The sequence below is a fragment of the Syngnathoides biaculeatus genome, chromosome 11 (assembly GCF_019802595.1).
Source record: "Syngnathoides biaculeatus isolate LvHL_M chromosome 11, ASM1980259v1, whole genome shotgun sequence".
NCBI classification, from domain to species: Eukaryota; Metazoa; Chordata; class Actinopteri; order Syngnathiformes; family Syngnathidae; genus Syngnathoides; species Syngnathoides biaculeatus.
Window position 1 is genome coordinate 17,992,903 of NC_084650.1, and position 144,179 is coordinate 18,137,081.

At 43.8% G+C, this 144,179-nt stretch overlaps 1 protein-coding gene and 1 pseudogene across 1 annotated transcript; one reads left to right on the top strand and one right to left on the bottom strand.

The window, feature by feature from the left end:
* Positions 1–27,825: 27,825 nt before the first annotated feature.
* On the bottom strand, positions 27,826–97,180 carry LOC133509035 (protocadherin-11 Y-linked-like). The gene is made up of 4 exons (XM_061835670.1): positions 97,158–97,180; positions 96,242–96,284; positions 95,640–95,856; positions 27,826–28,805 (listed from the first exon to the last, which is right to left on the bottom strand). Exons 1-4 carry the CDS (start codon positions 97,178–97,180, stop codon positions 28,378–28,380), a joined length of 711 nt encoding a protein of 236 aa, XP_061691654.1. The 3' UTR covers positions 27,826–28,377.
* LOC133509268 (5S ribosomal RNA) lies at positions 50,063–50,181 on the top strand (annotated as a pseudogene).
* Positions 97,181–144,179: the final 46,999 nt, after the last annotated feature.

Genomic DNA, 144,179 nt, shown 5'->3' on the forward strand with positions numbered 1-144,179 from the left:
TAAAACTAGCATATCAAATTTGAAATTAGAATCCATCCATCCATCCATCCATTTTCTACCGCTTCTCTGGGGTCGGGTCGGAGGGGAAGTAGCTTCAGCAGGGATACCCAGACTTCCCTTTCCCCGGCCACTTCTTCCAGCTCGTCCGGATCCCGAGGCATTCCCAGGCCAGCCGAGAGACGTAGTCTCTCCAGCGTGTCCTGGGTCGTCCTCAGGGTCTCTTTCCGGTGGGACATGCCCGGAACACCTCACCAGGGAGGCGTCCGGGAGGCATCCGAATCAGATGCCCCAGCCACCGCACCTGGCTCCTCTCAATCCGGAGGACCAGCGGCTTGACACTGAGCCCCTCCTGGATAATCGAGACGCTCACACTATCTCTAAGGGAGAGCCCGGACACCCTGCGGAGGAAACTCATTTCGCCCTCTTGTATCCGGGATCTTGCTCATTTTTTTTTAGCCAAGGTTAGCATTTCAAGATGGGATTAGAGTTTCAAACTTAGGTTTCAAGAAAAGGTTACAGCTTCAAAGTCAGGTTTCAAAACATGGTTTGGTTTTAAAACTAAGCACGGCTTCAGATTGTGGGTTTCACTTCAGGTTTATGGTCTTTGAAGGAGTCCAGTTTTTAAAGCTTCAGAAAAGGGCCCTTGAAACAGAAATGCCAGACCTGCGTATTTTCCGGAAGGACTTCTTGAGACTTTTTTTCCGATTTCCACGCCTGGCAAATTTCATCTTGGTACCCGCAACTGGCTTTTTGGGCCACATTTTTTCCAACCAGTCCTGCTCGACTGCTTGATCGTGTAGAACGGGGGATTTGTATTCTTTTCATGCCGGGGCAGTTTTTCTGTGCTCCACGGGAGTTTTATACCACCTCTGTGGTTACTTGAATCATAACGGATATTTATTGAAAATTGCAGTCACTGACAGATCGAGTTTGGAGAGGGGGAGAGACAGACAAAATAGAGGACAGAGGGAAAAACACAAGTTAGAAACCACACTCGCTGAGAAACCAACAAAGGAAAATGTATGATTATGGCAACGTTACCTTAGAGGCAGTTTTTATACTCAACGGTAGTTGCATGCTCTATGAGTGAGGGACAGGACTGCATAGAATTGGAAAGGATGCAGTCTGACCAAAACAAGAGACCAGGGTTTGTGAAACCAGTAATTCATTTTTTTTTTTTTTTCAAATCCAGGTGGATTCACTTCAGAGAACTGAGGTTGAAATGGTTTCTTGTGAATGTTTTGCGGATCTATTCTTGATAGAAATGACCCAATGTTAGTGTAACTGGCTTCAGGGGTTCAATTAAAAATTTCAAAATTCAGGTTGCGTTTAAGTCAGCCAATCAAGCCCGAAATATCTTCTTGGAGCCAAAACAACAACAGAGTTTCTGTGTCATTTCAAGCATGCTTTTTTTAGATGTTTTGTGGGGCTAATCATCCCTCCATCCATCCATCCATCAGTCCATCCATCCATTTTCTTAGGGTCGTGGGAGGCAGGGTACACCCTGAACCGGTTGCTAGCCAATCGCAGGGCACATGGAGACACACAGCAGTCGCACTCGCAATCACACCTAGGGGCAATTTAGAGTGTCCAATTAATGTTGCATGTTTTTGGGATGTGGGAGGAAACCTGAGTGCCCGGAGAAAACCCACGCGGGCACAGGGAGAACATGCAAACTCCACACAGGCGGGACCGGGATCGAACCCTGGACCTCAGAACTGTGAGGCCAACGCTTTACAGCTGGTCCACCGTGCCACTGGGGCTAATCATGATAGAAACAAAAATTAATGTTGCTATGTGAGAGTAGTTTTGGAGGGTGATTTTTAACAAATAAATAAGAGCTCGAATTGGGCCTGAACAACAAAATGGTTGACTTCCTGTTTTTTTCAGTCATGGTTTCTTCAGACTTCTGTTATGCTATATCAGCAAGTAAAACTATTTTTTGCGGTTGAGTTTTCAAAACATTCCCTCCATTTCGACCATGCCGTGGGTGCAGCGTGTCAGCGTGAAGTAGAATCGACAGCCGGAGTCTACAGCAGCAGCAGCGTGTTTGCATTACCCAGCTGTGGTCGGCCATTTATCTTGCAACCCACCCATCAATTTACTCGGCGTATTGTGGAGTAAAGGCCCCCTCACTGCTGACTTTCGACGGGAGCGTTTAAAAGCCTCGCCTGGAACGAGAAACATCGCAAGCTCGTTGAAAAGCGGCATCGAGGAAAACACACGGAAAAACTGTTGAGTCAGGCTGGCCCTGCAAACTGCATTGATTTTAAGAATGCGTGAATTACGATTATGAACGGCGTGTGAATTTCATGCGGCACTCTGCAGCGGGCAGATATGATGAGCTATGACGCTAAGGAGCTCAGAAATATGAAGTCAGGAAGTTGGCGACGAGCTCATCCCGACGCTGATAACGAGCGGCCAGATAACGCGGCGGCGGCCGAGATAGAGCGCCATGCTGCTTGTCATGTAAATATGCATTATGGCAACTTTAGCATTCTGCTTTTCATTAGCTACGCAGATTTTCCATACAGATTCATTTACATTTATTCATGATTTCTTTCGTCGTTTTGATTTCAATACGCACAAGTCAACAGTATTTATCAAAAACTGCATTTTGAGAGCAACACGGAAAATGTTTCTGCAACCTATTGAGACACCATGATATATATATATTTTTTCATAATTGAACTAACGCTGGCTTGAAATATTCCTCCCTAGCCCTAAAACTGTCTTGAAACCCCACCCTTAGATCCTAATCCATGTCCAAAATCATAACCTGTTCTGTGAACAATAACCCAGAATTAAAATCTTACTTTGAGACCTGAATTCTTCTTTCAAACCCTAATTTGAAATCTGTCTTGAAAGCATTCTTTGAAACCCGATTACCACCTTCAAATCTTAATCAAAAAACCTAAATTTGGTTTGACACCCACACCTTGGCTCGAAAACCAAATTCAAATATAACCCTGTCCTGAAACCCTTACCCTATCTTGAAGCCATAAAACGGGCACAAAACCCTCCCCTGAAACCCTATCCCTTGTTTAAAACCATAACCCTGGGTTGAAAACTTTAACTTGAAACCTTGACCCCGTCTTGAAGCCTTTCTTTAAAACCTAACCCTGTCATTTGAAACTACGACTTGAAAACGCTATCCAGTCCAGAAACCCAACTTTGAAAACATAACCCAGACTTGAACCCCCTAACCCATCTTGAAACCTGAAGACCATTTTACTATATTTAATGAAGACTATTTTACTATCCTTTACTTATTTGCTTAAATGTATTAACCAACAGACAAGGCGTTGCCCATTTGCTAATCACAGAAGACTGTCTTGTGCAACGTGGCGGTTGTCCTTGATCTTTGTACCCAGAAACCATCTGGTGACATCCTCCTCGCCCTGGCGTTGCCGTGCCGCGCCTGCGATTGAAGGAGACAAACGACACCATATAAGGAGCGGAAAGATACTATCCTGGCTCAAGACTAGACTTGGGCGGCAATCCCTTTGTGTTACCGGGTAGCTTAGACTCTCTTGTCAGAAGACACCCGTTTCGTGGGCAGCAGATGCCGAACTAAGACCCGGCCGTCTGTATTGCACATTCCTTTGTAATAAATCAATTTGCTGTTGACTCGTCTAATCATAGGTCATCTCTTCCTCGATTCGTGAACACGCGTATGTTACAACTCGCAAATCCCTACAAACCCTACTCTGAAACCCAAATTCCTTTCTGGAAACCCTCACCCTAGCTCGGAAGCCTACTTTGAAACCTTAACATTGTTATTGCCTTTCCGCCTGAATTTGAAGTGGTAAAATAGACTCAAAACCCCAATTAGAGTCCCTACCCCAGGGGTTCAAGCTTAACCCTGGTTTTTAAGCCAGAGTTAAGCAACGGAAGAACTAATCCTGGTTCAAATCCAGTGTGAGTGTGGAACGCGAGCGCTCTCTTTAAAACATACTTAACTGCATGTTTGTGTACACGTATGATAATGATGAAGTGATGTTGGAGGTCCATCCTGCGGTTCTCGTTTTTATTTATTTTTCCATGGAGTTCATCACTGAGTTAAAAAAAAAAAAAAAAAAAAGTTTAAATGACTTGCGCCCAATCTGATGCGGAGGCAACACACACAAGTGACATCACAGAATCTTCTAGAAAGTCAAACAGCAAGAAACTTTTTGCCAACAAATAATTACATTGTGGGTCTTTTATAAAGTTCCCTCCGCCAGTTCTTATGACAAACTCGGCGACAAACTTTCCCGTTCGTCAGCCATCTCGTTTGTCGCCGTGCCCCCATCGTCTGCGGGGCCACCGCCGGCCAATCAGAGGCCGCTTTGAAAGATGGCATTACGCCGCAGTCGTCTCTGTTTACCATTATAAACCGAGGCGTCGCCTTTGTGTTGACCGAGCGCCGCTTGCACCCGTGACACGGCTGCCGACTCGTAATTACCCCATTAACTGTTTATTTTCTCCCGCTAAGCATAACAACATTTGGAGTCCAATCATCTGGCCATTTTGCCGGTGTAATTGCTCGCCGTCCGCCATTGTTTGTGACACGTCGACGGGGGTACAGACGGGGATCCGCGTTCCCTGTGAGCAATTAGATCACGAGTGAGACTGCCGTCTAACGAGACAGGACTGGACGACAGGCAGGATGGTGACACTGAGGGCAACCCTCTAACGAGGCCATGACGGGACTCTGAAGTGAGCGTTTTTACGATTATTTTTACGACAATTACTAACCATTTCTTCACAGGTATGGAAATTAGAAGCGTCAGAATGTGATTGCTGAATCCTGTTTTACTGTTACACCACTTTCACGCGGACCTGGTCCCAGGGCTACTTTCGAGCGACGGACAAAATTCGAAGATTTAAGGCTAGCGGCAACTTTTTGCTGCTGCAGTGGGAAGGAACCGGTCAAGAATGAAACCATGTCAAGAACGAATCAAAAAAAGTCAAAGCAGATGACAAGAAACAAGCTCAATTTCAGTCGGACATCATCATAAGACATGTCAAGAATTCACCCCCAGAAGCCACGTCGTGATCCTGCGCACCATCCACGTTTAGAATCAGAATCAGCTTTGTTGGCCAAGTGTGTAAAAACGGTGCCGCCCTGGTACGACGTTCATTCAGAACAAAGAACAAGAAACAACATCGCTAACGGGACAAGCCGAAAGAAATAGCAACAAGAACAAGGAACAAGAGACATTTCTGTTTATAGGAACTATTCCTTATCAGAGTGGCGCAGGATCTATTTAGTGTTCAGTCCAAGCGGGACAGCAGGATTAAAAACTCCTTGTGTGTGCCGTACAACTTCTCCTCTAGCGGAGAGCTCGTCCTCCCCGTGTGAGAGTTTGTGATCACCTCGCACTTGTCTTGAGTTGCGTGGAGGGTGAAAGGGTGTGAGGGAGAGAGTCCCACAGGGTTGGATGACAGCGAGAAGGGGGGTGGGGGGGTGTTTGAGCGTGCCGGCGCAGCCATGCGCTTAATGATGTCGCTTTGAGGCTACGTGCTAGAGTGCCTCTTCCTCTTGCGACGTAGCACAGCTGCTTATGAATAAACCGAGGCAGAAATCAACTTAAAAACTGTCAAAAACTATTTAAAAACAACAATATCAAATGGCGGACCACCCAAGGACCTAGTCAAGAACCAGATCCGCAACCGTGTCGAATACCAAGTCAAACACTATGTTGAGGAAAAAAATGCAAACAGAAGTCAATTTTGACTTGAAGCGTGACGTTTTAAACCAGTTCTTTGTTTTGGACCCCAATGGGAACTCCGTTGGAGCCTTCGTTGGAAATGTTCACTTGAAACCTTAAAACCTATTTGAGGTTCTTACTAGAACTCCTTACCCTTAATTGTCCCCCTACCCTTGGCTTGAAACCTAATATAAAACATAAATTCTCTTTTGAGACCCCAATCCAAGGTTGAAACCCTAACTTGAAGTCCATGCTTTGGAACCATAACCATTGCTTGAAAGCATAATGTTAAACCCTAAAGCATGTTTGAAGCTTGGAACTCTAATTTGAAGTACTAAGTGTTTTGAAACCACTTTGAAACCCTCACACTGTCCTAAAACCCTACCCCATCTGTGCAAGCCGTGCAGGTTTTCGTTTTTTTTCCATTAAATTGTCCATTTTCACTTTGATGAGTCAATCTAAGGTTAGGATTTCAATCCATGAGTCAATCTAAGGTTAGGATTTCAATTCAGGGTAAGTGTGAAGGCTGGATAAGAACTTCAAAGTAACACGTCAAGGCAGGTTTTAGGTTTCATACTAACTTTAGGGTTTGAGATTAGGATGTCAAAAGGGTTTTATCAAATTAGGGTTTCAAGGATTTCAACTCTAGGTTATGTTTCCAAAGTAAGGATTTATGAGAGCGATTTCAAAGTATGGTTGTAAAACAGTGTTGTGGTTCGAGATAAAGATTAGGGTATCAAATTTGAGCTTCAAGACAGGGTTAAGGTTTTAAAGTGGACTTTTTAACAGTTTTTTAAAAAAATTAACCCATTTTAACCCAACAATAGAGTTTTAAAATAAGGTTTCATACGAGGGTCAGAGTTTCAAATGAAGTTTTCAAGCCCAGGTTAGGGTTTCAGTCAAGGACCCAGGATTACAATTTAGGGTCTGAAGATAGAGTTAGGGTTTCTTCATTGATGTTTTAAGACCATTTTATGATTTCAAAGTAGGTGAAAAGGGGTTTTGTTTGTGAAATTAGGGTTAACCCAAGAAATAGGGTTTAAAATATGTTTTCAAATTAAAATTTTAAATCATGGTTATGGTTTCAAACTGGGGATTTATACTAGGCTTAAGGTTTCAGACATGGGTTATAAAATAGGTTTCAAATCAGGGTTTACCACCCACGTTTGGTTTCAAATTAGGATTTCAACTGTAGAGTTGAGGTTCAGAAACGTTTGGGGGCTCAAATTAGGGTGTTAGGGTTTAAATTAGGGTTTCAAGACAGCTTTAACAAGTCCAATTACAATTTTAAGTTACAGTTTCAAGGCAGCGATAGCGTTTGAATTCAGTGCTTGATTTTTTTTTCAAGGTAGGGTTTAAATATAGCTAAGTAAGGTAGTCCCGCTTAGTCAGGCTTCATGGGGTTTTCAACACAAATCTTGTGCTTTAACTTGATCCTGGTCTTGCAATACTCACGTTGCCTACAGGTGACGCTGCAGGGTCGGTCAGCACGAAACGGCGGCGGTGAAATAATGAAGTGATGAATATTGAATCAGCAAATGATAAATATTAAAGATGAAGTGTTGAATATTCACGGTTGCAAGTTCATTAATATAATTTTGTTACGAGGTTCTGATTATGCCTGCGCACTGAAAGTGCACATAAACACAAAATAAAACTCACAATTGTGTGAAATGACATTAAAAATACATGAAAGCGGGGGAAAAAAAATTACACATGGAAGAAGCCCGTGTGAAAATGTGTGTTTGTGTGTGCGAGATGTGATGTGATGTCCCAGAATTCCTCTGGCTGATGGTGATATGGGGGTGGGGAGCATACTGGGGGGACTTCACATTTCCTCTAATAGAATGTAACTAGCATCATTACTTTTTCATCACAGCCCTCCCACTGCTGTCGTGCACATCGAGGAACATCACTTTCTCCCGCACGCCGCCCCCTCCTCGCCCCACACCGCTGCCGCCACACCCTTCATCGGGCCCACTCAATTAAAGATCCCCCACATCAGGAAAGGAAAAGAACAAAAAAAAAATGGGGGAGAGAACACAGGCCCAGATGGTGGGAGGCGGCGGCGGCGGCGGGGGCAGACGGGCGGCGTCTTCTTCTGAGCCTCCGAGACGCTTCGCTTCTCCGCGGGCTGACATCTCGGATAAAAGCGCCAAAGAAGTACAAGAAGAAAGGATGGGAAGAGAAAGAGGCTTGGTGGCTTGAAAACGCTCGGAGACGCATTAAGAGCTTGAGGACTTTCAAAGGCCGCGGAAGGCTGAGGGGGACGCCATCAGGCCGAGACGGCGGCAAGGGGAAACCATGCATGTTGCTATGGCAGCAAACACTCCAAAACACAAACAGACAAAAGTGGATTGAGGCAAACACAAAAGTCGCCAAATGCTGAAATAGAAACAGTGTCAGTTTTTGAAGGCAGACGCACGTTTGGCGCAGAACCAGTTCAAAACAAGAGTGGGTCCTCGTTGCAAATCAAGACGAGACATCGTAAGAGAACAAGGAAATCAGGACAAAACTAGAGCCGAATCAGGACAAATCCAAATTAAAACAGAGGTATACTGAGCAAAACCCGATAAAAAACCGCAGCAATAACCACTGTAGAACCAGTATTGACCCAAAAGGGAGCCAAACAAGAACCAGAACAAAAGAAGTGCAGAGTAAAACATTGCCATAATGTAAGCATGGAAAAGTCATACTGGAACACGAACAGAATCATTAATTCTTCATCCTGTGTTTATTGAAGCAGACACTCAAGAAACCACTTGAAAAAGACGAGATAGGACCAGACGAGAACCGAAGTAATACCAGAGCAGGACAAAAATGGAATCAGAGAGTAACCAAGTCAGAAGTACATCAGAACAACAGCAGTTTCAAAATAACAGAACCAAAAAGAAGCCAAAACAAAAGCAGGAAAAATCAGAATAATCGGAGCAGAGCCGGAGAAGAACCCCAACAGAACCAAATGGCGGATGAATCAAAGAAGGGTTGGCGTGAAACCAAAGAGGAACTGGGACAGAATCATAGGAGAACGTTTCTGGGTGCTGTTGTTTTGTTTAGTAATGATTTCAAATGCACTTATGAATGTATCGTTAAACTGTAATCACTGAAATCTCTCTTCTGAAGTGTTCCTGAGCCCATGTGTCACTACACTTGACACGTTGATGTCCAGTTTTTGACGCAGTGGGGCCTGAGGGATCAAAGGTCACGGGCATTCACTTTTGGTTTTTGGCCTTGCTGCTTATAACCATATTTTTTTGATGACTTTACGGACCGTAGGTGACGAAATGCCCAAATTCCATGCAATTGTACGTTGAGGAATTTGAACATCTTTGTAGTGTACTTCTTCTTCTTTTCCTTTCGGCTTGTCCCGTTAGGGGTCGCCACAGTGTGTCATCTTTTTCCATCCAAGCCTATCTCGTGCTTCTTCCTATCGAACACGCACTGTCCTCATGTCATCCCTCACAACATCCATCAACCTTTTCTTTGGTCTTCCTCTCTCTCTTTTGCCTGGCAGCTCCATCCTCAGCAACCTGCTACCGATATACTCACTCTCTCGCCTCTGAACATGTCCAAACCATCGAAGTCTGCTCTCTCGAAGCTTGTCTCCAAAACATCCAACTTTAGCTGTCCCTCTAATGAGTTCATTTCTAATCTTATCCAACCTGTTCACTCCGAGCGAGAACCTCAGCATCTTCATTTCTGCCACCTCCAGTTCTGCTTCCTGTTGTTTCTTCAGTGCCACCGTCTCTGATCCGTACATCGTGGCCGGCCTGACCACTGTTTTATAGACTTTTCCCTCATCCCAGCGGAGACTCTTCTGTCGCGTAGAACACCAGACACCTTCCGCCGACTGTTCCACCCCGCTTGGACCCGTTTCTTCACTTCCTTACCACACTCTCCATTGCTCTGTATTGTTGACCCAAAGTATTTGAAGTGGTCCACCCTCGTTATCTCTTCTCCCTGGAGCTTCACTCTTCCTCCTCCACCACTCACATTCATGCACATATATTCTGTTTTACTTCGGCTAATCTTCATTCCAATCCTTTCCAGTGGTTAGTTAGTGCCTCAAATATGATTTGCAAATCATTGTATTCTGTTTTTATTCCTGTTCAACGCAACATCCCAACTTCACTCGAATTGGGTTTGTATTTTTCAGGTGTTGGCATGCCAGAGGGTCTCACCCAGCTTGTCTGTGGTTAGTGTTACTTAGATTCAAGTTAAGTTTGGGTTGGAATAAATCAGGGCTCAGCAACCTTTTTGAAACTGAGGGCGACTTCGTGAACACCGATCGTATGAAGGGCTACGTGACCTATTTGCGGCAAATTTCAGACTCAGTTCATTACACGTATATAAAATATTTTGTTTTAATTTATTAGAGGTATTTTACAATTTTAATTTACGTAAGCAAGTCAGATTCAGAATTTCAAGCACAAATAATAGTAACAATTTGTCTATTTTTAGAACATACCTCGCGGGCGCCTTTTATGATCCTCGCGGGCTACCATTCGCCCCCAGGCACCGCGTTGGTGACCCCTGGTTTAAGTTAAGGTTGGCCTAGTGAAAAGTTTAAGCAGGGTTTGGGTGAGCGTTGGGTCACGCATAAAAGGCACGTTCGAGATTTGTGAAACGCTCACGTAAAATAAATGCAGCTGTTAGTTAGCGGGCTGAATTCTATTTTTGTCGGGAAAACGCGAGCGTGTTACTCGTGCGTGTTCTTCCTTCTGAAAGCGGTCGTATCAAATAAAAGCTCTTACGTAAGGCGTCTTATTTTATTCATGCACTTATTTATTCTGGCCCCGCATCAGGCCTCAGGTTATACAACTGGGAGGGGGAGAAAAAAAATGGATTTTTCAGCTTGGCGTTCATAAATTATTGGCCAACTTTTCCGTGCTGGTGTGTGTGTGTGTTTGTTTCGTTGCATAAACGAGGCGCTAATAACGCGACGCTCGGCTGGCCTGCGCTAACTGAAGCTGTTGTTTCGTCAATGTGCTCGTTGCGCTAACGAGACATGATTAGCGAGCCTAGCGGAAGCTTTCAGCGGGCGCGTGAGTGCGCGCGAGCAGGCGGGCTAATAAAGTTTGTGCGCCTCGTCGTCTTCATCTCCTCTTTAACCTACATAAGGAAATTAAAATCCTATAATTATCTTCAATTAACAGAAAGAGGGACATGCAGTGATTAAGGAAATCAAGTTCAGGGACTATTTTCATTATCTTCAGCACCCGCCCTTACCGCACCCCCTCCCTCAGCCTCCTTTAAGGTTCACCTTTAAGATCACAGCTTTGCTTTTAATTAACTTTTTTTTTTCACGACTTGTGACTTTTAGACTCTATGACCACTCGTTTCTTTTCCGTTCTCAGTCAAATCACGTTTTTTTAAATTTTTTTATTTGTGGGTGTAAGAGTTGGGGAAGTAGGGAAATGACATTTGATTTTATTTGTTTTTATTTTTGTCTGAATAGAAAGGATTATTTGTTTTGAAGATTATAGAATTATTGCACAGGGCCAGAAGGACCATCTTTTTTTTTTTTTTTTTTTTTTGTTACAAATAAATCTTTTGGGGCTTTTTTTGTAGTATTTGAGTACCCCTGTGCCAGGGTCAGGGTTGGGATCACGTTAGGGTTTGGATTGGGATTAAATTTAAGGGTAAATCAGGTTTATTGTGCACGGGCCCGCTTTGAACTCGTAAAACTCCGAATAAATAAACCCTCCCTTCAAAAAATAGAACATTCCCCCGGGAAGCCGATTTATTTATTTATTTATTTAATTTAGAATTTAGATGTATTCAATAGGCCTAATTATGCGTGCCTTCCTCCTTCCAATTTAGTTATGAATTAAATTCCAACCAACCACCGGATTTCAAAAATAGCCAATTATAAAAAAAAAGAGTGCATAAGCTTACATAGCGCGACGTTTCGACTCTCTTGGAGTCTTTCTCAAGCGGACTTACTCACCAAAAAAACGTCTTCTTTCTTCGATGTCCCATGTTGAAACGGCGGAAAAAATGTCCGTCCCGGAAATGTAGATTTAGGCGGGAAAAGGTGTTTGGGGGAAAAGGTAAGTGGACTTGTGGTTAGGATCAGGGTTTGGGGGAAGGTAATAGAAAAAAATAAGACATGGATCAGGGAATGGATTGGGCAAGAACTAAGAAAAGGGTAACAGGTCTTCAGGTAAGTGGATTGTAGGTTCGGGAAGGTATAGGGACAGAGACAGGGATGCGGAACAGGTAAGTGGAATTAGGGATAGGATAGGTTAGCGAGCAGGTAGAGGTAAGCGGACCGATGGTAGACACTCTTAAATTGACCCTAGGTGTGATTGTGAGTGCGGCTGTTTGTCTCCATGTGCCCTGCGATTGGCTGGCAACCACTTCAGAGTGTACCCCGCCTCCTGCCCGTTGACAGCTGGGAAAGGCTCCAGCTCTCCCGGGGACCGTCGTGAGGGTAAGCGGCGAAGAAAATGGATGGATGGACTAACTTTTTTTTTTGTTCCAAAAATGTCAAAAATTTGCTTGGATAGATGGATGGTTGGATAGATAGATAGATAGATAGATAGATAGATAGATAGATAGATAGATAGATAGATAGATAGATAGATAGATAGATAGATAGATAGATAGATAGATAGATAGATAGATAGATAGATAGATAGATAGATAGATAGATAGATAGATAGATAAGGGTTACAGGTCTTCAGGTAAGTGAAATTAGGGTTAGGATAGGTTTGCGAGCAGGTAGAGGTAAGCGGACTTATGGTTGGGGTAAGGGTTTGAGTATGGTTTAGGGCTCGTGTAAAGCTTTAAAAGGGGGGGGGGGTTGATGGCTTTTTGGTGGTCATCATTGTGATTTATTTTAGATGTGCAGCAGCTGTCAATCATGCGATGATTGACTGCATCCGAACAAAAAGACAACAGAGAGACACAAGCACACGCTTGCGACTGAACATCTTCACACGTTTCATCTGCCGTGACATTGTTACGTTCGCGAGGCTGTCTTCACACTTTCCGCACTTATAACAGCAATTATTTTTTTTTAAATCCAGTAAGAAATTCTCTGCATCCCTAAAAGATGAGTTCAATGTATTTTCATTGTTTTCACAATGTAAACAAATTGTCATTAAATATAACAGATAAAAAAATCAGTCTGCATTCTAATTACATTATATTTTGTCCACCATTTCCAAAAAGTTATTTTGATTAATTCCATCTTGAAACTGTCTATGGCATAATGTGTAAGGGTAAAACTTTCTCACGGTGGAATACACATCATAATATTAAAAATAAAAAAATATACCCGAACACAGCAAAGAAAACAAAGACTTATGGGAAATAACCTTGACAAGTTTTTTTCCCCCGTTGAATAATCAATCGCTTTGTTCCTCACTGACTGTGCGTGTGTGTGTGTGTGTGTGTGTGTGTGTGTGCGCGCGCGTGCGTATGCGTGCGTGTGTATGTGTGTAGTTGAGCAAGCTGGACTGCCTGCAGCAATGCCAGGAGGACTTTGGTCGACGAAACTCAGAAACTCTCACTCGTGATCTCGCGCGTGCACTCGCGCACGTGACAAGTGGGCAGTTTGCAAACCGGCGGCGACGTGGTGCTTATGTTAGGATGAAATAAAAGCATAAATCATAAAAATACATTGAACGATCGAAGACGATAAAGTGGACAACAACACAAAATGTTTTGATGAAAACTGTAAAACTAGAAAAGTCAAACTGAAGTCATGTTTTAGCTAATTCAGAAAAAAACGTTAAAAATGTTCACATACATGATACAAAACTCATACGTTAAAAATATCAAATATGTAAAAGCTGCATGAAGTTGAAAGAGGTGAAGAGTTAAAATGTGTTACATCGTATCGTTAAAAAAAAAAAAAAAAACAAGACAGTGATAAGAAATTAAAGCAAATTTTATGTTATATATTTTGACACTTGGATATATTACTTTATTTTTAATTTTCATTAAAAAAATTCTTCATTAAATTGCAAAGATTCAATTTTAAATTTCATTTAATAAACTAAATGCATGTAATGTAAATTGAAATATACTTTACTTCATTTTTATTTTATGTTAATTTCTTTCTCTATTTCCCCAAACATTTATGCCTTTAAACATATTAATTTAAAAAATGTATGGGCTAACATTCATTTTACATTTTCAAGTTCCTATAAATATTGTATTTCAATATGATTTTTTTTTCTCTTCAGAAAAATTTTTAACAAAAAGAACATGACAATTCAGTCACGATATAGACACACATTATCAGAATACTTTATTTTTTACCAATATTAATATCACAGATTTTTTTTACAATGATTGAAAAATGTTTTTACCTTTATTGCGCAAAGGTTGACCCCGGCCGCCGGGATTGTCGTGGCGACAAGCGTAACGTGGACATGAGGCTTCTACGCTAATGCTGCTATGCTATGGAGCCCTAGTTTGGCGAAAAGGCTTTCGTTGAAAACATAAATATTCATGAGATATAACTTATATCTGATTATCATATTAATGAGGCCCACAATGGCCTTGGAGTGCTTCCTAATGTGTTGACAAGCTGTTCTCAGCGGGATCTTCACTTCCTGTTTGCAGAGCAATGCAACCAATATGCTCAAGAAAAAAAATAAAGAAGGGGGAAATTCATTAGCATGAAGATGCTAACAAAATATTTAATCTCTTCAGTGAATAAAAGATCACAGCGACGATGACGTCAACACTTCGTGTTGGGACGCCGGCGCGGCGGCGGACAACTCTGAGCCAACAAATTTTTTGTTTTGCGTTTCAAAGTCATTGCACAAATTCTCCTCAGTCAACTTTGTGTGGACAATTCCGATGATTACATTTCATATTTCCTCCAGGTGAGGCACATGGATATTAAAGTTGACTTTATATATTATAAAATATATTGCCTGGCTTTTTATTGCAACGCCTCGCTTGTTCCTTTGAGAAAATTGTAGAACTCAAAACTGTGACCAGAACCCGCTATTTACATTTATGTATGCTAACTATGACATTTACAAAAAAAAAAAAAAAATTTCAAATGTAATAATTAGTGTAATTAATTTTACTATGGTATTTATCATTTGTAATGTAGCCATTAAATTCTTGATGTAGTTATTTTAATGGATTTTTGAAAAAATTCACTGTTTTAAACATTTGATTTCTTTGCATTCAGATAATTTTAATCATGTACAGCAACATATTGAGTTATCTAGAATGTATGAAATGTGGCGTATACATCTTTTCAAATCTGCAGTATATTCAATTAGATACACAACAAACATTTAATGTTCTACATTTTGCACTTTTTTTTGGCAAATCTGTTCTCAGTTTTAAATTTTATGTATGCAACATGTTCAATAGATGGAAAAAGGTGACATGCTGTGGTGACCCCTAACGGGACAAGCCGAAAGGAAAAGGAGAAGAAATGTGCAACACGTTCCAATAAAGATGGGAATGCTTTTAAGACTTCAGACATGCTCTAAAAACACCTTTTGGGGCATTCCACACGTGAGTAATCATCTATCCATCCATGTTCTAAGCCACTTATCCTCACGAGGGTCACAGGAGTGCTGGAGCCTATCATGGCTGTCAAATGGCAGGAGGCCCATTCTATCAATCTAGATCTATCTATCGATCTAGATGGACAGACAGACGGGTTTATAGATAGATCGAATAATGCTAGTGATGCCTTGTTTTTCTGTACAGTTTTATCTACATGCAATTGTAGTCTGTCTTTTTTTAGCTAGCTAGCTAAATAGATAGATAGATAGATAGATAGATAGATAGATAGATAGATAGATAGATAGATAGATAGATAGATAGATAGATAGATAGATAGATAGATAGATAGATAGATAGATAGATAGATAGATAGATAGATAGATAGAAAAATGCGAGTGATGCCTTGTTTTTCTGTACAGTTTTATCTACATGCAATTGTAGTCTGTCTTTTTATAGATAGATAGATAGATAGATAGATAGATAGATAGATAGATAGATAGATAGATAGATAGATAGATAGATAGATAGATAGATAGATAGATAGATAGATAGATAGATAGATAGATAGATAGATAGATAGATAGATGGAAAAAATAATGCTAGTGATAACTTGTTTTTTGTACAGGTTTATCTACATGCAATTGTAGTTTGTTTTTAGATAGATAGATAGATAGATAGATAGATAGATAGATAGATAGATAGATAGATAGATAGATAGATAGATAGATAGATAGATAGATAGATAGATAGATAGATAGATAGATAGATAGATAGATAGATAGATAGATAGATAGATAGATAGATAGATAGAAAAATGCTAGTGATGCCTTGTTTTTCTGTACAGTTTTATCTACATGCAATTGTAGTCTGTCTTTTTATAGCTAGCTAGCTAGATAGATAGATAGATAGATAGATAGATAGATAGATAGATAGATAGATAGATAGATAGATAGATAGATAGATAGATAGATAGATAGATAGATAGATAGATAGATAGATAGATAGCAAACATGCAATCATTCACACGAGATTCAAAAATTGTGAGCCACAGGCTGCTTCACCAGACAGTTTTCCCGATCCGCTCTGCTCGGTTGGCAGACTGATTGAACGTGAGCAGAGTTTTTGGCTGGGTTTGGTGTCACCGCGACTGGAAAGAGGACAACGGCGGTCACGCTGATCCACATATAACTATTTTTAACGCTAGGCGCTAATTAGCAACACGCTAATTAGCATTTGAGGACGCCGCCGCAGGAGCGCCAGCGACGGTGACGTGCGACCTGCCGCCTCGACGACCGCTTTATGTCGTCAAGTGTCATTGTTGTCAACAATCCAATAGTGTAGTGTGCGTCTATCGGTGACGTGAGCGGGTGTGTGTGTGTAAAGACGATCAATAATTGTATCGATTTAGGCTGAGACGATGTGATGATGTGCTTCAAGTACATTTTATTTTTCACTCTATCAAAGAAAGAACGGACCCCGTGTGTGCGTGTGTGAAATCCTCTTGGAAGTAGAAAAAGTCCACCAGAAGAAGATAAAAGTTGAGAAATAAAGAATTATTTTCGTCGGGTAAAGTGGCCGGAAAATTGATGAACAGATTAAAAGATGGAAAGATGCAAAAGATGGAAAGGTGAAAGTTTGACAAAGAGTCAATAAAAGGCAGGAAAGATGGATGCGTGAAAACAAGATGAAATGACGGACAGATGAAGAGGTGACAAAGATGGTCGGTTAGATGATAGAATTGCAAAAAAGAGAAAAATGAACTAAGATGGATGTGGAAAAATGTATGAATTTAAAGATGGAGGAGGCGAACAGATTAAAATACAGACGATGGGGGAAATGTAGCAGATGAAGATCTTGGTGAAAAGGTAGAATGTGACTAAAAAAGAATGGGTAAAAAACATCCATCCATCCATTTTCTGAGCTGCTTATCCTCATGAGGGTCGCGGTAGTGCTGGGACCAATTGGACAGGAGGCATGTTGAAAGGTAAAAAAGATGGATGCGTGAAAACAAGATGACATGACGGACAGATGAAGACGGGACAAAGACGGGCAGATAGATGAAAAAGGGGAAAGAATTGCAAAAAAATGAGACAAAAAAACTAAGATGGATCTGGAAAAATATATGAATTTAAAGATGGAGGCGAAAAGATTAGAATATAGATGATGGGAAAAGATGTAGCAGATGAAGATCCTGGTGAAAAGGTAGAATGCAACTAAGAAAAAGAATGGGTAAAAAACATCTATCCATCCGTTTTCTGAGCCGGTTATCCTCACGAGGGTCGTGGTAGTGCCGGAGCCAATCGGGCAGGAGGCATGTTTTTGGGGTGTGGGAGGAAACCGGAGTACCAGGAGAAAACCCACACAGGAACGGGGAGAACATACAATTTCCACACAGTTGAGTCCGGGATTTGAACTCTGGTCCTCAGAACTGTGAGGCCAACACTCAACAGCTTCACCACCATGCTGCCTAGATTAAAAAAAATAAATAAATAAAACAGATGTGAAAAATGGGAAAAAACAAAGATGCAAGAATGAAAAGATGCAAAATGTAATGAATGATAGATGAAAACATGGACGATTAAAAGATGACCAATAGAAAAATGAGCAGATGAATCGTGAAAAGACCGAAGAGAAGATGAAAAATTAAAGAGAAGATCCAAGAAGATAGATTGGGGAAAATTGTGGAAAGATGGACAAGAAAATATGGATGGGTAAAAAAAAAAAAAATGGGCATGATGGAAAGATGGACAGATGAAGACGTGGAGAATGACAAGATGAAACAATGGTCAGATTAAAAGATGGAAAGATGACAAAATAGACGTGGAGTGATGGAAGGTTGAGAAAATAGATGGATGAAAGATGAATGATGGACAGATGAAGGTTAAAAAGATGGATGCGTAGAAGGTGAAATGCTATCAAGCCGGAGTGACGGATGGATGGATGAAGACTGAGGACGAAGGTGAAGAAGGATGATGTCACCTGTCCTGCTGGGTGATTGATTGCAACCACTCCTCCGCAGGCCCCGAGGGACCTCTCGTTGTCGTTTCCCATCCTCTCTTCTATCATTCACTCATCTTTTCATCCCCACCATTCATCCTTTTCTCCTTGACGGCCTCCCGTCCCTCAGACCGCTCCGACCTCCTCGGCCGGCGGCTCCGCGACCAGACAACATCCGTAAGATTCGGGACGCCCAGGAAGTCCAAAAGTGAGGAAAAGAAAAAAGAAAAAGTCAAAAGTTGAGACAGAAATGTTGCAAGTAGTACACAAGAAGGGAAGAAAATACGGTTAAAAGTACTGCGGCATCCATGAAAAGGCAAAAAAAAAAAAAAAGGCATTGTGTCACGGGGGAAGTAAAAAGTGAAGGAAGGAAAAAAACATACTGGCATAAACAGGAAGTGGAAAAAAAAACATTGCAACATACCAGAAGTTAAAGTTCAAGTCAAGTCAAGTCAAGAGTTTAACGGTAGCGCCACGCGAGCGACTGTTACTACGGTGCGAGCGTTAAACTCTTTTGGTGTACCGAGGTTTATAACTAGGTGCACTAACGCTAGCGCCGCGCTAACGCTAGCGCCGCATCACCACATAAAACGCAGGGTTGAAAGCATGTGAAAAAAGTTGCGGCTTGTTGGCCGGAAATGAATGAATGAATAGCATAAAATATTGGGATACTCCGAATGTGAAAAATTGAGACAGAAATGTTGCAAGTAGTACACAAGAAGGGAAGAAAATACGGTTAAAAGTACTACGGCATCCATGAAAAGGCAAAAAAAAAAAAAAAAAAGGCATTGTGTCACGGGGGAAGTGAAAAGTAAAGGGAGGAAAAAAACCGTGGCATAAACAGGAAGTGGGAAAAAAATATTGCAACATACCAGAAGTTTAAGGTCAAGTCAAGTCCAGAGTTTAACGCTAGCGCCACCCGAGCTAGTGTTAGTACGGTGCGAGCGTTAAACTCTTTAGGTGTACCGAGGTCTATAATTAGGTGCGCTAACGCTAGCGCCGCATCACCACATAAACCGCAGGGTTGAAAGCGTGTGAAAAAAGTCGCGGCTTGTAGGCCGGAAATGAATGAATGAATAGCATAAAATATTGGGACACCCCGAAAGTGAAAAGTTGAGACGGAAATGTTGCAAGAAGTAACACATGAAGGGAAGAAAATGCGGTTTAAAGTACCGTGACATTCATGAAAAGGCCAAAATAAAAAAGGCACTGGGTCACGTGGAAAGTGAAAAGTGAAGGGAGGAAAAAAACGTACTGGGACAAACGGGAAGTGGAGAAAAAAATATTGCGACACACCAGAAATTTAAGGTCAAGTCAAATGCTGCTGAAGGAATTGAAATCAAAACATGAAATCAAGTACCGTAATTCCCGCGAGACAGAGCGCACCTGGTTATAAGCCTCAGTACACAGAAAGCGCTAGCGCGGCGCTAGCGTTAGTGCGACACTAGCATTAGCACGGCGCTAGTGGTAAACTTTCTGTGTACTGAGGCTAATCACTGATCTCGAAAACAAAGACTGGATAGCGCATAGACATGTCGTGGTATGTCGATTGGTTGAAGCCACTGGCCACCGTATTGGTACTCCCAAAACGTTTACAGGATGGATTATGGCAGGGTTTTTCTCTAAATTTGGCATGTAGAATTAAAACTGGTCATGTGATCTTGACATTTTTTTTCAGTTCTGGTAACATGAAGGATTTGGAATCTTGGTTAGCCAAAAAAGACTAATTAGGTCAAAGGACAAGACATACAACATTGTGACTAGCAAGAAACCTTACATGTTACCTAGGGCCCGATTTCCATGACCCAAAATACGCTGTGAAGCGCTATCATCATAACATGGGAAAAAAATAAGCATTTTTTTTGTCATAAAAACAATAAATTTCAAGTCAATCAGTTGGATATATTTTGGGAAATAAGGACTCGCGATGGGAAAATGCACGCTCAACGCACTGTTCATTTGTTGTCTCTGCGACGTCCTATTTCAGACAGAAAAACCGAAGCTTGTTTCCTCGCATTTGAAAACCAAATTCACTTTGCAGAATTCTGTATTATGAAATCCATCAATAATTTCACAGAAAATGTGTTTTCTTGCTTCGCCACCGATGAAGTTTGGGAAAATAGTTACATCGCTTTTTTGCAAATAAAAACGTCGGCCTATGAAGGTTAAGCAGAGAGTGAACAGTGAACAACAACAACCGTAAACAAAACTTTGTTCAAGTGAATAGTGATCATCAGAAAATAAAAATAAAAAACCTTTACAAACACACTTTAAAAATGTTTAAGTAAATCTTTCTAATTTACCTGTAGAATGTTTTCTCACAGCCATGAAACTGGCGATTAACGCTGTTAATTGCAATCGCTGCAGAGGTCGGCATGGTTGTTTTGGGAGTATCAAGATGCCGGACGACGACTTCCTGTTTTGGCAGCCAATGAGCCATCCAGTCTTTGTTTTTAGATAAGTGATTGGGACACATGAAATCAATTCCCAGCCTACAGAGAGCACCTGGTTATAAGCCTCGGTACACAGAAAGAGTTTAACGCTAGCACAGTTCAATAGTAGCTAGTGTGGCGCCAGTGTTAGCGCCACACTAGCGTTAGCGTAGCGCTACCGTTAAAACTCTTTCTCTCTACCGAGGCTTATAACAAGGTGCACTAACGCTAGCGCCCGAGGCTTATAACCCAGGTGCGCTAACGTTAGCTTGGCTTGTAGGCCAGAAATTACGGTATATAGACAAATATATTTGGTAATACAAGTGAAAAAAAAAGGTTAAGGAAATTACACGGGAAGTGAAAAGTAAAGAAGACGTGGGAAAAAGTATTAGGATACCCAGGAAGTGGTGAAAATGTGGACAAAACCATTGAGTTACGGCGATTCGGAGATTAGTTGATGAACGTAGCCAAATTGTGGTGAAGTGCGACACGTTCCCAAATAAGACACAAGGTGGCGCCGCAGTTGGACTGAATGGATTTTATTGTAAAGCTATGAAGAAGAAGAAGAAGTCATTACAAGTCATCGTTTCTTTGAGTTGCTCAGCAAAATAAACAAAAAGACCACTGACATTGATTTCAAAGTCAAACATGCGGATGGGGAAGAAATTAAAAAAAAAAAAAGCTTTCGAACAAACGGACAAACGAACACGTCACCCGACGACGTTCCTCCACTATTTAAAAAAAATGAAAAACGGGAAAAATAATCCCCCCGAAAAAGCGGCGTGACAAACCTACGCGAGCCTACGAACATCGGACGAGCCTACGCGCCACATTTCCTTCACACGCTTTGAGTATAGAGATAGATATAGATATATATTTGTATTTGTCATCTCATTGGAAGAAAAAAAAAAAGACAAACTACAATTGCATGTACATAAAACTGTACAAAAAACAAGGCATCACTAGCATTTTTTTTTTCTATAGAAATATAACTGACCCACAGCAAGTCTACAAACATGGACACGCTTCTTCTTGGTAATTTGTAAAAAATAAAATAAAATAAAAATATCCCACAGACGTTGGGAAGCTCAGAGTCACTGCACAAACATTTTTTTTTTTTTTTTTTTGTTTTTAGCTTGGTCGTGGGCGTCACCATTTACAAAAAAAAAAAAAGGTTTAGTTTACAAACTCCTCATGCTAATCCGTTCACATGGAACATCTGCCACTTACATAAGATTTTAAATTTTTTTTTATTATTCAAATCGGCTAGTTAATGGCATTTGAAAAATATTGCCTTTTTTATTATAAAATGAGAGATTTTTTTCTTTAAAATAGTAAATGAGGAATGCTTTTCTCATACATTTAATTGAATTTGTTTCCTTTTTTTCAGGACATGCCGAAAACATCCATTTCATTTGAATCTGGTCGACGTTTTTTGCTCGTGGTTTGAACAAATCGCTTTTGCGAGTTATGTCACAATTAATAATAATAATACAATTAATAATAATAATATTTTTTTACTCAGGTTAGCCAGTTTGTGATATTTGAAAAATGGCGTCATTTTTTTTAATTGACAAAATGATGAATTTTTTAAATAATGACATTAATTGTTTTCAAAATAATATAAATATTATGAGTAACTGGAGACATTGCAACAAATTGATTTTTTATTTATGCTTCTTGTAATATTTGACTTAATTTGTTCCTGTTCTTGTGATTTCACAACAATTATATTTAATTTTTGTGATTTTGACTTAAACATCGTAACAAACTGACGCATTTACAAGTTATGAAACAATTTTACCAAATTTTGTTATTTAACTTTTGGCCGGAGAGATGATAATAAATTTATTTTTAACACTTCTGGTTCTGTACTTTTGACTTAATTTGTTTATTTATGTTTAATCCATTACGGTAATGGTGATTTGATTAAAATTAACTATTTATATTTATAATTATTGATGTTAACTAAGGAATCGTAACAAATTTACAAATCACTTACAATGACCAAAAAAATAGTTTCTTTACCAAATCAGAATTTTTTTTTTTTTTTGCATTTGGAAAATATTCTACTATTTTTCATGAAAAGACTTTTTTTCAAATTAAACCTTGAAAGAGTGTAACAAAATAATAAATATTCTCATTTCTTGAACAATTGACCCAATTTGTTTATTTTTTTCGCTACTTTACAGAAAGATTTTTCTTTTAGCAGCTTAAATCATGTTGACTGTTTTTCATTTAATGTGTACAGAAAAAAAAAACTAATTCAAATTCCAATTTGCTGCTAAAAATCATCACAGAAATTGCCACAAATTTCCCCAAAAGATTGGGATAATCAATTTGGGCCAAATTTGGGGGAAAAAAAAAGTTTCTCATTTTGAATAATTTGGATGTCATTAACTTGCGAATTTTGTCATTGAACAAATTTGAAAAGATCTGACTTCTTGTTTATGGCTAGTTGTCATCATGTTGTGCGGATCAAGCTGCGGCGGAGTTAGGAGTATAAAAATATACAAAAATTGTCTTAAATATGAAAAAAGGAAAAAAAACAGTACATATTGACGCAGTTCAGCGGTGATTGACCGACCAACTGAGAAAAATGTTTTCATATTTATAAATGTAAGCTCGTTCCATGCTCAGCGTTATAATACATAATTGAAAAACAAAGACAAGTGCAATGGAGGAAAATATAAAATCCAACATTTTGTCGCTCAATCTCATCAAAATGTTGAAAATGTGGATGTCGAATCACATGATGCTCTTTTTACCCAATACAAAATACTTTAATGTACTTCAAAGATATTTTCTTTTTTTTCTAAATAATAATTTTAACAACCTGCTTTTTCTCATCAAACTCGACTTCCCATTTTCCGAGGAAAAAAAAGAAAGATTTGGACTGGCCACTCGTACGATACGTATATGCTACACAAGGCACCCTACGGCGTTAATGTAAGACGCGCTCAGTGTTAGCGTTAGCATGTAGCGTGTGTGCGGGACGGAGGAGCTCGGACGACGTCTTGACTTCCAATTGGACCACCTGGATGAGAGCTGAAGGAATTGACTTTTTGTACTTTGAACGTGACACGATAGTTTTGCTGTGACCAAATATAGCAAATCATTTTCCAGAGTAACGTTTAATATTTGTGTCAAACTGGATTCCAGCTCCCAGTGGCTTCCAATGTTGACGTTGACGACTCGTTAGCATAATACCATTGTCAAATTTGAACGTTTTTGGAAGACAAAAAAAACCCATTGCTAGCTATGCTATCAGGCTAACGGACCGCTTTATCCTGGAGGAGGGGGCAGAAACGTTACGACGTCGTTGAAAACAAAGGAAGATTTGAAACGCACACAACTGGCGGCTAATTAAACAAAAACAAAGGGTTTTTTATTCCTTTATAGTAGCAGCTTGTCTTTAAAAACAAAAATATGCCCAAAATGTTCACTTCAAACGAAAACGGCTATGGCTTTTTTTGATTTTTTTTTGTTTTCGTGTGTCTACTTGTGATCGACAAATTACAAAATACCCCCCACAAAAAAAAAAAAAAAAAATATATATATATATATATATATATATATATATTATATATATATATTTATATATATGGCGCAAAGGCTGAATTCTCCCCAGAATTCCAGGGAGCGAGGATCCCTTGAAATGAGCCTAAATTGGCCACTTTGAACTAAAATGGCAGAATTTCTTTGGGCTTTTCAGGCATGGCTTCTTCAGACCTTTCTGCTCGTGATTGACCTACCGACCAAATTTCCGGTTGCTAAATCCAACTCGCGGACGGTGGGGGGAATGAAAGTCATCCAAGGATGCAAGAATCCTTGGAATGAACATACCGTCATTTCCGGCCTATAAACCATGACTTTTTTTCACACGCGGTTTATGCAGTTGGTGTTTTTCTATCGGCTTGGGGTCGCCACAGCAAGACATATCAGGTGAACCCTCGTAATTATTTGGCACAGTTTTTACTCCGGATGCCCTTCCTGACGCAACCCCTCTCAGGGGGCAGAGGCCCCCAGTGGGATACGAACTCATGACCCAACCAATGCTCTAACCACTGAGATATGGGATGATGCGGCTCATTTGTGCATTTTTTCTAACGGCCGTAAGCGGGCACTCGAGCGGTAAAGTTAAGAGTGAGACCGGTGGAATATCGGTGCCGAGGAAGTGACTTTTACCTGTCCGGCCCCTGTTAGCATTGCGCTAGCGTGTTACTGCCGTGTCTCAGTGATTTTTACCGGTATAATCTTTTTTTTAACCGGCCCTCTTAGTGCAGCGCTAGCGTTAGCGCGGCGGAATGAGCATTAGCATTAGCATGGCGGTGTAAGCATTAAACTCTCTGTGTACCATCTTTCTTTGTAAATATCGTGTGTTTCAATGAGGGCACTTGCGGCTTTTACACAGCTGCGGCCTACGTACGTACCAAATGGTATTTCCTTTACAAGCTGAGTGAGGCTTATAACCAGGTGGGCTCTGTAGGCCGGGAATTCATGACTTTTTGTGGGTCTTCCCATGAAGGACATGCGTAGAAAATGTCATGTTTCCAAGACAAAATGGGAGCGGGGGCTAAAGTTCCAAATAAATTCCAGGGATCCTCCATAAATGAGTGACTTTGGACCAAAATGGCCGACTTCCTGCGTCTTTTCAGGCATGGCTTGGTGAGACTGTTTTGTGGGTTTTATGCTACGAAAATTGAATTTTTCCAGGGCACAGAATTATTCAAAAGATGGATGCCTTAAATGATAAATTCAAACCAAAATGGGAAACTTTTGTATGTTTTCAGACTTCTTGAGATTTTTTTGTGGGTCTGCTAATAAAATGCAACGGTGCTAAATCAAATAGCACAAATTTGGAATCGATAGTATTTAATTTGTTAGAGGCGGGCTCGCGATGTCATGGCTGGGGGGTGTTGCCGTGTGGCCGGCTAATAAATGAAAAGCGAGGAAAAGAAAATCCTTTTACTTCCCTTTCGGGGGTCAAAAAGTCTCAAATTAAGACTTAAAGAATTGTGACGCTCTCTTTAAAGTTGAAGAAACGAACTGCACTCCGTAAGCACGCGCGCCCGTCGACGCGCACTCAAAGCCAACAGAGGCGGCGAAAGGCCACCGAGTATCGGCTGAGGTTAATTGGTGGCGAGGAGTAAGCGTAACCTCCGGCCTCCCGTCTTTACCTCACGCAGCAAAACACGGCGGCCGCTCGGGAGGTGGGAAAAAGTGGGGGGGGGGGGATGACCTGATTCTTGATGGCCAAGGCCAAAGGAAGCAGGAAAGAGGACGGGAACCCAGGCAGAAGCGTGTGCCGGGCCTTCAAATGGGAAGCGATAAGAGTACAACAGGCTACCCCACGGGGCGCCACCTAGTGGCTGAAGAGTGTTTGATTGCCGCATTTTTTTTTTGGTTCCATTTTTCCACCGTTTGGTAAATTTTTTTGGAGTTGATGTTCAAGCCCTCATGAAGAAAATATCCTTCTTTGGATTTACCTGAAATAATAATTATAATAATAATTCCCCAAAATTGATTAATTTGCCAGGATTCTAGAAATAACAAAAATTTAAGACTAACAGATGAAGATTAAAGTACAATGCCGGAATAAAAATGATAATAATTCAACTCCCCCGACCCGAAAATGAGAGTAGAGTAGTAATAAAACAAATAATGATTAAATTTCCCACCTACTAAAAATGACAGTTTTTTTAAATTATGACTCATTTTTCATCACCAGCACCCTGAGAAATTTCGGAAGTAAAATAGCAATAATTAAAGGCCTCAAAAGTCTACTTAAAGTGACAATAATAATAATCATGCTAATTATCATACTAATAATGATAATACTTAAAGTGATGATGATAATAATAATAATAATAAAATAATAATGGATTGAAAAAAATGATGACTTGGGAGAAGAAAAAAATTAGATAATATAACCCCCCCAAAAGTTGGCGGTACTGTGTAGTGACGGGAAAAAATTAATTCAATCTTTAACGTGGCCCAAAAGGGAACTGAGATGCTGTAATAATAAAAAGAAATAATAATTAAAGTCCATAAAAGATGGTTTATTGGCCATAATTGTAATAAAGATGTCAAAAGGGGCAAATTTTTCAAGATTTAAAATAAATACATTCCACCCCCAAAAGATGGATAGAAAATTAATAGTAATGGAAATAATAATGAAATGGTAATTAAATAGGAATCATTAACTGAGCAATCATTACAAGGGCAAACATTTTCTACCATAAAAAAAAATACCACTTTCATACTTCCAGTTAACATTCTGGCTGCTCCCAGGATGAAAGATCTATTTTACAATTATTTAAAGTATTATTTATTTCATTTACATAACTCGAACACATGCACTACTTCATTTTTTTCACGTTCTGCTGTTGACGAATTTGCTGACCGTCCACATTTAACGGCAATCACGAAAAAGTTTCAATTTCACTTCAATATTCCAAATTACAACCTTCAGCTCTCATTAAGATGAGGATGACGAGGAGAATTTCAGTTTTATAACATCCGCGGCGGGCTTGTGGATGAACTCCCGTAACGAACGTGTTGTGATGTTGTAGAAGAAAAAAAAAATTCCCGGCAGTGTCTGTACACGCAAAACTCGTCAGTCCGGAGGCGCGACGTCACATGAGCTTCGCCATATTTACACATATACACCAGAAAAAAAAATTATTCCCGCCGTATGTAAACGAGACAAACGTCCTGGTTCAAAAAAAAAAAAAATCCCCCCCCCAAAAAAATGGGCCAGGTTGTTTGACTTTTTTGACGGTCACAGCAAAAGCTTTCCACAGGAGTCCAGAGAAAAAAAGTCCAAAGTCTGGCTAGAGAGTTTCACATGGAATACTGCGTAAGGATTTACAACAAAGTCTACGTGGGGGGGGGGGGGGTGCAAAAAATATGAAACAAAAGCAAAGTGTGTTCTTTACATTCCTTCCATTTCCTCATTTACAGCTGATTGGTTGGCACGGAGCCAGGTGGGCAGGGTCTAAAGCAGAGGGCGGGGCATAAGGGGAAAACGGTGGAGGGGGGGGGGTCTGTGGTGAAACACAGCCAGGCACAGGTGAGGTTGTCAGGGGGGTGGAGTGGGGGTTCTTAAGGGGGTTGTTGGGGATGGTGAGATGTTTGTTGAGTTGGGGGAGGGGTTATGGTGGGGGGGGCATGGGGGTGAAGTGTTAAGGGGTGCTTGGGGGGACCGATGAGGTGTCGAGTGCGGTGTTAGAGGGGCACTGAGGTGTTTGGGTGGGGCAGTAAGTTGCTTAATAGGGCAGTGAAGAGTTTCTGGAACCGGCTCGGGGGGTGGGGAGGTGTTCGGGTTTGAGAGCAAGTGTTAAATTGGGAAAAGGCGAGTCGGTGAGGTGCTTGCGGGTGGGGGGGGCAATAAGGGAAGATCTGTTCGAGTGGGCAGTGAGATGGTTTGAAGCAGTAATGAGGTTTTTTGGAGGAGTAACGTAGCTCAGGGAGGCGGTTGGGGTTGTAGTTAGGTGAGCAAGGGAGGTGTTCGGGGGTCCGAGTGCAGAGTTTAGAGGGAGTAGGGTGGTTGGGGATGTGGTGAGCTGTTTGGGGGCTGTTGGGGTCCGAGGGGGCCCAGTGAAGTGTTTAGGAGCACTAAGGATGCGCCTGGAGGGGCAGTGAGGCGTTTAGGGGATGGTAGTGAGGGTTTGCGAGGCGTTTAAGAGCAGGCGAGCAGCGTCAAGAGGGGGTGACGGTTGGGGGTTGAAGCGGGGGGAGCGTCAGGGGTGGCGCCCTCACAGGTAGATCTCCCTCTTGGACGCGTGTCCCGTGGGGGTGGTGGCCGAGTGGAACTCCACCGTCTGGCTGAGGGGGATCTCCTCCAGGCCGCAGTCTTTGGCAGCGGCGCCCAAGGGGTAGGCACTGCTGTAGGGGGTCATGAAGCGCATGTTTGCCACCCTGCCGCCCCCGCCGGGGCCGCGCTCCTCCACGGGGACGGGCTTGGGGCTGCCGTTGGCCACAGGCAGCGGGGCCGGCGGGTCCCGGGCGGCGTCCGTCTCCTGGTAAGGCACGAAGGTGGACAGCTTGGGGGGGGCGGCGCCCTTGGCTCCCTTGCGGTTGGGCGACGGCTGGCCGGGCATCCAGCACGAGTCCGAGTGGCCGAACTCGGTGCACTCGCGCGTGCAGTTGCCGGTCATCGCCACGTCCGGTAGGGGCCTCAGGTCTAGTGGGGGACGGGGTGGGGGGAAGCGGGCACACAACACAACACACAATCAGTTACTGGTTGCCATGGGAACTGAAAAAAAACAACAACAAACTGATTTTTTCTTCTCTATTAACTTAATAAATAAAATGACAGCCGTCCCAAGAGGGGGGCCCGCAGGGGGGCGAGAGATTAAACCTGGAATGTCTCGAGTCATTTCGAGAAAAAAAGCGGGCGCGTGCACCCCCGGTGGGTGCAGCCCGGGGGTTGTCAAAGATTAAACGTGTCATGGCGCTGTGCTGTAAACATTGATGTGTTTTCACTCAAATTTCATTCAGAAAATAGAGAGGTTGAATATGATTTTTTTTTTTTTTCGTTTTGCAGTGGTGCGGTCACGGGTGCGGTGCCTAAAAGCTTTCACAAGGCTCTTGTACGACATCAAATCAAAGTACTGCAGCTGTATATATATATTTTTTTTTAAATTCATATTTCGGTCAGGTCATGCTGGAAACGGGGGCGCGTCAATTCTGTCTCGGTGATGGAAATGCGCAAATGATTTTGTTCAAGCTGCGCACTGACGAAAAATAAAAATAAAAAAACAGATGCTTGAGAAAGTCAATTAGTAGCCCAAAACGATGAAGAAAAAAAATGAATGATGTCTGCGACTAAAAGGGGGGGGGGGAAGCAAGAGAAGAAAGAGTTTGGAAAAGGTCAGTGAGGGCAAAGCGAAACATGAAAAGCATATGCAGGAAGTAACCTTTCTCTCCCCACGCGTGACATTAGATCATTCTCTAATAGCGGAGGCTCCAGGGGAAAAGGGGGTGCGGGGGTGTGTGAGTTGGAGGGGGAGGGGGGGGGACCTGGCGGAAAAAGGCAGCAGCACCCGCCTTCCCCCCGACCATCCCACCTTCGTGGAAATTAAAATTTGTGGCCTCCGGTTTAAAGGGAGGAGCTTTAAGGACAAGCAAAATGGTGAGTTATGAACTTTGCATTTGTATTTTGTACTCGTGCCACATTGTTTTAAAAAAAATTACTCATTATTCCTATTATCGCTGAGGCTGATTATGGCCTATTTAAATTGCTAGCCTTTGTATCAAAGTAGGATTGTATACAAGGGAAACAAACTCTCATTTTTCTCCGCCTTTCACACTGAGATTCTGTTGAAAGCTGCGAAAGTAAACCATAAATTTATCATTTTTCACACAGAACCCAGCACAGTGGAGGTGGGGGAAGTGAGTGTTGAATTATGGGATTCGCTTCTACACAGAGATTCTGCAAAATTGCTGCATCTGTGTAGAAAACGTCAATCTGGCTTTGATCAGCATGTGCCTTTCACACGAAACCCAGCCAAGGGTGAGTTTACTTCAATTTTCACACAGTAAGATGCTGTCCCGCAGTCTGCCATGATGGTATTTCCCTTTCGCACAGCCCCGTCCCACCTCGATTACTGCTGGACCAGTGAAGGTGGCAAATTCCCCATAGCCAACAGCGACGCAAGTAAAAAATATTTTGGCGACAGCGTGAAAGGGGATTTTTCACGCTGAATCTGGAAACCCGAGCCCACAAAAGTGAAGTAAAGCGTTGTTGCGTTTAAGTGTTCGTGTTTATTTATTTATTTACCGCTGTCACTTTAAATCCGAGTCTAACCAATGAGGCCAACGGGAGCTGTCCTTGGTGCTGAAAACCATCTCACCATAGACTTGTGTTGTGTGGAAAAACAAACTTCAACATTTTTTTGTTGTTGCGGAAAATAGGAAACACATTCGTCCATTTTCTTTGCCGCTTATCCTCACAAGGGGAGTATTAGAGCCTTTCCCAGCTGTCAACGGGCAGGAAGCGGGGTGCACCCTGAACTGGTCGCCAGCCAATCGCAGGGCACACACAGACAAACAGCCGTACTCACAATCACACCTAAGGGCAACTTAGAGTGTCCAATTCATGTCGGATGTTGCACTCCCCGCCACCCTCGTGAGGATAAGCGGCAAAGAAAATGGATGGATGGATAAATGCCATGAAAAGAAAAACATGGTTAAAAGGGTATTTGTCCAAATGAATATCAGAAAATATGCTAATAGTTGTAACTCGACTGTATTTTTTTTAAACTTGGTTCAAATTTTACCATGTGTATGACACCCCCCCCCCCCCCCCCTCCACACACACACCCCCACCCTCAGACAGTCTTTTATGCGACAAATATTAAATGCATTTCTTTAGTGATGATGAGTGGCTTCTTTCTTTTACACATCATTCCATCTTGTCTTCACTTCCTGGTTGTTGGTATTTGTACGCCCCCCCCCCCCCCATACATCCCCCCAACCCCACTTTCTAACATTTCGCGGACATAGTCTCGGCTAATTAAACCGGGGGTCAGATTGGAACTTTGTCTTGTCACTCTTTATTCTCTCTTAAACAACTTATTACTTTTTGCGAGAATTAAATTAGCCGGCAATTAATTAAAGGACGCGGGGACGACGAGGACGAAGAGGCGAGGAAGTTGGAGGGGAATAAGACGAAAGGCGGCGAGGGGGGAGGGCGGCTTTCATGTGTCAGGTTTGGCAGTAAATGAAGAAGATGTAAATGTATTGCTTGAAAGAAAAACTAAATTAAAAAATATGAAATATTGGAATTAAATAGAGGAACGTTTGACACCCCCTTTAAAATCGGTCCCATTTCTTCAATTAATTTCTCCAATTTCTGAAGGACGAATACACTCCAATTTTTTTTTTCTTTTTACGAGTTCTTATGAAGCCTGTTTCACACCGATCCTGCAGAAATTGTCCAAGCGGCGGTGCCATTCACGCAGTTGGGGTTGATTGACAGTATGAAATTGGATTTTGTTAACCTTTTCACCCCTTAAATCTCCTTTCGCGCAGCTGCAATTTGGCTGCCGGTGCGCGCACTTAAGGTGGAAAATGACCAGGTTATCTCCGTCCCTTGCCTTAAAGTCGGTGCCTTTCACACTGAACAGTGAACAGATGAGAAGAAAATTCAGAAAATGTGATTTTATAGGCTGTGTGAAAGTCAAAATATTTTGTACGCACTGTAAAAAGCTGTCGGTGGCATTTATGGGTTAAAAAAAAAAAAAAATGGAGGTAAAATGGTGCGTGTCTGTCTAAAGCTTTCTGGTCTACGGTAATCCCCTTTCACACAGCCACTGACCCGCCTCCGTTACGCCCCCGACACGACCTGAAAAGGCGAGAAATGGCCTCGGTACCTTTGCCTTTTACCTTTCACATAAAACGGCGACACGGGGGTAAATCTGTGTGGAAAGCTGTGACGGGCAGTGTGAAATTCCGATTGTCCCGGATGAGAATATGTGTGATGCGTTTGTGTATCTTCAGTGTGTCTGTGTGTGTTTGCCGCTTTGGTTTTGTTGCGTTTTGTACTTTAACATTTGTTAAAGAAGCGGACAGAAGGTGCCTGAAGCGGCTTCAAGTGCAATAACGCTGCAGCAGCTTCTCGAGCACATAAATATTTGACCACTGCCAAGTGTGCGTGTGTGTGTGTCCGTGTGTGTGTGTGTGTGTGTGTGTGTGTGTGTGTGTGTGAGAGAGAGAGAGAGAGAGAGAGGGCGAGAGAGAGATGTTTTTAAAGCTGCACAGCAACAGAGCTTGTATTTGTTTTAAATTCACGAACTGACCTGAATACAAAAATTGCATCTATATTCATAACCTAGACAAGTAATTGCTTATAGATTTCCTTCCTCGCTTGTCCTCGTTTGGGTGGCGGGTGAACCGGAGTTAAACTCATCTGATTCCGGGAGAGCGGCACGGTACGCCCCGGACTGGTCGCCGGACAACCAGCGCGACCACCTACATTTTAGGGTTTGGACATGCCCCATAAATCTCAATTTTCTATTTGTATGAAAAGAATCGAATGTGTAACAAATGGAAGCATGGTCGAGCACAAATGCATCACAATTCTGAGGTTGTGGGTTCAAATCCCGGCCTCCTCTGTGTGGAGTTTGGATGTCCCACCTTCCACCCGTGCCATCGGTTTCCTTCCATATCCTCAAAACACGCGTGGTAGGGTGATTGAAAGCTCTAAATTGCCCGTAGGTGCAAATGATTGTTCTTTATGTGTGCCCTGCGATTGGCTGGCCACCAGTTCAGGGTGTTCCCTGACTTTCCTGACATGAGAGTGGAAGCGTTTTTCACTTTTCTCTTGCCAAAAAAGCTTCAAATGACACGCTGGCCTCTTACGTGGGTGGTGGAGATTGATGGCGAGTGATGGACGTGGGGGTCTTGTGTTTTCCGTCGTGTCGCACGATTATTCGATGTTCATTTTTTTTCATTTCGATAACAGTTTTCTCGGGACGAAACACTTCCAAGGACAAAATGGTCGTCCCTCAGACGTCATAATACAAGAGCGATTGATGACGTGTAATGGATGTGTGCACATGATTCGTGTTTTATCACAGAAGCGTGAAGGAGTTTTAGTTTTTCAGTTTTGCATCAGTTTTTTTTTTCCCGTCGAAAGAAACACTTGGCGGCGATGGCGACTGATGGTGAGTAATGATTGACGGCAGTGATGGATGCGTGTACACGTTCGCTGTTGTGCCACACGACGGCGGGAGTGGGAGTTTTTCACTTTTACATCCGTTTTCCCCGGTTGCAAAACTCCAGAGGAAAAAAAAAATCAGCTGTCGGGGTGTCCTTCAAATATCAAGACGTAACGTCAATTGATGGGGACGGAGATGTGTATATTTTTGTTGCTGTGTCATTCAGCTGTTGGAGTTTTAAGTTTTTTACTTTTAAAATGATTTCATTGCAGATGAAACTCAGCAATGGACAAAATGCCATCATGATCGTCTCTCAGATCTCAGAATGCGGCGGCGACTGATGGCTCAGAATGATGAGGGAAGGAATTTTAGTTTTTCACATTATGGAAAATGTCTGAGGGTCGCAGAACAGCGGTGAGGTGTGCCGTAGGTGTGACAGAAGAATTTAAGGTGGAGGTGGGACTGCATCAGGGATCCACACTGAGCCCCTTCCTGTTTGCGGTAGTAATGGATGGGCTGACAGATGAGGTTAGACTGGATTCCCCTTGGATCATGATGTTCGCAAATGACATTGTGATCTGCAGGGAAAGCAGGTGGAGGAATAATTAGAAAGATGGAGGCATGCAGCGGAAAGGAGAGGAATGAAGATTAGCCGAATTAAAAGAGAGTATATGTGTGTGAATGAGAGGGGCGGAGGAGGAAGAGTGAAGCTCCAGGGAGAAGAGATGGCAAGGGTGGACGGCTTCAAATACTTGGGGTCGACAATCCAAAGCAATGGTGAGCGTGGTAAGGAAGTGAAGAAACTGGTTCAAGCGGGGTGGAACAGTTGGCGGAAGGTGTCTGGTGTTCTATGTTCTATGTTCAGAAGAGTGTCCGCTAGGATGACGGGGAAAGTATATAAAACAGGGGTGAGGCCGGCCATGATGTACGGATTAGAGACGGTGGCCCTGGAGAAACAACAGGAAGCAGAACTGAAGATTTTGAGGTTCTCTCTAGGACTGAGCAGGTTGGTTAGGATTAGAAACGAGCTAATCAGAGGCACAGCCAAAGTTGGATCTTTTGGAGACAAAGTTAGAGAGAGCAGACTTCGATGGTTTGGACATGTTCAGAGGGGAGAGAGTGAGTATCGTGGTAGAAGGTGTGCTGAGGATGGAGCTGCCAGGCAAAAGAGCGAGAGGAAGACCAAAGAAAAGGTGGATGGATGTTGCGAGGGAGGACATGAGGACAGTGGGCGTTAGAGATGGGCTTAGATGGAAAAATATGACACGCTGTGGCGACCCCTAACGGGACAAGCCGAAAGAAGAAGAAGACTTTATGGAAAAACTTTAAATGGTGATGGTGAGAAAGTACAAAATGGCGCAGTGTTCAGACGTTGTAATGCAATGGCTAGTGGGAATTTTCCAATGGACCCATTTGCATAATTTCTATTGTGTTCAATAAGAGAGTTAAGTGATTTTTACCTTTGAATCAGTTTTTCTCACCGAGACACTACAAAAGTGGAGTGACCAATTGATGTTGCATAAGTGACACGTGGGAACATCATTTTCTTTTGTGTCAAATGAGATTTTTTTTTTTTCACGTTGGTACCAGTTTTCTGTCATCAAAATACTACAAAGGACACGACGCGAGCATGACTGATTGACGTGCCCACATTATTTTCGCTGGTATCAAACAAAAATTGGGTAGTTTTAGTTTTCCTCCTGTAAATAAATTTCCACTCATCCAAAAACGGTGCGGCTGAATGATGGACACGTTGTTGTTTCCCATCGTGTCATACGAGAGCACCGCAGCTGTCATCGCGTTGTAGAATGAAAGAGTCGTTTGCGTCTGCGGCGTCGCCTTGTTGGCGTTAGCATGCACATCAAAACAGGAAGTGCCCGTCTCGCTGCAATAGCGACCCCTCCCCAACGTCGGTCCCCGTTAGGATGCGCGGCACCCACTCCCGCTTGAACGCAAATAACATCAACCGCAAAGTAAATCAACGTACTTCTGATGCGGTTACAGAATTAGCGGCGGGGCGACGGTGACAGCAACTACGATTATTAATAGAAGAAGAAGAAGCGGAAGAAGAAGAAGAGTGAGAGAGGTTGTCATCCCTCTGGTGTGGCCCGACGATGACAGGAAAATTCAATTAGCTAACAAAAGTGAATAAATTTGCAGAGCTGGCGCCTGCGGCAGAAAGATCTCCCAGGATGCAACTGGTGAGAAGGCGGGGGTGGGAGGGTCCGCGGGGATCAGGGGACTCATTAATGGGAAGCTGCCATCTTGGAAACTTTGTCGGGGGGGGGCACAAAGTGCGAGAGTGAAAACTTCTTGACAGACGTGGTGTAAAATTATTTATCTCGAAGTGGAAACATAAACAGTGACGAGAATTGGAATAATTGACCAGAAAATGACAAATTTCCTCATGGACATGAAATTTTCCACAAGTATGGAAAAAAAAAAACACATCCTCATTGGCTCGAAATGAAATATGAAATGATCAGAAAGCTACTGAAAACTGGTTGTAAAATCAAGAAGCCCAAAACATTTCACGTGAAGTGGAAGTTATGTTTCTCCATAGAACAGAAAGTGTAATGATTTACCAGAATGTAAAAAATAACATAATTCATGCTTTAGTTTTTTTTTTTATTTTATTCAGTTAGTTACACATTTTTTGAGACAGAAAAAGAAAAAGTTTGAAGGGAGGGGAAATTCCACCACATTCTTTTGGTGATATTTTCCCACTTATTCAAGCTTTTCTTTTGGGCTTATTCTTTTTTCTTTTTTTTTTTTTTACTGCCCCCCTCCCCACTTTTGTGGGGGGGGGGGTCAAGGGGATTCAACCACAGCTTTTCACAAAGACAGCTTATCCCGCTTATTTATTTATTCACGCTTTTTTTAGGCAAAAGAAAAATGTTTTGCTGTGAGAGACAACTTATCGGCAGTACTGTATTGTATGTTTTTTTTTTAAATTATTATTATTATTTTATATAACGGCTGTCAATTATTCACAGATTTTTTGCTATTTCCTCTCGGGGTTGAACTGGAACCCCGGCAAATAGTGGAGGTCGACTACAATCTGCATGGGAGTGAAAAAAAAAAAAAAACTCCCACAGGCTCGGTAAACAGAGACATTTTCCGATACGCCACTCACGCAAAGTAGAACACACCAAAAAAAAAAAAAAAAAAAAGGTTTTGTCTTCTGGAGTAAAGTGAGGCAAGTGTTGAATTATGAGTGAATTTCTTTCTCATAACTTCCGCAACCAGCGCTGAGCAACCGCACCCTGATTAACGCACGTGCCCCGCGCGCGCAAAAACAACGCTGCAATGCGTTTATCAAAAACATAAAGAACATGAAGAAGAAAAGTTAAAAAAAAAATTCTTGGAAGCAGTCCAGTAAAATGTTGTTTCCCCCCTGGAGGAGGAAGTACACTTGGAGAGAGAGTTCACTTCCTGGAGAACGCCAAATGACGCCGGAACTTTCTTGAACTTGGGAGCAGTTCGCTTAGTTCGTCATCAGCCACACTGCTATTGTTTTTACCATCCATCCATTTTATTGCTGCTTATCCTCACAAGGATCGCGGGGGGTGCTGGAGCCTATCCCAGCTGTCAACAGGCAGGAGGCGCGGTACACCGTGAACTGGTTGCCGGCCAATCGCGGGCCACATAGAGACAAAATAGTCGCACTCACAGTCACACCTTGGGGCAATTTGGTGTCCAATTAATGTTGCATGTTTTTGGGCATGTGGGAGGAAACTGGAGTGCCCACCCGGAGAAAACCCACGCAGGCACGAGGAGAACATGCAAACTCCACCGAGGCGGGTCCAGGATCGAACCCGAGGCCAACGCTGAACCACCGTGCTATCCCTGGTTCCTCTCACATTCGAAAAAAAAAAAATAAATGCACGGTAGGTTTATTGAAGACCCTAAATTGCCTAAAGGTGCGGATAGTTGTTTTTACGTAGCCTGTGATTGGCTGGCGACCAGTTCGGGGTGTTGTCTTGCCAAGGGAGAACACGCAAACTCCACACAGGTGGGGCCGGTATTGAACCCGGATCCTCGGAACTGTGAGGCCAACGCTGCTACCAGCTGATCCACCATTCTGCCGTTATTGGGTTGTTTTTTTTTCAAAACCAAATATTTTTATTTTACGTGTTTGATGACCTGATTTGTGTGTGTGTGTGTGTGTGTGTGTATGTGTGTGTGTATTTCAATTGCTGTTGTGTTTGTTGTGTTAGCTTGTTTAGTCGTGTTTCAGTTGTGCGCGTGCAATTGTTTATGCTGAATTGCAAGCATCAGCGTGTGTTTCAATTGTTTCGGCAAGTGTCTGTGTGTGTGTGTATTTCAGTTGTGTATTCTGTGTTGTATGTCATTTTTTGGCCGTGCGTCAATCACGTCTTATTGTGTTAAAATGCAAATATGCTCATTTCTGACCAAGGTGACACGAAAATTAAAATCCGAACGAAAAACGGTTTTATGAGGACATGCTGCTCTCTCTCTCTCCCTCTCTTTCTCTCTCTCTCTCTCTCTCTCTCTCTCTCTCCCTCTCTCTCACACATACACACAAATGCAATCAGTACATAGTGAGTTTATTGTATTGGAGCTTTGTGTAGTTATCTAAGAGGAGATAAAGAGGAAGTTGTTATCTTGGCCGCGGCGGCGTTCTCTCTCATGTTCTCCACGTGAAACGAACAAATAAGCCATGCACCAGCTAAATGCGACGGCGCCCCGGGGCCCGCTTTGCCCGTAATGCAATGTGGCGCGTGATAGCTGCCGCGGCGCCGACGCCACGCTCGCGAGCTCAAATGGAGCGAAAAGTTTGGAACCGTGCACCGTGAGGGATTCAGTGTGTGTCGGGGAGCGGAAATGCGAGCTCGTGCGAGTGTGTACGCCAGAGCTTCGGCGTGTGCGCTTGTAAGAGAGAAAGCCTGTTAGCGGGGTGTGAAATCTAATTTGTCGACGTGAACCCCCTTGCCATACCCGCACCTTTCGCAAAGTAGCAAGCGTCAGGTACCTTTCACGCCGTCCGACGTCACGGGGAAAAGCTCGCGACTCGTGCGAATCGTCATCTTCATCATCTTCCCTTTTAGCGCCGTCCCCCCCCCCCCCCCCCACCTCGCTCCCCCGCTTTCATAGTATCTCCTTTGTAAAGGATCCCGAGGCCCGCGCGCAACGAGGCGCTCGGCCGGGGAGGCGGAGGGAGAACTGCCTCATTTGCATACGTAACGAGGCGGCCGGGTAGGAAAAAGCGGGATGAAGGGAAAAAAAAAAGAAAATGGATTTGTTAGCGTCTGGTTTGGGGGATTTTTTTTTTTCTTCCCTTTCCCACGGCGGATTTGACGGCCAGCCAGGAAGTTGGCGGGAGATTTCTTTGACGCTTATTTCCACGTCCGCTTGAACCGCGACGGCGGCGGCGGCGGGGGAGGAGGGAGGCGAAGGTTACCGTCGTCACGTCTTCTCGCTCATCCTGCCGGCTAAATCTTAGCTTTGCTATGTTAAACATTGAAGATAAAAACAAAAATGTACAAAAACGCAGGACAATGCGCTCCTGCCTGTTATTCCGTTTTTTTTTTTCCCCCCACCGAAGAAGAAGAACCAGAATTTGCCGGGATTGTTTTTTTTTTTTTCCGTCTTTCTCTCACGTCTAATCTGTGATGCAAACGAATTACGGCGTGAAGCCGAGGCGTTATCTCGCTCACGCAGCACGAGAGCGAGCGGGAGGCGGCTGAATAATGAATCAAACACGCTTCCCCGCGCCTCGCACATTTCCTGCAGCTCACTTGAAATATTGAGAAGCCAACTTTCACCCAAACGCGGGGGAGGGCAGCGTGTCAACAGCCCCCGACGATAACCGCACGACCCTCGGTCCGCGGGACTTACCCCCAGGGTCCGCTGGATCCTGCGTTTTCGGCGACCTTTCCGGTCAAAGTAGAAGCGTGGTTGCACCCGTTTACAACTGCCCTTTTGTGGGTTTCGTGGTTGATGAATTCCAGATCTTCAGGGTGCGAGAAGCTCATCCGGTGTTAAACTTCATACCCCAGTCTGGGTTTTCCGATGTCAGATTTCACACATCTGTCCGGTACCATTCAGGACGACGGTGTTAAACTTCCGCAGTCGTTTGAGTTTTCCGCTTATCCCTTTTCATAGAAAGGGCTAACGAAAGTGGGGAACAGCGAAAAACTGGGACCAGGGAGTGGTCTTCATACAGACTCCATTTTACACAGCTGCCATAATGCCTGTGATACTACGTTGGAAGCTGGGGAATTGATGCATCGAGTTCCACTTCCTCCCTATTCTGTGCCTTTCATACAGGATGATGACTCAGAGGAAGAGGCCAGCTTGGAGGGTCAGTATGAAAGTAGCCCCTTTTCACACACAGACAGTCCTACTTCTGACTGTATCCAGAACTGAGAAATTTGGGGTGGATTTCTACCCACCCAAAGCGAGGACAATGGCAAAGCAGAAAAGCCAACTTCCCAGATCGCTGAGAAAGTAGCCCCTTAGCACACGCAGACTGTTTTTTGATATGAATTAAGAAGCTGAGAAATTCGTGAGCCAACCTCAATTCCCCTTTCTGTGTCTTTGAGGGGAAAAGCCGGCTTTGAGGGCCAGTAAGAAAGTAGCCCCCTTTTATGAAAAGATTGTCCTTCCTCTCAAAAGTCACAAAACTTGTGAGTAGGTTTAAACTACCCATTCTAAGTCTACCTTTCATGCAAAACAAGGTTCGGCGAGAAGGGGCCAGTGGTGAACTAGCCCATTTCACACACAGACATTCATGTCTCCGATATTACCTCAGTAGTCAGAAAATACACAAGTCAATTCAACCATCATCCTATGTCTACCTTTCACAGATAGCAACATCTCAAGGAAAGCGAGGTACAAATATTACTTTAAGGGGCAGCGAGAAGGGTGCCCCTCACAGGCTGACAATGCCAGATCTTCTTTTTCTGCGTGGAAGGGTCTTCGAAGTGACTTTGACGAGAGGTAGCTAACCTGAGTTCTTTCCACAATCTAAATTAGGAACTAATCAATTAACTTAATGGTACTTACTCTAAACTTCTATTACAACTTTACTCTTTACTTGTGCACTTATTCCCTCTCAAAAGGTCTTTGAAATAATATTAATAATATATAAATTTAAATAATAATGCTACCAAATAAACTCCCCACTTTTTTTTTAACTGTCTTGTATATGGTCAAATAATAGACCTGGTGTGAACATTTATTTACAAAATGAAGGATGAAAAATCAAATATAAGTACAAAACAAACACTCATTCAAATAAGCAAAGTACATGTACAAAGTACACGCGATGTACATCTGAGCTAAGCTAATTCAAGATAACTTAAGGGGCCATACAAAAATGAACATAGCCGGCAAAACAAAAGAAATTCCAACCCCAATGTCCCTGCAGTGTTTCAAACTCCGAGGGTTGTGTCCAACGGTCCTGCCTCATCCAAGTCCTGACGGTCTGATATGTTGCTAAGTTTTTTCCTCGTGGTCCGACACAGGCCTTGCTAGCTGGTGTTAGCTTGTCGCTGGCGTCCTAGCAACGTTCCGTGCATCCGCTTAGCCTCTGCATTAGCGGCTAACTCCACCACGTTACGGCATGATTTGAGTTGTCCACTCAAACGACACGCTATCACATCTCTCTCTCATCGCAACACGTCACTTCCTGTCCTTCTCAAACACCAGTTACAACAATAAAATGACAAACAAAAGTATTTATTTTCACAAATAAATAAAACACATTTAAATACAAATCCCTCCAAAGGAAAATAAATTCAGCACACACTAACAAATATTCCACAGCCTTGTCTAAAGAAAACTTATAACCTAATTCCTACTCTAGTTGTTTTAATTTAAATTAATTTGAATATAGCAATTTTTTTAACTGGGTTAGACTTGCGTATGGTTGCATTTGTGAGTTCGTTTTTATGTGTCTGATTTGCTTGTCTTTGTTAAAATAAAAGCTATGGCAATGTTCATCGGCGACTGGTTCGTTAACATCTGTTCATGCGTAAGTGTGTAGCGCCCCCTGTAGTTGAATCGCAGTAAAAACACTTGATCGTGTTCAGCAAACTCATCCAATCATCTTTAAGCGTCAGTATACACACATGAACACAGACACACACACGCACACTCAGACCCCCGGGAAGTCTCAAGTCAGCCAACAGGGTTCAAAGGGCACCAAGAAATGGACAGGGAGTGGACCGTGGAGGACAGTGCTGGTGTCTGAGTGTGCGACACAATTGGAGCAGAACAACATGGACCCTCTGGACACACACACACAAATACACACGCACCCACACACATCATCGGGTCCCCGAAGCCAGCGGATTTGAGTGATGTGATGCGACATCCGACGCGTCCTTTTTGCAGTCCACTAGCCCGGGAGGCTTTGGCCCCGCCCCCCCAGCGGCGGCCCGGCCAATCGGACGCCGGCGGCCACGAGAGAGTTTAGTGACTCGAAAGTCAGACGACAAATCAGAAGGTCGGAGAGATCTCGCACCCCGAGGAACTTTGTGCCAGTCTGCGTTAATGGACTCAAATGTTGTTCCTGTGTTTGAGTGCTCGTGTGTCATTTTTGTGTGCGTGTTTGGTTTTAGGCGCGTGTTGTTTTTGTGCGTCTGTATTTGTGTCAGTGGTGTGTCTTTGTGTGTTTTAAATCTGATTTCGATATCTGCTCCAAGATTATAAAGCCCGGATGACTGACCTGAGCTCCCTCTAGAAAAAAAAAAGTCTAGTTCAGAAAAGCCAGACATTGAAAACCTGAGAGACATAAGTGTTTATTTACTATAACGTGTTATTACTAGCTTATTACTATCTGATCCGCTGGTTTTGTCTGGTGTACACGTATCGTGATTGTCACTGATGAAGTGTCTTTCGATCTGTGTTTGTAAATGTTTTCATGTCACCCAACTTGTCTGAAAACCGATCTGCCCTTCGAGGATAAAGCTAAATAAAGCTATTTGAAGCTTTTTTTTTATATACAAGTGTCTATTACATTGTAACAATGATCCTGTGTGTATATTCATGTTTTTGACCTTGTTAAAGTTGTGTGGGGTAGGCAGGGGGGCTGTGCGTGTGTGCTGTTGTGTGTAGCAATTTTTGGTATTTGTGAGAGTGGAAGTATTTCCTTTGTATGTTTCAACTGTGTTCAAATTGTGTGTGCGTATTTGTTTTTTTTGTGTGTGTATTGCAGTCGTAGTGTAACACAGTTACTGTCGTACTATGATGCGCTGCATGTGTGTTTCCATTTTGCATGCGTGTCAGTCAGTGTGTTTTGTTTTTAACCATTGTGTGTATGCGTGCACGTGTGTGTGTGTGTGTGCTCCGTGTTAAACTGGGACTGTGTTCAGCATAACAAACATTGTAAGCGATGCTTTGCCCTTCCACCGTGTGTGTGTGCGCGTGTGTGTGTGTGTGCGTGTGTGCGTGTGTGTGTCAGTATATAGTCAGCAGCACCACTGACCCACGTTGGCCTTTTTTTTTTTTTTTTTAATCTGTGCTTGTGTGACCCGAATTGTAAATACAGCGTCCTGCACTAGCGTCCTGCACTAGGCTGTGAGTGTGCGCGCACGCGTGTGTTTATGAGTGCGTGAGATATGAATTATGAGCTCCAGCCTCCCCGTGACCCTGACGCGTGTCCGTGCCGTATGACTTTGCACGGTGCATATCAAAGTGCACGTTATCTCCTGAGCGCGCGCGTGTATTTTTTTTGGGTGAGGTTAATTGAGGGGAGGCGTGGAAAGCGTTGCCCGGGGAGACGCGCGCCCGCCGCTGCCGCCGTCCCGTCATTGGGTATTCGGCACCACGCTCGGGAGCAAACAATCCGCCGGCGCCCGAGCTCCGAGAGATAGAGGGCAGTGGGGGGTTGAGCGCGGCACACGTGGCCACCGACGTGGCCTCGTGGCTGGGTCGCCGGGGCAAGCGTGACCCAGTCCGCTGGAGCTCAAGCGAGAGGCTAATCCTTACACGCGGAGAAAGCATTAATATCGGAGGATTAAGCGGGAGAAGGAGGCACCGACTCCTCCCCGCGCTCGCCCCTCTGCCAAAACACTTTCACACTACTTGACTCCCCCGGCCCCCCGTGTCGTACACCAAGTGAAAGCCACCGTCATGGGATGAGGGGCTGTTGGGGGAGTGCGGAGGAACGGTAATATCCCTGCTTTTGATGCAGTACTGGCTTCAAACACAGTTTCGTGACATATTGTGTTAACTTTCCTACAGCAACACAATATGCCGCAAATCAAACAGTTGACCGTGTGAAATGGGTGAGAGGCGGGAGCCTTCCCCCCCCCCCCACACACACAGAGAACAAATCACAGCCGTGACAGAAGGTACGGTATTGGTCCGCCATGACCTTTTTTGCACAAAACCCGGTTTAGTCATGACAACGTCACATCAGAGAATCCTGACCTTCTTCTCCAGAGCTCTCTTCTTCCTCTCATTACTTCTCTTTCGCCCTCTACTTTTTTTTTTTTTTTTACCCCAAGGTCTACTTTCAAACAGCCAGCCTCTCACGAGCTACCGACAGGGGGGCGGAGGGGGCGGGCGATTGATGCTCCCAAAGCGTTGTAAGGTTAACGTTATTTTGCATCCTATATTTAAAATACAGAATTAGCTTTTTGTGCACTGTATTGTCTATGCTTTCATCCTGGATCAGGCTGCGCCAAGGTGGAATTTTCAAATGACACACCATCTCATCCTGCGCTTTCTACTTTGGTTTCAAACCAGATCTTTCCCACTCGGAAAAGAGAAAATCTCGTCCAGTTTAACCACTTTATTCACATACTCCGACAGTCATTGCATCTTAAAACAACGGCATTTCTTTTTTAACTTTCTCCATTAATATCGAAAGTAAACATAAGCAGCATGTCTAGCTCGTCTTTGCTCTACGTTGTCCAGATTGTGTTGCTAACTAAAGCAGCATTGGCGGACGCTGTCATTATAAAACACATTGATGGGCTGCATAAGTACTGTAACATTTGTAATTATGAGTGTACGTCCTTAAGAGCGGGGGGGGGGGGGTCAGGTAAACTAGGAAAAAGAGAGTGTGGCGGAGCTTTCCTCTCTTCTCTAGATCACGTCTACTTCCTTCTCGGTCTCCCTTCACTTCGTACTTGAGATCTCATCGCTCACCTTCTCTTGATTGTCCATCTCTCCACTGGACCTTCTTTTTCTACATCTCCTGTCTTCTCCTCTCTGCTCCTTAAATCTTTACCCAGCTAGAATGTATCTCTCTCTCCCTTCTTCTCTACACCTAATCTCTCCTGTCTTCTATTCTAGATTACTTCTGTCTCCTCTAAATCCCCTCCCTACACAAGATCATTGCTTCCCTCGTTTTCTATTTCTCCTTCTACAGATCTTTATTCGTGTGTCTGATTTTTTGACCCTCCTCTAGATTCCTCCCTTCCTCTACATAACTCATTGCTTTTCTTCTAGATCTGTCTCACCGCTAGTTAGCCTCTCTCTCGCTTTCTCTATCTCTCTGGATCACCGTTTCCACCTTTCACCAGTAATTCTCGTCGCTAAACCTCCTCATTTCTCCAAATCTCCACTCTTCTCTTCTAGAGCTAGCCTCTTACTCTAGAACCTTTTTTTCTGTCCCATCTATATCTGCTCTCTTCACCGCTACATATCACCTCTCACTTCTACTTCTCCTCTCTACATCTCTGAAACTCCGTTTTCTATTTCTCCTTCTACAGATCTTTATTCGTGTGTCTGATTGTTTGACCCTCCTCTACATTCCTCCCTTCATCTCCATATCTCCTTGCTTCTCTTCTTGATCTGTCTCACCGCTAGTTAGCCTCTCTCTCGCTTTCTCTATCTCTCTGGATCACCGTTTCCACCTTTCACCAGTAATTCTCGTCGCTAAACCTCCTCATTTCTCCAAATCTCCACTCTTCTCTTCTAGAGCTACCCTCTTACTCTAGAACTTTTTTTCCCCATCTATATCTGCTCTTTTCACTTCTCCTCTCTACGTTTCTGGAACTCCGTTTTCTCATTCTCCTTTCCTCTCCTGCCCCCGCCAGTACATCTCACCTTGACTCCTCTCGATCCTCTCTCTTCTTTCAAGCCGAAATCGAAACCTTCCCCTTTCATCCACTAGAGCTTCTTCATACTCCTCTAGATCCGTTCTCTTCCCCCTTGATCTATTCTCTCTCCTCTAGATCGGAGGGGATCTGCACGAAACATGTCAAATGTAATATTTACTCGTGTCTCCTTCCTCCTCCTCCGTCACACTCTCATCTTTCTCCTCTCTCATCTTCGCCACAGGTGACCGCTGAGGCACCGCGAGTGTGTGCGTATACGTGTGTGTGTGTGTATGTGTGTGTCGACCGTGTATGTGTAGTGCGTGCGAGTGTGTGTTCAGGGAAGTGGATTATCATGGCGGTCTGCAGGAGTTGCCGGCAGCCGAGCAGAAAGCTTTAATGAGAAGTCACTGTTTACTGCGGACAGCCTGGGACACGCGTGCACGCACGCACACACACACACACACATGCACGTGCGCACACTTGAAGCACACACTGTAACTATTGCACTAATGGAGGTTGGAAGGTTCCTTCTACAAACTAGTCCACTGTGTTTCCTCATTACCGAGGACAGTCAGAACACACTCACAAAGACTCTCAAACGCACACGCACCTGCAATTACTTTTTTTTTTTTTTTTTACAGGGTATCTGCAAGTTTACAAATACTTTTAAAGACATTTTTAAGGCCCACTTCGACACCTCATCCTCGTAAACCGTGACAAGTGGCACCGTTTTAAAAAGTGGGACAACAAAAGTTTTAGTCTATTGCTGTGGTTAACGTTTGTAAGCCTCGAGTGGATTTGATGTTCCATTGTCGATGTCGGGCGTTGCCTTCAGGGACAGTTTCAATTCATGGGTTTCCTTTCAGACGACAACTGAGCAATTGTTCCACGTACCTCAAACTATTTATCCACCTTTACTTGGTCTATCTGTCGAGCGTCGCCTTCAGGGACAGTCAAAAATCGCAGTGTTCCTCTAGCAAAATAAGAGAAGTGGATACATATATCTATCAAATCCCGTCAGGTGTCTTCAGGGACAGTCAGAAATCTTAGCTTTCGTCTCGATTTGAAGGCAGCGACAATTGCTTTCAACATAACACGTCCATACAATTGCGTATTTGATAATAAACCTCACCCCCCTGTCCCTGCGATACCCTTTAAACACAACCGCTGTTCTGCCTCCGTTTTAACTTTAATACCACGACGGAAGCCGGGAAATTAACGGCTCTCCTTTCGTCTTCCGTGTCCCGCATTAGCTCATTTTTGCACGAGCCGGCTTTGATGGGAAGTGTGAAAAGGGGCTAATGAAATTTTCAGTGGGAGGTTTGAAATGATTTATCATCATATTTCTTCCCGTACAGGTACGCCAGCGTGCGAGTGTGACCCTTTCGCGCTTGCGGATGCAGACAGTGTTCCGCTCGTAAAAAAAAAAAAAAAAAAAAAAAGAAAATTAAATTACCGCTGAGCTTTTAAACGTCCATTTCGCGCTGCCACTTTGAGCGGGGCGAGCGCTTAATAAACTCTCATTATTCTCTGATTCACGGCGCCAAAACACGCCGGCTCCACTCCCGACGCAGTTAATTTGTGACGCATGGCTGCTAAACACTTGGTTAGCTTTATCTCCCGTCGTAACGCCCGCTCGCCGTGGCGCTTTATTAGCGCTCATGCCGGCCTTCATTTGGCTTGCGGTTAAATCCCAAATTTCCTTTCTTTTCAAAGGGTTTCGGGACTCCCGGGGGAAAACATGTGCTCTTTAGCTGCTACGTGATGTTTTACAACAAAAACAAAAAGGCTTAGCAAGTAGAAACTAGAAAAAAAAAAAAAAAAAAACAATTAGCTCACCCTCCCCCCTAAAAAAACAAAACTTTGAAACAATAACAAAAAATTCTGACAGGGAGGTAACCACCACATTTTGGTGATGTATGAAAAGTTGTCAATCCTTTCCACAACGGTCCGCCCACACACGAGTGAAAAAACGCAAGGTAGCTTCATTTAGCTAGCTAATGCAGGGGTTTCAAATTTGGTAGAAATCATCCATCCATCCATCCATTTTCTTCACCGCTTATGCTCACAAGGGTGGCGGGAGTGCCGGAGCCTATCCCAACTGTCAACGGGCAGGAGGCAGGGTACATGTTGAACTGGTCGCCACCCAATCGCAGGGCACATGGAGACAAACAGCTGCACTCATAATCCCACCTATGGCCAATTTAGAGTGTCCAATTAATGTTGCATGTTCTGGGGATGAGGGAGGAAACCGGAGTGCCCGGAGGAAACCCATGCGGGCACAGGGGAGAACATGCAACTCCACACAGGCGGGTCTGGAATTGAACCCAGGACCTCAGAACTGTGAGGCCAACGTTTTCCAGCTGATCCACTGTACCACCCTTCTTTCCCCCAACATCCCAAAAACACGCACCAATAATTGGACAATCTAAATTGCCCCAAGGTGAGATTGCGAGTACAGCTGTTTGTCTTGACGTGTCCTGCGATTGGCTGGCAACCAGTTCAGGGTGTACCCTGCCTCCTACCCATTGACAGCTGGGATAGGCTCCAGCTCTCCCCACAACCCTGGTGAGGATAAGCGGCAAAGAAAATGGATGTCTGGATGGGACAAAACTGTCCAGAAATGTCCAAATGAAAATAAAATGAGCAACTTCCTGTGTCTTTTTGAGAAGATGTTCTTTTAAGTATTGTCTGCATGTAGACATAGTGTCACGAACCAGCGGTGGGGGGACCCAAATGCAGGACTCCAAGACGAGGAGATGATGTAAGATGTTGTTTTATGTCGGACACAGGTCGATTCCAAAAATCAGTGAAGAAAAAGGCAGAGGTACAGATATGCTAAAGCAAGGTCCAATGACTATGGGGCAAACTAATTAGCATAACAGGACGGGATTAACCAAAGGGCACAGAATCGCTGTGACGAGGATAACTCAACACTACACTTCTACACTACAGTGGTGGGGAATCCAACTGGCAGTGAATGCAACACACTGACACAAGGCAACGAACCGACAAAACTCCAAATTTAAATACATGCTCTAATTCGAGTCCGCATGGAAAACAGCTGTGGCCGGTGACAGGTGTCAGAGGTGACACCGCCCAGAGCGGTGGCCAGGCCACGTCCCTCTTGGCCGTGGTCCAGCCTTGCTCATGACACATAGACATGTAAAAAAACGTTTTATTTTGCTAACTTTAACTGGATTTACTGGCGCTACGATGTCAGCCTTGACGCAAAATTGGAGAGTTCCTGTGTATTTCTAAGTATGACGTTTTGAGACTTTTTTATGGATCTACTTATGATTCATATCCCTACCAAGTTTCATGGTGCAAAGTGGAAAGCGCTTCAGGGGCGGGATTTTCAAATGACTTGAGTGTTTTTTGCCTCGTCATCAAACTTTCACCAGGAGATTCCACACAAACACAAGGATAAAAACTCAAATCATTTGAAATGTAGTTTTGTCCATATGTGGTTAATAATGTTGTCATAACTGCCCAAAACCTAGAGGAGAAATTTGTCTTGAAAACAGGCTTGAATGCCTCCAAAATGACTGCTTCAAACCAAAATGGCCAACTTCCTGCACTCTTCAACCGAGGCTTCTCGAGAATTTTTTTGTGGGTCAGCTCGTGACAGACATTTCTACCAAATTTCATGTTGATTAGCCAAACTTCCTGCAAGGGGGGGGAATTATGTATTTACTCTATTTGCAAGACTTAAAAGGAAATGTCCAGTGGTGTTGTACGCTTGACTTGTGACACATACATAATGTGTGTGCGTGTGTGTGAGATGATGTAGCACATGTGAGTTTATGTCTCTTAATGAAAACTGAGGCCACAGTCCCAAAATCCCAACACTAATCACCATCTCGCTCTCTGGACACCCTCCCCCCCCTCCTACACACACACACACACACACACCACACACACACACACACACACACACACACACACACACACACACACACACTGATACTGTGCATTGTGTGCGTGCGCGTGAACACGTGTACACACAATCATCCATCTTGCACACCCTCCTCCCAAGAAGTGAATGCGTGCGTGCGTATCTGGCCGCGCTTTGAAGACGTGCGAATGAGAAAGATGTTGTTTATCATGGCAGTAATTAAACCCGCTGTTCAGCTTTAATTAAAATATAACGGCAGTACTAAGTATGAAACACGCGCACGGGAAAAGCTCGCGCGTACACACTCGCGCGCGTGCAAAAAATACATCTTTGGCTGGGTATTCGCCACAAAAGATAACGCAACACGGATGGCGATAGGAAGCGGCGCGATCCGATGTTCGCGATCCCCCCCCCCCAAAAAAAGGCCCGAAACCAAATAAGATTAAATGCGAGCTCTGGAATGTTAATTATTCCCGAAACCTCAATTAAAATTGAAACGGCTTCCCGTGTATGTATAAATTTACAGCCGTGAGCAAAAAAAAAAATTCGGGGATGGCGCGGGTTGAACAGGACACGCTTAGCAGGATTATACCAATGTTGCTGTTTAATGAATTAACTCAATAGTGTAAATTGAAATGAGAAATAAATACAAAAATTGATTTAGCAGTTGGGCTAATGACTATAAAACGTCTACACACCCCTGTTTTCATGCAGCGTTACAGTATGTAGAAATAGGGACCATGATTATTTTATTTTATTTTTTTGAATCCATATTTAAACTTGTGTAAAACGGGAGTCCTGATTACATTTGAAGTGCCTCCAAATCAAGTTCAGCTTGCACAGTCTAGTACAGTACGCTTACGGCCACGCTACCCTGAGAACGCCCGATCTCGTCAGATCTCAGAAGCGAAGCGGGTTTGGCCCAGCTTAGTACTTGGACGGGAGACCGCCTGGGAATACCAGGTGCTGTAAGCTTCTCTCCCCGCCTAAATGCAGAAGGGTTGCGTCAGGAAGGGCATCCTGTGCCAAACAAATATGCGTTCATCTAAGATGACACGCTGTGCCGACCCCTAACGGGACAAGCCGAAAGGAAAAGAAGTCTAGTACAGTCTCGCACAATGGTAGGTAGTACCCCGTGCCCATCAGAATCAGCTTTATTGGCCAAGTATGTGACAACACACAGGGAATCTGTCTCCAATGGTTGGAGTCGCCTTAGGATGACATACACCAGGGGTGTCAAACTCATCTTTGTCACGGGCCACATTTTACTTAGGGTTTCCCTCAGAAGGGCCATTATGACTGTGAAACCATAAAAATCTTGAACTGCCTCATCATATTTACACATGAAATTTATGAACTCGTTTTGGAATCAGAAATCAAGGGTGATGGGTTTTCCAACTATTGTTGTTTGGGAACACAAAAATGCTCGCAATAGCTCAACGCTTTCATTTATGACATGACAATTTGAAATTTTGGGACAGATTTGAACAAAAATCATGGAATTTGATACACATGATTTGCCTCTGCGGGCCACATAAAATCATGCGGTGGGCCGGATCACGCCTCTGGGCCTTGAGTTTGACACCTGTGACATGCAACGAGTACGAAAAACAACAGACAGTCACTTGAGAGGGAACATTTTTGTTTTCTCACACTTGTGCACAGGATGCTGACTCTTCTAGCATTTAGAATGCCCATGAGCAGTCTGCTATCGAAGAAAACCACAAATATGACACTCCACATACAGTGAAGAAAATAAGTATTTGAACACCCTCCTGTATTGCAAGTTCTCCCACTTAGAAATCATGGAGGGGTCTGAAATTTTCATCGAAGGTGCATGTCCACAGTGAGAGAGACAATCTGCAAAGAAAAATCCAGAAATCACAATGTATGATTTTTTTTGAACGATTTTTTTGTGTGATACAGCGGCAAATAAGTATTTGAACACCTGTCTATCAGCTAGAATTCTGACCCTCAAAGACCTGTTAGCCCGCCTTTAAAAGTCCACCTCCACTCCATGTAGTATCCTGAATCAAATGCACATGTGCGAGGTCATTAGCTGCACAAAAATCGTTAATAAAAGAAAGAGTTGTGATTTTTGGATTTTTCTTTTTTAAATTTCTCTCTCACAGTGGACATGCACCTATGATGAAAATTTCAGATCCCTCCATGATTTCTAAGTGGGAGAACTTGCAATATAGTGGGGCGTTCAAATACTTATCTTCCCCACCGTATATATCTTTTGAATTTTTAAACAAATATTTGGGCCAAGCAAAAAGTTTGCAGTACACTTTGTAACAATCTGTTTCTACATGTTCATTGCAGTGTTGTGTGTGGCACCGTCTCACAAGAATGGCAGTCTTTTTAGACATGGTTTCTGGAAACTTTTTTCGTGTGTGTGGCTCTATTCATGTTATACATGTTTACCAAATTTCACGTTTCATTACGACATTAATTGGACGCTCCAAATTGCCCCTAAGTGTGGTCGTGAATGCGGCGGTTTGTGTCTCTGTGCCCTGCGATTGGCTTGCAACCAGTTCAGGGCGTACCCCGCCTCCTGCCCATTTACAGCTGGGATAGGCTCCGGCACTTCCCCAACCCTTGTGAGGATAAGCGGCTAAGAAAATCCATGGATGGATAGACGTCAAACTGGCTTTGAGGGCTACATTTTAAATTTGTCTGAATGCCCAAACTGAGTCTGAAACGGTCGGTTTGAACCCAAATGATACGACTTACTCTACTTCCTGTGTCTTTTCAGACTTGGGTGGGGTCTTGTTATGTTTTTGTGGGTCTACTCATGATAGACATGCCTGCCAAATTTGATGTCGCAAAGTCTAAGTGGCTCTGGGGGCTGAGTTTCGACTCGGTGTTACTCGCCAAAATGAACTTCAAAATAAGAGGCTTTCAGGATGGAGTTCTTTGAGACTATTTTTGAGGGTCTGCTCGAGACATTTCTACCAAATTTCACGGCGACAGAATCAATACAGTCAATGAGATTGGCACAACTTTATTGTCATAAAAATGTGTGAATACAAATAATAATGATTATAATAAATACATTCATAGGAACAACTTCCTGCTACACCCCCCCAACCCCCCAGTAACGACTACATCCCATAATATTCACACATACATACTCACTAACAAACCACTGTTACACACGCGCAATAAATAGTCCATTCAACTATTAGGCATTGTTGAGAAGAAGGCTTGATTGACAGCTTGCATGGAGGGCGGGGCTTAAGAGGAATGGATTAGGTGTATTCAGATGTTACATAGTAACTCCTCCCACTTGGTTAACAAAAGGTTAATGTGGTAATAAGCATTACTTTACAAGTTAACTAACATGCCGTTTTTGTTTTTTTGTCTCGAAAATCATACAAAACCGTGAATCAACGTTGATGGTTTCATTAGCTCGGTCGGCGTCAAATCGATACATACATGCTTAAATTAGTAGACCATTTTCAGTGATGTCCACACATAAACCGCTAGCTAGCATTTATCAGCACTTTTAACCCGAGACAACATTCCAGATAGATTGACACCTTGACTTACGAGCTAAATTTTTTCCGTGATCATGTTCGTAACTTCATTTACATGTATATCAAATCAATTATACCTACGAATTAAAGTGCAATTAAACTGTTCCATATTCCACAAAACACCATAAATGTGTTTTTAATTAAGAAACCTAGCATGAAATTCTAACAAAAACATAGTAAACATTATGCAAGAGATTCTAAAAATAGTTATAATTATAACATAATTATGTAATTACTTCCTGCACGGTCATATTCATATGTTGGGTGTGTCCCTTTAAGGGGCGTGGCCTAATGAATGACGTCAGGAGTCACTCCTTGCAAATGTTCTCGTTTAATATTTTGGTCCTTGTTCAATAGATGGCTGTAAGTGCATTAGCGGTTTTAGCTAGTACCGTATTTTATGATGAAAATAAATAAGCAATAAAGTAATTTTTTTTCACTCCGAGGGGTAACTGCAGCTTGTAGTCGCAAATTTTGCCTCGTAATAAAGAGCAACAAAAAAAAAGAAACAGTTTGTAACTCAAAAAACTCTTTAAGTCGGGGTACTCGTAAGTCAAGGCGACACTCAAAGTGTTTTTTTTTTTTAGCACGTAGCTAAGCACGAATACCACACAGGTCGATGTACAACACAACATTGTCTTGATCGTTTCCATGACGTTTGACTTCTTGTCGTTCACGTTAGCTACCTAGCCTAGCCTAGCTTTCTACCCTAGCCACACAGCCTAGCCACTTTGCTTTGCCACCTAGCCTAGCGACTAACAGCGAGATGGCTGAGATCAGACACTTTGGTAAGCAAATAAAAAATAAAACTGCTTTTAGGTAAAAGGTTTTCTTTTTTGGGGGGGGTTGGTTGATTTGTATTTTTACATTAGATAAAGTATATGCTAATGCAAAAAAAAAAAAAAAAGCTTGAAAGATCACGCAGTTGTTGCCGTTATTTGAACACGTCACATTACACAACTTGTGGTATAATATTCAATTGTTTGAACAGGGTGTCTGCACAATGAAGACCTCTCATTTATGAAATATGACTACTTCGTTGAGACCATACTGCATCTGTACATCACAATTCTCCATGTGATAATATGTTTGACCGCGACCATTGTGAGGATAAGTGGTTCAGAAAATGAGATAATAGTTTGATAAACTAAAAAATTTTGGAGGAGTGGGGAAGGGGCACTTTTTTGAGTAATTATTAATATCTATTAAAATAGAGCCCTAAGTGGCATACGTTCCACTTAGCGATTGAGGTTAGTGGTTACTGGGTTACTGGGCTAGAATTAGCAGGGTTTGAAATAGCGGTCAGTGGTTTTGGGTTCGGTTTAGGGCCTTTGAAATGAGGGTTTTGTGGTTAGTTCGAGATAGGATTCAGGTTAGTTCAAGTTACAATTCGATATGAATTTGTGGATTTGGTAATTTTGCATGAATCAGTACAGAAGAAGTAGCTGTCGTTTTCACAATAGTTGGTGACCCCTGGAATCGGGGTTTAGCGTTAGTTAGGATTACAGTTAAGAGTTTTAGGATGAGTGTTGGGTTCAGTTAGGGTCACTGGGTTGGAGGCTTAGTGGCTATCACAGGAGTTCATGAAGGACAGGGTTCGAGTAGGGTTAGTGGTGGGTGTTTAATCGACGAATCAGCAACTAATCAATTATGGAATGAAACAACAATTATGATAACGGGTTAATTATTTAGAGACCTTGTGTAACTTCAAATTGCCCAACTGCTCAGAATTTCAGCCTTTCAACAGGAGTCTACGATTTCTGTAGCCCTTATGAAAGCTGTTTTTGTGTTCGCTTAAAATAAGATGTTTGCAAATGTTTTCATTTTGAAAAATGATTATCCAGATTTATGCCCATTTCCAAACATCTTAGAGGCCAAATCAGTAACTGAATCTATCTATTTCTCAAAAAAATGTCACAGCATTTTCTGTAAAGTCAATTCTAAATGTCCTGCTTGAATAAAGGGACGGAAATTGTTTTTTTCCCCTGATTCATCGAGTGGTTGAAAACCAAAAAAAAAAGATGAATCGATTGTTAAAAATCATCATTAGTCGCAGCTCTATGTAGTTGGTTTACAGTTTAGATGGGATTAGGACCTTCGGGGTAGTTACACATAGGGTAGTGTGTTTTACAGGGTTGGATTAGGTTTTGGGCTGGGGGTTCAGGTTAGGTTAGTTAAGGTAACGGTTAGTAGTTTTCGTGTTGCTAGATTTAGGCTCTTGCTATGGTTAGAGTTAGTGGGTTAGCAGTTTTGGGATAGAGCTTAGGGCTAGTTAAGGTAATAATTATGTGTGTAGGGTTAGTAGTGTATTTGCCATGAGCGAGGCTGGACCACGGCCAAGAGGGGCGTGGCCTGGCCACCGCTCCAGGCGATGTGATCTCTGACACCTGTCGCCGGTCACAGCTGTTTCACATGAGGCACTGTGAGTAGACCAAGTATCTAAGTTGGAGTTTCGTCACTGGCATTTGCCAGTTCGTTGCTTTGTGTTAGTGAGTATGCTTCACCGCATCCCGGGTTACTCCGCAACTTAGCTTCCATAATCATCGAACCCTGTTTCTCGTTTTTTGGATCCTGCTTTCTTGGGCTGTGCAATTGTGGGTCTCTAGTTAAGAATAAAACCCACTGAACATTATGCCTTTGCCCGGGAGTCCTGCATCTGGGTCGGCCTCCGCACCGCTGGGATGTGATAGTATTATGGTTTGGGGATTTGTTTAGGGATAGCTGAAGCTAACGTTATGGTTTAGTTTTTAGGAAAAGGTTTTCACTTGGAAATACCAGATGTAAGACTTTTTTTGAAATATTGATTTTCAGACACCCTGCTTAAACTGTTTCCAGACTTCCTGTTATATCATGTTAGAAACATGCTCAAGAAAAGAAGCTCTTGTGTTTTTAGGCCAGTGGTTTTACAGTCTTTTAAAAACATTTGAGTATACCAAAAATTCAGTTCTTGAGGGACCAATTAAAAATGAAAAAAATTAAATAAAATTCATTTTCCTGGCAGGAATTCTGTCCCCAGAGAGTTGACAGAATTTTTACCCTGACCTCCGAAATAAACACAAAAAAATGGGGGGGAAAACAAAAAAAAAGGGGGGGGGCTAAAGCAGATGTTTGCTGACCATTCAAGGATAAAAACAAAAAAAAAAGGTAATCCAGCCGGGCCATGGGAGTCCAAAAACAATTCCGTCTTGTAGCGGATATTTTCTTCTCGTTCCAAAAAAAAAAAAAAGGAGCATTAAAAGAAATCCTTACAGGTACAGCAAAGACGTGAAAAAAAGCGCAATAGTGTTTAAAATGGACCAGGAAGAAGAAAAAGAAAAGTTCTTTGGGACTTTTTTTGTCTTAAGGAAGTCTTTTTAGTCCGGCCGCCCTCTCCGGCTGGCTGCTGGACGACGCTGCACCTACGAGAGGATAGACACGCAACGTCTTACACCTCAATTCACCTCAGGTCACGCCAGGCACAAAAGCACAATCCATGCAAAAAAAAAAATAGAAAAAAAAATGGAAAAAAAGTCTAAAAACAGCAGAAGATGGGGGGGGTTCAAAATAGAAGCGGCTTGAAAAAAATGGATCAGCGCTAGAAAGCGAAATTAATTCTTGGAGGATATTAAACAAACAAAAAAAAAAGGTGGACAGTACATTCGCATTATTTATGACATGAAACACAAAAACAAGAATGTAACATCTTTGAAAAATGGTAAATGTGGAAATTTGATGCATTTTAATTTGCATTGCATTTGTTACATTAGAAAAAGAAAAGACCGAAAACCACATCACCTTAAATACACAAGGATCTTTATGTTTTTATATCTAATAAATCAAAGATACATAGATTCTAAACCATGGTTAGCACCATCATGGCAGATGAATGCTAACTTGCTAATATATTTAGCAAGTTACCAACAATTTTTAATGTCAGTACCCTTTTTTTTCATAACTCACATTAAGAAGTATATTTTATGGGCTTTGATTTGACTTTTTTGCTAAGTTGTTTTGCTTTTTAGCTGAGTGACATCTCTGGATTTCTTCTCATCTTAGTTAGGGGGCTTGCAAACTAGCCTCGTGACCTAGCTAAGCTAAGAGCTCGAAATACCTCAGTGACAAGTAAAAAGACTCGGACGTAAAGGCAGTGATCATTGGGGTAAGAATGAATAGTTGCTTAGGAATCATAAAACGTTCATAAATACATTGTTATTCACAGATTAGCATCACCAGTTAACTTCGTGGACGAGCAGCTAACTAGGTTTAGCAAGTTAGCGCTTGATTTTCTTTGTCGACCATACTTTTGGTGAATTCACATTTAGCAGTTTAGCATTCAAAGTTGTGATGACGATGTATTGATTATTTATGAAGTTGACGAGCTAGCCGAGCAGCGTTAAGGCCTAACGCTTGAGCTAAGCCAAAGAGTGAGGAGTTTTTTTTTTTTGTTGTTGCTAGGACCTATCCCAGGTAACTTTGGGTGAAAGGGGTTTGGGGGGGGCTAACACCCATTTTTTGGTCACCCAACATAGGCCACATATAAACGAACAAGAGTCTTCAATTAACCTGCCATGTTTATTTTTTGGGATGTAGAAGCAAACTGAAGTTACCGGAGAAAGGACAACGCGTGTAAGGGGAGAACATGGAAACTTCACACAGGCCGGGCTGGATTAGAACCCAGGTCCCCAGAACTATGAGGCGCTGATGTGCTAAACATCCACCGTGCCGCCGAGTACGACGATCACGTTTCAAAATTTTACATAGCAAAATCTCACACTTAACATTACTGTGTGGAAAAAAATTGCAGCTTTGATTTTTATGGCTCGTTTCAAGGGAGCCAAAAATCTGAAGTTAACGCAAAATGCGGACTTACAACATAAGTATGTTCTAACGTCACTACTTGTTGTCTATGTTTTTTCTCTTCCCTCATTTGTGCGACACTGTAGGTGATCATCCTCACCCTCCATTTCCTCTTCCTCCCGCTGCTAGCGATGTGGCTTCCGAATCTAAGAAGTGGGTCACTCAAAGTGTCTTCCGAGTGTCATTTAAGGTGGTGACATTTAAAGGTGAGAGGAAGGAAAGGGAAAAGCACGACCGTGAAGATCGTCACAAGCAGGAAGGCGTCAAATCCTTAAAATTTGCCCCAAATTACTGCAAATTACAAAATGGTGGACTTGTTCTTCAATTCTAGACTTGGATGATTTTTAGGGAGGTTTTGTGCATCCTGTTATGATAGGCTAGTCCGTCTAAGTTCATCGGTGTCAGGGACTATTTATTTTTAAAATGGATTGACCGGTCAAATTGAGCAATTAAGAAAAAAAAAAGGCTAATTCAAACCACAATGTTTGACTTATTGTTCAAGTTGAAGCATGAGTCCTTGAGACTTTCTGTGTTCTGTTATCATAGACATCTCGAAAAAAAATTTCACACTGATCTGTGAAACTGTTGACAAGGTATTTTTTTTTTTTTTTTACTTTTTAGGAATCCTTGACATCTGAAAAACTATTAGCTCTGTAGCACCTCCATCGCTATTCAGAAAATTCTTTCGAAATTGAGTTCCAATGGCCAGCTGTATTTTATAACATAAAATTTGCTAAACATAACCACAGTATAATGAATCGGCCCACAAAAAAAGCTCTTTAGACGTTATGGCTGAAAAGAAACAGGAAGTCTGCGATTTTGGTTTGAAGCAAAGTCCGCATTTAAGATCAATGGGTTCTGTTTTGACCCAAATTATTAATAAATTACACCACCGAAACCAGTTTGACTTAGCGACATGACATTTGGTAGGTCTGTCAATCATGAGGAGACCCATACAGTGAAGAAAATAAGTTTTTCAGCACCCTGCTATATTGCAAGTTCTCGCACTGAGAAATCATGGAGGGGTCTGAAATTTTCATCGTTGGTGCATGTCCACTGTGAGACAGATAATCTAAAAAGAAAAATCTAGAAATCAGTAAGTATGATTTTTTTTCATGATTTATTTGTGTGATACAGCTGCAAATAAGTATTTGAACACCACGGAAAGTTCCCCTGCTTAAACCAGCACGCCAAGGCCCGTCTTAAGTTTACCATTGACCATTTGGTTGATACAGAGGAGTTATGGGAGAAGGTTTTGGGGTCAGATGAGACCAAAATAGAACTTTTTAGTCCTAATACCACTAACCGTGTTTAGAGGAAGACGAATGATGAGTTCCATCCCAAGGACACCGTCCATACTGTGAAGCATGGGGGTGGTAGCATCATGCTTTGGGGGTGTTTTTGTTTTTTTTTCTCACTGTATTAAGGAGAGGATGACCGCGACAGTGTATTGTGAGTTTTTGGGGTTAGAAAATTTTTGGAGGAAGCTGAAACTCCGTGGTTCTCACCCACATGCCAGAAACCCTTCTGATCTAGAGAGGATCTGTGTGGAGGAGTGGGCCAAAATCCCTCCTGTAGTGTGTACAAACCTGGTGCACAACTACAGAAAACGTTTGACCTCTGTAATTGCAAACAAAGGCTACTGTACCAAATATTAACATTGTTTTTCTCAGGTGTTCAAATACTTATTTGCAGCTCTATCACACAAATAAATTGCACCTACGATGAAAATTTCACACCACTCCATGATTTCTAAGTGGGAGAACTAGCAATATAGCAGGGTGTTCAAATACTTATTTTCGTCACTGTAAAAAAAAAAAAGTCTCAAGCCAGTATGCCTGAAAAGACAACGGAAGTCTGCCGCTTTTGCTCAAAAGTGGCATTTTAGGCTGAGTTGTGGTCAACTAGACTTGGATCCAAAACTTTCACCCCCAAACTAAGTCTACTGTAGCAACTTGAAATTTGGTCGTCATGAATATGCTCACAAAAAAAGTCTTTCAAAACTGTAGTTAAAAAGACATTTCTTATAAAGTGGCCATTTTAGGCTGAATTTCAACTAACTACATTTTAATAAAAAAGTAAATGAATAAAAATTCAGTTTCAATGTGAAATTTAGTAAACATGTCAAGACCAACAAAAAAAAAAAGGTTTCAGGAAGTCATGCTTGAAACCAGATAAGAAGTCTGCCTTTTTGCTTTAAAGGGGCCATTTTAGTGACACCAAACTATCCATCCATTATCTACCGCTTTTCCGGGTCACGGTTCGGGGGAAAGTCGCTTCAGCAGGGATACCCAGACTTCCCTTTCCCCAGCCACTTCTTCCAGCTCTTCTGGTGGGATCCCGAGGCATTCCCAAGACAGCTGAGAGACACAGTCTCTCCAGCGTGTCCCGGGTCGTCCTCAGGGTCTCTTCCCAGTGGGACGTGCCCAGAACACCTCACCAGGGAGGTGTCCAGGAGGCATCTAGATCAGATACCCCAGCCACCTCATCTGGCTCCTCGCAATGCGAAGGAGCAGCGGCTCGACACTGAGCCCCTCCCTGATGACCGAGCTACTCACCCGATCTCTAAGGGAGAGCTCGGACGCCCTGCGGAGGATACTCATTTCGGCCGCTTGTATCCGGGATCTTGTTCTTTCGGTCACGACCCACGACCATCGGTGAGGGGAGGAAAGTAGATCGACTGGTAAATTGAGAGCTCCGCCTTTCAACTTCGCTCTCTCTTTACCACAACGGACCGATACAAAATCCGCATCACTGCAGACGCTGCATCGATCCATCTGTGGATCTCCCGCTCCATTCTTCCCTCACTTGTGAACAAGACCCCAAGATACTTGAACTCCTCCACTTGGGGCAGGATCTCATCCCCGACCTGGAGAAGGCAAGCCACCCTTTTCCGACTGAGGACCATAGTCTCGGATTTGGAGGTGCTGACTCTCCAGTGAGAGCTGGAGATCACGGCTTGATGAAGCCAACAGAACCACATCGTCTACAAACACACCAAACTAGTTATTAAAAAAAAAATGAGTAACAGCTAGCGACAGGAACTCTTGTAGGCATGTTCATCATGACTAGACCTACCAAAAAGTCTCGAGAAGCTATGTCGGAAAAGACAAGAAGGATACCATTACCCCCCCCCCCCCCAAGAGATTCATAGATGAAATAAAATATGGTGCTGTTTCACGGATTCCTCGTTACAGTCTCATCTGATCGCAGTCACTTACACTCCGCTGAGGAAATGTAGCAAATATTTGCTCAATGCTAATGAGCGTCGCGTCTCGCAAGCAGATTGCCTCAAAGCAAACAAACAAGTCGCCGAGGAGTCCTGCGGGCTGCCGGACATTTTCACAAGATGTTTGCGGCTCCTTTAATACGCTGAGACGCGTTAATGGCCGACACTCACGTTTAATGTGCATAGAAATCAATCTTTAGTGGGGTTAGAGTCTTCATCCGGCACCTATTTGTCATTAATACAGGCGGCGGTAACGCACACTCAACGTTCATTTTTTTTGCTAATTGCTAATTACGCCATGGTGAAATGCATCTGATTTACAGACAAGAAAATAAGTATTTGAACACCCTGCTATATTGCAAGTTCTCCCACTTGGAAATCAGGGAGGGGGTTGAAATTTTCATCGTAGGTGCATGTCCACTGTGAGAGAGATAATCTCAAAAGAAAAATCCAGAAATCACAATGTATGATTTTTTAAACGATTTATTTGTGTGATACAGCTGCAAATAAGTGTTTGAACACCTGAGAAAAACAATGTTAATATTTGGTACGGTAGCCTTTGTTTGCAATTACAGAGGTCAAACGTTTCCTGTTGTTGTTCACCAGGTTTGTACACACTGCAGAAGGGATTTTGGCCCACTCCACCACACAGATCTTCTCTAGATCAGACAGGTTTCTGGGCTTTCGCTGAGAAACACAGAGCTTCAGCTCCCTCCAAAGATTTTCTATTGAGTTTCGGTCTGGATATTGACCAGCCCACATCAGAACCTTGATATGCTTCTTACGGAGTAACTCCTTGGTTTTTCTGCATGTGTGCTTCGTGTCATTGTCATGTTTAAAGACCCAGCCATGACCCATCTTCAATGCTCTGACTGAGGGAAAGAGGTTGTTCCCCAAAATCTCACAATACATGGCCGCGGTCATCCTCTCCTTAATACAGTGCAGTCGTCCAGTCCCATGTGCAGAAAAACACCCCCAAAGCATGATGCTACCACCCCCATGCTTCACAGTAGGGATGGTGTTCTTGGGATGGAACTCATCATTTGTCTCCCTCCAAACACGGTTAGTGGAATTCTGACCAAAAAGTTCCATTTTGGTCTCATCTGACCACAAAACCTTCTCCCATGACTCCTTTGTCTTATCCAAATGGTCATCGGCAAACTTAAGACGGGCCTTGACACGTGCCGGTTTAAGCAGGGGAACCTTCCGTGCCATGCGTGATTTCAAACCATGACGTCTTAGTCACGTTGGAAACGGTGGTCCCAGCTCTTTTCAGGTCATTGACCAAGTCCTGTCGTGTAGTCCTGGGCTGATTCCTCACTTGTCTAAGGATTATTGAGACCCCACGAGGTGATATCTTGCCTGACGCTCCACTCCGATCAAGATTTACCGTTATAGTTAGCTTCTTCCATTTTCTAATGATTGCTCCAACGGTGGACTTTTGTTCACCAAGCTGCTTTGCAATTTCTCCGTCGCCCTTTCTGTCATGGTCCTGCCGTTCCCAGCCCTGACGGTGCAGGTCCCCTGCACAACTGCGCCTCATCAGACATAATTAACCCTAGTATATGTAGGACCCAGCGGACGGTCTGGTTTTGCCAGATCGTTGCCATCCATGCCTCGTTCCCGCACTTCCTCGTTCCTGATCCTGATCCCCTGTGTACCGACCTCCGCCCGTCTTCAACCAACCCCGTAAACTTGACGCTCTTGATACTGCTGCTCTCTCTGACTGACTCTCCGGCTTACGACCTTGGAACGAGTAAAGACCTTCCTTTAACTGCCTCCCTGTCTACTGAGTCGTGCATTTGGATACACACTAGATTTCTGGTTATGACACTTTCCAGCCATGTGGAGTTGTACAATTTTGTCTCCGGTGTCTTTGGACAGCTCTTTCGTCTTGGCCATGTTACAAGTTTGAGTCTTACTGATTGTATGGGGCGGACAGGTGTCGTCATGCAGCTAACGACCTCACACAGGTGCATCTGATTCAGGATAATCCATGGAGTGGAGGTGGACTTTTAAAGGCGCACTAACAGGTCTTTGAGGGTCAGAATTCTAGCTGTTATACAGGAGTTCAAATACTTATTAGCAGGTGTATCACACAAATAAATCGTTAAAAGAATCATACATTGTGTTTTCTGGATTTTTCTTATTAAATTATCTCTCTTACAGTGGACATGAACTTGCAATATAGCAGGGTGTTCAAATACTTCTTTTCTTCACTGTAGATAGAGACACAAGGATAACACCAAGGCAATCGCTGGTACCGCAACATTAAAAAGTTGATTATGACGTACTTCGCTCGTACTTGAAGCAGTCAAGGTGATTTTTCTTCTATCGCGACAAAGGCGAGCAGGGTGGGCGGCGGGGGAGGGGTGTGCGTGGGGTTGGGGGGGGGGTCGGTTTGAGGAAAAGGCTTTAAAAGTGAATAAAAAAAAGCGGCGAAGAGAAAAGAAGAAAGAGACGAGACGAGACAAGAGGAGGCATTGAGAGGACAAGCGGGTTTGGGAGAGAAAAACATTCCAGGGGAAGAACGACATGCATGTCACACCTTCGAGAAAGAAAGAAAGACAAGAAAGGGAAAGAGAGAGAGAGCGAGAGAGAGAGAGAGAGAGAGAGAGAGAGAGAGTGTGTGTGTGCACCGTTTAACTCCTTTAAAAAGACAAAATGGAGCCTGGCTGTCAGTCGCAGATGATTCTTATCCTTCCTTGCCCCCCCCCTCCACCTCCTCCTACGCTTCCTCCTCCAGAGTCTCAATTTTCTCCTCTTCCGCCATCTCCTCCTCCAACTCCTGATTTTTCCTCCCTCTCATCTCCCTTTTCGTCCTCCCCATGCGACTCGTTTTTCTGCGAAACCTTCAACCTTCCTATTTCTTGTCCTCCTCCTCCTCCTCTTTCTATTCCTCCTCTTCCTCCACATTCTCCCCCTCCTCCTCCTCCTTAATTATATCCTCTTCTTCCTCTCCATCATCATCATTCAACTTTCCCTGCTCTTCCTCATTTTCTTCTCTTCCTTAGCTTCCTCCTTTCTCCTGCTCTTCCTGCTTCTGCATATTTTTCTCTCTTTTTTTGCTCTTTTGTTTTTTCCTCTTCTTCTTCACATCCTGCTCCTCATTTTCTCTTCTTCCTCCCTGTCTCCCTCTCATTCTACTTTTTCTTAGTTTTCTCCCTGTTGTTCCTCCTCATCTTTCGTATCAAGTTCCTTTTCTTCCACTTCTTCCTCCTCCTCCTCCTCCTCCAGCTCATTTATATCCTCTTCTTCCTCTCGCTCATCCTCATTTAACTTTCTGTGCTCTTCCTCTTTTTTCTCCTCTTCCTCCACTTCTTTCTCATCTTTCTCCTTATCCTGCTTCTATATATGTTTCTCTTTTTTTGCTTTCTTTTGTTTTTTTCCCTCTTCTTTTCATTCTTCTTCACACCCCGCTCCTCATTTTCTCTTCTTCCTCTCTGTCTCCCTCTCCCTCCCTCCTCCTCCTTATCGACCTCCTTCTCTTCCACTTTCTCCTTCATCCTCCTCTTGCTCTTCATTTTTGGCTCATATTTGTCTCCCTTTCTCATTCTGCTTTTCGTTGTTGTCATTTTTCTCCTTTTCCACTCTCCTCTTCATCCTCTCGTAATTTTTCCTCACGCCACTGCTCCTCATTCACGTCCTCCTCCGTTTTATCTCTTTGTCCTCCATTTCTTCCTTCTCCCCTTAATCCACTTCATCGTCTTTCTCTTCCTCATGTTTCTCCTCCTCCTTCTCTTCTTTCTTCACATCCTGCTCCTCATTTTCTCTTCTTCCTCTCTGTCTCCCTCGCATTCTACTTTTTCTTGTTCCTCCTCTTCCTCATCCTCCTTATCAACCTCCTTCTCTTCTACTTCTTCCTTTGTCCTCCTCTTGCTCATCATTTTTGGCTCATATTTGTCTCTCTTTCTCATTCTGCTTTTCGTTGTTGTCATTTTTCTCCTTTTCCACTCTCCTCTTCATCCTCGTCCTCCTCTCTACTTTTTCCTCACGCCACTGCTCCTCATTCACATCCTCCTTTTTTATCTCTTGATCCTCCATTTCTTCCTCCTCCCCTTCATCCTGTCCTCTTTAACATCTCCCTTCTCCCCTTAATCCACCTCATCTTTCTCTTTACTGCCACCTCTCCTGTTCCTCATTTTTCTCCTCTTCCTTCTCGTCTTCCCCCTAATCCTGCTTCTACATAATTTTCTCTTTTTTTGCTTTTGTTTTTCCTCTTCTTCTCATCCTTATTCACATCCCGCTCCTCATTTTCTCTTCTTCCTCTCTGTCTCCCTCTCATTCTACTTTTTCTCAGTTCTCTCGCTCTTGTTCCTCCATATCAACCTTCTTTTCTTCCACTTCCTCCTTTGTTCTCCTCCTGCTCATCATTTTTGGCTCCTATTTGTCCCCCTTCCTCATTCTACTTTCCATTGTTGTCATTTTTCCCTTTTCCACTCTCCTCCTCATCCTCTCTACTTTTTCTTCACGCCACAGCTCCTCATTCACGTCCTCCTCCTTTTAATCTCTCTTTATCCTCCATTTCTTCCGCCTCCCCCTTCATCCTGTCCTCTTTAACATCTTCCTTCGCCCCTTAATCCACCTCATCGTCTTTCTCTTCACCGCCGCCTCTCCTCTTTCTCATTTTTCTGAATATTCATACAGTGTCACAACTGTGACAAATACAAACGCCATTGGAAGCAAATGAAATAAAAAAAGGAAAATACTGTGACCAAAAATGCGCCCTGGGGCCCGACTCGTTGATTTGACATACGAGTAATGTTGAGTTCCGAGCTCATAAGGAGGCGCGCTGACCGGATACAACGATGGAACAAAACGATTCATGTTCCACCTGCGAAGCGTTTATTCCATCTTCCATTCTCCTGTCAGTTATTAGCATGTTAGCACAAGCAAGGTTCACCGGAGTCCTTGGCCGCGGACGTCCGTGTAGCTTCAGCAGATAATCCGCTGTGCCTTTTGAATTTCTGCCTTTTCACGCCGCATTCACAGACCTGGCTGCCTTTTGATTTGCTCTTTTGTGTGGCGCACAATGAAGGTGCAGGCTGGAGCGCCGCCGCTCCGCCGCTCATCCCTCCCGCCTTAAAAGAAGGTTTTGTTTTTTTTTTTTTTTTATGTCCGCGCCATCTCCAGCTTGACTTCTTTAAAAAAAAAAAAAAAAAGCCTCAGGCGCTCGCATCTCACTGCCTTCAACAAGCGTTCATTTTGTTCCTGACCCTTGAAGTACACGCACGCTGACAAGCGCGCACAGCGCAAAAAAGTGAATTCATCAGCAAAAAAAGTTACTTTTTATGAAACATTAACATCGGGAAGACACTTAATATGCAATAAATATGCCCAAGTAGAGATAAAGACGGGAAATATGATGTAAATATGGTACGTTAGAGGTCTGCGGAACTTTAAATGCTGTAAATATTTTCATTTTAGAGACAACTATGACGCATTATAAAGGCATAAACTATAAATAGGATGCAAACGTGCAACAGTCGTTTGTCTATCATTAAATATGATGTAAATATGATGCGTTGAAACTCCATGGAACATTGAATGACAAAGTAAATAACAAATGTGATACATTACAGTAGGCATATATACTGTGCCTATATATATATATATATATATATATATATATAGGCGGCACGGTGGGCTCAGCAGGTAAAGCGTTGGCCTCACAGTTCTGATGACGCGGGTTCGATCCTGGCCTGGAGTTTGCACGTTCTCCCCGTGCCTGCGTGAGTTTTCTCCGGGCACTCCGGTTTCCTCCCACATCCCCAAAAAACATGCAACATTAATTGGACACTCTAAATTGTAGGTGCGACTGTTGTTTGTCTCCGTGTGCCCTGCGATTGGCTGGCAACCAGTTCAGGGTGTACCCGGCCTACTGCACGTTGACAGCTGGGGTAGGCTCCAGCACTCCTGCCTTGTGAGCATAAGTGGCTAAGAAAATGGATGGATGGACAACCGAATTATATGAATTGATCATACCTTCTATTCAGCCCGGTAATAAATGCCCCACGGACGAGAATCTGTCCACGGACCGCAGGTTGGAAACCACTGTATTTTATGTATAGAAATATGAAAATATGTTATATTTGAGTATCACAGATCAAATACGGTATGGCTACCATAGAAGTGTGCAGAACGTTAAATATTTGCATCGTTGCATGATGTAAATAATGACACGACCGTGCCTGCCGGAGGAGAAGATCTGATTGGTCGTCGGCAAGACAAATCAACTTTGACCGGACAAATCGCCACCCCAACAAACTGCAAATAGGAAATTGACTTCCTGTCACAAGCGTGAGATACGCAGCAGGAAACCACACACACACAGGCAGGTGCGGACATGAATCTGAACACTTACTTGCAGCAGCACACTGATGGCTATATATTTTTACGCGTACACACACACACACGCTTGTATTTTCTCAGATGTGACTCATGACTTCCTCTCGGTGTGCGAACACACACTTGTGAAAATACACACATGAAGGTGGCACACTTTGAATTGGAGGTGTTGTTTCTGCGCAAACGTCTTTTTTTCCCCGTCCTCGTGTCACATTAACAATATCAGAAGGAAAAGAAGGGAAGTCTTGTTTCTTTTCTCAAGGAGAAAAACTTTTGAAAAGCTTTTCAAGACGAATGTGGACTTTTTTTTTTTTTTTTTTCATCAGGACATCATTGTAATCTTCCCAATAAAATTTTCTTTTCTACAGAAGTTATCTTAACGGTGAAGTTGTATTTTTTTTTAAAGAAAAAAAGCTGTAATATTAAAAAGAAAAAATCTGAGTAATGTCTTTTTCAATTGTAAAAGATCTTAAAAGATCTTCATTAAAAAGTAAAATCATTTCAATATAATACTTTCAATACTTTTTCAATACTCAATGATTTTTTTAAAGAAATGTTTTTAAAAGACAAAAATATGAATATCAGAATCAGTCTTATTCATTTGTAAAAAAAATGAAAATGTTGTCATCATATTTAAAAAAATAAATAAAAATAGATTTTTTTCTATGTATCGTTAGGTGGATAAAAATCTTTTTCTGAAAATAGAAATATTTATTCAGAAAAAAATATGGGTAATGTTGCAAGACTATAGTATGTTTTGGGTTGTTTTTGTACCCTTTTCAAGAAAAAAATGTCAGTACGAGGAGGATGTTATAATACATTGAGGAAAAAAAATTGAATATTATGAAAATAAGTATTTTATTCAAGATAATATTCTATTGGGAAGTTTGGACAAAATTTATTTTTGTCTGAGAAATTTGGAAAACGAGAGTAAAGTCAATTTTTTTGTAGAATGAAGTCTTTTTCAAGATAAAAAATATATATATAAATAAATATGCAAAACAAGTTTTGGGGGAGAAATAAAATCATATGCCTATAAAAAAAGTTTATTCAACTCGAGACAAAAACATATTTTGGAGAGGGACAAAATCCATCATAAACTCATTAATACATTTTTTTTCTTTTTCTTGAATGGAAAAATAACAAATATGGGTCATATTGCAAGACTATAGTATGTTTTTGGGTTGTTTTTGTACCCTTTTCATGAAAAAAATGTCAGTACGAGGAGAATAATGTTGAACGTTGAAGAAAAAAATTTGAATATTACAAAAATAAGTATTTTACTCAAGATAATATTCAATTGTGGATTTTGGACTAAATGTATTATTTTGGGGAGACATTTGGAAAACAAGAGTAAAGTCAATCTTTGGTAGAATTAAGTCATTTTCAAGTTAAAAAAAAACCCTAAATATCAAAAAAAAAACTTTGGGGGAATAAGTAACGTCATCATATGCCCATAATAAAGTTTTATTCAACTCGAGACAAAAACATATTTTGGGAAGGGACAAAATCTATTATAAGTCACTAATAAAATATATTTTTTCTTTTTATTGAATGGAAAAATAACAAATATGGGTAATATTGCAAGACTATAGAATGTTTTTGGGTTGTTTTTGTACCCTTTTTAAGAAAAAAATGTCAGTAAGAGGAGAATAATGTTATAATACGTTGAGGGAAAAAAATTAATATTACGAAAATAAGTATTTCACTCGAGATAATATTCTATTGGGAAATTTTTTGACAAAATGTATTCTTTAGGGGTGAAATTTTGAAAATGAGAGTAAAGTCAATTTTTGTAGTCATTTTCAAGATAGATAAAAATTATAAATATATGAAAAAAGGTTTTGGGGAGAAATAAAGTCATCATATGCCCATAATAAAGTTTTATTCAACTCGAGACAAAAACATATTTTGGGGAGGGATGAAGTCCATCATTAAGTCATTAATATTTTTTTTTCTTGAATGGAAAAAAGTAGGTTAGATTTGGAGGCTGTATTATTAATATCATTATTGTTTTGTTTTGTTTTTTAAATACAAGCATATTTTTTCAAAAGTGTTTAGGAAAACAAAGCTTAATAATAAGAGATTTTTTTTTTTTTTTTTTTTTCCTTTGGGGAAGTTGCCGTCATGGTAATGTTTGTCGAGTTGCCCTTAAGTGATGCTGTGATCATCGAGGTGGGATCAGACACCTGGCGCCCGGTCGGGAAGTTGTCGGACGTTCCCATAGCGAACGAGCGAACATCTGCCGGGACATCTGGACTCTCGCTCCCGCGTCGGGTGCGATGAAGATGAAAACGACGACGATAACGACGCTCGCCGTACACTCGGGGCCTTCCCGGGCTAGCGAACTTAGCGGCCCAATTAATGGAACAAGAGGACGAGGAAGAAGGTTGTTACGTTCTGACTTTGTCGTCCCGCGGGAGAAGAAAAACGGCGCTGCTGCGCCGGGGGGGAGGTGACCTCGTCATCCGGGACGCCCTGCGTGCGTGTCAGCGTACATTTGTGTGTGTTCGTGGCCCCCGGGCTCCGTCCTTGTCCCCCCCAGTGCGAACTTTAATCTGTGCCCCTCGGTGATGCCGCGTGACTGATGTTGCTGCCGCTCACCAACATTGACACAGTGTGTGTGTGTGTGTGTGTGTGTGTGTGACTTCCTGTAAACGTACAATTTGGAGTAAAAACTTTCCAGGCTTCCTCCACGTGTCACATCATATTTTCAAAAGCACATCTGGCTGATTTATGATAACCCTTCATTCATCTTCGAAACTGTGTATCCTCACAAGGGTTGCAAGTGAGCTGGACCCTATCCCAGCTGACTCTTGGCAAGAGAACACCCTGAACTGGTCGCCAGCCAATCGCAGGGTACATAAAATTCACCAATCCGCACCTTTAGGCAATTTAGGGTCTTCAATAAACTGGACCATGGATTTTTTTGGGACGGTAAAGCGTTGGGAGTCACAGTTCGGAGGACCCAGGTTCGATCCTGGCCCCGCCTGTGTGGAGTTTGCATGTTCTCCCCGTGCCTGCGTGGGTTTTCTCCGGGCCAAAAACATGCAACATTACTTGGAGACTCTAAATTGCCCCTAGGTGTGATTGTGAGTGCAGCTGCTTGTCTCGATGTGCCCTGCGATTGGCTGGGAACCAGTTCAGGGTGTACCCCGGCTCATGCCCGTTGACAACTGGGATTGGCTCCAGCACTCCCTGCGACACCCGTGAGGATAAGCGTCGAAGAAAATGGATAGATGGATGAATGGATGTCAAACTGGCTTTGAGGACTACATTTTTTTTTTTCCCGGACCCACCTGTGTGGAGTTTGCATGTTCTCCCCCGTGCCTGTGTGGGTTTTCTCCAGGCACTACGGGCACCTCCCACACCCCAAAAACATGCAACATTAATTGGACACTCTAAATTGCCCGTAGGTCTGATTGTGACTGCGGCTGTTTTTGGCTCCATGTGCCCTGTGACTGGCCGGCAACCAGTTCAGGGCATCCTCCGCCTCCTGCCCGTTGACATATGGGATAGGCTCCAGCACTCCCCGTGACTCTCGTGAGGATAAGCGGTGAAGAAAATGGATGGATGGATGGAGAGGAATCAACACACAACCAACACATACAGTAAGTGAGGCCAGATTTGAACCAAGGTCCACAGAACTGTGATGCAAACGTGCTCACCAGCCGGCAACCACGCAACATCATGACAGACATGCCCACCAAATTCCATTTTCAACCTCTACTACAGCCTTGCGCATCGTCAAACCTAGGAAATTACCAAAATGGCGGCTTCAAAGTAAAATGGCAGACTTCCTGTGACGATTTGGACACGGACTTGTCGACTCATTATAGACAAGACAATAAAAAATACATGATGCTAAATACAGCTGCATTCAGGGGCTTAATTTTTTATGTAAATCAAGTCAGCCGCAACGATGCTTAACTGAACCCAAAATGGCTGCTTCGAAGAAAAACTTTGTGTCTTTTCAAGCGTGCTTTGATGGGCCTACTCTTCAAAGGCCAAATTTACCAAATATGAATATCTGGCATCGAGGGTTCATTTTTCAAAATCAACCTGCAAAGTTTTGCATTTCGGTGCACGTCACTGAACTTTTCAGCCTGGTTCCGCCCACATCTACCGTAATTTCCGGCCTACAAGCCGCGACTTTTTTCACACGTTTTCAACCCTGCGGTTTATGCGGCGATGCGGCGCTAGCGTTACCGCGGTGCTAGCGTTAGCACGGCGCTACCTTTAGCGCACCTGGTTATAAGCCTCAGTACACAGAAAGAATTTTAACACTGGTGCTACGCTAATGCTAGCGCCGCGCTAGCATGAAACGCTTTCTGTGTACCGAGGCTTATAACCAATTACGGTAATGCGGAAAATGTAACTACATATTGTCGTTTTATTCTAAACCTATCTATGGAGTATACGTGGTTCAAATTTGATCGCAGTCATAAGAAATCGTGAGGACAAGCCCTAAGGATTGGAAAAAAATGACACTTTCATGATTGACACGCCGACCGATTTCACTTTCTCAAGTCAATCTGGCCTTGTGAGCTGGATGTTCCGAACATTCTCGTAAGGGTGTGATGAGCCACTTTTAGGGGTCACCCTTGCTTCGTGTCAACGCCCCCCCCCCCCTCCCCATCATCCCCACCACCACACCCTCCACGCCTTCCCCCCCAAAAAAGTAGGCCAGTTTGATTTTGTAGACGTGACAGATTGTGTCCACGGCCGTGGTCACCTCTCAACCCAGAGCATGCTGGGAGATTGCACCCCCGAGGTGCTCATTCATGTGGCTCAGATGCGACATTTAATGCTGCCCACTTACCGGAACCGAGTCATCGATGCGTTTTGGATGCCGCGTTTGACATTTGTCACCTTGGAATTATTTAACATGTTAAAACTATTTCATCAGCGTTGCTGAAGATATGGAAAACAATTGCTGTTTATCATCACTGTCGGCCAGAAACCTCGTACGGCTAATTGTGGTCAATTTACCGTAATTTTTTCCACACACTTTCAACCCTGCGGTTTATGCAGTGATGCGGCTAATTTGTGCATTTTTTCTAATGGCCGCAAGGGGGGCACTCGAGCGGAAAAGGTAAGAGTGAGATCGGTGGAATGTATGTGCCGAGGAAGTGACTTTTAACGGTCGGGCCTTTTTAGCGCTGCGCTAGCATGTTACTACTGTCTTTCAGTGATTTTTACCGGTATGTTTTTTTTAAACCGGCCCTGTTAGCCTGGCGCTGGCGTTAGCATGGCAGCGCTAGCATTAGCGCTACCATTAAACTCTGTGTACCATCTTTCTTTGTAAATATCTCGTGTTTCAAAGTTGGGTACAATGTGGGCACATGCGGCTTTTACACGGCTGCGGCGTATGTATGTACCAAATGGTATTTCCTTTACAAATGTACTCGGTGAGGCTTATAACCAGATGAGCTCCGTAGGCCGGGAATTACGGTAATATTATTCCCGATAATATTGATAAGGGTTAGTCTAGTTTTATGCATTTAGTTAATTTTTGGAATAATAATGAATAAGTGATTGAACATTATTTTGCGGTACTGTTGTGTTGATGAACAACAAAATATGAGAGCAATAAGAGGTATAATATCAACTTGAATGATGCAGGGTTTAGTAAGCAATATGGTGGTTTTTTTATTTATTTTGAAAAGTAGTTATTTTGAAGATGTGGGGATAGCGCCAGACGAGGGAAAAATTTTAATATATAGTGGTTTTTTCAAATGAAAATCAGATGATGAAGCAAAATTTAGATTTTTCAGGATTTGGGTGGTGCATAAAATAGATTTGCACTTGCTGTGACCAAGGAAAGAATCTTATTTCCACATTTAAGTGCCGCGGCATGCTTAGTCATATTTTAGGGAATTATGATTGGTGGAAAAACAAGCAAAGGATAAAAACAGGTTTCTTGTTTAATGTCAGTAGCAATACAAAGTCAAAGCACACGGTCCATTTTCATTTTGCGCAATAAACACTCGAATCCATCATGAAATAGACAAAGGGGTTTATCCTCCCTCATACCTGGCAGCCTAACCCCCCACCCCCGCCGGCCCCCACCCTCTCGCGGCCCGCCGCCCCGCCTTAATGTAAGCCATGTGGTGCGGGCGTAATGCTATTTAATGCTATTGTCTGTCAAATCTGCTTAGGGATCAGCAAGGCTGGGATGTGGGCTGGCGAGCCGAGGCCGGACGGGTAGATCATGTGCCGCGGATGACGGGATAATCCAATCGCGGCGGGCAGATCACAGGCGGGAACGCTCGGCATATTGCGACCGGGAGCCACCTGGATTTTGTCGGCATCGTTTGTGGGACGGGCGCTCAAATTAGACAGCCTAGGTGATGGTTTCAATATGATTGAAGTCTTGGGGTCAAACTCATTCAGTCCAATTTGATCTCAAGTGGCCAGGACAAGTAAATCTGCGGCTTAAAAAATTGTTGCCGTTGATTTGCTTCAAATAATTACAAGCACATTTGAAAAATATTCCGATTTTTTAAAAATTATTATCTTGTTTTTTTTAAAACACGTGCAATTCGAACAATATCGCGAATCAGTGTTTCCAATTGCACGTGCAGAGTCCGTTTACGGGACCGGTTCGAAACAGCACTCGGTGCTTCAATGTAAAATTCCGAAGGTGCGCGTGTTTGTGTGTTTCTGATCCCGACGTTTTTGAGACACATCGGCGCGGGGAGGAACAAAGTCGTCTTGAGAGGCGCAGAGCAAATAAAACGGGATACCGGGAAAAGGAGCTTCGGGGTTTTGCGAAGATCCGCCACAAAGCCGACGCAGAACGCACCTGGCAAACCGACAGACGATGGCGTTGACTTTTCTCGCTGCTTTTTGTTCACATTCATAGCTGCAATTTTAGCGTAAAGAGTATTGTACAGGCGGCACGTTGGAGCAACTGGTTAGAGCGTTGGTCTCACAGTTCTGAGAACCAGGGTTCAAATCCCGGCCCCCTCCCTGTGTGGAGTTTGCATGTTCTCCCCCATCCCTGTGTGGGTTTTCTCCAGGCATTCCAGTTTCCTCCCACATCCCAAAAACATCCAACATTAATTGGACACTCTAAATTGCCCCTAGGTGTGATTGTGACTGCGACTTTTGTCTGTCTCCATGTGCCCCGTGATTGGCTGACAACCAGTTCAGGGTGTACCCCGCCTCCTGCCCGTTGACAGCTGGGATCGGCTCCAAGCACTCCTGCGACCCTCGTGAGGATAAGCAGCTAAGAAAATGGATGGATGTTTATTATAATACAAGTAATTTTTAACATGTAAAAGAATTTACAAATATGATTTAAAGTGTGTATAATTTTTTGGAGGAAACCCTATAATTGCTCACACCCCAAAAACATGCAACATTAATTGGACACTCTAAATTGCCCCTAGGTGTGATTGTGACTGCGGCTGTTTTTGGCTCCATGTGTCCTGCGATTGGCTGGCAACCAGTTCAGGGTGTATCCCGCCTCCTGCCCGTTGACAGCTGGGATAGGCTCCAGCTCTCCCGTGACCTTTGTGAGGATAAGCGGCTCAGATAATGGATGTATGGATGGATGAATAGCATTGTGCGGCATTCAATTCCGGCATACGTCTTTTTTTGTTTTTACCTGCTTATGTGTAGACTTGATACACCAACATTTCGTAATCACTTCTGGAAATATATGTATAGCAATACAGTTTATCCACCCATCCATTTTCTTCGCCGCTTATCCTCACAAGGGTGGCGGGGACCGCTGGAGCCTATCCCACCTGTCAACGGGCAGGAGGCGGGGTACATCCTGAACAGGTTGCCAGCCAATCGCAGGGCACATGGAGACAGACAACAGCTACACTCACAATTAAACCTAGGGGCAATTTAGAGTCTCCAATTAATGTTGCATGTTTTTGGCCCAGAGAAAACCCACGCAGGCACAGGGAGAACATGCAAGCTCCACACAGGCGGGCCCGGGATCGAACCCGGGACCTCAGAACTGTGAGGCCAACGTGTTCCAGCTGAACCACCGTGCCGCCAATACAGTTTATATAAACCAAAAAAATATATATTTCTATTGTATAGACTTCTGCTGACTATTCTTGATCCTTATTAATTTATTCCATAGAGAAATGGTAAAACATCTAGAAAAGAAATTCAGTTCACAATTGATGCACATTGGTGAAGTATTGTTGGTGTCAAATTCATATTTCTGTTTCTGTTTCCAAAGTCCAAACATTTGCACCAAATACCCTGAATGGCTGTTCCTATGTGTTTATGACTTTAAAATGATATACTGTATGCTCATAATTTACTGTATTACTAAAATGTCTCAAACTACCTGAGAAAATATCCATTTTTTCTCTTATCAAACTTGCCCAATAACAATAATTCTGATTTTAATATCCCACCTCTGTTGGGTTCCGTGCGGACGTTGTAGGCGAAAATAATGAATGTCACTTCTTTTGTAAACCGTGTTGAATAACGCATCTTTTCTAAAGATGGAGGCACAGCGCAAGCATTCATGAATGTTAGTGTTGATTTATGCCGCACAATGACCTTCATTTAAAAAAAAAAAATGCATTCCAGTACTGCATACCTCATGTTCTCAATAAAAAATAATCAAGTAGAATATTAAAGACAGACTTTTGTCATTAGACACCGAAGACAAGGAGTTACTACGCTATTAACGAGAATATCTTCAGGCGTTTCTTCCCGTGAATGGGAATCGTTTTCTTGAAAGAATCAAATCAAACCGCACCAGTATGTGATACTTTATAAAAAATAAAAAAATAAAACATTCGAAGGCCAAGCCAGCGACTGAAGTGCGAGAATCGATGGCGCACAAACATTTCGCAATCCAATATCCAGACGCATGAAAGTGAGGAGGAGGGGGGTGGGGGGGGGAGAGAAAGAAGAAGAAAAGAATATGGCCGGGGAAAGACTCTGAGGAAGAGGAGGAGGCGTCATGAGATGGAGGGTGATGGTTCGATCTTTACGCTCGCTTTTGTTTATATTCGGGCGCGTGTGTGTGGATGTTGTTGTTATTGCCGGTCTGGAACGCAAGTGAGAACATTTCTGACGGCGGCAAAAATGTCCAAGCGTGACACAAGAAATGAAGGATTTTTAAATAAAATTACGGAAGAGAGGCATGTTCACAATCATGATTTGATTTTATTCAAATTAAGAAAAAAAAATTGAATTTAAACTGGATTTGAAAATGTGAGTCTGATTTTATTTAATTAAATAAGATTCCCCCACGTGGGGGTTGCTAAATTAATGAAATTATTTTTAATTGGGCTTGAGTGATTTTTTTGTTTGTTTGTGTGTTTTGGTCTGTTTGATTGACATCAAACAACCTCGCCTGTAGAAACAAAGTATAGTGATGCCCCGGTTCTCGACCGCAATCCGTTCCAGAAAACAGTTCGAGAAGTGGTTTGTTCAAAAACCGAATAGATGTTTCCCATTACAATGAATGGAAAAAGAAATAATCCGTTCCAAGCCTAAAAAAAAAGTTTGGCTTTTTAAAGTATTTTTTTAGGTTTTCTTGATAGTAAATGTGTAGTAGAAATACATGTATAGTTTAAATACTTTGTCTAATAAAATAATTTAAGAAATATATTTATTTTTTTGCTTAAAATGTATGGTTTAGTAGTAGAGCACGCTGGGCTGGGAGTGCATTGCCGTATCTGGAGCAACTCGGCCCCCAGCTTTGTAAACCTGTAAACGTTCGAATTGACAATAACAAAGTGCATCATGGGTGGGTCAGCTGCTTGCGCTGCGCACATTATGTTATTTCCGGATTTTTCCGGCGATGTGGGAATTCACAACAAATCGCGTCTTGGGTCAGGTGGTCTGGCCGCGCGCAATATGTTATTTCCGGGTTCTGTCGGGGGCGTTCGAGTACCGATTTTCGTTCGAAAACGGAACGTTCAAGATCTGAGGCTTTACTGTATTAAGCATGTCATCCTATTTACATATTTTTGGTGTGTATTATGATGGGGAAAAGGTAAGCATTTTTACTGGGTATTATCAATTCAAATAAAATGTAATTTACAGTCAATATTATCAAATAGAAATGGAAGTTTTTGATTATTTTACTTTTTTTTTCATCATGATGAAGCTAAAATTCCATTTAAAAAAAAATAAGAATAATAAGAAGATTGGTTAATCTGACTAATTTCAAACACGATTACAGGGCAATGCCTGTTCCACATGAATAGCGTAATTAATAGCAATCTCATATTTAAATAATATTTCTTCAAGATTTGTTTTTAAGGAATTTCAATTATTTTTTTATTGGGCTTGATTGATAATGATTTAGTCAAATGATTTAAATCAAGCAAGCCTTCCAGCAGGAAGATTCCAGCAGAAATTTCTGGAAAGTAGTAGTGGCCGTGTACTACATTAGACAACAACGTTTACCCTGCAATACTCTTGGAAGCTTTTCCTCACAAAGAAAAACATGAAGCGTGCCATAATTTTGAAAAAAAAAAAAAAAAAAAAACATATCAGTACATGGCAAAGGGCATGTGCATGAGAGGTGTTTCTGATGCTAAGCTAACATCTAGCCTGTTTTTTTCGAGTATTGGAAGTGTTAAAAAGAAAAGGTCAGGCTTTTTTTTTTCCTGAGTTATGAGCACTTGTCCATTCATAGAAAGATGTAACCATCCATGTACAAACATTGTCTTGTCTCCCATCCAAGTAAGAGGCTTGTCGTACAAATCGTCTTGTAATTAGCCACGTGCGGACTAACAGCCTCCTGGACCGGGATTACCTGCCCGTCTGCGTCTAATCCCTGGGATCATGTGCCTTCTCTTCCTCGTTCCTCTTCCTCGACAATCTGCCGCCCTCGCAGTCACACGACCTCAAGCGTTGAAATGTTTGTACCGCCAACGCCTCCATGTTGGCAAAATATTTGCAGCGGGTTTTGAAGTGTGCGAGTCATTCAGATGTTCATTCTTATAGAAATGTAATAATTTTTATTAATGCTGTATAAGACCTGACTTCATGGTTCAATTTTTTTGTTAAAGTGATGTGAGGAACTTTTGAACGGTGGTCCCCAAAACCAAAACCGTAACGAGCAAACCCGAAAGACTAAGTCAATAATTAACGGACCTTAACCCACTAACCATAACATCCTTTCATCCATTTTCTTCTCTGCTTATCCTCACGAGGGTCACGGGGAGTGCTGGAGCCTATCCCAGCTGTCGACGGGCAGCAGGTGGGGTACACCCTGAACTGGTCACCAGCCAACCTCAGAATCACACTTCGGGCCAATTTACAGTGTCCAATTAATGTTGCATGTTTTCGGATGTGGGTGGAAACCGGAGTGTCCACCTCTAACTCCTATTAAACCACAAAAGCAAAATTAAAGCTCAACAACTATCAGCATCGACTCGATGACAACATCGTCGATAATTGCCCATTGCTCAAAAACCGACCACGCTGGCAAAGGAACACCCGTGGAGCGCCCCAGCTGATGTGGCTCACTTTCTGGACCTTGATACGGAATAACAAGCGTCGTACTTGGCTACAACAACTAAACCCCAAAATTTGAAACCCCAATTACTCCTTGGGCCCTAACCAATAGCTCAGGAACCTTAACCTCAAATAACAGTCACAACGACAGTACTCCAAACCCACGAACCATAAGCAACAAACGAATCCCAACACACCCAATGACGTCTATCTCTAGCTAACCAACCCGTACTTGCCACAACTGTAATAAATGCAAATGTATTCTAAAAAACGTTATTTATTGTGTCTGAATCAAAAGATTTCAAAACACATTTAAAGATGAGTTGTCAATAAAGACAATTAAATACATTTCTCAGGATCCGCGGAGAACCTGGAAATGTTTCCGGAATCTCCGTGTTGTGAACACAAGACGAGTGCGAGTTTGAGACCATAATAAATTCCTTCCAACGTGAGAGCAGACAATATTGTTTGGACGGCCACTTCCTCCTGCTGTGTCGGAAACCCTTTGGGCGGAAAACCTTATTAACTTGGGAGGGATCGTTGCGCTAATACGTGGCAAATAAGTGGATTAGCAGAGGGTCACCGCGGATTAGCCGCCGTCTTTTTTTGTTTCATCCCGATGTCTCCCCTCCCCAAAATCCACCCGTAATCTGTTCCAAATCCCGTAAAGCAAAAGGCTGCCGGCCAAAGGCGGAGGGGGGGGGGGGGGGTATCCCCATCAGCATGGCCTGGCTTCACTATTGTTCCATAGTCCTGTTTTGAACTATGAGTATATTGTGGCACTATGGCTCAGGTGTGAGAGTGGATGTCTACCACCCCGAAGGTTGTGGGTTTGACCCTCAGCCCTTGAAAGAGATACTGAATGCCTATATCATAACAGTGCCATTATTTTTACTTGAAAACATTTAAATAAGATTCCCCTAAACTTGGGGGGTGGTTAAGTGAATGAAATTATTGTTAATTGGGCTTGAGTGATTTTTTTTCGTTTGTGTGATTGACATCAAACAACCCTGCCTGTAGAGACAAAATACAGTGATGCCTCGGTTCTCGACTGCAATCTGTTCCAGAAAAGTGATTTGTTCGAAAACCGAATCGATGTTTCCCATTACAATGAATGGAAAAAGAAATAATCCATTCTAAGCCTAAAAAAATTTGGCTTTTTAAAGCATTTTTTAATCTTTTCCTGATAATAAACTGCATAGTAGAAGTATATGTACAGTTTAAACACTTTATATAATAAAATAATTTAAGAAATATACAGCCAGGGATGCTCACAATCATGATTTTATTTTATTCAAATTAAGATTTTTTTTTTTTAAATTTTAACTCGATTTAAAAAAAAATGCCAGATTTTTTTTAATTCAGCATTTATTTCAATTTAAAAGTTTTTTAAAAATGAAATCTGTTTTTTTTATCAAAATGACATCTTTGTTTGAGTCCATTCAATTTTAATTAAAATACTTAAAAAGTAGATTGCATATCCGGTTGTTCATATACAGTATAATATAAAGTGATGCCTCAGTTCGCAACCACAATCCGTTCCAGAAAACGGTTCGAGAAGTGATTTGTTCCAAAACCGAATCGATGTTTCCCATTACAATGAATGGAAAAACAAATAATGCGTTCCAAACCTAAAAAACTTTGGCTTTTTAAAGCATTTTTTTTAGGTGTTCCTGATTAGAAACTGCATAGTAGAAATACATGTATAGTTTAAATACTTTCTTTGGAGCCATGATTGCGGGTTAATACGAGATGATGAGAATGAGATGAGAAGAAAAACAACAGTCACTACCGGGACACGTCTGTGTACAGAGGCTGCGTGATAAAGAATAACAAAAGTGCGCTGATTGCGGCGCGCACGTTATGACATTTCTGGTTTGTTTTTTTTTTTCGGGAAATGTTCGAATTGACAATAATAAAACGTGTCGTGAGTGGGTCAAGTGCTTGCGCTGCACGCAATGTCATTTCCGGGTTTTTTCAGGGGTCAGCTGGTCTGGCCGCGTGCAATGTTATTTCCGGGTTTTGTTGGGGGCGTTCGAGTACCGATTTTCGTTCGAAAACAGAAGCAAAAAGATTTGATCGAAAATGAGGACGTTCGAAAACCGAGGCTTTACTGTACTGTAACAGAAGGAATTCATGGCGAGTGGTGGTTGCGTCCTACATGACAACAATCTTCCATATTATGCAAAAATTGGTATTTTTGAGTAAAATGGGGTAGCATTTCCTGTGACGATTATCAAAATTAAAATAGTTTTGACTCATGTAAGATTCCTCCCTCATCATCACATGGCTGAAACTGGTATACACAATATAATTTTACCATCTTAAATATATGCCCCCCGATAGGCTGGCGACTAGCTCGGGGTTTACCTCGCCCCTTGCCCGGAGTCATCCGAGACGGGCTCCAGCACGCCCACAACCCTCGTGAGGATAAAGCGGCACGGAAAATGAGTAAACGGATGAATAAAAGATTATCTGTGACCGAGCCCACACATGAAGATAAAAAAATGTGGCAGTTTTAACAGTTTTGGTTGGAGTGCGTGTGTGATGCGCCCTCATATCAACACAGAATATGATAAAGATTTGGTTCAAACAAATGAACAGGAAATATTGCATAGTAGTATTTATATAGTATAGTATAATAGTATGGTACAAGTACTAATATCACTTTTTCCTGATCTTTCTATAGTTCAAATAAATGCCATGAATCAATTTTTCAATTAATAAAGAATAACGCCATTGTATTGAGTAAAATCATATTCAAAGATTCCAATGCATCGAACTCAGTTCCTGTATTTTTATGTCGAATTGTACAGTATGATTTATGAAAAAGAAAATGAAGTGGCGCATGCATACTTGACTGTTAAGATGTTTGAGTCAACGCTGCCTCAATTTAAGACAGCAACAGTTTGGTGCGCGATTATTTCCCAGCTTTGGACCGCCGCCGTCCTCCGCGCGCTGCCCACATAAAAACGCCGTGCGTCAAAAGCGTGTGTTGCCGTGACAACCGCCCCAAGTGAACCCCCCCCTCCCGCACCGCTCCTCCTCATCCAGGCAACCTTCCATTCACGCCACCTCTCCTAATTGGTCGGCCGGGCCAGCGGGTTAGAGGGGTCGCCCGGCGGATGAATGCCAAGGCGTCCGCTCAAACGCGGCCCCGCTTTCATCGCCGCTTGCCTCGGCTGAAGGCACGCCGGCGGGGCGGATAATTGGCCGGCTGGACGCTCGGGAGGACGCGGTGGAGCCGCTGCAGCGTGCCCGCGAGAAGGCAGGGCGACAACCTATCATCTGCTCTACTTCACATACGGAGGAAAAAAAGAAAAGGGTGAATAAACGCCTGCTGGTTTGAAAATGTGCCAAAGGTGGCAGCTGTTAGTAAGCAACATGTACATTGTGGCTGATTGCGCACTCTTGTTTTTGTTTGGTGCCGCATGAAAAACACATTTAGTTGTGAGCGCTGACTTTTAAAAGTGTGTATAAAGCCCAACTGGCATCTTCTAAAATAGATATCGTCGTGAAAAATACATAGAATTATTATTCACTTCAATGTCTATACGGAAAAATAAAAATGAGCGGAGAGCACAAAGTTGCGGAAGTCGCATTTGACATCAAAGTGGTCGCCAAATTGCCTGCATCTCCTGCCCGTGACGTCACACCGGACATTTGCCATTGATGGCCTCTACTATGGGAGACGAATACGCCCCTTGTGAAACGGAAGAAGAGAACATCTCACAACCGAGGGAAATATTACCCTATCATTTTGAGCCATATTTAGATGATATGCTGATCACGACCAAACATCCTCCCAGCCGGCCGGCGGTGATAAAAACAAAGGTGACCCCCGCCAGGCGACGAAGATGCCGCAGCCAAACCGCCTCCCCGTCTGATCCACTTCAGAAGCCGTGTCGACAAGGCCGGTGGCCGGCTCGGCCTAGTCGACAAGTGACCGGGGCAATATTATCCTATCGTTTCGAGCCATATTTAGATGATATGCGGATCATGGCCAAACCACTTCCCAGCCCGATGCGAGTGATGACAACGCGGCTGCCAAACCGCCTCCCCGTCCGATCCACTTCCGTGGCGGAGATGAGTCACCGCGGCCCGGCGCTGTGACGAGCCACCCCGGCAGAAGCCGTGTTGACAAGGCCGGCAGCCGGCTCGGCCTAGTCAAAAAGTGACCGGAACAACATTTCTCTCTTGTTTCGAGCTATATTTAGATGATATGCAAATCACGGGCAAACCACCTCCCAGCCCGATCCACCTCCGGCCAGTGCTGATAAAACAACGTCACCTGCCCACCAGCGACGACGCCGCGGCCAAACCGCCGACCTCTCCGATCCACTTCCGCGGCGGAGACGAGCCACCGCGGCAGAACACGTGTCGACAAGGCCGGTGGCGATCCCAAAGGCCTGCGGAGGCCGTTCTTCAGCGGCTGCTGCACGGAAGCCTTCCGATGTGTATATCGACACATTTGGCACCCCGACTTACGGATTAGGCCACCCCCCCAACTATTGTTTTTTTTCCAATCGCTGTATACGCACCTACCTGTCATATGGAACCCACGAAGCGCTCGTCCTTTGCAGCCGTACAATCCATTTTTCACGACGAAGCGGGTCTCTGGGAAACTTATGAAGGGTAAATCCATCCTCCCGAGTGTTCGAGCAATATCCAGCAATGCAACAAGCCGCCATTTTGGCTAACACGAAGGAACAACGAGCTACCTTCCCGCAGGTAAAATTAATAGAAACAAACGAGTCTTTGGAGGGCGCTCCTGCCACGTACATCACTTCCTGCTTCTTCTCCGAAACAAATCCCTCGAGAGGATTTTCATGGCGGGAGTTACAAAAAGCCATATACGTCAGAATCACGTTTTCTGGTGAAAACACGGCTAGGTTCATACCGGCTGCCGTGTTTTTCATTAATAACAGACTAAATATCATACATTTCATGACAGTGGACCTTTAAAGGCCACACTGATCACTCGGGAGAGGTGGTTCAAGCAGGTCTGTCGTGACGATGATGCACACCGGATGTCGTGTACGTACTAGTTTGACCAGAGAAGCTGTTCTCAATTGCCTTACCTGGATAAGCAAAGAAGAACTAAAATAAAACATGTATGACTTCCCGTGTATTTCACTGCATGGGTTATAATTGATTACCATGCATCCTGTCACGACAAACACGCACACCAGATTTCGTGTCAATCAGAGCCTCCAGAAGGCACTCGTGGGCTACGTCACTCCGGTGTTAAAGTCAAATATTTCTTTCCTGAAGTTCATGAGCAGCTAAGCCCCATTACCACTAATGTTTCTTAATCCCGAGTAAGCGAGCGGTCGCTGTCATCGGCATCACGTTGAGTGACAGAAAATGCTCGAGTAGTCATTTCTCCCCCCCCCCCCCCCCAATATCGGTTTAAAAGCACCCGTCTTCCGTGAGCCGCTCCTCAATTAGCAAACGCTGCGTTTAATTGGCGCCGTGTGACCGGCGCGCACCTTCGAGCCGCCCGCTAATCCGTCAACCGGCCTCCATTTTAATTGCCACTGACAACTTCTGAATGGGAGTGAAGGAGAGGCAGCTGGGGAAAGCTTTTATTTTGACACAGGAAGTCCAATTTTAAAGCAGTGGGGCTGCATCTCGGGAAAACTGAAATGAAATTAAGTACACGTGATTTTTTTTTTTTCAGTGTCTCACTACATTTATATTCTGAGACATTCCGAAACAATAAAATGAACCGAACAGGGATCATTTTGTTTATTTGTGATTTCTCAAACTCCAAATGATAACTTACACAACAATTTAGTGGTGAATTTTTGAGATACCGTCTAGCATTAAGACGTGTTTCACCATGTCAGTTGTCTGGATTTTTTGAGTGTCAAATTTTGTAAGGCATATTTTTTGGTGCCTGTTTTCGCACTTTAAGTCTAATACTAACCCTACTCCAAACGCTAAACCGAAATGCTAAATCCTAAAGCTCAACACGGTTCAACTTTATATACAGAGCACTTGAAAAATAAAACCCTAACCCTGCATATAAAGTGCTGAACATAATGTAAAAAAAAGAAACTTGAAAGAATGTTATATAAAAGACAAATTACTAGCAATGTTCAAAACAAAAACAAAGCACAAACGGTGAAGTCAGTCGAATGCTAACACTTAAAGCTAACACTAACCCCTAATTCTAACCGTAACTATATCTATAATTTCGAAGGCCAAACACTGATGCTAAGACGAAAAACTAATGCTAATGGTAAATGATAATCCTAGCCACTAATATGAACCTTAATGCTAGCACCAAGCTGCGAATGAAAACTACTTCTAACCTCTATGGCTTGACCCTAAACCCAAATACTAACTTTAACCTCGAGTACTAATTGGGAAACTATGGGAAAATGCCAAACCCCAACACAAACCAACGCTTTTCACTTTTTAGCAATCTCTCGTCTAGTCACGAACAGACTCAATTTTCTACTTATTTCCTTGATGAGGCGTAAGTGCGCGTTGATGTGTGTGCGTGTGTGTCAGGTGACTTTCCACACGATTAACCCCATTAAAAGCCACAACAACAACACCGGCGAGTATCTTGTTTCCATGGCATCTCCTCTGAGGACAGCAGCAGGTCAGCACGAAAACAAAGTTTGAAACACGGGGGAGACAATCACCGCCACCACCTCCGCCCCAACCCTAAACCCCATCCAACATACACTCATGGACACACCTGTTTATACATCCCCCCGCTGACATCGCACACACGCCATCCCGCATTCATTTGCTCCCATGATGCCATGCTAACCTAGCGACCGGACCTGTGGCTAATCCCCTGCTGCGTCCCCTCTCTCATTGGATACCTTCCCAGGTGTCCCCCTCCCTCCCCCGACCTCTCGACCCCCCCGCTGGTCTTCCATCTGCGACGTAGACGTCGGCAGAATTCGCCAGGAACAGCTGCTAGACCGGGACCCGAGCCAGTACCTGGCAGGTGGCGGCTTTGGGGCACACACTTTTAGCTCACGACACCATGCCGCGCTAACCTCCATCTTTGCCATTAGCAGTGGAAAGATACCGTCGTTGTAACTGTTTTTGCGTTGCTTCTAAGACACCTCTTTCCCCTTTTTACACGTTGTCAATGAGTGGGTTCACACCACATCACACATTCAGGCTTGAAACGCCAATTTGAAGTCTTTCAATGAAAAACAAACCACTGCTAGAAAACCATTTTTGAAAAAATGTCTTGAAACCCGAGTTTTCAACCGTAACCCTTGCTTGAACTCCTGGCTTGAAACTGACATTTCAAACCATAACTCTGCTCTGAAACCCCAATTTCAATCTCTGATCTAAAACCCCAACTGGAAGTAATTACAAGTGCTTGAAACGCTAACCCTAGTTTCAAACCTAAAGTGAAAACCTTAACCCGAGCCCCAATTTAAAGATTGAATTGATACCCTAACGCCAACCCCTAATGCTAATTGTAACTATATCGACAATTTCTAATCCTAAAAACTGATGCTAAACCAACATGCTAATGCTAATGTTTAATACTAACCCTAACCAGTAATATGAACCCTACAATAAACAAAAATGCCTTGAAAAATCATACTTTGAAACAAACATACTTTTACAACAATTTGAAACAGAACTTTTTAACTTTTGAAATGACTTATGTGAAATAACAAATGTGAAAGAAATAACAAATGTGAAAGACTAACCTTGTTGTAAATCCTAACTTTACTTGAAATTACAAGATAGCCCTGAAAGTCAAACATGAAATGCTAACCTTGCCTTGAATCCTTCATTTGGGCCCTTAATTTGGGTTAGAAACCCTAATTTAAAATCCTAACTTTAAATCCTAATCCATCCATTCAATTTCTGTACCGCTTATCCTCACTAGGGCCATGGGAGTTCTGGAGACTATCCCAGCTATCTTTGGGCAAAAGGCAGGGTAATCCATCCATTGAATTTCTGTACCGGTTATCCTCACTAGGGTCATGGGAATCGTGGAGACTATCCCAGCTATCTTTGGGCAAAAGGCAGGGTAATCCATCCATTGAATTTCTGTACCGGTTATCCTCACTAGGGTCATGGGAATCGTGGAGACTATCCCAGCTATCTTTGGGCAAAAGGCAGGGAAGACTCTGAAGTGGTCACCGCCAACCTTTGGCACTCACATTTGCTACTTCGGGCAAATTTGAGCACTCAATTAACCTACCGTGCATGTTTTTGGGATGTGGGGCGGGGGGAAACAGGACCACCAAGAGAATACCCACGTGGGTCCTCAGAACTGTGAGGCCGACGTGCGAACCAGCCATTCACAGTGCCGTCCCGAAATTACATTTTCAGCGGAAAAAACTCAGAATTTCGCGAATCCGCGGAAAATCCTCACCCCTGTGCCTATAACTCCCATCTGTATAATTATGACATTAAGGGTCCAAAAAAAAAGGGTCCTAACCCTAAGCTCCATCTATTAGTTTCATGAATTCCATATTTATTAATTAAGTGGTCCTTTAACCCTAACCCTAAACCCTAACTCTGTGGTCTGCCCTAAGCCTAAACCCATCGGCCTACTTACCCTAATAACCTCCCTACCACGAAAGCGGTGATGTCGCAGCGATGTGCGTAGACAACACAATGGCACCGATATGCGACTTTACTGTGTTCCGTGTAAAAGGCCACGGCAGATAATCGGCACAACCCAACTTCTGTGATACGGCAATTTTTTGCTTGAAAAGACGCAAAAGAACAGAACGCTTAAGCTGCTCCCTGCTCCGTGTGCGGGTTGAGCGTCCGGGGGCAGATAAACTGGAATAAACAACGGACTTGGGGTTAAAAAAAAAAAAAAAAAAAGTAATAATAATAATAAATCCACCTCGCTCTCTTTCTCACTGCCTCCAGGGTGGACAAGCGAGTGCATCAGGAAGAGCTCCGAGCAAAGCTTCTCCGCATCACAGCGAGCGATCACTCTGCCACACAAATAGCAAACACGGGGAGAAACAGCTCGCTTCCACGGGGAGGAATCACCTCTCCTATCAGTGCGCACGCCGCTTTTATCTGCTGGCTAATGAGCATCTCTCACACACACACGCTCATCATCCGGCGGTTTCGTCAGACCATCTCTCAGCGAGTGTCCCACTTCCAAATGCGTGGACGTCCGCTTTCATGGTTACGCAACGCCCGCTGCCAGCGTGAGCGTTGTTCAGCCTGGAAAGCCTTTGAACGCGCAGCGTGCAGCGCTAGCATAACACTGCGAGCTCTAATGACTGTGTGTGTGTGTGTGTGTGGTGTGTGTGTGTGTGTGTCCCATTATTAGTCAGTAAGTGATTTTTTTGCAAAGTAAGCATCTGCCAGAGGAGGAAATGTATGTTGGCCTGATGCATGAGCCAGTCACGATTAAGCGCGCTAAGCTCCTCTACTGCTATGGTACTTCATAAAAATGTCCCCACAATACTTTAACTGATTATACTCGGGGGGAAAAAATGGCAACTGTATGTATATATTTTGTAGGATTGCAAACGCATGTTCGTCCAATTCCAGCTTCGCTCAATAACTGGACTCCAGAGTCGTGAAATGTGACAAACACGCCGAAGTTCAATGAACACACACAGTGCGATACAGGAAAAGGCTGTAGTCAGACACCGAGTAAAAGTGTGTGAAAGCAGAAGAAAGATTATATCGGCAATGTTGGGAAAGCTGCCGTTGGCGGACAAGTCTCAAAAACAGGTTCTGACTGATGTGACTGGAGACCCATGGCCGTTGAGTCTGCCGAGAAAAAAACCTCTGTCGTGGCTGGACACTCAAGGCAGGCGCCTGCTTAAAAAAAACAACTCCATTTTGGCTAGTCACACAAGGCCGGAGCCTGCTGAAAAACAACTCAATTTAAGGCAGTTCCTGGAACGGGGTATTAGCGCAGGTTGCTGTCCTACCATACATAACCTTTCAGTAGTCAACAGATGACACCACACCAACTTGTGACATCATAAATATGCTGCATCGTCGTTATGAAGCGAAAACGTCATTATCAGCGACGTGCGGTTTCATCACATCATTACATCTTTCTGTGACAGCTCCGAAGTATTATGTCACCGTTATGCGACATTAGCAACCGCCATGAATCATCGACCCTCACCCACTCATCTCAAAACAAAAGACTGGATGGCTCATTGGCCGGCAAAACTGAAGTCGCCATCCGCCAAATGGATACTCCCAAAACAACCGTGCCGACCTGTGCGTTAATCGGCGGTTTTGTGGCTGTGAGAAAACATTCAGCAGGTAAGTTAGGAAGATTTACTTTGGCACTGTTAACGTTTGTTTGTAAAGATTATTTTCTGATGATCTTAATTCACTCAAACAAAGTTTTATTTACGGTTGTTGTTGTTGTTCACCGTTCACTCTCCGCTTCACCTTTATAGGCCGACGGCTTTTCGCGAAAAAGCGATGTCAATATTTTCCCAAACTTCCTCAGTGGATAATCAAGAAAACATATTTTCTGTGAAATTTTCAATGAATTTCTTAATACAGAACGCTGCAAATTGAATTTTTGATTTTCAATTTGGAATTGCGCGAGTCAGAAATAGGACGTCGCAGAGACAACAAATGAGCAATGCGTTTAAAGTGTATTTTCCCATTGCGAGTCCTTATTTCCAACAATATATCTAACTGAACTTGGTTTAAAATGTAATGTTTTTATGACAAAAAATGCTTAGTTTTTTTTTGCTACGTTAAGATGATAGTGCTTCACGGCGTATTTTAGGAAAAGTTAACATGTCACGGAAATCGGGCCCTAGATAATATGCGAGGTTTCTTGGTAGTTACCGTGTCATACGCCTTTCCTTTGCACTTCGCCTTTTTGGGCTTTCCAAATCGAATTAAAAGTATTTCGTGTTAGCAGAACTAAAAAAAATGTCAAGCTCACATGACCAGTTTTAATTGTACATGCCAAACTTTTGAGGAAAAACGCCACCAGAATCCAACCTGTAAACCAGGGCTGTCAAACTCATTTTTGTCACGGGCCACTTTGTAGTTCGGGTTTCCTCCAGAGGGCCGTGATGACTGTGAAACCATGAAAATCTTTCACCTCATTATATTTACACGTGAAATTTATGAGGTAGTTTCGGAATCAGAAATCAAGGTTAATGTGTTTTTAAAGAATTGCTGATGCTTGGGTACATAATAATCCTTGCAATATCTCAACATATATCATGGATTCTCATACTCATAATTTAGATAAAATCATGCGGTGGGTGAGATCTGGCCCCCGGGCCTTGAGTTTGACACCTGTGCTGTAAACCATGTCCGCCACACGTTTTGGGAGTACCAAGATGGCGGCCAACTGGTTTCAAACAATCGACCAACAGCTCGATGTCTTTTTTTTTTTTTTTTTAAGATCAGTGCCCTCACCAACTTGAAGCAACAACCCGCAACCTCACCACCCTGTGACATCATCAACCTGCGACATCATCATGGCGTTAACTACACGAGAAGGGATGACATATTTCACAGAAATGACTTTTTCTGGTTTCGCCGCCGTCTCGAATGTAAGCCGCGTTCCGAGAAGGCGCAGCGTAGTCGTGACTTGAGCCCGCGGCGGCAGCGCCGCCGCCTCAGACGCGCTCCGACGTGAAGATCTGCTCGCTTGCATCTCGCCGTACTCTAAAAGCTCTCGTAATGGACGATAATGCCAGTGGCTACGCGCCGCTAATGTGTCCACTTCCTGTCGGTGACGACTGCGTGTGCCGGGAGAGAGCGGGATAATGACCGTGATGATGATGAAGATGGCATGGTGGGGTAGTGGGGGGCCTCCTATGCGGTTCGCTGAGAGCTAGAAAGCAAAGTTGAGCTCGCGACAGGAGGCACAAAATGGAGGCCTGACAGTGTGTGTGTGTGTGAGTGTGCGCCGGCACATACTTTTATCTGCTGCCCGCATCAGCCACAGTCAGATTTTCTATCTGCTCTCTTCATCTTCATCATCCTCACTTTGTTCCTATCCTCCGCACATCAAAGCGTACACACACACACACACACATGCACGCGTGCACGCACACGCACGCACTAATACGCACACACGCGTGCTTTCGCCAGTGGTGTGCAAAAACTGCGGTGCTGCTGCCCAGGGCACAGAGATGGGAGTTTATGCCCCCGGGAACCAAAAGAACCTGTTTCGATTGGTGATAGCTGGTTTTCACACAAGTGGGACTCACTCACGCTCACAAAACACACACAATCTCACAATCAAAAGCACTCTGACTCGCACACAAACAAGCGCGCACACTTAGACACACTCTCACAGACATGCGCACGCGCTGACAAAAACAATCTCGCATGAGCACACATCAAACGCATGCTCTCACACGCATGCGTACACTCTCTCACACTCATTAACACTTCACACACATACACTAACAAACACAATCTCACACACATGCACTCTCACACACACAAAAAACAAGCACACACACTTAGACACTCTCACAAACGTGCGGACGCGCTGACAAACATAATCTCACATGCACGCACATCAAACGCATGCTCTCACACGCATGTGTACACTTTGTCACACTCATTAACACTTCACACACATACACTCACAAACACAATCTCACATGGAAGCACTCTCTCACACACACACACACACGCACACACACAAAAACAAGCACACACAGACACAATCTCACAAACATGCGCTGACAAACAATCTTGCATGTGCACATACCAAACACGTGCTCTCACCTGCATGTGCACACTCTCTCACACTCATCAACACTTCACACACACACTACCAAACACAATCTCACATTCATGCACTCTCGCTCACACACAAACAAGCACATACACTGAGACACACTCACACAAACATGCGCACGAGCTGACAAACATGATCTCGCATGCGCACACATCAAACGCATGCTCTCACACGCATGTGCACTCTCACACTCATTAACACTTCACACATACACACTATAACAAACACTATCTCACATTCATGCACTCTCACACACTCACAAACAAGCACAGACACTTATACACAATCTCACAATCATGCTCACTCGCTGAGAAACAATCTCGCATGTGCACACATCAAACGCATGTTCTCACACACATGTGCACTCTCTCACAGTCATTAACACTTCACACATACACACTATAACAAACAGATTCTCACATTCATGCACTCTTACACACTCACAAACAAGCGCAGACACTTATACACAATCTCACAATCATGCTCACTCGCTGAGTAACAATTTCGCATGCCCACACATCAAACGCATGCTCTCACATGCATGTGCACACTCTCTCACACTCACTAACACTTCAGACACACACTAACAAACACAACCTCGCACACACAGATCTCTCTTGCAAAACACACACGCTTCCAATTCACTTGCACACTCACACAAATTTATCACGTTATCACACACACACACATACACTGATAAAGAACCACACAACTGACACAAAAATACAATCTGTCACATACAGTACACAAACTCTCCTTTTTTACACGTTTGTTTTCTCTCTTCATAATACACACATTTACTCACTCACACACACTCGGGCACTCACAGGTGGATTTATTCTCCACTCGCATGCACGCACGCACACAAAGCTAAGCGATATCATGCAGCTTCTGTCAAGTGGATATTAAATGTGCTGTAATACGTTTTCCCTTGATTTTGAAGCAAAAAATTACGGATTTCATTTTTTTAAATCAAAACACATGGCAATTGTTTGCGATTGTCAATCAAGTTTGGATTCTAAGGATATGCTGTGAGTGTAGCTGTTCATGTAGTATAAAGTTAATGCGCGCGTAAGTAAACGCAGGCGGGCGGAGCGCTTCGCCAGATGGAACCGCTTCCTCTCCGGCGATGCACGCGACCCGAGCCGAGGGGGTCGCCGGTGCGCTTAATGCTCCTCGGCGGATTACGGTGATATCGCCTGGTAATCTGGATTTAATCCAGATATAATCCACAGCCTCCAGTGACATGTGAGCGTCCTTCTCGATGATACCGCGCAAAACGGAAGAGATGAGGCAGTGATGCTGGGCTCTCTGTTGTTGCCATAGCAACCGATCACACCAGCATCCAATTAATATGCGCAACGCAAAGTGGTCTTTCAGAAAATTGGATGATGTTCTGTTTTTTTTTTTTTTTTTTTTCAAGAAGACAAGTCATTGTAATCATTGTATTCATTTTCTTCAATATGATGGAAATTTCATATACTGTACAGTGGAACCTCGGAGTTCGAAGGACTCAAGAATCATACAAATTGGACTTTGACCCAAAAAATATAAATATCAATGTCAAAAATGCCTCAGAGTTCGAACACCCCGGGCAAAAGTTGAAAGGAAAAAGGATAAATTGTACGAACCGCAGTGGATTTAAGGATGGAGATCATCGCTAACTACGAAAATGGGGCGCGTGTTTCTTCCGAGGTTCCACCGTACTTTACTTTTTAAAGAAAAAATTTTGGCTGGTAATGGTAAACTTTTAGCTGGTATTATCATGACATGTCATTCCCAAAGCCACTTATCCTCACAAGGGTCGCGGGAAAGCTGGAGCCTATCCCAGCTAGCTTCAGGCAAAAGGCGGACTACACGCTGAACTTGTCGCCAGTCAGTCGCAGGGCAGATATTGACACCATCACTGAGCAGAACTCGATCCCACGCACCTTCGCTGGTATTACAATTTTTATAAACGCAAAAAAGCCCTATTATGCTGATTTTTCATGTTTCAATTGTCAACCAAAACTGTAGCAGACATTAAGATTTGTATGTTGATGCTAAAAACTTTACCAATCACAAAATAAAGAGATGAAGCAACAAGTTAAAGAAAAAAAAAATAAAGTACAAATCACATGGCAAATGACAGCCTGTAACAAATGTGTCGTAGATGTGCAATTAGATTCGAAATACACCCGCGCATGCACTAATTAAATATAAAGATATTCACAACAAACCAAATCCATCGTATATTATCAAGTCTGTGGCGTCTGTCTGTGTCATTCTAGATTCTTTTTGTGATAAACGATTGTATGACGATGCAGTCACCCAAAAATGTCACATATCGGGGGAAAAAAAGTCACTTTACAAGGTTTATCTAAAACAGGGGTGCTCAAATGCGTCGATCGCGATTGATCGCAAGGCAGTCTTGGTCGATCGTGGGACGGCGTGCCCAAAAAAAAAAAAAAAAAAGACGTCAGCCAATGTTCCCTCGATGCGCATGCGCAATTGTGCACCGCTGATGCAGTCTCTTCGCAGATATTCTGCGTTGTGGCCAAAAAAAAAAAAATAATCCAATGCAAATTGAAAGTATAAAATACAGCTATTCAGTTTGTGGTATTTTGCAATGTGATTCAATGAGTGAGGGATGACTGGTTGTTCCATCCAATGGCACAATTCACATACGTACTGTAAAAAATGAAAAGAAGAAGCCACTGGTTTCTTTTAGGCAGCACACAGAACTTTCTCTAACAGTGACACTTTTTCCTAGTTTACCTTACAGTACCCCACCACCACCCCACCCCACCCCACTCTTGAAGGCGCACACTCATAATTACAAATGTTACAGTAGTTACGCAGCCCATTAATGTGTTTTATCATGACAGCATCCACAGTCTGGGCGACGTAGAGCAAAGACGAGCTAGACATGCTGCTTATGTTTACTTTCGATCTTAATGGAGAAAGTTAAAAGAAAGAAATGCTGTTGTTTTAAGATGCAATGACTGTCAAAGTATGTGAGTAATCGAAGAAAAAGTGATTGAACTGGATGAGAATTTCTCTTTTCTGTGTGGGAACGGTCTGATCTGAAGCCAAAGTACAAAGTGCAGGATGAGATGGTGTATAATTTTACAATTCCACCTTGGCACAACCTTATCCAGGATGAAAGCAAAGACAATACAGTGCACGAAAATCAAATTCAGTATTTTAAATATAGGAGGCAACATGACATTAACCCCGCCGTAGGTAGCTCAAAAGAGGCTGGCTGCTTGAAAAGTAGATCTTGGGGTAAAAAAAAAAAAACTCTGGGGACCCCGGGTCTAAAATGTACTAAAAAATTGGAGTCACATTTCAAATTAATGCTTTCTCGATTTACAATGAAATCCAGTCAAATATATCAAACCGAAGGTTGCGACGACGCTTTCCAGATCTGCAAGTATGTCCTTCTTTGACAAAATTATCAATAAATATATATTTTGCTCAAATATGTCAACAATCACCCAAAAAAGAGACAGTAATAAGAATCAGAAATGTCCAACCAACAAACCACATCAAGTCACTGATTTAATTTATGTACACAATCCTTTCGAGATCTGGAATTATTTTGTATGATGATGAAATCAGCTAAAAAGTGACTTTTGCTCCAGCATGTCAGAGTTTCAATAAGAAGGTGAAAGTAATGATAATAAACAAATCGCATTATGTCGTATATGAAATCAAAGCCTGAGAGGAACTCTTTCTAGATACGCTGTTCTTTGTACAATATGCTCTTGTAAATTGACGAAACGATCAAAAACATTTTTTGCTTGAATGTAACTAGTTACACAACACGATTCAGAAACAATGTAAAAAATGTAAAACAACTTTCAGTACTGAATCGAATGACGAAGACTTTCTTGATCTGCAATTATTTTGACAATACGCCCTCGTACGGTGACGCAATGATCAAAAATGTACTGTATTTTTTTTTTTTTTATTTTGACTGTTAGCGTTCCAAGTCGTCACGTTCAACAGGCTGCGTACACAAAGCCGACGCGTTGTTGTCGGCTCGCTGATAAAAACATTAACGAGCACAAACCCAATTCCAGTTTCCCCGACGATCCTCCCCCTGTGGATCCTTAAGTGGAGCTGATGGAAGGTTGGACCGGGCGTCATTTGCATAATTGTGATGTTAATGCGCTGAGCCGTGGGACTTGATTATGTTGCATATTGATTGTGTGGCGCGGGAATGGCGGGAATCCGATTAGACGACGGGATTCCCGCCATCTGCCGTCGTCGAACGGAGCGGCGAGGATCAAAAGAGGAGACTCACCGTTCTCGGGGTGCTCCATCTCGCCGATGCTGCCGTCGGGTGTGGTGCGTTCGTAGTGGTCCTCGGGCAGCGCCAGCGGGCCGATCCGAGGCCCGGACGACGACTTGGAGCTGGGCGTCTCCGACTCGTCCAGACCGCTGTCGTAGTAGCTGTGCTGGGACGGGTCCTGCAGGTCCTGCGCCTGGTTGGCCGTGGAGAAGGTTACCCGGCGATGCGGCTGCTGGGAACGAGATGAGACGTTGTCTAACATTAATAACAAGCTCGTAAACGACGTCAAAAAAATCGACAAATGACAAACCACATCAAGTCACATATCATATCGAAGGCCGCGTCGAAAGCTTTCAGGTTCTGCAGCTATCGCAGTGATACGCCCTTGTATAATGATGCAACGACCAAAAACCTTCACACAACAAAGCGGCAATGTTGAACATTCGCCAAACCACATCAGATCACGTCAAATTAAAATCTGCGATGAAAACTTTCTTGATGTGCAATTACTTCTTCCGTGGCTCGCATGATGAGGCACTCAACCAAAAAGATTTTTTTAGCTTGAAAACATCAATCACAAAAAAAAAAGCTTTGAAAAAATGAAAACACTGGACCACGTTAAGTCGCGTATCAAATTGCGTCAAAGGTGTCCTTGATCTGTAATATTTGTGGCAATGTGTCCGTTGATGATGCGGTGACCACAAAACATCACACAACCAAGTGTCACGATTCAAGGTAGTAAAATCAGCAAACTAAAAACCACATCAAGGCATGCGGCCAGGTGAAGGTTGGCGCCAAAGCTTTCTTCACCTAAAATTAGCTTATGCAATATGGCCTTATAGGACAATGCAATTACTAAATAAAGTTATTTTTCTGCTTCAAAACATCACTAATTACACTATAGATTCAGTTTGAACCACATTCAGTCGTACATCAAATTAAAGTCTCTCATAAAGGCATTCTAGATCTGGAGTAATTAAGGCAATTTATGATGATAATGAACTATGATGATACTGTTTTTGAAAAAGTATGTTTTTCTCACCTAAAAACATTACCAACAAGTGTCAAGCTTCAGAACCAAACCCCTATGAGTCATATAGGCCTGTGATATATGTCATATATGCCCTGAATGATAGTAACGATGATTTTGATCAATATTGTCGTAACTGTAATCAATCAAAATCATTCATATTCCACTCTTTATATGACTTCTGCTTTAACGTCTCTTTACTTGAATTAAAAACTGTCCAGACAACCGATGTTGATCCCTTTTGAGACGCAAACTCCTCACAATGATGCTCCTCATTTCCAATTTTTGCTGTGCTGTGGTACCTCTACTTACGAAGAACGAAAAATTCAGGTTATGAAAGGCCTCCTCGGAAAAATATTCTCTAGTTAAGAAGGGAAATTTAGGATATTAAAGAAAAAATGGGTGCTACTATTAACAGCTTCCAAATTCCACCAAATGTAAACATCCTGTATCTTGGTTTGAAAGTGGCGAGCTAGAACTGCTCTCCTATTGGCTATCACCTGGCATCTTCCTGACCTCCCATTGGCTAGGAGTGACGTCAATGTTTACTCTTGATGCTCTACGTTTCCCTTTGACACTCGAAGGCCACCAATCAATCGCTAGCGCATTCACACGCTTTATCACTCGCTAGCCATAACATGTCAACTTTTTGGAGCGCCAACTTGAATAAACTACCAAAAAAAATCCTTATAGAGAGCAAAAAAATCCTTATAACATACCGAAGCAAATTTTATGTCAAAATAACGGAGGGGGAAAAAAAACAAAGTTTTTCAATTATTTTTTTTGTAGCTCTCCATGTTGATAATATCTGAAGTTAATGTCGAATTATCAACGTCTATTTATTGTATTCAGAATTGTATTCGTGTGTAACTTTCTTCACCAACTCTCGACGCTGAATTTTCAGAATCCGTACGATTTGTGATATACGGCCGTATACGTAAGATTCACCACAAAATCCGTATGAACTACGGGTAAACCCTACACGTTGACAGGTATGCGCTAGCGCACCTTGCTAAAGCACAACTTTTTAGTGAGTTTTTTTTTTTTTTTGTTTGTGTTTATTGCAAGTTTATTCATCTTTCTTCACCGTGGGCCCCAAGAAATTAGTGGAATTAAGTTGTGTGCGTGCGTTCGTACGTATATTTTCTTTTGGCTGTCATACGTTTGCCTCCTCCTCCATCGTCAGATTGTCCCTCACCCTTCTCTTAACATGGTCGCCCAATGCCAAAGGTAAATGAACATTTTTTTGTATTATTATTCTTTACATTATGTAATTTGAGTGCTTTTTTGGTGAGGGTGGTGAGCCTTGGAACGGATTAGGCCATGTACATGTAAAAAGTGCTTCTGCTTATGGAGCAGCATCCGGAATGAATTAATTTTGAAAGTAGAGGGAGCACTGTACTTTCTGCTGTCGACACAGTGTCGCTTTCATCAGTCTACCAAGTGACTTTCGGTTCCTGCTTCAGGGTGCTGTAGCTTATTCAGCCATCTTAATAAAGCCTTGACAATGCGTTCTCCCCATGGTGATTGGCTGACTATTGCTTGAGAAAGTGCTTCAGGGGTTAGTGCTTCAGCGCGGCCTGCGTTTTTAAATGTAAATCTTGGCAATGATTAGCTTCATTTAATTGTGGCTGCCAAAATCGTGATCACGATTCAAATCCGATGAATTGTGCTGAGGGAAGGTTGTTGGGTTTTTTTCTTTTGACTTAAAAACGTCATAACGGTTCAATAAAGTCACAAATCTAAATCTCTTGACACGTTTACTCGAGTCCAAAACAACAAAAGAAGTAGAACAAAGTACAGTGAAGAAAATAAGTATTTGAACACCCTGCCATATCGCAAGTCCTCCCACTTAGAAATCATGGAGGGGTCTGAAATGTTCATCGTAGGTGCATGTCCACTGTGAGGGAGATAATCTAAAAAGAAAAGTCCAGAAATCACAATGTATGTTTTTTTCACAATTTGTGTGATACAGCTGCAAATAAATATTTGAACACCTGTCTATTAGCTTGAATTCTGACCCACAAAGACCTGTTAGTCCGCCTTTAAACGTCCACCTCCACTCCATGTATTATTATCCTGAGTCAGATGCACCTGTGTGAGGTCTTTAGCTGCATAAAGACACACGCCCACCCCATGCAATCAGTAAGACTCAAACTTGTAACATGGCCAAGACCAAAAGAGATGTCCAAAGACACCAGAGACAAAATTGTACAACTCCGCAAAGCTGAAAAGGGCGACAGAGAAATTGCCAAGCAGCTTGGTGGTAAAAGGTCCACTGTTGGAGCGATCATGAGAAAAAGGAAGAAGCTCAACACGACAGTCAATCTCAATCGGAGTGGAGCCCCATGAAAGATATCACCTCGTGGGGTCTCAATGATCCTTAGGAAGGTGAGGAATCAGCCCAGGACTACACGACAGGACTTGCTCAATGATCTGAAAAGAGCTGGGACCAGCGTTTCCAAGGTGACTTGGTAAGACACTAAGACGTCATGGTTTGAAATCCTCCATGGAACGGAAGGTTTCCCTGCTTAAACCAGCACATGTCAAGGCCCGTCTTAAGTTTGCCAATAATTATTTGAATGATATAGAGGAGTCATGGGAGAAGGTTTGGTGGTCAGATGAGACCAAAATGGAACTTTTTGGTCATAATTCCACTAACTGTGTTTGGAGGAAGACGAATGATGAGTTCCATCCCAAGAACATCATCCCCACTGTGAAGCGTGAGGGTGGTAGCATCATGCTTTGGGGTGTTTTTCTGCACATGGGACAGGACGACTGCACTGTATTAAGGAGAGGATGACCGCGGCCATGTATTGTGAGATTTTGGGGAACAACCCCTTGTTGTCAGTCAGAGCATTGAAGATGGGTCTTGGCTTGGTCTTTCAACATGACAATGACCTGAACCACACAGTCAGGAAAACCAAGGAGTGGCTCCGTAAGAACCATATCAAGGTTCTGGCGTGGCCTAGCCCGTCTCCAGACCTAAACCCAATCGAGAAACTCTGTGTTTCTCAGGGATAGCCCAGAAACCTGTCTGATCTCGAGAAGATCTGTATAGAAGAGTGGGTCAAAATCCCTCCTGCAGTGTGTGCAAACCTGGTGAACAACTACAGGAAACGTTTGAGCTCTGTAATTGCAAACAAGGGCTACTGTACCAAATATTAACATTGATTTTCTCAGGTGTTCAAATACTTATTTGCAATTGTATCACACAAATGAATCGTTAAAAACGATTACGATGCTACTGATACTACGAAGAAAATTTCAGACCACTCCATGATTTCTAAGCGGGAGAACTTGCAATATAGCAGGGTGTTCAAATACTTATTTTCTTCACTGTATATCAGTTACGTCCATGCGGACACCTGCCATGGACAACTTTGTCGGGTCTCAATCAGTGGGTAACACCCGACTTAAAACGCACCAAAACAACAACTCGGTCACTCCGAGTCTTTCCCGGCACCTTCTCGTTGGCACGGCGGAGTTAATTTAGAGTTTAAATGTCATCTGAAGGCGACGAGCTAGTTTGCATAAAAGCAGCAGGCTGAAAACAAACTTTGACGCTTCATTGACTTTGTCTTTGTGGAGGAGGAGGAAGCTGTCTGACTTGATGCTTTTATAATTAAAATACAATTAGCTGTCCATGTAGCGCTGCAGGACACACAAATGCGCGCCGAGCGAAGCGCGCGCGCACACACACGCGCACCTGAACGGGGCTCGGCAGATAAACAGCAGCATCCCTGGCTGGCCAGATACTTGGTAACTATGGAAACAAGTGCCATCCTCGTCAGAACCCTGAACCGCTTCAAATAGCACCCAAAAAGTCTTTTGTTGCGTTGTACTTTTGTCGAAATGCCCGCTGTCCGCAATCCAGCACCTTTGTTGGAAGTCGCAGTCCAATCACGAGCGGTCGTGAATTGCAACAGCTTTGAGGGTTCGGTGTGAGATATTTAAAAAAAAAAAAGTCACATAAAAATAACGACAAGTCAACAAAATAGAGTATTGGGTGACAGCTGGAGGGTAACATATATTTGCAAACATGACGAGGAACAACATTTCAGTAACAAGCAACACTGCACGGGTAACGCAGAGCTACAAGTCTAGAGTAAGTCACAAATATCAATTTAAACAATTCAAGTATCAAATGTAGAGGCAGCTGGGAAAGTGTTGGCCTCACAGTTTTGAGGTCCCGGGTTCGACCCGCCTGTGTGGAGTTTGCACGTTCTCCCCGTGCCGACGTGGGTTTTCTCCAGGCACTCCGGTTTCCTCCCACATCCCAAAAACATGCAACATTAATCGGGCACTTTAAATTGCCCGTAGGGCTGATCGAGACAAACTGAGGATAAGCGGTGAAGAAAATGGATGGATAATTGTTTTTAATTTACATTGGCTTTATATACACGGTAGTAATCATGTAGTTACCTTCAATCTACATGACAACATTTATTATTTATCTTCCATATTTCTTGTTATATCCTGCGATTGGCCGGAAACCGGTTCAGGATGTACCCCGCCTCCTGCCCGTTGACATCTGAGATAGGCTCCGGCGCTCTCCGCAACCCTTGTGAGGATAAGCGGCTAAGAAAATGGATGGATGGAAATGTCGAGTGAGAAATGTGGCGTAACAGAGGCCTTTTCTCCCCTTTCCAAACCCCCCTCCAAATCCTTCATAACAGGAATCAAACCCGAACCCCTTTTGTTAGCAATCCGGCGCCTCCACACACACACACACACACACGCGCACAACAAGACGCGGGCGTGTTCGCGTGCGTCTGTGTCGGATTCGGGCGCGTTGCAGCCTGTTATTAATAAACGCTTCCCATTTCCTGCTTCCTAGCGCGGGATACAAAATCGGCGCTCGGATATAAACAGCCAGACGGAAAGAACCGGAATAGAGATGCACAAATCATGAGGCGTCTGAGCGCCGGGCTCTCTCGCTCACGCAGACGCGAGCGCGCACATGGGAAGTAATTAAGTATAAATACTGCATTACTTTTTTTTCCCCCCCGAAGTTTCTGGCGGAAAAGGACTGGATGCCGGTAAAGGGCTACATTTGTTGAATTAACTTTATGTTCCTCCTCAAAAATTATTGCGAATATGCGAGGTGTTCACACTTTTTTTTTTTTTTAACACGAGCACCTGAACTTAAGTACAGTGTGCGAGTCCGTACTTGTGCTCACCTCACCACCTTACCTCCACACACACACACACACACCGCGACAAATCCTTGTTTGTTTGAGTCTTTTATTGTACTTGTGTGCCGGCGTGTGTTTGTTTGCTGTAAATAGAAGAAGTCATCTCAGCAATCTGCGGCATCGCAGCGCCGAGCTAAAGTGGAGCACATCACAGTCGAGGAACAACATCGGGAAAAAAAAAAAAAAAAACAACACACACACAACCTCGCAGTCACCCCGGGAAGCATTCCTCTATGCCGCCTTTTGCAGGACGCCCACTCGCGGATCTCGTCGGCGTCGTAGCGTGCGCTACCTGCTTACGACCGATAAATGGTGAATTTCACTCAGCGCTTCGCAAGCGTGGCTGCAATAGAAACTAAAAAAAATAAATAAATCACTGCCGAAATCCAGGTGAGTTCGTTATTCAGGGAGTGCTGGAGCCTATCCCAGCCTAGCCAATGGCACGCCAGGAAGATGCTGGGCGAGAGCCAATGGGAGAGCAGCTCTACCACACAAACGCTGAAACAGGATGTTTACGTTCGGCGGAATTTAGGGGTTGCAAATCTGGCACTTATTTTTGCCCGAATTTCCTTTGTGACTCGAGACAATACTTTTCCGAGGTTTTTTGTAACCTGAATTTTTCGTTACAAGAGTTGTTGTTAAGTAGAGGTAGCATCCATCCATCCATTTTTTTGCCGCATATTCTCACGAGAGTCACGGGAGTGCTGGAGCATATCCCAGCTGTCGACGGGCAAGAGGTGTACACCCTGAACTGGTCGCCGGCCAATCGCAGGGCACGTTGAGACAAACAGCGACACTTGCAATCACACCAAGGGGCAATTGAGAGTGTCCGAGGAATGCTGCATGTTTTTGGGATGTGGGAGGAAACCGGACTGCCCGGAGGAAACCCACGCAGGCACATGGAGAACATGCAAACTCCACACAGGCGGGGCCGGGATCGAACCCGGGGCCTCAGAACCGTGAGGCCAACGCTTTACCAGCTGCTCCACCGTGCCGCCTTTAAAATCAATCATTATTCAAATTCATTTTTATATATATATATATAAGCGCCTTGTTAAGGTTAAAACTATCCATCCATTTACTTTGCTGCTTATCCTCACGAGGAAGATGGTGGGCGATAGCCAATGGGAGAGCAGCTCTAATCACATAAACCAAGATACAGGATGTTTACGTGCGGTGGAATTTGGGGGCTGCGAATCCAGTGCCTTTCATATCCTGAATTTCCTTTGTAACTAGAGACCATATTTTTCTGAGGTTTTTCATAACCTGAATTTTTCATTACAAGAGTTGTTGGTAAGTAGTGGTACCATCCATCTTCTTAGCCGCTTATCCTCACAAGGGTGGCTGTCAACGGGCAGGAGGCGGCGAACACCCTGAACTGGTCGCCAGCCGATCGCAGGGCACATCGAGACAAACAGCTGCTCTCACAATCTCACCTTGGGACAATTTCGAGTGTTCAATTAATGTTGCATGTTTTTTGGGATGTGAGAGGAAACCCACGGGGAGAACATGCTCAGTCCACACGGGCGGGGCCGGGATCGAACCCGGGTCCTCAGAACCGTGAGGCCAACGCTTTACCAGCTGCTCCACCGTTGCCGCCACGTTAAAACTTAATGTGATTTTTAGGAATGGAAGGCGGTGACTAAATGAAGCCTTGAGGAGGAATCGAGGGGGCTCGAGGAGGAATCGGAAGCGCAGGAGGAGGAAGAGGATGTAGTAGTGGAAGAGGAGGAGGGCGAAAAGGAAGTGGTGGAGGTGGCGAGGTGGCCCGCCGATGATTAAAAAGCAGCCGCGAGAGGAGAAACGCACGACGCCTCGCCGGCTGTTTGTCAGCCGAGACACAAAGCGGGAGATAAGGCACCGCCTGCCTCCGTGTGTGTGTGTGTGTGTGTGTGTGTGTGTGTGTGTGTTAGAGAGCTCCTCATTACCTCCCTGCGTGGGAGATAAGAGTGTGTGAGGCTGCATTGTGCATGCTTATAAAAGTGTGCGCTGATCAAGTATGCGTGCGCACACACACACACACACACCCGCGCGCGCAAAACAGGCGGCCCACGTCAAGCGCTGCGACATCCCATAATTCCGCAAACGGTGCCACGTCGGTCCGAGAGCGAGATGAATGGCGGGGGAAACACAAATGAATGTGAGCGAGTGAGTGAGTGCTGTCACAGGATGTGTGTGTGTGTGTGTGTGTGTGTGTGTGTGTGTGTGTGTGTGTGTGTGTGTGTGTGTTGAGAGAGAGAAGAGAGAGAGAGAGAGAGAGAGAGAGAGAGAGAGAGAGAACGACATGGCAGATTGCAGCCGCCTGCGACGGGGCCCGCACAGAGTCCAACTCTTCTGGGACGTGCCTATTTTGGACTATGCAGATGTGTCCGTGTTATTCCAGCAAATTTTTGACTTATGAAGAAGGCCACATATGTCAGTGCCAGTAGGGGGAGTCACCCATCTGTCTACAGCATGGGGGGGGGCAAACTTATTTTTTTTTTTGGCCCCAAGATCGACTTTTTTCAAGCAGCCAACCTCCCGTGATCTCTTTTTTTAGGAGTGTCGGGGTCGCGACCACGCCTCTGGGTTTGAGAGCTTAGAGCAGGGGTCGGGTCGGGAAACTTTTAGGCTGAGAGAAGCCACAAACAGCAAATATTTTAATTTGTAATTCCAAAAGAGCCGTCCAATATTTTGGGAAAACTAAATAAAAGTGTATTTGTGCATTTTATGGAAAAACCAACACTTTAAGAGTACAATAAGTCTCTAAATTCATTTAAATAACTTTATACTGTTGCTCATCAATGATGACAAAAGTACTTTTTACTTTAATTTATTTAATTAATACATTATTCAGTTACTTAAAGCGACTTCTTCACTGATGATTTCGTCATCCGTTTCATACGTCATGAAATTAAACTTCAGCCTGTGAGACTTCCATCCGTTATTCTTGAACGTAGACTTTTCATATGCATCGGTATAACCAAACATTGTCAGTACAGCAATATTCACACGCCGCAGCGTGCGGTACGCGTACGTGCGTTCCGAGTTTTCACGATCAGCTGGTCTGCAGGTTGAATATTTTTCATTTGTCCCCATTTATGTGCGCACACCAAAAAATAAAAATCTGGTGGTGGGTGGCGCATAAAACGCTGTCATTATAAACCACATTGATAGGCTGCATAAGGACTTAACGTTTGTAATCATGAGTGTAGCCCTTTAAGAGCGGAGGGGTGTGGTGCAAGGTAAACGAGGAAGAAGAGTGTGTGGCCGTCATCGGAGGCCGTGCAGCAGGTCGTCGTTAGACAAAGTTAATTTGTGAATTTGGAGGCTACGAATCCAGCACCTATTTTTGCCTTTCATATCCTGAATTTCCTTTGTAACTAGAGACAATATTTTACCGAGGAGGCATTTCGTAACCTCAATTTTATTTTACCGGGGAGGTATTTCGTAACATCAATTTTTTTTGTCACAAGAGACGCTGGTAAGTAGTGGTACCACTTTACACGAATGAAAACGAGCTATCGAGCTCGTGCACCTACGTCATCGAATCACGTGACTGGCCGGACGTGCCGGTCAAACAAAGACGGTGATGGCGACGGACCAGAACTTCCTCGCGATCGATCGCGATGTACACATTGAGCACCCCTGCTGTATCCAGTTATGTCGTTATGAGGTCTCTGCGAGCCATACGCGACCACCAAAAGAGCCAGGTGTGGCTCGCGAGCCATAGGTTGCCGACCCCTGGTTTAGAGAAATACCAGTGAGCTAAAATTCTGGCCGCCGACACATATCAGTACCGATAGCAACATATTTGATAGCAATTCGACAGATTCTGTAGAAGTTTCTTCATTAATGATTCGTGGATACAAGCAAAATATGTTTTTTCCATCCGTGGCTTCTTGAGACTGTTTTTGTCGATCATGAAGTACAGTTTGATCTCGCTAAGTGAAACAGCCTTCAGGGGCGGAATTTTTTTTTTTAACTATATAAACTCGATTTGATAGTAGTTTAACAAGCCCGAAGTGTCTCTGGCCTGTGGCGATTATTAAAAAAAAACGTCAATGCTCGACAAAATTGATACGCTATCAAACCACAAGCAAATTAACATTATGGCTCCTTCCTTTTTAACGACGGCAGCAAACTAATCACAGGAATACAACTTGCAAACATGCTGCTAATGACGGAAAATAATAACTAATCGATACGCCATTGAAGGACCATCGACAAACAAGATTATGACTCTCTCTTTAAAGGGCCAGTGTCATGAAATGCATGATTTTTAGCATGTTATTAATGAAAAAACAGTCGCCGGCATGGACCCATGCGTTTTTTCACCACAAAACATAATTTTGATGTGTACGACTTTTTGCAACTCCTGCCATGAAAATCCTCTCAAGGGATTTGTTTTCGACAAGAAGCAGGAAGTGACGTTGGATGTAGTAGCGACCTCAAGCGGACTCGTTTGTTTCTACTAGTTTTACCTGCAGGAAGGTAGCTCGTTGTTTCTTCATGTTAGCCAAAATGACGGCTCGTTGCATTGGTGGATATTGCGCGAACACAGGTTTGGCCGAGATCCGCATATCATCTAAATATGGCTCGAAACGATAGGGTAATATTGCCCTGGTCACTTGCTCCAACACTCGGGAGGATGGATTTACCCTTCATAAGTTTCCAAGAGACCCAGTTCGTCGTGAAAAATGGATTGCACGGGTGCAAAGGACGAGAGCTTTGTGGGTTCCAAATGACAGGTAGGTGTGTATACGGCTACTAAAAAAAATAATAGTTGGGGGGGGGGCGTAATCCGTAAGTCAGGGGTGCTAAATGTGTCGATGTGCCCGTCGGCGCGATGTCCGCCGGTCACGGTTTAAGCCAGGATGGCTCATCTACGCCGCGGGGAGGTGGATCGGAAGGGGACGTGATTTGGCTGGATGCGGTTTTGCCATGATCCCCATATCATGTAAATATGGCTCGAAACAATGGGGTAATGTTGCTCCGGTCACTTCACTCGATTGTGAGATGTTCTCTTCTTTGAAAAGAGCCTCTGTGTCCCATAGTAGGTGGGGGGACGAGCCGAGCTGTCTCATACATACTGTCTGGGAGTCTGTTGTTAGTTAGAAGTGATCCGCATATCATCTAAATATGGCTCGAAACAATCAGGTAATATTGCCCGGGTGACTTCACTCGATTGTGAGATGTTCTCTTCTTTGAAGAGCTTCCGTGTCCCATAGTAGCTGGGGGGACGAGCTGAGCTGACGCATACATACTCTCTGGGATTCTGTTGTTAGTTAGAAGTGATCCGGATATCATCTGAATACGGCTCGAAACAATCGGGTAATATTGCCCCGGTCACTTCACTCGATTGTGAGATGTTCTCTTCTTTGAAAAGAGCCTCTGTGTCCCATAGTAGGTGGGGGGACGAGCCGAGCTGTCTCATACTACTGTCTGGGAGTCTGTTGTTAGTTAGAAGTGATCCGCATATCATCTAAATATGGCTCGAAACAATCAGGTAATATTGCCCGGGTGACTTCACTCGATTGTGAGATGTTCTCTTCTTTGAAGAGCTTCCGTGTCCCATAGTAGCTGGGGGGACGAGCTGAGCTGACGCATACATACTCTCTGGGATTCTGTTGTTAGTTAGAAGTGATCCGCATATCATCTGAATACGGCTCGAAACAATCGGGTAATATTGCCCCGGTCACTTCACTCGATTGTGGGATGTTCTCTTGTTCGGAAAGAGCTTCCGTGTCTGAAGGGGCGTGTTTTCAATGGCGAATGTCCCGGGTGATGTCACGGACAGGAAATGCAGCCAATATGGCGACCACTTGGATGTCGAATGAGACTTCCGCAACTTTGCGCGTGGATGACGCGGTCTCCGGTCATATTTATTTTTTCGCATCGACATTGAAGTGAATAATGTTATACGTATTTTTCATTTCAATATCTATTTTAGAATGTTGATAGGGATGACACTTAGGCTTTAATAACTGCAACTTATGTAGGCAGCAAACTAGTCTAACTTATGGATACGCCATGGAAGGGCCTTCAACAAATATTGTGAACTTGTAACATACTGAAAGCCTCACAATCTACCCGTTCAGTCACATGCGCGCCACGATTCCGTCACATGAGCGTGCTTAAAAAGCCGGCAAGCGCCAAATCGGTTTTAAGCATCAAAGGCGGCTTGTCCGACAGAAGCCGCGGCGCCCGTCAAGCGCGAACGACTCGGAAAGGACTCGCCCGAGGTCGGGGGAGCGCGGACCGATCGCGTTAGCGTTAGCCACTTCGACGCGGCCGCTCCCGGCCGTTCTCGTCGTGGACGCTAATTTTCCGCGGGTCGGCGGGAACCTGAGAAGATGGGGGGGGGGGGGGGAATCCTGCGAGTTAATCAGGCGGAATGGAAAAGGATGAAAACGATCGGAGTGGAAGTTTAGCAATTATTTGGATTAGCTGATGAACCGTGATGATGTATACGTGTGTGTGTATGAGTACTTTGACAGCAACCCTTGCCACACATTCAAAGCCAGCCAGCTGAGTCTCATGTGTTCAGTAGCTTGTGTGTGTGTGTAGGTGTGTGTGTGTGTGTGTTGAGAGTGACATTTTACACATACATACACTCAAACAAAATGGGTCATCTGAGTCCATCATCTGGTTCCAGAGTTCAGTAGAACGTCAACATTTGTCTGCCCCGCAGGTGTGTGTGTGTGTGTGTGTGTGTGCACACGCATGTTGACACTGACACTTGACACGGCAATCCAATGAACTCGATGGCGACACACACACACACGCACACACACACACAAAAAAGTAAAAGGGGGAAAAAGAAACCGTAAATCTCTTTTCTACGCTGCTATTTTTCAATTTGCTGCCTGGCTGCTCTCCGCACCGTCGCTCAAATGTCCGGACAGAACCAGAACGCAGCACCGACGGCTGACAGCAGGGAAAAAAAAAAAAAAAAATACGAAAAACGGACGGACGGCGACTCTACGCTTTTTTTTTTTTTTTGTCTGAATGTGCGCATTCAAGAGCTGCTGACGCCTCTCTGCTGTCACTCAAACATCACAGGCCTCCTTTTGTGCGTTTTCCAATACACACACGTGCACACACACGCGCACAGAGACGCACACTAAAGCAGCTTAAAGCAACACTATCAGTCCAAAGCAGCACACTGCAGGTACGGCATTTAATTTAATATATGCAACAGTCATGTTTCTTTGTGGCACTGTTTAATCCAGAAAAAACACAGAGAGAGAGAGAGAGAGAGAGAGGAGAGAGAGAGGAGAGAGAGAGAGAGAGAGAGAGAGAATCGTTTGGGGGGGGTGTCCAGACAAGTGCATGCACTCAGGATTAGCAAAATGGTTGTCATGACCTGGTAAAAATGCCCCCCCCCCCCCCTCCCGGATGACCAATCTTCTCAACCCCATCTCTAACCCGAACACCGTGTGTCGCAAAACTCATTGTGACCCCTCGTACCTACGATTTTGTCGTTTGGGTCACGACTCATCGATTGGCAAATTGAGAGCTTTGGCTTTGGGTTCAGCTCCTTCTTCACCGCAAAGAACCGATACGGAGTCCACATTAGCGCAGACGCTGCACAGAAGTGCCGGTCGAGTTTCCGCTCCACTCTTCCCTCCGTCTTGAACAAGACCTGAAGATACTTAATATTTAAACTGAAAGAGGACCATGGACCTGTCTCTACTGGACACACTCTTTACGGTGCACTGTTTGCCTCTTTTAAGATTCAAGATTGTCTTTTTCTTTCAGCTTGTCCCGTTAGGGGTCGCCACAGCGTGTCATTTAAGCCTATCTCGTGCATGCTCCTCTCGAACACCCGCAGTCCTCATGTCCTCCCTCAACACATTCATCCAGCTTTTCTTTGGTCTTCCTCTCTCTCGTTTGCCTGGCAGCTCCATCCTCAGCAACCTTCTACCGATATACTCACTCTCTCGCCTCTGGAATTTAGAGTGTCCAATTAATGTTGCATGTTTTTGGGATGTGGGAGGAAACCGGTGTGCCCGGAGAAAACCCACGCAGGCACGGGGAGAACATGCAAACTTCACGCAGGAAGGGCCGGGATCGAACCCGGTTCCTCAAAACTGCAAGGCCAACGCTTTACCAGGTGTGGCACCGTCCTGCCGAAGTCGTGGTACCACTTTATGAAAATGATCCATACATATGCTAATAGGTAGCGGGTGTCGTCATGTGTCACGCTAAGAGGAAATGAAGCTTAAGCGGAAAGTGACGTCACGCTTTAGTTTAGGTGTAGGGGTCAAAGGTAAACATGACACTGAAAGCACTTAACGATCACGCACGTGTGCCTTCAGGACAGAATAACAGCGCTGATCGCATCTTATTGCAAAAAAGGGTCAAAGGTTAAATCCCAGATGGCATTCTAGTATTCACTTTATGTCCATGGAAGAGTCACTTTTGAAACCTTTGTGCACTTAAAAGTCAAAGTTTAATCCACCGTGTGACAGAAATTCATCAACTCACCACATAGACAAACAAAACCAAAAAAAAAAGAATTTCACTTCCAAATGTCAACAACGTCACTGATGTCACGCCAGGTAAGTGGAAACGCATGTGCTGCGCATCGGATACGCGGATTTGGATTGAAACCATTTGCACGGAGCCATAACATACAATTTAAGTCATTAGGGACACTTTTGGTGCGTAATCCTTCACACCCTTCAAAAAGAAGACAAAGAATCAAAGTTACACTTTCCTAAAAAGAAAAGATATTTGAAAGTTGCCGTTCCCTTATGTGCACAACCAGCATTCGAAACTGTGTATGGCGCTCAAAATGTCGATATAAATCCACAGTAAATATTCCAAACAGGAACAATTAAATCAGAAATTTATTGGAATTCACTGGGATATTTTTTTATGGAGTTGAGGGATTATTCTCATAAATTTTGAAATGTTTCAATATAGAATAATTAATCGAATAATCAAAAACTACAAATTCCCCATTTAATCCACAACTATTTTGATCATCTATTAATCTCTCAAACCTTGTTTAACTAATACCTCGAAATTTCTGCCTCTTAACAGTCATTTTTTTTCTGCTTACCACACCAGTAACTGAATCATAACCAATTTATGTTTATTTTCTGCAATGTTAATTTTAAATAGTTCTGCTTTTTAATAAAGTAGTGGAAATTAAAAGTTTTTTTTTTAATCAGAGGTACTAAATAATTACGAATAAAGTGAGAGGTTAATTTATTAAAATAAGCTCTAAAATATTTCTTTCCATCTAAAAAAAACTTGTGGTACTTTAGGGGATTCTGGAAGAGAGGAATGGTAATTTGATTCATTTCAATGGAGAAAATGGATATGATATATGACGAAATTGAGTTATGAGCTCGGTCACGGAGCAAATTAAACTCCCAAGTCAAGGTAACTGCATACTTTTCCCCCCCTTCCTGTTTATCACTTTCAGCCCATTTGTCCTCTCGCCTCCAAAATAAATATGCAACGGGCCACGGGTTGTGTTTTTAATTTGTCCAGGCGTGTTTATTTGCACACGGATGATTAAAATAAAAGTGTCTTGTTTGTGAAGCGGCTTTACGAGGTCAGCGCTAATCAAGTTCAATGAGTCCACCACCGCGGTTGCTTAATGACCTTCAACAGGCGCCGTCATCAATGTTTGCTTATTCATGCCTGGAAATAGGATTTTTTTTTTTTAACATTTTTTCGGGTGGGGGGTGTGTCAACTCTGTGGAGATAGCTCCGAAAAAAAAAAAAACGAAGCACATTTGGGGAAAGCCGCCGTTCGTTCGATAAATCATCGAGGTTCGCCGCACGTGTGAACGCAGGTGCAAGTTAGCACGTTTCTTTACGTGCGGATAAAAATAGCCGCAAGGGGGGAAAGGGGGCCGCGCGGAGGGGAGGTCGGGTCGATTGTGTGGAAACAATAGAGGACGGAAAACGCTGACAGTTTGTCAACGCCCTGAAATGTAAAGACGGGAAATATGATGTAAACATAAACATAAATTGTCCATTGGGGGAAATGTGTGATATTAATTGGCAAACAATTCATAAATTGTTGTATGTGCCCTGTGACTGATTGGCAATCAGTCCATTGTTTTTGGATATCTGACCTGACACTGATTGGCGACCAATCTATTGGGTTTTAAACGTTGCTTGCGATTGATTGGCAAGTAAAAAAAATCCATCCATCCAATTTCTTTGCCGCTTATCCTCACGAGGGTCGCGGGGAGTGCCGGAGCCTATCCCAGCTGTTAACGGGCAGGAGGCGGAGCACACCCTGAACTGGTTGCCAGCCAATCGCAGGGATGTGGGAGGAAACCGAAGTGTCCGGAGAAAACCCACGCAGGCATGGGGAGAGCATGTAAACTCCATCCTGGCAGCTCCGGGATCGAACCCGGGTCCTCAGAATTGTGAGGCCAACGCTTTACCAGCTGATCCACCGTGCCGCCTCAAGGCAGAAAACATTGTTTTGTTTTGTTTTTTAACGCAGTACATAACCAAATTTTGTGAGTCGTTAGTAGCTAGCGGCGGCTAAATGGCTGGCGGGTGACTTCATAACAACACCGCACGGTGGACGGCAGCCAATGTTCATTAGTGTCCGGGCAGGATTAGCCACTGCGAGGCTGCCAAGAATGGTCGCGGCTGGCCAGCGAGAGGCTCTGCGGGGGATGCTGATGCTAATGCTAAGCCGACTGTAATTGTAGCAGGGCTGCCTGCTACCGAATGTCCCCATTTGCCGAAGTCGGTAACGATACACAAACGGTCGTTATTGGCACGACACTGATAGGAGGTATTGGGCCTAATTTCAAGCTATCGGGTACTTGTGAAGCCTGCCGATACCAGCTTTAGATACTGTATGGAAAACAAAAAAAAAATCTGATAAAATCATTCCTCCTATCCGGGGATTTAGCAGGTTAGCGAATCACGTCCGCCGTAAAGAAAGGAAAGACTTCGTTGGCAATTGCCTGTCAATTTAATTGAAATCTGATGCATCAAACCGACAAGTGGTATTGGTACTCAGTATCGATGAGTACTCAAAAGTGAATAGTCGTAATGGTATCAGTCTGAAAAAAAGTAATATTGAATGTGCGACTTCCACCAGCTAACGCTAACTTAGCATACAATGAAGAACTAGAACACAACAGTCTCATTCACAAATTCCTACTTTGAACTGCTGTACGTCAAAAAACCTAATACAGCACTAAAGTTTAGTCAAAACAAAACATACACAAGAAAAAATACAGTATGATATTTCAGAAGATACAAATCATTATTACGTATAGAAAAAAACCTGAGGAAGTCGCACGAAATCAGTGTTTGAACAGCTGTGCAGTGCACATGTGAATGCTAACGCTAATCTACGCATACTAGAATAAATAAATGCTCACCTTCTTACATTATTTATTTTATTTTCTTTACAGCTTTATCTATTTTGTTTTATTATCATTTTTTTTCCACACATTGTTGTTCCCTTTTAGGTCTGCCCTCCAGACCGCCGGCTACTGTAATTGTGCACATTTGTGTAGCGCTAGCGCGTATGCACGGGAGAGAGCGAAAGGTGAAGAGCACTTGAGAAGCTGGTTAAGGGCGACGCGGCCACGGCAACGCGCGAGCACAAGTGCGTGTCGATTTTGAGAAAGTCAACTCCGGGATGTTGTCATGGTCACGGCAAAAAGAGAGGGGATTGAGTTAGCATTAGATTGGCAACTTGTCTTGCACTGGAAATATTTCACAAGCTAGCTCAATTTAAGGCATTGAAGAAGGGCTGCTTTTATTCACCTTAAAGGCCTCTTTACATTCCCGCGCTTATTTGTATAGCGCATTTCATACATAAGGTGACTCAATGTGCTTCACGTGATTAAAGGCATTTGAAAACAAAGAGATGAAACTTTTAAAATGGGAGAAAAACAATAAAAATGGCAAACAAAATATTTAAAAAAAGACAAAACCGCATACAGTGCAATATGATCAAAAACAGGATATATATATATGAGAAAAAAGAAGTTTTCAACCTGGATTTGAAAACACTCAGACTTAGGGCTGACCTCACCTCTGTTCCATTTGTGTGCAGCATAATAGCTAAATGCTGCTTCACCATGTTTGCTTTGGACTCTGAGCTCTACGATTTGACCTGAGTCAGTCGATCTCAGAGCTCGACTGGGTTTGTATTCCGTAAGCATTTCTTTCATGGATTAAGGACCGAAATCATTTAGTGATTTATAGACCAGCAGCAGAATTTTAAAATCTATTCTAAAGCTGACTGGAAGACGGCGCAAGGACTTTAGGATTGGAGTTATGTGCTCTGACCACTTTGTTTTGGTCAGAACGTGAGCTGCAGCTGTTTATAATCTTTTTTTGGGGGGGAGTCCAGTCAGAAGACCATTACAGTAGTCAGGTCTACTTGAGATAAAATCATGGATGAGCTTTTCCTAGTCTGCTTGACACATACAACACTTCACTCTAGATATGTTCTTCTAGAAGGCAGTTTTTGTGATTGATTTGATGTGATTGTTGAAAGTCAGGTCGGAATCAATCAGAACACCCAGGTTTCGGACTTGGTCTTTGGTTTTTAAAGCTGTTTACTAAGCAATTCTCTTCTCTTTATTGCCAGAAACAATTGTCTCAATTTTGTTGTTATTTAGTTGAAGAAATTTTGGGCTCATCCACTATAATTAAATGTGTTATCTGGTCATCTAGGTCCATTTGTTGAAAGAAGACATTCGGAATTGTTGTTGCTCTGTTCCTTGTTTTGTAATACCAAAACACTCACTCTCTCGCCTCTGGACATGTCCAAACCATCTAAGTCTGCTCTCTCAAACCTTGTCTCCAAAACATCCTACTTTGGCTGTCCCTCTAATGAGCTCATTTCTAATCCTATCCAACCTGTTCACGCCTAGTGAGAACCTCAACATCTTCAGTTCTGCTACCTCAAGTTCTGCTTCCTGTTTTTTCCTCACTGCCACCGTCTCTAATCCGGAAATCATGGCCGCCCTCACCACTGTTTTATAAACTTTGCCCTTCATCCTGGCGGATACTCTTCTATCACATAAAACACCAGACACCTTCCGCCGACTGTTCCACCCCGCTTGGACCCGTTTCTTCGCTTCCTTACCACACTTTCCATTGTTCTATATTGTTGCCTCCAAGTATTTGAAGTCGTCCACCTTCACTATCACTTCTCAGTGGAGCTATAAAGTAAAAATGTCTAACAGAAATGGCCATATAATGCAGAGAAAACTCCACCTTCCAGTGGAGTCTTAGCCAACACCACCCATCGCGACATGCCTGACTTGGAGAAGACCTGAAGGACAGTTGCGTATTAAGGTAAAAACCGCTGTCCCGCTAGCAAGGTCGTCACCTGAATGACTTTAAAGACGTCATAAGAGATCGCTTTTTTTGCTGACCTTTTTACAAACTTATTTTACCCAACTAAAGACTTGACTGAGGAAGCGCTTCTTTTTCTCACCTTCAGACAACAGTTAGGGAGCGCTTGTGACGCCCACCTGAAAATGTCACTGAAGGACCGCTTGTTTTGCCACCATAAAAAGCATGTTTTTTCCTTGTCAATGGGGGAATACATTTTGGCTGCCTAGAGACGTATCCGAAGGAGTGCTGGTTTTGTTCACCTAATGACATCGCTAAGATTTTTTTTTTTTTTTAACTTGTCCTGTTCAGCTGCATGGCCTTGCAGATTGGTGGATTTGGATGCCTTTGTGCTCGAATAGTTTTGCTGTGCAACAGGGGCTCCTCTCCCTGCTTGTAAATTTGTTGTTTATTGAAAATGCAGCCGGACAGAAAAAGGTTTTAGGGGACACGCAGAGGGATACAGTTGATAAGGGGACTAGGGGTGACAACCACAGCAGAACAAATGGTGAGAAAGTCGAACTGTTTGAACACGAGTAACATGACAACATTGATTTCTAAATTGGGGGCAGTCACGTAACTGGCAAATAATTAACCAAGAGAAGAAGATAAGAGAGGACAGAAAAGGGGAAGACGGGATGTGGGGAAAATGAACAAGGGACTGCTTTGACAAGGAGAAACTTTGTTGTTGTTGTTGGTGATCCCAGTACAAGCACCTAAAATCCTTCAATTTTCTCAAAAGGCGACAGCGCGCCTTATAATCCGGCGCGCCTTATATATGGATCGATACGGAGCCTTTAGCGCAGCTCCACCTAATGGATGCAGAACATAATCCCAGCCTCTACTGTAGCGCCCATTATATGCGTCTTATAATGCGGTGTGCCTTATATATGAAAAAAAGTTTTAAAATGGGCCAGTCATTGAAGGTGCGCCTTATAATGGGGTGGGCCTTATAGTGCAAAAAAAAAATACGCCAATTGAAGCCTATCGTGTGTCTAAATATCATATTAGTGGATGAACCCCATATCACATGCATGTTAGTCAACTGTTGCTAGGAATGGTAAGCCTCCACCCACCCCCATCATCCACACCACCCACAAATGGTGGGGGGGGCAGCAGGGGACGCAACCGGGGGGGGGGGGTGCTACCGACCCATCAGGACCCAGGGAGCTCCTGAGCCCGACCAAAGCAACCAAGAGAGGGGAGAGGAAAGCAGGGACCAAAGGGGTGGGGGGGGTCTGCCCCCCACCCCTGACAGCCTGACAAGGACCCAGGACCCAGGGAGCTGACCATAGCAACCGGATGTGTCCCAAAAGGAGGGCATCAGGCACCGGATCACTGCCCCGCCCAATGTCCAACACCCCCAGAGAGCATGGGGGCCCTACCCACCTAGCCACCTAAAAATGGTCATAGCCCACAAAATCAAGCCCATAGAAAGCTCCCGTCATGAGGAAGGACGGGTGAGGGAACCAAAGAGGGGAGAGGAAGGCGGGTACCAAAAGGGTGGGGGGGTCTGACCCCCACCCCTGACAGCCTGACACGGACCCAGAACCCAGGGAGCTCCCGAGCCCGACCAAAATCAACCCGACGTGTCCCCAAGGGAGGGGATCAGGCACAGGATCACTGCGCCCCCCCAAACCCCAACACCCCTACTGGCACCACGACCCCCTGGAGAGCATGGGGGGCCCTACCCACCAACAGGGCTCAAGGCAAGAACCAGCAGGCACCTAAAAATGGTCACAGCCCACGAAATCAAGCCCATATAAAGCCCCCGTCATGAGGAAGGATGGGTGAGGGAGCCAAGAGAGGGAAGAGGATGGCGGGGACCAAAGGGGTGAGGGGGGTCTGACCCCCACCCCTGCACGGCCTGACAACCAGAGGTGTAGCGGGTGGCTGCACAGGCCCCAGGAGTCAGGCCAAGAGAAATGTGAAAACCCGCCATCCGTCCCATTACCATGGTTACCAGGTCCCCGATTGGCAAACATTATCCCCCAAGTACCGTGATTGTGTGTGGTGGGGTGTAGTGCATCAAAATTGAAGAAACTGGCGTGGGGTGAGGCGAGACGGTCACAGGGTAATATTGACCCCCAACCGCCATCCAGGTCAACCAGCTACTCCGAGGATTTGCCAATAGATGGAGTGCATCATTAAGGCGGGTTTTATTTTGCTCCCCTTGAGACATAATTGAGGCAGCATTTGTTTTGCGCATCGAATGACATCACTGACTGGGGAAGCGCCAGGTCATCGTCCCCTGAAAACGGTTTTAAGGGAGTGCCCCCTTCGGCTCCCGTTAAGACGTCACTGAGGGAGCACTTGTTGATCTCACCTTCATACGTCAACGGTGAACAAGTCGGAGTAAGGGAGCGCTCATTATTTCACCGAGGAAGCACTTGTTTACCGCGACGCATACAGAGGGAGTGCTTGTTTTGCGCACCTTAACAAATCACCGAGGGAGCGGGGTTTATCGTCACCTTCGGATACCGCTAACCGGGCGTTGGTTCTGCCCCCCTCGTGACATCACTGAGGGAGCCCTTGCGCCGAGAGAGCACGTCTTGACCTTGACCTTAAGCGATCACAGAGGGAGCGCTTCATTTGCTTTCCCGAAGTCACAGGGAGCGTTTGTTTCGCTCACGTTAAGACGGCATGCGCCGTGATTATCAGCAAAGCATATTGAGGGACCGCTTGTTTCGCGCCACTTCAAATGTCACTGAAGAACAAAACACACCGAGGGAGCGTTGCTTTTGCTCACCCCGAGACTCCACAAAGGAAGCGCTAGTCCCCCCCCCCCCCCCTACACACACTTTAAAACATCACTGAGAAAGCGTTTAATTTGAGGGAGCACTTGTTTTGCGCATCTTAAGACATCACTAAAAAGCTGCTGCTCATTTGCTCATTTTGAGACAACAGCGAAGAAGAGCTCATTTTGCTTACCTTAACAAATTAGTGACGTGTGGGAGGAAGCACAAGTGATTTGTGTGAAAAATGGGTTTGTTAAGCAATTTCTCAGTGAATCAAGGTTCTACAGTGAAGAAAATAAGTATTTGAACACCCTGCTATATTTTTAAGTTCTCCCACTTAGAAATCAGGAAGGGGTCTGAAATTTTCATCCTAGGTGCATGTCCACTGTGAGAGAGATCATCTAAAACGAAAAATCCAGAAATTACAGTGATTTATTTGTGTGATACAGCTGCAAATAAGTATATGAACACCTGAGAAAACCAATGTTAATATTTGGTACAGTAGCCTTTGTTTGCAATTACAGAGGTCAAACGTTTCCTGTAGTTGTTCACCAGGGTTGCACACAATGCAGGAGGGATTTTGGCCCACTCCTCCACACAGATCTTCTCGAGATCAGACTGGTTTCTGGGCTGTCGCTGAGAAACACAGAGTTTCAGCTCCCTCCAGAGATTCTCTATTGGGTTTAGGTCTGGAGACTGGCTAGGCCATGCCAGAACCTTGATGTGCTTTTTACGGAGCAACTCCTTTGTTTTCCTGGCTGTGTGCTTCGGGTCATTGTCATGTTGAAAGACCCAGACACAACCCATCATCAATGCTCTTACTGAGGGAAAGAGGTTGTAACCCAAAATCTCACAATACATGTCCCCGGTCATCCTCGCCTTAATACAGTGCAGTCGTCGTGTCCCATATGCAGAAAAACAACCCCAAAGCATGATGCTTCACAGTAGGGATGGTGTTCTTGGGATGGAAGTCATCATTCGTCTTCCTCCAAACATGGTTAGTGGAATTATGACCAAAAACTTCCATTTTGGTCTCATCTGACCACAAAACCTTCTCCCATGACTCCTCTGTATCATCCAAATGGTCATTTGCAAACTTGAGATGGGCCTTGACATGTGCTGGTTCAACCAGGGTAACCTTCCATGCCATGCATGATTTCAAACCACGAAGTCTTAGTGTATTACAAACGGTCACAATGGAAACAGTGGTCCCAGCTCTTTTCAGGTCAAGTCCTGTCGTGTAGTCCTGGACTGATTCCTCACCTTTCTAAGGATCACTGATACCCCACAAGGTGATATCTTGCATGGGGCTCCACTCCGATCGAGATTGACCGTCATGTTTAGCTTTTTCCATTTTCTAATGATTGCTCCAGCAGTAGACATTTTTTCACCAAGCTGCTTAGCAATTTCTCCGTAGCCCTTTCCAGCCGTGTGGAATTGTACAATTTTGTCCCTGGTGTCTTTGGACAGCTCTTTGGTCTTGGCCACGGTACAAGTTTGAGTCTTACGGATTGTATGGTGCGAACACGTGTCTTTATGCAGCTAACGACGTCAAACAGGTCCATCGGATTCAGGATAATACACGGACTGGACGTAGACTTTTAAAGGCGGACTAACAGGACTTTGAGGTTCAGAATTCTCGCTGATAGACAGGTGTTCAAATACTTATTTTCTTCACTGTACCCTTTTAGCTCTATTTTTTACCACTTCACTGGAGCAATGGAGGGCCAAACGTGCACTCTTAACTCAAGTCATTGCTTGCAAGTCAAGGTAAAAGCTCAGCCCGGTGGGGGGGAGCAACGTACGTAAAAAAACGAATCACTCTCACAGGATCCACGCCTCGTCCTTCCCACAACTTCCTGTACACCCGGGTGGGAGGGTGATCACTCTTGAACGATGACACGACAACCATCAATAATTCAGTTTATGAGCAGAGCGGGAGTGTGTGGGAGGACGAAAAGGAGGGAAGAAAGGAAAGGAGGCGAGGGAAGGAAACTTGAGTGGGAATGAACAGCAGGTCTTTGAGTGAAGAATTAGGATTCCGCTGCTGACCTCAGCGCGGCCACATAAATCAAACGCCGCTCGATCCGCGCAAAAAAAAAAAAAAAAACCCCAGCGAAGGTTACACTCACACGTGCACTTACAACAACGTGGCAATGGACACGCACATTTACACACTCACAGACACACACCATCATGTCACGGATCAACACACCGCCTTTGTTGCGGCTGCTCATTTTCCGCCAATAACACTTTTTTTTTTTGCATATTATTTTGGAAAATTGGATGGACTCTAAAAGGTCCACTGGATGATAGAACTCGAGCAATCGGCTGCGATGTTTGTGTTTCATTGTTTCTATGGTTTTTGTAACGTTGCTATTAATCCATTTGTTTGACATGTTTAACTGTTTCATGTTTTCCATCCATCCATTTTCTTAGCCGCTTATCCTCACGAGGGTCGCAGGGAGTGCTGAAGCCTATCCCAGCTGTCAACAGGCAGGAAGCGGGGTACACCCTGAACTGGTAAACACGGGTAAACATTGACGTCCCTCTGAGGCAATGGGATGCCAGGAAGACGCTGGGGGAGAGCCAATGGGAATGCAGCTCTACCACACAAACCATGATACAGGATGTTTACAATCGGTGGAATTTGGGGGCTCCGAATCCAGCGCCCATGTTTGCCTTTCTTATCCTGAATTTCCTTTGTAACTAGAGACTATTTTTCAGAGGTATTCCATAACCTGAATTTTTCGTTACAAGAGTTGTTGGTAAGTAGTGGTACCATCCATCCGTTTTCGTTGCCGCTTATCCTCATGAAGGTCGCGGGCAGTGCTGGAGCCTGTCCCAGCTGTCAACGGGCAAGAGGCGGGGTAGGCCCTGAACTGGTTCCCAGCCAATCGCAGGGCAACAGCCACACTCACGATCACATCTTGGGGCAATTTAGAGTGTCCAATTAATGTTTCATGTTTTTGGGATGTGGGAGGAAAACAGAGTGCCCGGAGAAAAGCCACGCAGGCACGGGGAGAACATGCAAACTACACACAGGCGGGTCCAGGATTGAACCCAAGACCTCAGAACTGTGAGGCCAAACCTTTTACCAGTTGATCCACCATGCTCCTTGCTTTATGAGTGCTATAATATTTGGTAAATATCCTACTTCTCTCGCCAAGTCTTTTTAAGACATGCATTTTAGTTCATTTTGAACGATCTGAACTGACCATTGGTATGAACTTGAGCTTTTAATACACATTTTTTGATATTAGATATTGACCGGTCCTGGGTGTACCCCGAATGAGGGAAAAGCCCGGTAGAAAATAGATGACCCCTGGAACGTTCCCGCTTGAGGATTCTTATTCAATGGCAGGATGCGTCCACCTCATGGCGCGTCAAATCCAGGTTCAGACAACAGGAAATGGAGGATGTGATGTCATCACTTTCTGTGCTGTGATGTGGGAGGATGCGGAGGCTATCGGGAAGTGCGTGCGTGGGACAGCAACGGGGCAACTGCTGAAGGCCTCCCCGGGGATCACACCCCCATCACTCACACACACTCAAACACACACAGTGACTGTTTGTCTAAACATTTGTAATGCAGGAAGGAAACAAGTCAACAATGGATGAGCAACAAAAGCGAGACAGGAAGTAAAAACAAGCACTCCTATACCACTGCAGGGGGAATCCGAGGAAGTCACATTGACCTTACACAGAAATACACACACACTAAGACACACATACACTAACACAAATACATACACTGAAGAAAATGAGCATTTGAACAACCTGCTATAATGCCAGTTCTCCCACTTGGAAATCATGGAGGGCTCTGAAATTTTTATCGTAGGTGAATCTCCACCGTGAGAGAGATCATCTAAAAAGATGAGTTCCATCCCAAGAACACCATCCCTGCTATGAATCATCTGGGTGGTAGCATCATGCTTTGGGGGTGTTTTTCTCCACATGGGAAAGGACGACTGCATTGTATTAAAGAGAGGATGACCGCGGCCGTGTATTGTGAGATTTTGGGGAACAACCTCTTTCCCTCAGTCAGAGCATTGAAGATGGGTCATGGCTGAGTCATGACAATGACCCCGTGACCCTTGTGAGGATAAGCGGCAAAGAAAAATGGATGGATGGACATGCAAACATACACTTTTTCACACTCAGTCATTCAGACAAACTCTCACACACATTTACTCTTACAGGCTCACGGCAACACATTTACTCACAGTTTTTCTCTCATTACCCACGAACACATTCACACATTAATAAACTCACCCACTCGCTGTCACATGTCACTTATTTAATCTCTCGCTCAGAGTCACGTGTTCACCCACACACTAACATACTCACACGTGTACATAATCTCTTTGGTCTCTCTCACACACAGACACACACGCCACACACTCAATCTCTCACACACAGTCCCTCTCACACACTCTGATTTACTCTCTCACTCACACCGTATTTCTTCCTCCCTTTGCTCTCATGTACAGGGCCAAATTCGCCCGAAACTCCAACGTCCGCCGAGATGCCGCTTTCCCCCGCAGCAGCGTAAATGCGCGAGCAGATGTTTCGTCAAAAATTTACACGGGCAAAATGTTAACACGGGGGAAAAATGTGTTTGTCATTTTTAATTGATCGCTCGCCGCCGAGGCGCCGATCAATAGGATGCACTCAAACGGCGGGAAGAGGAGGGGTCGTCGTCTCATTTTGTGAGAAACTGGATGAACATCTACACAAACACGATACCCGCACTCGCTTCATCCTTATGGCAGCCGTTTAGTTCACTCCGCTTAATGGCCGCCGCGTCTTTGCGCGCAACGGACTCTGCGGTCTCCTAACGACGCCGGATTGACAGACGGCTGGATGAACGGTCCCGCGTGGGGTGGAATCAGTCTGATGGGACGTTTGGCTCTCGTCAAACTTTCCTGTGCCAACTATTTAATGTATTTATATTTATTCTGCTTATTGTTGCGGGGTGGGTGGGGCGGGGGGCGTAGCGGTGTGTACCGCGCCTGCGCGCCGCCATTGTGGATAATCAGACAGACGGCTTCTCCCGTATCGGTCGCTCCCCGATCCGCCAGCCTTATTGATGAGCCGCCGGCGCCGCCGCCAGCTGGCAGCCGCAGGTAGAGCGCGGCACCGCGAATGAAATAAATAATAGATAAAAAGCGCCGTGCCGAGGCAACCCGCGCGGCGGTGGACCCCGCCCACCGGCTCCAAGCTTTTTAAAACTGTCATTTGATGCAGCGTTTATGACTTTGATTAGAGTAATGTTTTTACTGTGCCTTCAGTATTCCCGCTAAACAAGCAACAGACATCATAAACAAGACAGCGGTTTCATTCCTAAAATGTATGTTAGAATACCGCAAGCGAATTTAAAATTATGGAGTTCAAAGATTAATACTATCCTCTAATAAGGGGGGGGATAACATTGGCACGGCTTTAATGGGACGTGGCCAAGTGAGTGAAGTCACGGGCTCCGGTCCAGCCACAGTTGGCCATTTTCCACATCTGCGCCGTGATCCTTGTGGCCCGTTTTATTTTGTATTTGCGTGTTTTGCTGCTCGTCCCTTTCAGAAAAATCTGCAAAACACACGTCACGGCATTACAGAGCCTTAAATGACTTCATTTCCTTTGTTCTTTGCACTCAAACTGCTCGTAACTCGAGTTTTGCCTCACGAGACCAAACGACGGCTCCTAGCCGAAAAATTGTAGAGACTTTTTGCTGATATTCTTGCTAGTGCTGTGTGATTTTTTTTTTTTTTTTAGGGTTACAATTAACTTATTTTAAAAATCAATTGCAGTACAACTTCGGTTCTCAACCATCTTGACCAAAACCCGTTCCAAAAGTGATTTGTTCGAAATCCAAATCGATATTTCCCATTATAATTAATGGAAAAAGAAATAATGCGTTCCAAGCCTAAAAAAAATGGCTTTTAAAAGCATTTTTTAAGCTTTTCCTGATAATAAACTTCATAGTAAGAATACATGTATAGGTTAAATACTTTATATAATGAAATAATTTTAGAATTTATTTTTTTGCCCAAGTGGAGGAGGTCAAGTATCTTGGAGTCTTGCTCATGAGTGAGGGAAGATCGACAGACGGATCGGTGCAGCGTCTGCATTGATGCGGACTTTGTATCGGTCCATTGTGGTAAAGTGGGAGGTAAGCCGAAAGGCGAAGCTCTCAATTTACCAGTCGATCTACGTTCCAACCCTCGCCTATGGGCATGAGCTGTGGGTCGTTACCAAAAAAGCAAGATTCCGGATACAAGCGGCCGAAATGAGTTTCCACCGCAGGGTGTCCGGGCTCTCCCTTAGAGATAGAGTGAGAAGCTCGGTCATTCGGGAGGGGCTCAGTGTTGAGCAGTTGCTCCTCTGCATTGAGAGGAGCCAGATGAGGTGGCTGGGGCATCCGATCTGGATCCCTCCCGGACACCTCCCCGGTGAGGTGTTCCAGGCATGTCCTACCGGAAAGAGACCCTGAGGATGACCCAGGACACGCTGGAGAGACTACATCTCTCGGCTAGCTTGGGAACGCCTTGGGATCCCTCCGGAAGGGCTGGAAGAAGTGGCTGGGGAAAGAGAACTCTGGGTATCCCTGCTGAAGCTACTTCCCCTGCGACCCGACCTGGAAAACCGGTAGATAATGGATGAATGGATGCTTCAGTAGTAGAGTAAGCTAGGTTGGGAGTGCATTGCCGTATTTCTAGCGACTTGGCCCCCAGCTTTGTAAACTTTTTTTGATGATTGGGGGTTAATAGTCCTCAATAGGAACAAAAAACAGTCAGTAAATGTAGCTACTGGGACACGTCTGCATACAGAGGTTGTGTTCTACACAATTACAAAGCGCGTCGTGGGTAGGGTCAGCTGGTCGCGCCGCGCGCGTTGTGTTATTTCCGGCTTTTTTCGGGGGCGTTTGAATTCACAATAACAAAGCGCGTCGTGGGTCAGCTTGTCAGGCCCCGCGCGTTACGTTATTTCCGCCTTTTTTTCGGGGGCGTTTGGTTGATGGATGTTGTGAGCGACAACACGAGGATAGCGGGTGTTAGAGAGGAAGATGCACGAAATAGGCTGAGATGGAAAAAGATGACACGCTGTGGCGACCACTAACGGGACAAGCCGAAAGGAAAACAAGAAGTTCAAGTTCTGGATTTTTGTTTGAAATCAGAAGCAAAAAAAAAAAAGGTTTGAAGTCTGGGATGTTCAAGAACGGAGTATTCACTGTAATGGTTATTTTTCAATTGATGGGGCTATCGGATACAAGCTAGCTGGGAGAGGCTGAAGTTTAGCCGCTAACCTAGTGAGGATAAATGGAAAATGAATGATTGAATAACTTTGGATATGACTCAATTATTACGAATAGTTGTCAATTAAATTTGTAATCAATTAACTGTTGCAACTGTGTCGGGAGTAAAATATGTCCTTTGGCTGAATACAAAATTTGTTTGGAATTTAATTTTAGAAAAAAATGGGATGACAGAACCCCCCGCCTCTTAGCTCGGTTCACAGACCAAGGTGGGGAGAAAAAAAAAAAAAGATGCAGCTCGCCCGAACGAACAAGCGGGGAGGCTTCGGATGCTGCCATTGGTTGACAGAAACCTGTGTGCGTGTGCGTGTGTGTGTGTGTGCGTGGGGATGTGGGGGGGGGGGGGGAATTTTCTCCTGGCTGTCTCATATCAATATTAGTCTGTTTTGACGCACTAACCTTTGACTTCCACAGCTTTTACCTGGCTGGAAACAAACATGGCCACACGGCAGCGGGGAAGGAGGATGGCGCGCGTGCACGTTCGCACGAATGTGGATGAAGGTGTCATTCACAGCTCAGTGACAGTCAATTTCTGTGCGTCCTCTTTGAAATTCCGCTCGCCGCTTAGCTGCCTGCCCGACACGCCGCGAAGGACGCCGGGACGCCGCCGGTAGACGCTCCGTATTTACGCCAAATCCGGCAAACCTTCCCCGTTTGTGTTCGCACCCGCGACGGGGTAAAGATGAAAGACACAACCGAAGAAAGGGAAGATGTTATTATTTGGTGGGTGGCCACTATGGCTAAATATACAATACGGTTTATTAAACGTGTATACAGTAGTGCCTTGCGATTCAAGTGACCCAACTTGCTAGTTTTTCGCAATATGATAGAGTTTTTTTGCTTTGACTTGTGAGTGCATACTTTTTGTTGTTGTTGTTTTTATTGAACCTGTCCTCTTTAGCTTATAACTTTTGTGCCACAGGGGAGTTTAAAATAATCTCTGCTTATGTTAAATTGTTTTAATTAGTCTGATGTAGCCGGACCGAAAAAAAAAAATTCGGGATCGGGTGTGCATACTTGAGATAAGAGCTGTAAACTGAATTCAACTCAACTTCATAACAGCAGTTAGACAAATTGTGAACATTTCCTAAACAACAAAAATAATAATTTTTTTTTTAGCTGAACTACACATGGCGTATTTAAAAACAACAAACAATGTAGTTTGCTTGTTCCACTCGCTTGATAACATGAATGGAAAATGCTACTGACATGCTCACGTTTGCATAATCACGACTCTTTAAGCAACGGATGCTTGAACGCATTTAGCATAATGGACCTTTCCGACCTGTCGATCACTCGTACAATAATAGCCAATCAGACAGCCGCATTGGCTTAACCCCTGGCTTGACACGCCCCTCTCGCCGTATTGTCCCACCAGCAATGCTCGTTGTCAATAGCGTGCGCTTGGAAATGATAATGTTACGAAGAAAATGGTCCTCAGATGCGCTTTGGGAACGAGATATCCTGCTAGCTTACAAGGGGCCCGATTGATTCATTTTCCAAAGCCAAAAACAGAGTTGACGAAGTGTCTACGATGGATTCAGGCTCACGGAAGACCGCATGTACAACTCAATGTGGACAATATCAACAAACACGAGGCTGTATGTTCGAAGGTAAGTGAGGGAGAAGAATCTTCTCTGAGTTTGATCTTATTATTATCACTCACGCAAGAGAAATATCGATTTTCCAGTTTGTATCACATCAGACTTTGAAGACAAAGTACTGGGTTCAATTTCAAGCCAAGTCAAATGAATACACGCACTCACTTCTAAAGCCTACAATGATATTACTCGTGATCTTTCCAAGTAAAAGTAAAAGTACTCAACCTGCTTTACTTGAGCAGTACGATTCCACTATTTTATCCTTTGGATTTCAATATGAAGTTTTGAGGCGTCAATTTTTTTTTTTTTTTGCATCGATCGCCAACATTTCGCTGTAACTCTGACACTGCGTCCTGCTCCGTCCAAAATCCTTATTCCGTGTACATTATTTTTGCGTGAAATAGTTGAGACCTCTCTGTAGAACTCTTTTGGATAAGTCTGACGCATTTGGCAAAAAAACATACCCCAATATTATCTAGAATACGCGATAGGGAATCCACTTCAAACATGTTCTGTTCAATTGCCATTTTGGAAGCTTGTGAGACATGGCTAATGGGGCGGAGCTTAAAATCACCATCGGAAAGGTCCATTCCCAGCCTACAGAGCGCACGTGGTTATAAGCCTCACTCAGTACATTTGTAAAGGAAATACCATTTGGTACATACATACGCCACAGCTGTGTAAATCCGCAGGTGCCCACATTGAAACACGCGATATTTACAAAGATGGTACAGTGTTTAACGCTAGCGCCGCCACGGTAGCGCTAATGCTAGCGCCGCGCTAACAGGGCCGGACCGATAAAAGTCACTTCCTCGGCACATATATCCCACGGGTCTCACTCTTACCTTTTCCGCTCGAGTGCCTCCTCACGGCTGTTAGAAATAAATGCACAAATTAGCCACATCACTGCATAAACCGCAGGGTTGAAAGCGTGCGAAAAAAGTTGCGGATTATAGGACGGAAATTACGGTAGTTGAAGAACACACGTAGACATAAAATACAATAATACACACTGGGATATATTCTTCATCCTCAACAAAAAAATGTTTACTGAGTAGTAGCAGGCGAGAGCAGAAGAACTTCATTCTTCTTCGTTTCTCTATTAGACTGCATTATATAATACTGCCCCCGGTGGCCAAGGTGGGTAGCCTGGAAGGCTCAGGACACAAAAGTAGGAATGTGTCACACCCACGAGTAGAAAGTATCTGTCGCGAGTATGAGGAAATATGTCAGTTCATGGTGTGAATCATGAACAGCATCTAAAAAAAAAAAATAAGCCCCTGATGTTCAACTTGAGTTACATGATGAGTCAGCGTCGCCGGGATCTTGAACTAAATTATTATATGGCTGTCAGAAAACCTGTCTGTCTCATTTTTGTTGTTTTAGTTCAATGTGGCACAAAATCCACCCCCAAAAATGTTGCTTGAATATGATTGTTATGCTTGACGTTAGTTTTCACAAAGACTCTTAAAGACCTATCAAAAAGCTGCAATATGGCAGCCAATCTGGAGAAGGAACAGCTGCAAATTGACAACACACTTAATGCTCCGCAAACTGAGTTTAAAGGTCAAGTGTCATCCCTAGAAACATTCTAAAATAGATATTGAAATGAAAAACACATATAACATTTTTCACTTCGATGTCTACAACAAAAGATATATATGAGCGGAGAGCGCGTCATGCATGCGCAAAGCTGCGGAAGTCATTGAAACTCTTTTTGAAGAAGAGAACATCTCACAATCGAGTCAAGTGACCGGGAAATATCATTTCGAGCCATATTTACATGATATGCAGATCAGTTCTAACTAACAACAGACTCTCCGCCAGTATGACAATATGTGGCGTACTCAGCCGCGAGCGATCGCAACACCGTAAAGCCGAAGATGAGCCTCCCCAGCCAAAGCCGTGACCGCCGGAAGCGGCTCCGCAGCCGAACCGGCGGACGCGGCGCAGAAGCAGTGACCGGCGAACGCGGCGCCGACAGACTCCCAAATAGTACGTATGAGCCAGCCTGGCCAAAGCCGTGCTCGTCCGGGAGGCACGATGCGGCAGCCTTCGCTGGCGAGCCGTCACGCCAGCGAGCCCAATGCGGAAACTGTCCAATGCGCACATCGACACATTTAGCACCCCTGTCATACGTACGCGGATCTTTTGTTATATTATAAGAGACGGATTACGTGGTCCGCCTCAAACAACTATGTCATTTGGAACCCACGAAGCTCTCGTCCTTTGCACCCGTGCAATCCATTTTTCACGACGAACCGGGTCTCTTGGAAACTTCTGAAGGGTAAATCCATCCTCCCGAGTGTTCGAGCAATGTCCAGCAATGCAACGAGCCGGCATTTTGGCTAACACGAAGGAACAACAAGCTACCTTCCCGGAGGTAACACTAATAGAAACAAACGAGTCCACCGGAGGGCGCTCCTGCCCCGTACATCACTTCCTGCTTCTTCTCCAAAACAAATCCCTCGAGAGGATTTTCACGGCGGGAGTTACAAAAAGCTACAAAAAACGGATGGGTCCATGTCCGCTGCCGTTTTTTCATTAATAACATACTAAAAATCATGCATTGCATGACAGTGGACCTTTAAGGCTGCACTCGCATTGTGACATTTTAGAACCTGTATAGTAATTTGTTGGGTTTTTTTTTTATTCGCATTTTGAAAGACACCCGATTCTGATCTGGGGATAATCGGATTTCTCGCAGGGCTTTATTCTCTTTGCGCTGACATGACGCGAGTGCAAAATGATGTCTACTGTGTCACTTATAGCGCGGGGTGCAAATCCAGCCCGAGTTTGCGAGATCCTGATCTAATCCAATCACATCCTTTTTTTTTTTTTTTTTTTTTTACTGGCCACCGTACACACACAGTTGAGTCATGAGTGACATTGTTGCCCGTGCGAATGAATACACACTTCACGCTCGTCCCGATTCGCTGACTCGTCATAGCTGTCAAGAAACATTTGAAGTGTCACGGCTGAAAATGCTAAAATGGCCTTTTTATCATATTCAAGGACACATTTGGTTCCTTTAAACCGAGATTTTCCGCACGCCTCTTTGTTGCTGACGGGCCGTCTCGTTACTTGACCTGTGTGTGTGTGTGTGTGTGTGTGTGTGTGTGTGTGTGTGTGCGCGCGAGTGTGTGTGCGTGTCACATAAATCTCCACTGAGGAAAGATGAATCAGGGAGACGTGAAAGGGACGCAACGGAAAAGCAAGTCGCGAGTGGACTATGCGGTCTATGTTCTACATCACAGGTCGCGCTACACGCCGCGATAATCGCAGCATCTTGCTCAAAAGGTCTTTGTAACCGGTGTGGAACATTTTTTAAAACCCAAAACATGGTTAGACCAGAACGGGTGTCACATTAGATGCCTATCGAAATGTTATTCATCTGATTAGAAGCCATAACAGAAAGTATGTTACCGTAATTTCCGGCCGATAAGCCGCAAATTTTTTTCGCACGCTTTCAACCCTGCGGCTTATGCGGTGATGCGGCTAATTTGTGGATTTTTTTCTAACGGCTGCAAGGGGGCACTCGAGGAGAAAAGGTAAGCGTGAGACCGGTGGAATATATGTGCCGAGGAAGTGACTTTTACCAATATGTTTTTTTTAACCGGCCCTGTTAGCGCGTTAGCCCTGTGATAGCGTCTTGCTGCTGTGTTACTGCCATGTCTCTATCATTTTTACCAGTATGTTTTTTTTAACCAGCCCTGTTAGCTAGCATTAGTGCTGTGCTAGAATTAGCGCCATGCTAGCGTGTGGCTGCCGTGTCTCAGTTATTTTTACCGGTACGTTTTTTTTTTTTTAACCAGCCCTGTTAGCACTGTGCTAGCGTCTTGCTGCTGTGTTACTGCCGCATCTGAGTGACTGTTTTTTTTTTTTCACCAGCCCTGTCAGCTAGCGTTAGCGCCATGCTAGCATTAGCACCATGCTAGCGTGTTGCTGCCGCATCTCAGTGATTTTTACCAGTATCATTTTTTTTAACCGGCCCTGTTAGCGTGTTTCTTCTGTGTTACTGCCACGTCTCAGTGATTTAGCTATGTTTTATTTTTTTAGTGTTATTTGTTAGTGCTGTGCTACCGTGTTGCTACTGTGTAGCTGCCGTGGCTGTTTTTATTTATTTATTTATTTTACTGGTATGTTTTTTTTTGTTTTTTTTTTTTTTTACCAGCCCTGTTCGTGCTACCGTGTTGTTGCTATGTTCAGCTAAGCTAAGGTATTAAAATTTTGAAAACTCCGTGTACCGCCTTTCTTTGTAAATATCTCGTGTTTCAATGAGGGCACTTGCGCCTTTTACACAGGTGCGGCGTATGTATGTACCAAATGGTATTTCCTTGACAAATGTGCTGGGTGAGGTTTATAATCAGGTGCGCTATGTAGGCCGGAAATTACGGGAAATAAATACATTGGTGCACGAGCGATGTTATGAAATGAACTCGCATCTTAACGAGTTCATTTCATTCCATAGCATCGCTCGTGTCACACTCAAATCATTGTTCGCCATGTAAATGATTAGAAATCTAATTAATCCGTTCCACCCGCTCTGTACATTTCTTTTAATCATGCTTATTCATAAGCAAAATGGAGCTCAACAAATTGATGATGTTTCGGTCACTGGTGTGGTCCAGAAAATGTCGGAAAACATGCGAATATATTGATCATTGCTTTCCAAAGTAAATGATCAATCGATTATGAAAACAGTTCATTTGTTAAGCATTTGTATCGATTAATCAATTATTTCATCAATCAACTAAATTAAAAAAATAACCTGTTTGGGTTAAGGGTTAATTTTATAGGTTTCGGTTTCAGGTTTATGGTTTGGGAGTTATGGTTCGGGTTGGGTGTTATGGTGTTGAATTAGGGCTTATGTTTAGGGTCAGGAGTTAGAGTAAGGGTTTACGGGATATGTATTAGTGGTAATATTCCACATTCTGGGCTGGGGTTATATTTTTGAGTTAAAGTTATTGATTACAGCGGACCCAGCATATTTGTGGTTTCTCATTCACAAATTCGCCCAGGAGCTGTTTTGTTTTGTTTTTTTCAAATGTATCCTGTCATTCAGGGAAGCACATGCTTTTGGGGGGAGTTTTCTTTCATGGCAATCATAAAGGAGACTCAGTTATTTGCATATGTCCACCATTTACACGGGCCCTTATTCCCTGCAAAGAGGAAGTACAATGTAATGTAATATTTTCATACGCACTTCTGAAATTACAAATTTGCAGAAATGACCTTTGATTATACATGACTATTGAGAATTTGTATATCCATCGCTATGATGAACCTAGAATTATCAGCAATTATTTAATCATTATTATGATATTTGGAGTTTCATTTCACTTTTTAGAAGAGGCCCACTTGGAGACACCTGGTTTAGGGTTTTAGGATTTGAGTTCTCGGTTTTTAGTTGTGGCAAGAGTTCGTGTTTAGCATAAGAGTTGGGGTTCAAACAGGGATCAGCGGTTAACGTTAGCATTGGGTGAGATTTAGGATTAGGGTTTGGTACGTATAGATGAACGAGAAACCTTCCAGAGTAAGAACACGATCAGGTTCCAAGAAGCGCCAGTGCGCGATGAAACCGGAGAGCGCTGATGAGATTTCAAGCGAAACGGCCTTTGCACAGGAAGTACACGGAACACAATCCCATCACCTGACTGAGCAGGAATCCGATGACGAACGCTCACTTGCACACGTAAGTTCACACAGTCTGATGACCGGCATGAGTCAGGGTGAAAGCGCGAGGTTTCATTCCGGTCCGGTCACATTCCTCTTGATCCCTAAACTCGTGAATCAATAGGTGAGGCTAAGCTAGGCTATCTGCCGGGAATTGATCTGAAACTCTCCGTCAGGTACAATGCGGACAAACCTGTTGGTGGCCAATCATTTGCCTCTTTCCCACGGCCTTCCGGAGCCATACCAGACGCCAGATGAAAAGGGGATTGTGTAAGGGGATTCTGGAATGACAATTGCGACGTTTAACACCCAACAATCAGTTCACCCATACTTGAAACTTGTCTTGAAAGTGATGATTACGTTAAAAAAAAAATGGAGAAAATGTTGATGCAGTTTTTTTCTTCTTAATACATTGCTGAGGTGACAGATTTGGACATGGTAGGATCTCAGCAGATACTCAAACGGTTAACAGTGTGAAAGGGGTTTGGTTATTCACGCTTTTACACAAGGGGCCATCCCGCCTTTATTACAGTTATGAAAATTGTCACCTCGACTGCATTGCCGGCGACCCCATGTTGCGCCAGTTAATACAAAACGGTAACATAGAAAAAGGGAAAAAAAGTAATTTCCTGTCTGATATGCATCATATTGCGTGTAACCATGCCAACTAACAACATTTGTTTACGACAGCTGTCAGATTAATCTAGGCCTGCAATTAATTAGTATTTTAATTATCAATAACCGTAATTTTCGCCTATGAGCTGTGACTTTTTTCGGCGTCTTATGCGGTGATGCGGCTAATTTGTGCATGTTTTTCTAACGGCCGCAAGGGGGCACTCGAGTGGAAAAGGTAAGAGTGAGACCAGTGGAATATATGTGCCAAGGAAGTGACTTTTACCAGTATGTTTTTTTTTTTTTTACCAGCCCTGTTAGCGATGCGCTAGCGTCAGCACTGTGCTACCGTGTCGCTGCTGTGTTACTACAGTATCTCAGGGATTTTTACCGGTATTTTTATTATTTTTGTTTTTTTTTTTTTTAAATCGGCCCTCTTTGCGCCGCGCTAGCATTAGCGCCGTGCTAGGGTGTTTCTGCTGTGTTACTGCCACGTCTCAGTGATTTAGGTATGTTTTATTTTTATTAACCGGCTCTGTTCATGCTCCGGTACCGTGTTGCTACTGTGTAGCTGCCGTGTCTGTTTTTTTTTTTTACTGGTATGTTTTTTGGTTTTTTTTTTTGTTGTTGTTTTTTTAACCAGCCCTGTTCATGCTTCCGTGTCGTTGCTATGGTAAGTTCAGCTAAGGTACTAAAACTTTGAAAATTATTTCTGTGTACTGTCTTTCTTTGTAAATATCTTGTGTGTCAATGTGTGTGGCTTGTGTATGTACCAAATGGTATTTCCTTTACAAATGTACTGGGTGAGGCTTATAATCAGGTGCGCACTGTAGGCCGGAAATTACGGTAAATAAATGCGTTGGTGCACGAGCGATGTTATGAAAAGAACTCATATCTTAAGGAGTTAATTTCATTCCATAACATCGCTCGTGTCACATTCAAATCATTGTTCGCCATATAAATGATTGGAAATCTAATTAATCCGTTTCCCCAGCCCTGTAATTTTTTTTTTTTTAATAATGGTTAGGTGAGGCTTATAACCAGGTGCGCTCTGCAGGCTGGAAATTAGGGTATTTATTTGATTAACCAATTAATTGGATTAAAATAAAATTTTCATCCCATTATTCAAAACTCACCATTATTTCACAGGCAAGAAATATAAATATAAATAAAAATGTTGACAATTTTCTTCCAAGGTAAAATGTGCAGATGTCTTATTTTGATAAATTGATCAATTTTCTTTCTTGTAAGACTACAGAAATTTTTGAACAGTTACTGTTGAGAAGCTGAAATTCCGAAAAAAAAAAAAAAGTCTCCAAATGAGACCAAACAGCTGTCACAAAATTTGAGAATTGATTATTTGTCAATCACATCATTGCGATGTGACGTCGATGCCTACAGGATGTTCCGTCAGTGACTGATGTGGACATTTTCAAGCAGTAACTGCAGTGACTCCCATTAATATTCAGTCCTATGGCACCTGAAGGCAGCACGCGTGCAAAACAGACGACTGATGTCTCGTCGTAGCGGCTCAACCAATTTGGCCGCGTGCGCGTGTGTGCGGTGTGATGAATATTTTGTTACCCTTCTCAAGAAGCTTTTTCAGGGAACTGAGTATTTATTTTCATGGAGACTTTTTACTCCCACGCTGATGTGTACTTTATACCGCTTACTTTGTCAAAATGGGCTCTTTACTTTCTGAGTCTATGTGCGAGTGTGTGTGCAAAGGATTCATCCTCTTCCCCCCTTCAGTGTGTTTTAAACACTCGTTCCTCTTGCGCCGAGGCCGGCGTTGCATTAAAATTCCCTTTGCAGCGCTAATGGCTATCATCCCGCTGCAGGGGGCAAAGGGGGAGGAAGGCAAATAGAGGGAGGCAGCGGAGAGAGGGAGGCAGGGAGGGAGTGAAGAGGGAAACAGGACAAGACAAACAGGGATTAAATACATTTGTTTTCTCCCGTAACAAATTAGTATTGATGTCAGCTCGCACGCGGAGTGGAAAAAAAAAAAAAAAGCAGCCATGTTGAAAATTAATTTTGAGCTTGTATGTGACGGAATACTGTGCGCTCGCACACACACACGCATAAGGTTGTGCTTCACTACACACTGCCAGATAAAAGGATGTATGTATAAAGTGGGAGCTTTATATCAGTGTGAAAGACGACAAAGTGTCGATGCGCGTTGGTGTTGTTTGTTTGCAAATATTGTTATTGACGTTTTCAAAAGAAACCACAAAATAGCACGCGTTTCAGAAGCAGGTGAAATGTGCGTTGCGTTGAGCTTTAAAGGAATCTTGTGGGACGGAAATATGGTGCCAGTGTAAAAAGAAAATCTTTAAAAAGTAATCATTTTGCCACATATTAGAAAGGTGCTGCTTCAAAGGAAGGGAAGAAACGGGTCCAAGAAGGGTGGAACAGCTGGCGGGAGGTGTCTGGTGTTCTACGTGACAGAAGAGTCTCTGCTAGGATGAAGGGCAAAGTGTATAAAACAGTGGTGTGGCCGGCAGTGATGTGCGGATTAGAGACGGTGGCACCGAAGAAACAACAGGAAGCAGAACTGGAGGTGGCAGAAATGAAGATGTTGAGGTTCTCGCTTGGAACAATTAGAAAGATGGAGGCACGCACTGGAAAGGAGAGGAATGAAGATAAGCCGAAGTAAAACAGAATATATGCGCGTGAATGTGATGGGCGGAGGAGGAAGAGGGAGTAACTGAAGCTCCAGGGTGAAGAGATGGCGAGGGCGGACGACTTCAAATACTTGGGGTCAACAGTAAAGAGCAATGGGGAGAGTGTGGTAAGGAAGTGAAAAAATGGGTCCAAGCGGGGTGGAACAGTTGGCGGAAGGTGTCTGGTGTTCTATGTGACAGAAGAGTCTCCGCTAGGATGAAGGGCAATGTGTATAAAACAGTGGTGAGACAGGCCATGATGTACAGATGAGAGACGGTGGCACTGGAGAGACAACAGGAAGCAGAACTGGAGGTGGCAGAAATGAAGATGTTGAGGTTCTCGCTCGGAGTGAGCAGGTTGGATTAGATTCGAAATGAGATCATTAGAGGGACACCCCTGTCCCTCTAGGACAGCCAAAGTTGGATGTTTTGGAGACAAGGTTCGAAAGAGCAGACTTCAATGGTTTGGACACGTTCAGAGGTGAGAGAGTGAGTATATTGGTAGAAGGGTGCTAGAAGATGGAGCTGCCAAGCAAAAGAGCGAGAGGAAGACAAAAGAAAAGGTTGATGGATATTGTGAGGGAGGACATGAGGACAGCGGGTCTTCGAGAAGAAGATGCACGAGATGGGCTTGGATGGGAAAAAAGATGACACGCTGTGGCGACCCCTAACGGGACAAGCCGAAAGGGAAAGAAGAAGATAGGAAAGGTACCGCTTCCAAGCTGCAAATACTTGGTCATCACAGTAGACCTTGAACTGCTCATTTTACATTGAACTGATGGAACACTTAATTATTCAAGGGGATTTTTCCCAGTTTTAAAACAACCAGCAAGATTTGAGTGAGTGGATGCCATTTATTGTCGTGATATGTCGTGATGTCCAATGAGATCGGAGAGTTTCTCCTGTGCAGTGGGGTGTGTAGTGTCCTTAATAATCTTCAGAGCTCTGCTGAGGCACCGAGAGGAGTAAATGTCTGCCACGGATGGGAGAAGGCAGCTAATAATTTTCTATGCTGCTTTAATTGAAGACTTGCTTTGTTTCCTTCAATGCAGTTCCTGTACCGGATGGAGACACAGGATGTCAGCAGGTTCACAGTGGATGAGCGGTAAAAGGCCAGTCGCAAGTTGTTTTTCTGAGGACTCTTGAGAACTGAAGACCCTGTTGAACTCTTGATGACCGCTGAGATGTTGTTTGACCGAGAGAGGTCCTCTGAGATCAGGACTCCCAGGAACCATTCTCCACACACTTGCCTTTGATGAAGCGCAGAACCGGTTCAGTTATGTTCCTCCTGAAGTCCACAATGATCTACTTTGTTTTGTAGTGCTTAGTGCCAGATTATTTTCAGAGCACCAGGTTGTGAGTTTCTGGACCGCTTCTCCCATCCAGATCAGCCCGACCACTGGTGTGTCGTCAGCAAACTTGACGATGTTATTATGGTAGACTGGGTTGCAGTCGAAGGTGTAGATACAGTATTGGAGGGGGCTGAGCACGGAGCCCTGTGGTGAGCCAGTTGTCAATGTGTGTGTGTGTGTGGAGGAAAGGTGAGAGCCGAATCTCAGAGTCTGTAGTCAAAAGGCCCTTGATCCAGGTGCATGTGAGAGCAGGGAGGCCCATAATGTCTAGTTTAGTCATCAGAATGTCCGGTATGATTGTTTCAAAGGCTGCACTATAATCCACCAAGAACATTTTAGAGTAGCTCTGCGGTTGTTCCAGGTGGCTCAACACAGTGTGGAGAGAGAGCTATGACAATGGCATCCTCTGTTGATCTATTCACCCGGTATGTGAACTGGCGGGGGTCGAAGTTTGGGGAGGGAGACAGTTTTTAATCCGCTTGAGAACCAACTTCTCAAAGCACTTCATAGTGACCTATGAGGTCAACAGGGCGGTAGTCATTGAGGCGATTGAAGGGATTCTTTTTGGAACTGGGAATGATTGTTGAGGATTTCAAAACAGGTGGGGAAGACTGCTTGGTCTAGAGAGGTGGGAGATCGTGAAGAAGATGCTGGACAGCTGGTGGGCACATGCTTTGAGGACCTTGCCTAGTACTCCACCCAGACCAGCAGCCTTCCTGGGGATCACTGCCAAGGACCACACACCTCACATCGTGCTCTGTACTGTAACTGGGGAGTTATAGACATTTATCATGCTGGTGGAACTTCAGGAGTTCAATCTTTTGATTGGTCTTGTTAAAAGTCCCCGGCTGTAATGTGAACGGCTTTGGGGTGGGCCATGCACGTAAACGTAGAGTCAACTACCGACGGTGTCCTCAGTCCGATCCCAGCGGTGCAGAGTAGTGCCTGCTAGCAGCACACTAGCATCGGGAATGTTTGTGTGAAGCCGGGTCTCCGTTACGATGAGGACTCGGCAGTCGGGAATACAGTCTGCAAGTTGTAATTCCAAAACGTCCATTTTGTTGGGAATAGATTTGGTGGTGGTGAGGTACAAGCTTCAACGAGGTTCTCTATGTGGATTGTTGTTTCGCCTCGACAGGAGGCCAGACCGACAACCCCGCTTCCGCTTCCCCTCCCTCCTCCACCTGTGCCGCTTTGCCAGTCCGACAACAATCCAAGGCGAGTCCGGCATTCTCGCTGGCTCATCTGGGATGTTACATTTGTACTGAAAATCACTTGAAATCGTGCCGAAGCTTACGTTAATAAAACAAAGACAAACTACCGGTTGAAAGCACTGATAGGCGGAGTGATCATCCAATGTGGCCAGAAAGAGGATAATGATGGTGAAAAGGAAAAGCAGGAAGTGTTCGGGGGGCTCATGGAGGATGTGGGAATCAAATTCAGACAAGATGTCCTAGGGCTAACGGAGCATTCTATTGACTGCACGACAAGCTCCAAGGATCGAACGGTAGCTAAAATTAGACACGGGCGGCCGATCCGGGAGGCTTAGTTTGTGTGTGTGTGTGTTTTTTTTAATGCGTGTGTGTCTGTGTTAGCGAGAGAGAGAGAGAGAAAGAGAGAGAGAAAGAAAGAGAGAGAAGTATACATTTAGGAACATGAGGCAAATTTCCCACAAGATAGCGAAAACAATGCATGACGTCAACAAGCATTAACGTTTTTTTCCCCCTTTAGCTTGTTTAATAGTATGTATATTTTTTTTTGCTTTTGCCAAATATTGTATTTTCAGAGGGCGGCATGGTGGGTTCAGCTGGTAAAGCTTTGGCCTCACAGTTCTGAGGTCCCGGGTTCAATCCCGGACCCGCCTGTGTGGAGTTTGCATGTTCTCCCCGTGCCTGCGTGGGTTTTCTCCGGGCACTCCGGTTTCCTCCCACATTCCAAAAAACATGGAACATTAATTGGACGCTCTAAATTGCCCGTAGGTGTGATTGTGAGTGCGGCTGTTTGTCTCAATGTGCCCTGCGATTGGTTGGCAACCAGTTCAGGGTGTACCCCGCCTCCTGCCCGTTGACAGCTGGGATAGACTCCAGCACTCCCCGCGACCCTCGTGAGGATAAGCGGCAAAGAAAATCGATGGATGAATCGTATTTTCATAAGTAGTGGCTAGGGAAGCTATTTCTACGCTTTTTGCATGGGTGAGAGGCGGGGTACACCCTGAACTGGTCGCCAGCCAATTGTGGGGCCCATACAAGCAACTATTTGCGCTCACATTTGCACCTACGGACAATTTAGAGTACTCAATTAACCTGCGACGCATGTTTTTGTAATGTGTGTGGAAACCGGAGTACCCGGAGAAAACCGACGCAGGCTCGGGGATAACATGCAAACGCCACACACCCGAGGCCAGATTTGAACCCAGAACCTCAGAACTTGGAGCGCGATGTGTTAAGCAGTCTACTGCTGTGCCCCTTCAGGGAGGGAAATGAGTTTCGTTTAATCTATTTTACAATTAATTGAAAAAATAATACGAATCCAGCCCCAATTTCTGCCTTTCATATCCTGAATTTCTTTTGTAACTTGAGAGCATATTTTTCAGAGGTTTTCCATAACCTGAATTTTTCGTTACAAGAGTTGTTCGAAAGTAAGTTGGTAAGTCAGAGGTAATAAGTTGTTGAAAAAATATTGAAAAGGTCATTTCATTGTTTGACTACATCCATCCATCCATTTTATTTGCTGCTTATCCTCACAGGGGTCACAGGGAGTGCTGGAGCCTATCCCAGGTGTCAACGGGCAGGAGGCGGGGTACACCCTGAACTGGTTGCCAGCCAATCGCAGGGCACATAGAGACAAAAAACAGCCACACTCACAATCACACCTAGGGGCAATTTAGAGTGTTCAATTCATGTTGCATGTTTTTGGGATGTGGGAGGAAACCCACGCAGAAACGGGGAGAACATGAAAACTCCACACAGGCGGATCCGGGATCGAACCCGGGACCTCAGAACTGTGGGGTCAATTAGCTAAATATTGATTGTGAACTAGTCCAGATGATGTACAAGCATGTTGTTACATTGCCTTTTTTGTATACTATCTATGGTTTGCGTAATTGAGAGGGGAGTGGCAGTATTTCGAGGTGAATTAAATCGGGGTACGTCTCCACTGAAGGGTCACGCAGCAAAACCGCCGTGGCCTGCCACTGAGCTTTTCACATGCGCGCTTTCGAGTGACGTTCTATTGTTCACAGTCGGCCTCTTCCTCTGCCTGAAAAGAGAGACCGGTGGAGCTGGTCTGGTCTGCTCAGGCACTCTTTTGTAACCTCTGTGACCCCTGCTGAGGAAGAAGAGGAGGGTGCACAGGATGATGAAGAGGCGGTAGTTAAGTGCTCCCCTGTTGCTTCACCTGTTTCGCCCCGTCAATGAAAAGCGGTACAAACCTCAAAAACTATTGGATGCATACCCGGTAATATGTTCGCATTGTTATGCCAATGATTAAATGTTACTATTATATGCAGTATTCACAGAGCAAAGGGGGGGGGGGGGGGTTGACTAAAATCTTCTATTATTTTTTAAAATAGACAACAGTGGGAGGAGGAGGGAGGTCTCCTGTTGAGAAACAAATGGGTCGGAGCACAAAAGGAGGCATTTGGTTGACGACGGTTGGGGGGGATGAGAGAGGAGATTTCCATGGCTGTGGTTTAAAAGTCGAGTTTGTTTTTTTTGTTTTTTGTTTTTTTAAACCTCCCACAGCCGCAGCCACTTGTTCAACACTTGGATTTCTTTCCAACTGATTGGTATGTGAACCCACACTCTGCTCAGTTGTCCAGAAAAAATGTAAATCTCCTCGGCAATTTATAATACATGATGGAATTTTTGTGTTTTTTTAAAAAACAAAAAAAGGCAAGATTTTCAGTCGATATTCATTCATTTAGTACCGTAATTCCTGGCCTACGGAGCACGCACGTGGTTATAAGCCTCACCCGGTACATTTGGAAAGGAAATACTATTTGGTATATACATATGCCGCACATTGAAACGACAGATTTTTACAAAGAAAGACAGTACACAGAGAGTTTAACACTAGCTCCACCGTGCTAACGGTAATGCCAATGCTAACGCTAGCGCCACTGTGATAACACTAATGCTAGCACCAGCGTGCTAACGCTAGCGCCACCATGCTAACACTAGCGCCACGCTAACAGGGCCAGTTAAAACAAAAAACATACTGTACTGGTAAAAATCACTGAGACACGCCAGTAACACACCAGCGCAGAGCTAACAGGGCCAGACTTCCTCGGTACATACATTCCACCGGTCTCCCGCTTACCTTTCCCGCTCGAGTGGCCCCTTGCGGCCGTTAGGTAAAAAATGCACAAATTAGCCGCATCACCGCATAAACCGTAGAGTTGAAAGTGTGAAAAAAGTCACGGTTTATAGGCCAGAAATCACGGGATGTCACCTTACAAGAACTCAAGACAATGATCATGATAATGAAGGCCTCATTTTACGTGATTTAAAAATGAGAATTAATATTAAGAGACTAGTTTTTTTACAGTTCAATTTTAGCCACATCACCGCATAAACCGCAGGGTCGAAAGAGCGTGAAAAAAGTCGCGGCTTATTGGCCGGAAACTACGGTACATCAAATTAAAACCACTTTTACGGGGTCCAGTAGCGCCGGACATTTTGGCTCACTCTTGTTCAGTCATAAATTGTGTTGGTGGATTATGTCAAGAAGGCAGCAAATTTAAAATCAGCTAATTATTTTTCGGAAATATGCTAGTGCTATGCAAACTCAACAAACATTACATACTCACGTTTGATGGTCAAATATTACTGAAAATAATGTTTTTGTATTTCTAAATCCATTTACAGTATTAACCGCAGAAGATTAACTACGCAAACGCGCCGCAGCAGACATGGATGGATGGATGGATGAGAGAGGGATAGAGAGATGGGTGGCTGGATAGATAGATAGATAGATAGATAGATAGATAGATAGATAGATAGATAGATAGATAGATAGATAGATAGATAGATAGATAGATAGAAGATAGATAGATAGATAGATAGATAGATAGATAGATAGATAGATAGATAGATAGATAGATAGATGAGAAAGTCACCAAGGTCAAGGATAGCAGCTCATACGTAAATTTGTGAGCTGCCCGCATGCGGACGCCATTTACATGCGGTTTCCTGTCAACGTGACCTCGTCGGCCGCGCCAGCGAGCGTTTGAGCGCCGGAGTTGAACGTACCCCCGTGTCACTCTGCACTCAAACATCCTGCCGCACGGCAGGAAGCTCGTTTGTTCTGTCCTGCCCTGCCGTGTCTCCCACATCCAAACATTCCCCCCCCCCCACTCCCAGCACACCCTCCAAAAAAAATTTTTTTTTTAATTAGGTAAATGCATATTTGCGAGAGGAATGACTATTCTAATTTTCAGCTCACGCGCAACACTTTGGTAATCCAAAAGTGTCATTAAAAAAAAAAAAATTCCCTATTGTCTGTGTGCATAAATTTGAGTTGAATGGAGTCTAATCTGCAGGAGGGGTGTGGGGGGAGCTAAATGCCAATGAAGAGTCCTGCTTGCACAACTCCGAAAATCCGACGGCGTCGTCTCAGCTGTGCACCGCCTGGCGACCTTTGACCCGTTGACTGCAGACAGGAATCCACAGACCTTTGGACCGCGCATTCGAGCAAGTGTGCCTGCTGATTGCGTACATTTAAAGGCCAATGTGCTTAAATTATCATACAAAACTTACTTATCCAAAATTTTAATTCACACCTCACGTTCATAATGTCTTGAATTTTATCCAATTGAGCTTCGGGCTAATTATGTAATCAGTCAAATGTGACACACACACACGCAAACACCCGAATGCCAGCGACAATTACGTTCATTTATTTGCACGCTTCCATTTGAGTTGAAATGAGCCAATTAGCCGGCAGTTGAGTTTCTCAATTACCTGTGCTTAATTAATGCCATTTGTTCTGCGAAAATACTTTTTTGTCATTCATTGTTTCGATACCGTTCCGCTTCCTCGTCAGCCGTCATTCGACGACGCGTGCGCGGCAATCCAATCGGTACCGCGGACCTCCGTCACAGTCTGGTTTGGGGACGGCGGAAAAAAAAGAAAAAAAGGACAAACTCGGACTGCAAACGGACGTTCAAAACCGCTGAACGGATTCTCGGCACCACGCTACCCACTATTGAGGATTTGCACGCAACGCGAACTAGTTCCAGAGCAGGCAGGATCCTTTCGGATCCTCCGCATCCTGGCCACCAGCTCCTTCCGTCGGGAAAGAGCTACGGATCAATGAAACTCAAAAGTCGCAGGTATTCGAACAGTTTTTTCCCCCTCTTGCAAATAAAGTCATTAAAGGTCAAGTGTCATGAAATGGATGATTTTTACTATGTTATTAATGAAAAAAACATCAGCCGGTGTGGACTCATCCATTTTTTCACAACAAAACATGATTTTGACGTATATGGCTTTTTGTAACTCCCGCCATAAAAATCCTCTGGAGGGATTTGTTTTCGAGACGAAGCAGGAAGTGACGTACGGGGCAGGAGCGCCCTCAAGTGGACTCGTTTGTTTCAATTAGTTTTACCTGCCGGAAAGGTAGCTTGTTGTTCCTTCGTGTTAGCCAAAATGCCGGCTCGTTGCATTGCTGGAGATTTATAAGTTTCCAACGGACCTGGTTCGTCGTGAAAAATGGATTGCACGGGTGCAAAGGAGGAGAGCATCGTGTATACAGCTACTAAAAAAAAGATAATAGTTTGGGGCGGGCCACGGAATCCGTCTCTCATAACGTAACAAAAGATCTGCCTACGTATGACAGGTGTGCTAAATGTGTCGATGTGCGCGTCGCACGGCTGGCGTGTCGGCTCGCCGGCGAGGGCTGCCGCGTCGGGCTCGCGGAAGGCGGCAGCTATGGACAACGCTGCCGACAATGGCGCACTCAGTCGTGTGCAACGACAACGACATGAAGCGGCCCGGCTCAGCGGCGAAAATGAGCCACCGCCGGGCCGCGACG

Bases quoted from the DNA above. Each gene is read 5' to 3' on its own strand.
- LOC133509035 (XM_061835670.1), bottom strand. From the start codon at position 97,180: ATGGGAGGTCAGGAAGATGCCAG. The intron at 95,857-96,241 runs GTCCAGTGTTTT...CGTTCCCAGCAG, and splicing joins TTGATACGCGACTTAACGTG to CCGCATCGCCGGGTAACCTT. The intron at 28,806-95,639 runs GTGAGTCTCCTC...GTCCCCCACTAG, and splicing joins GATGGAGCACCCCGAGAACG to ACCTGAGGCCCCTACCGGAC.